At 53.0% G+C, this 134,532-nt stretch overlaps 1 protein-coding gene across 3 annotated transcripts; it reads right to left on the bottom strand.

Moving 5' to 3' along the window:
• Window positions 1–30,231: 30,231 nt before the first annotated feature.
• MGAT5B (alpha-1,6-mannosylglycoprotein 6-beta-N-acetylglucosaminyltransferase B) lies at window positions 30,232–98,450 on the bottom strand. Of its 3 annotated transcripts, none has more exons than XM_036997615.2 (17): window positions 97,787–98,450; window positions 94,047–94,159; window positions 85,281–85,428; window positions 68,311–68,426; window positions 67,729–67,802; window positions 66,628–66,798; window positions 65,711–65,875; window positions 64,832–65,001; window positions 49,815–49,946; window positions 48,443–48,576; window positions 44,293–44,423; window positions 40,448–40,603; window positions 39,252–39,398; window positions 38,951–39,067; window positions 34,328–34,402; window positions 32,792–33,048; window positions 30,232–32,272 (listed from the first exon to the last, which is right to left on the bottom strand). In XM_036997615.2, exons 1-17 carry the CDS (start codon window positions 97,852–97,854, stop codon window positions 32,074–32,076), a joined length of 2,373 nt encoding a protein of 790 aa, XP_036853510.2. In that variant the 5' UTR covers window positions 97,855–98,450; the 3' UTR covers window positions 30,232–32,073. The 3 variants fall into 3 exon arrangements, with proteins under 3 accessions (XP_036853510.2, XP_073092084.1, XP_073092085.1); XM_073235983.1 differs by lacking the exon at window positions 97,787–98,450 and adding an exon at window positions 87,894–87,968 and having other exon boundaries at window positions 30,233–32,272; window positions 94,047–94,160; XM_073235984.1 differs by lacking the exon at window positions 94,047–94,159 and having other exon boundaries at window positions 30,233–32,272; window positions 97,787–98,449.
• Window positions 98,451–134,532: the final 36,082 nt, after the last annotated feature.

Here is a 134,532-nt window from a genome sequence, read left to right as displayed (position 1 = left end):
TTTTGTAGTCGGTCCTGTTCCTTCCATTTCAGAATTTTCTGCTTTCTTCTCTGTCTCTCCTTCTGGGCTGCAGACATATGACTGTCTGAGTCTCTGTTTTATTTATATTTTGGGGTTCTCAAAAAGTGCAAAAAAGTGTGACAGAGACCTATAAGTGTGGCCAAGTGAATAAGGCTTCCAAGCGACAGTGACGGGTCAGGTGGTTCAAAGCCAATGTCCTCCTCCCACTCAGGGCCTGAGAGGAGGGCCCCCATCTTCCAGATTCCGACTCAGGTCCGAGTCCCTCTCGGAGGCTGCAGGACACATAACCTGCCAGCTGGTCTGGGGCACTGCACTTTGTGGGCAGCTGGACAGAGTATCTGGGGGACAGTTAGCAGCTGGGTTGGCATTTACATTTCCTAAAATCGCTGCTAGGAGATTAGTCTAGGGCATGCAAATGAAGTGTTACTTTGCTCATATAGACAGCTCGGCAGAAAAACAGGGGGAACAAAGTGAGCTGGGGGTGTGAGGAGTGCGGGCAAGAGGTGGGGGATCTAAACGGGAAGGCCTGACCCCAGAAAAAGGCAGCTGTGTGTCCCCCCTTCCAGCAGCCGTGGAGGGCCCTTTTCTGCCGGTGAGGCGAAGCTGGGGAGGGTAATGAGCCAGTGCTCCGGAATGCTCTGCTAGGCTTGTGTGCCAGGTGCCAAAAATAAGGTACAAACAAGAATAAATTTATGGTTTTGGCACTTTAATTTCATCCTTTCCTCCTGAAGCTCCAGACTGAGCAGCTGTTTACCAGGAGAGGAAATTCAGAGCTGGGCAGGGACACAGGTGGGGGGCGGGAGCAGTGCCTGGTGCGGGGCTGTTTCAGGCATGTTTCTGGTTTCTGTAAACTTGATGTCTTCACATCTGCCCCCCACACGTACGTCTTGCTTTGGACAAGCTGATGATACGCCTGAGTTGCCTACTTGGTCCCCACTGGCTTCTGTCCTCCTCCATCCTCCCCGCCTTTGCTCACAGGGGAGTCCTCCTCCCCAGACGTGCTTTGCAAATAGAAACCAGCCCGCGCGGTGCCCACAGCCCAACTGCCACCTCTGCGGGTTCTCACACCCGAGGGCACTACCACCTGCCCTGATCACCCCAGGGCCAGGACTTGGACCACTGAGGTCGTCCCCTGTGGCCCAGGCCTCAGCCTGCTCACCCTGCCTCGCCCACACTAACGGCTCCTGCCTACCGTTCCCTCCTCCCCGGGTGCCTCGTGCCCCCACCCCGCGGCATGGTGTGTACCTCCTTTCTTAGAAACTGTGAGTTATTACTTATCTTTTCAATGGCAGTCGGCTCCCAAACTGTTGTCCTTACCACACCTCAAATTTTTCATTTAGCAAACTGGCGCCCTGTGTGTTAAAGTAGCTACATTCAGCCTTCCCACCTGTTGCCAGGACTGGCAGAATTAAACAAATGCTTCTTTTCACCTGCTGATCCATCCATCCATCCCATATTTACTTAACAACATGGTGCTTTTAAAACGTTTCCCAGAGTGAAGTTTGTCTTTTTACTTTGTTACAGTCTCTTTAGTTTAGGAGCTTTAAATTTTACTGCAGTCAAATATAGTTACCTAATTCTGTATAATTTATGCTTGGGGGATCTTAAGAAGTCCTTCTCTATCTTAATGCCATAAAGATGTGCTGTATTTTCTCCTAAAAGATTTAAAGCTTTCCCTTTTCACATTTAGGCCTTTAATGCATCTGGAACTTATTTTTACATACAGCATAAGGTAAATACTAATTTTATGTTTTCCTTTATGGATAGCCAGGTATCCAAACACTGCTTCCTGTATGGCTCTCTCTCCCCACGGCTGATACCTCTGTCATTTCCAGGTTCCCACAAACCGAACATCTGCTTTGGTCGTCCTATTGTGTCCTACCTGTCTGCTTATCTCAGGTCCAAACAGCACTGTCCTGTTACTGCATGTCCCTTTATATTGACATCTGGAAGGACATGTCTCTCATCCACCTTCTTCAAACTGTCTTGGAAGCTCTTGGACTTTTACATGCAACATGGTGACAGGCATGGTGGACCAGAGGATGGGAACAGATGGAATCTGGGTGCCTGGACAATCTCATGGACAGCAAGTACGGGGCCCGCACCACCCCCGGGTACTCCCGTGAGAAAGAAATTTCCATTTTGTTTTAGTCACTATCAGGTTACATTGATATCAATCAAATGCAGCCAGATATTCATCCAGTCATCTTTTTTTCCTATTTATTAACTTAGCTGCAGGTTCTGGCAAAATACTGAGTTAAAATGATGAAGCAGGCATCCTTATCTTGTTCTTGGCTTTAAGGAAAATAATTCTAAGGTTTTTATCAATTAAGTATGATGCCTTTTAGTAGGTGTTTTGTATTGGTTTTTAGAAAATGTGTCTATTTTCAGTTTGCTGAGAAGTCTCTCTAAAAAATTATGAGTGGAAATTACATTTTATTGAATTCTTCCCTGCATTTAATAAGATGGTTGTGTATATGGACTTTCTCCTTTAATCTTTTAATGTAGTGAATTACTTTAGTAGATATTTTAGTGTTAAACTGTCTTTATATTTCTAAGTTAAAGACTCTGTGCTCATGATAAAGAATTTATACGTGGACCGCTGGGTTTGGTTTGCTAATTTTGAGGCAAGATTTACGCACCTGTGCCCCTCCTTTCCTCACAGGCACTGCTCACGCCTGCCTTTGCATCGGAGTTCCGCTGCCCTGACAAAAGGCGCTGGGAAGCCCCCGCTCCCACCTCCATCCCAGGAAATTTCTATGGAAAACCTGTCTCGAATAGGGGTTATCTGCTCCTTGAAGATTTTGTAGAACTTGCCTCTAATACTGTCTGGTTAGGTGCTTTTTTTGCAAGGTTTGTGACTCCTGATTTCAAGTCCTTAATGCTTGCAGGGTTTCTATTACTTTTCTAAATAGTTTTGATCATTTTTATTTTTCCTATGCATGTGTCTATTTCGCATCTAGTATTGTCTCTTAAAACTTTGTGACATGAAGTTCTTTGTGGTGCTCTTTTTATTTTTCTAAAGAACTCTACTATGTTTTCATGCCTTCCTTTGCATTCCTGGTAATATTTATTTGTGATTTCCCTTTTTCCCAGTCATCTTCATTTCCAAAAGTTTATCCATGGTCTCTTCTTGGCAAATCAGCTTTGCATTTGTTAGTTCTTCCTTTCGTCCATTTTCTGTTCCACTGATCTTTACTTATCTCTACACTTATCTTTACTATTTTCTTCTTCCCATTCTTCTTAAAATTCTTCTGGTATTTTTTTCTGATTTCCTGTGTTGCATGCCTGCTCCATTAATTGGCACTGTTACTGGTTAATGACTGGCTTCAGTGGCTCTTCCGTCTGCTTTAGCTGTCTCCCGTGTTTGGAAATGCAGTCCTTTCGCTGTTCAGCTCCAAATACTTGACAGTTTGATTTAGGCTTTATCTTTTGGATTATTTAGAAGTATGCTTTTTCACTTCTAAATATTCGGGATTTCTCATTTTATTATTTAATGTCAGGAGGTGATTCGTATGATGCCAATTAAAACTTCCTTGGTAAGCTAATACCTGATTCATTTTGCTAAGTGTCAGATGTGTGTTTGAAAAGAATCTTTAGTTCCCATGTATGTCTACACAAGCATTTCAGACACATCACCTTGAGTGAGCTGCAGATGTCGCCTCCTGTCTCCAGGCTAGAACCTCAGTCCCCATCACCAAACCTGAGTCATGTCCTGGTGTCGGTTGGCCTGTTTCCCTGCCCCTCCCTCCTTCCACTCACCTGCCCTCCACCTGGTTTTAACACAGACACAGACATGTTTCAAAGGGCCCTCAGACTGAGGAGGTCAGAGGGAGGGGCGAGGACTGGCAAGGGGGAGGGAGGGTAATGATGACGGAGGGGGGCGTGGGCTGAGTGACCACACAGGCAGTCTTTAAGGGATGGATCTGGGGAGACCTGGCTTGGAGCTGAGGATGGGCCTACTCAAACAGGCGGCTCAGGTGGGGTGCTATGAGAGGTCCATCCAAAGAGTAGACACCTGTGTCCAGCCTTATTATTTCTTTTCAATGGCAGCAGGACCTCAACCTCCTAAGAATCAAAACAGAGTTGCCTTAGGTCAGCACCACAGTGAGCCACCTCCCCCGGTGGCGGTCCAGCCTACAGCCCATCCTGGCCCCTGGGGAGTACTCGGAGACCCGCAGCTCCAGGATCCCAGCTGGAAGGAGGGCTTTCCAGAGAGCCAAGAACCTGCTGGGCAAAGGGCATCAATCTCTCTGAAATGGAAGGCTGCCTGCTGCCCATCTCCAGTCAAGCAGAGGAGACAAAGAGGTGGCCGTCGCCGAGTGCCGCAGCTCCAGAATCACTGCTGAGTAATTGCTCGGTACTTCAAGCCTGAGATGGGGCTCCTCAAGCAATATATCATGGGAAAGATATTGAGCCCTCATCGGGAGGAGGAAATATGCTTGTTAAACAGGTAGCTAATGGAACACCATTCATCTGGCGGCCAATCAGTGAGGTCCATTAAGCTGCCCGGCCCAGCCTCAGAGGGGGATGCAAAACTCGCCAAGGACGGGAGGGGTGAGAGGAAGCTGCTGGGAGGTGGGCAGTGGAAGTCTGTCTTCCAGGTGGTGGTTCTGGAACATGGAAGGAAGGAATGGGAGGTTCGTTTTCTTCCCTGCTCCTTCCAAGGACTGTTTTCCGAAAGGAAATCCCCATCAGGACATCCAACCAGCCCCTCTCCCCAATATCACCAACTTCCATTGTTAAATTCCCATGTCGTGTCACCCCCAAGCCCAGAAAGCTTCTCTGCCGGAACCCGCACAATCAACCCGACCTCTGGGTAATCAGAAAACCAAGAACGAATTTGCCTCATCAGGAAAAAGCTGGGCACCTACCCGCCCTGGGAAATCTGTGTGTAAACTTGGACAGATTTGCAGTCTACCCAGGGCATCCTTTTTGGTCCTCAGCCAGGTCCCAAACAGGCTGGCAGCAGAGCCTGGCAGAGCAGGAGCTGTCCACATGCATGGGTGGGGCCAGGGAGGTCCAGCTTGCTCCCCAAAGCCACGGCGGATGGTTTCTGCTTTGTCCCAGAGAGCTCCAACCTGCAGCTTACTTTTCAATTCTTAAAACTGTAATTGGCCTTTGAAAAAAATAAAATAAAAGTGCGCTAGTGGAAGAAAATCAAATTGCTTCAGATTTTACAAAGCAAAGCTTTCTACAGCCAGGGCCGTTCCTCAGCGGTGACCTCCAGTCTCCTGCCACTACTGAGGTCCACCTGATCCCGGGCCACACTGCCTCACACGCCTCAAGGCATGCGGCGTTTTGCATTTAGCATCGCTCAGCGAGGCTGTGTTGGGCTGCGGTGCACGACCCGAGTCTCAGTGGCTGGCTGTGAACAATGTTTGTTTTTCTCTCATGCTGAGTATCCATCTGGGTCAACTACAGCCCTGCCCACGCTGCCTGGGAGGCAGAGATTAGAGGGATGCAGCCACAAGTCAAGAAGCGCCAGAAGCTGGAGGTGACAAGAAAGGATTCTTCCTAAAGCCTTCGGAGGGAGCACAGCCCCGTGACACCTTGATTTCTGATTTCTGGCCTTCAGAACTGGGAGAGAATAAATTTCTGTTGTTTCAGGTTTCTGGTACTTTGTTAGAGCAGCCACAGGAAATTAATACAAATCTTTGGCTTCACTCTGGGACCCAGGCTGACAGAGTGGCCCTTACCTAGACCACTGGGGGTTTTCCTTGAAGGAAAAGAAAGCAAGACGCACAGTATGAGCTGGTTCTCAGAGTTCTGCCAACGGTGACCCAATCATCTGTTCACATCTCATTAGCTGGAGCAGATCACCCGGGCATACCTGGGCTCAGAAAGCAAGGAATCTAACGCTGTACTGCAAAGGTTGGCTAGCTTCTTCTGTAAAGGGCCACATAGTAAATATTTTAGACTGTGAGCTGAATGGTCTCTGCTACAGCTGCTCAACTCTGTCATCTTAATGAGAAAGCAGGTATATGCAAACGTAAATAAATATGTACCCCAATAAAACTTTATTTACAAAACTAGGAAGTGGGCTGCTGTGGCCTGTGGGCCCCATTCAGCTGAAGGAAGGGGCAGTGGATATTGGTGGGCAGCGGGACAGTCTAGCATATGTTCGTGCTTCTTACCCCATCCTCTGGTTACCTACTGCTGCACAGCAAATCCCCCAAAATCTTGGTGGCTTAAAGTGACAACCATGCGTAATGTTGTCTCACAGTACTTGACAGCCCAGCTAAGTGGCTCTAACTGGGGCCTTTCATACAGTTGCTGCCAGACAGTGGCTGGAACTGGGAGCATCCGCAGACTCACTCATGCTTACATGTCTGGAGCCTGGGGTGCCAACACCCAACGGCTAGGGGCTGGAGGCCGAGGCCCAGGCTTCCTCACCTTCACGTGTCTCTCCACCTGGCTTCTGCAGCACGGCAGCTCCTTGGCCTCCCAGGCCCCAGAGGCCAATGGAGAGAGAGGGCATGTCTCTTGACCCCACTCACTCTCTCCGGAATATTAGAAGGGAGAGCAAACGAGAGCATGAGGTGAGCGGAAGAGACAGGAAGCAGCCGGCTTCGGCGGGGGCTGCCAGTCGGTGTGGGTCCTGCCCACCCCTCTGCTGGCAAGAGGGTAAGGTGAGTCCTCCCAACAGAGGCATCATGAGAACTCACGGGACCCCTAGAGACCCTTGACACGTGTCCCCTGTATTTGAGGACATGAAGGACAGATGCCTGGCCCAGCCTGAAAAAGCTTGAGCTATTGGGGACTGGGGTCTGTCCCCCAAGAGACATCTCCACGGTGGGGGAAAATGGGCTTCGGCTGCTCGGACGGTGAAACTGGCTTGAAGACAGCTTGGGAGATGGGGGCGCGGCCTGGGGCCCAGGTTTAATGGTCTGAGCAAGTGCTGGGACATTCCCTGCGGCCTGGGGAGAGAAGCAGCAAGGGGCTGCCAGAGACCTGACGGGACTGTCCGGGGGGAGGGGGCACCTGTGCCAGCGGGTGCTGGAGGGACTCCTGACGGATGCCCGACCTGAGGAGGCCGGCACAGGGGACCACCCAGAATTTGAAGAGCACTCCTGGGGTCGCAAGAACCCCAGAGTCCAGCAGGGAACCCTTAAGGAACCCGAGGAGGCCAGGAGAGGGGACCTTCCATCATCACCTGCTGTCCCCCCCAGCCTCCTTCCCACTGCAGGCCTCTGGCCAGCAGCAGGCTGGGCTGGGGGAGGGAGAAGGGAGCCAGGGAAGATCCGGGCGGGAGATGGGATTAATATCATGCGCTGCATAGCCTGAGGACTAAATTAAGACTGTGTCTGCCACCTAAAGGGCCGCGGAGCTACCATCTAGGAGAAGCTGCCAAGCAGCCACTGCATTTGCCAGCACTTTCATCCAGGAGTGGGAGAAGATGAACTTCTGCCGCCTACAGATTAAAGGGCCGAAGAGACTGAGATAAGGTGGTGCTCCACTGACATCACGGGTCTCCAAGGCCACCCCACCTAGAGCAGGACTCGGGGACTCTCACAAGCGCTCACTCTGATTACCTGGGCGGGGAGCTTCTAAGGGGCGTGCTTTATCTTTGTGTTTTTCTCTACTTTCTAATTTTTGTACTGGGGATCTGAATTACTTATGTAATTGGAAAAAACACTTTTTTTTTTGTCTCTCTCTCTCTCTTGTTTTCTTTGGTATGAAAAAGGAAGCTGGTGGAATAGGGAGCTTTGCAGCCAGGTCTGAGAGAGTAGTTATAAAACGAACACAGCTTGTTTACCATCCTGCCTGCTTGCAGGAGCCCCTGTGAACCCCTCAAGCAGCCTCCAGTTTGGGGCTCCTGGATTTTCTGCTTTTGAGCTACATTTGTTCTCCTGTGCATGGCATCCTTCACAGGACTAGAACCAGTAAAGGTGATCTGAGGTGGGAAATGTTGAAGCCAGCCCAGGAGAGTGGGAGAGTAGGAGAAAAAGCCTCATTGTGTCTGAAATTTCCGGAGGGCTCTGGGTTAATTGCAGTGCTGGGAACTGTGTGTGGGATCTACAAAGCCCGTTCCTCCGCCGCGGCCAGGGCAACTTCTGGAACACTCCTTAATTAATATCTGTCCTTTTCTGCAGTGGTTTCTGGGTCTCTCTCATCAGCCAATTGAACTGTTCTCCTGGAAACAAAGACCCGTTCAGATGTGCCAGGCTTCCAGTAATTTCTTTCCTTGATCTATTTCTTTGGAGAAGAGTTCACTAAACAGCAAGTCCAGTGAATTCCATTTCATGATCACAAAAGCCCGGGGTGGGGGGGTTGCTATAGCGACCGGGGGTGGGCCACTCCATTAATTTGCAGAGGAACAATGATGGATGTCGCAGATCCTCAGCAAGAAGCCTGAGGTCGAGATGACTGTTGTCTCTCGCAGTCTCCCCGCATCGTCTCCGGTGAGGGAGAAATGCTGGTGCGAGCGCAGCAGGGGAAAACTGCCCAAGACCTCCCGGGGCCCTGGTTGGGCCATGCTCCCTGCTCCGGGTTCTTCCCAGATGTGTTCTGTCTGATGCATCCCGTTCCCAGCTCTTCTGGGAGGAGGCACACGTGTGCGGACTGTGCATTTAAACAAATTAACACCCGCCAGTCCCAAAGAACTAATTGGGAGGAAGCAGCTCCCTAAGTCTGGAGGACGTGGGATGGGAGGCCCCAGAGGTATTTTCCTGGTGTCATGCAGCCACCTTCACAGCCATGCAAAGCTTTCGGTGAGTTTCCTTTCATCCGAGGATGAAGCGAAGAAAAAAAAGGAAAACCAGCAAAAGTAAGGCAGGAAGGAGCCCGCCTCTGCTGAGCCCACAGGGCTCTACTCTCTGCCCACAGGGCCCTAACTCCCCTCCACAGTCGCCAGCCTCCCCCAGCCTTGGGTCTGTCTTCCAGGCTGCCTGGGCGCTCCGCCAAGCTCTCCATCCGCAGAGCACATGACACTTGAACCAAAGACCCTCTTGATTCAGGAAAGGCCTAGGAGCCAGTCACGGGGTGTTGCCACAGAATAATGGCCCCCAGAAATGTCCACCTCACGTCTACCAGCTTCTTCCTTCTGCCCTCCATGAGGCAAATGGGCGCTGAGCCCCACCCGACAGCACCTGGATGAAGGAGGCCAGTCCCCTACCCCCATCTGGGAGCTGGTCAGACCTGTAGACGGAACATCAATAAAGGGCTACCAGTGCCTCGTGGGGCCACCTGAGGGGCAGCTGCTTCTCTGGGGCCCAGGGCAGCCAGGGGCTTCCTAGTCAGACGCCCGTGTAAGCAAGCTGGAGCCTCTGCTCCTGGTGCTCCGGGGAAGCTGCCAGGTGTGCCATGTGACTGCAGCTAGCGGAGGGGCTGGGGACAAGCAGGAAATCAAACCAGGGGCCTGCTGTGTCACTCAGACTGAGACTTAACCCTGAGGACAAGGGAACACAGATGGCTTTCAGCAGGCCCAGCCTTTCCCTCGGGCCGGGAAAAGGGTGCAGATGGATGCTGTGTGGGGTACAGACTAACGTTAGGTGGGCCTGTCCATGTGTTCTAAGTCAAGCTAACAAATCCTTCAGTAAAACATGGGCTAGTCTTTCCATTTTCCTATCTTGATGATGGGTCTTTATAGCATCTCGAAGGCCAGGATCAAGCCCCAACTTTCAGACGGCCAGAGCTCTCTGCTGGGACACGGCGGCGCCAGGAGAAGCGGCTGGGACCTTCCCCTTCTCTCCACCCCAGCCCCCCCGTCCCAGCCGTGTCCCTGCGCCTTGCTGAAAGGGCTCTGCCATCGTGGTGCTGGCCCCTGCAGAAGGACAGGCCTGGGGGTGGGCAGCTGCTCTGAAGTCCCAAGTCCCAGAGCATGCTCTGGAAGGGGGCATGTCATCTCGGCTCCATGGACTATGTAGTAAAGAATTGTCTGGCCTTCGTGCCCTGTTCCTGGGAAGTTGCCTCTCAACCCCTGGAATTTTCCCCTTTGCTGCTAGCAAGACTGACCATGAGATTAGACAATGGAGGTTTAGGCCCAACTTCTGGGAAGAGGAGGGGGCTGGAACTCTACCTCCATAATGCCGTTTGGGACCCTCGTAGACCTGGCCTGTGTCTCCTGTGGCTGGTTCTAATCTGTTACCTTTTGGCTGTAATGACCCACGGTCATTAGTTCAGTGCTTTCCTGAGTTCTGTGAGCTCTCTGGGGCAATAGCGAATAGTGGGTACTGGAACCCCTGAATTTGTAGCCAGCTAGTCAGAAGTGAGGGTGGCCTGGGGACCCCCAAACGTACGCTGGTATCCAAAGTGAGGGCAGTCTTGTGAAGGATGGCATCTTTAGCCTGGGAGGTGTGGCATGACCCCGGGCGGCCCTCTCACTCTGAGGGAGGGTGTTCCCAGAGGACGACCAGAGTGGGACCCGGGCAGGGGTGCCTCTCGCCTGGGTCTAACGGTGGTCCTGAGTTGTAAGGGATGGCTCAGTTGGGGTACCTCACTCTGGGACAGTGCACGCATAGGACTGGTTGGGAGCAAGCTGGTCCAGGTGGCCAGCAGGGGACCAGACAAGGACAGCGAGAAGACACATGAGGGGCGCACAGGGGTTGCCAGGGCTCCGCCAAACCACCATGCCGGCTTTGCTGGGGTCGCAGGACAAAGGCCACTTCCCCAGAGAAGCTAGTTGGTTCCCTGGCTCTGGGGCCTCCTGGGACCTCAAAGCCCCTCATCTCCTGCAGAAGTACACACACTGCACCCCAGAGAGCTGCCTATTGCCTAGTGCATGCAGAGGGACCGTTCCCAGTTACTGAGCCACCCAGCTCCCTGTAGCCATTCAGGGCTCCCCCTCACCAGCACTCTTCCCAGCTCTAGACACAGAAGACGAAAATCAGATTTATCAAAAAAGGATAGAACGGAATGGACTTATCTGCATTTTAATAATTTCTTTTTTACCACGCATGTAAAACTTCCCCTTTTAAATACTTAAGTAGAATTGAATTCACAAAATCACACGCACTCCCAGGTTTTAGGGACTCCCCACTGTACCGGGGAAGAACACTCAGACTGCAGAATGATTTTGGGGATGGGATGGGGGTGCAGGTGGAAGCCGTTTGCATCTTGCCCCTCAGACAGCAACCTAAGGCAGGGCCCAAGACGACAGATCATTCTTCCCAGGTTTTCTGAAACCTTTGCAATTTCCTATTATATTAATGGATATACATTTTTGTAGCATTTTCTATTTCTGCTCATGAGATTTTATTCTTTTCAATAAAGAAGAATTGTGGAGTGCATAACAGAATGTGACTTAACATTTACAGCCGTTTGGGCTCCTGAGGTGCCCTGCAGGCCAGCCGAGTCAAGTGAGAAGGGGAGGCGTGCAGAGGAATCAGGAGAGCTGACCCCGAGGCTGGGGGACGGCAAGGGGCAGGCCATGTGGTACAGGCCTGGCCCCCATCGTTGTTTTCATTGAAATGCATTCTCAGGTTGAGGGAAGAATCCAAGGTGATAATTTTTGGTCCAGAAAATACCCGGTTTGGGGGTTTCTTTTCAGGCCTGTTCTCTGACTTTCCCAGGATGGACTTGTCTTAACTTCTCTCTCCAGCTGCCCCAGCAAGGAGCAAACCGGCCTGGTATATGGAGGGCCTGACTCACTATCACCCCAGAGGGCTCTGACCCTCCCTTGGTCATGGGTCCCTGCAGCGCCCTGCTGTCCCTGCACAGCAATGTGGCCAGTGGCCTTTTCCCCTGCCTCCTCAGGAAGGGCTTGGATCTTTGTAAAAGCCTGCCTGGTGCTTCTTTAACATAAATTGTTTAAGAAAAAAACCTTTCCTGGCTACTTGGTGGTGAGCACATATCAAAGTTTTACACATGCAGGAGGTGGTCCCTCCCCCTTCCCAAGTTGAGAATCTGTCTCTGAAGCGGGTCGGGTCTCCAGCTGTCCTTCTGACCTTGAAGTGCTGAGCGCAGGGCAGCAATTTTTCTCTGAATTTGGGCTGGGGGTCTCTTGAGTGGGTATGGGGAGGGGGGTTTATCCACACACTTCCCCAGCTCACACACAGCCCTGCTGTGGAACACACACCCGTGTACACCACGTGACAAGCATTCCGGGACAAGATCACACTGTTTGGGGGCTCCCACCTGCTGTGCACTCTCAGGCAGCCCTTGTGTGCCATCAACTGGGGTTTTTTGCAGAGGATGGGGGCCAAACCCTCCTCCCCAGAGCCTTGTTCACTCCCATTGACCTTCAGCCTGAGAGGGCCCCACACTGACTCCTCCCAGGCTGACCCAGTTAGTCCCTGTGGGCCACTGTAACAAAGCACCACAGACTGGGTGGCTTATCAACAACACACTCAATCTCTCACAGTTCTGGAGGCTGGACATCAAAAATCAGGGCGCCTGCCAGGTGGGGTCCTAGTGAGGGCCATTCTCCAGACTACAAACAGCCACTTTCTTCTGTCTTCACAGGGCAGACAGTGAGCTCTTTGGCCTCTTATTATGGCTCTAATCCCATCACAAGGGCTCCCCCCTCAAGACCCCCTCCCTTCCCAAAGGCCTCACCTCCAAATGCATGGGGTGGAATCACATGCAGGTGGTTTGGGGAGCACCCCCGTCAACCTTGCAATGCTGGTCTCTGACTGAGGGGCCCCCTCCTGGGAACCCTTCCCGTGAGAGTGGGTGCCAGAATTAGTCCCAAACCTCCCAATGGACTTTGGAGCTGGGTCATCCACCATCTGGGCAGGAATGAGGACCCCAACAGTGGTGGCGGGTAGAGCACAGATAGATCCTGGCGCCAGGAGTGAAACTTGTAAACATTTTTCCTGTGGTGACTGGCATAGGTGTGATATGTTTGGCATTTGATAAATATAGAGGAAACACTCTTCCAATAAGGACAGCAATGCTTTGGAAAGAGATAATGAAAAGCTGAGAGTGATTATTTGGTAATTCAAAGCTCAGTGTGAAAAATGGAGGGCCTTCTTGGTAAAACACAAAGGGGCTCTCATCTCTTGGAATAAGACCTCAGAAAACTGAGGTCAGGGCCCAAGACTTGGCCCTAAGAGTGGCAGAACTCCACAGGTTAAACTCCGAGTTCTGAAAGATCCACCACGCCAAGGTCAGGGCCCCGGAGGGGAGGAGTGGGGCCCTGATATGTGGGACAGGGACATCTGGGTTGATGTCCCCCAAATCCTGAATGCTTCTCTGGTAAGGGCTAGCACCACCCCACACCCCATCCTCTGTTTGAAGACAAGGTAGAGGCCTCTGCCTGCAAAACAACACCCCTCCCTCTCAGAAACCAACCCTCACATCCCCTCCTGGCCACCAACAAGAGGGGTGAAGTTGCAACAAAACTCGGTTGAGGACGGCTGAGCCGGATGGAAGAGGAAAAGGACCCCACCCCAGAGGAACCGAGGGAGCCAGCTGGCCCATCCTGGCAGCGCCACATAAGGGCATGTGGAATGGGGTGCTTGGGCAAGTGGGTGGAACACAGGGCTGGGGAGGGGGACTCTTCCAGGACCCAGGAATCACCCTGCTGGCCAGGACCCTGGAGATGATGCAAGCATGCTCTTAGGACAATCCTGGGAATACAGGAAGGTGATGGCCACCCCAGTGAGGCAGAAATGCCAGAGTTCCTTGGTGGACAGGAAGGGCAGGGTCAAAAGGCCGTAGAAGTGGGTGTGTTGGAGGAGATGCACCTCAAAGGTCAGAAAGCCCCAAGGCAGCCATACTTCTTAGTGCACCAACGTGCAAGGAACCTGCAGTGAGCAGTGAGCAGGCGCTGGCGTCCCTAGATGATGCTCTGGCGCCTCTTCAGCAAGCCAGGGCTGATGGGGGCAGGTACCGCAGCCCGAGTGGAGGAGCTGACAGCAGCGGGAGAGGGCCGCACCACCCACTGCACTGACCACGCTGAGCAGCAACACAGCAGAGGCAGCCACTGGTACTGGCTCCAAGGGGGGCTCCTTGGCCATCTCTGTGGAAATTACAGATGCACACACTCTTGGACCCAGCGACTCTCCTGGGAATGTATCTCACAGCTATCGTACTTTAAGAAAAGGAATCCAAACTGGGAAATAGATAAGGTGATGGCTGCTTGCCCTACGTGTCCTACTAACCCCACACAAGGATCATCAAATTATAAAGACATTGGCTCCTCAACCTAACCTACTTTTGACTACTGATTAGGGTATTTTGCAACTCTGAGGGGCAGGTGTCAACTTGCAGAAAACTGCTAGCTATGCAAATGATTCTTGGCTTATAACAATTCAAATGAATTTTGTCTGGGAGAGATGCAAATGATTTCTGTCCTTACCAAAGCTAATCCCAAAGGTTACAGCTCCATTGCCCTGGAGGATTTAACCAGCTTTGTATCTAACACAGCTGTCTTAGTCCAGATTTCTTTCAGTGCCTATATGTGTCCAGTTTCTTGAATTCTCTTTGAACTAACTTTATTATCCTGCTGGTTCCTTCATTAATGAGTTCAATAAATCTTGGCTACATAATCACTTTATATTGGTATAAAAATCATGCTTTTCACTTTTGGAAAACTAAACTTTGACATCTAGCACAATTATACACAAAGGCATTTGCGGCATTGTTGCTATTAAGAGAAAAGTATTGGAAATTAATGCCAACCAGTAAGGAACTGGTTAAATTAATTACGGTGCACAGACACCATGGCCCACTGTGCAGCTTTTGCAAAGGATGAGGCAACTGCAGATGTATTCATACAGAACAATCTCTGAGATTTAATGCTAAATTAAGAAAGAGCATGGTGCAGGACAATGAATATGATATGGGCTCATTTTGGGTAAAAAAAGTAAACACCCTCCCCTTCTGTCTCCAGATAGTTAAAAGAGAGATAGATATAGATAGTTATTCGTAAACATATGGATTCTCTATATATCTCTATCCACACACATGCACATACATACAGACACAAGTGTTCTTCTAAGTGCACCTCTCGCCGTCTACAGAAGACACCGGTAATAGTATTTACCTCTGGAGAGGAGGAAAGGTGACTGGGAAAGGGACAGGAGGAAGGTGCTTTTTGCTGCATAATCTTTGTACCTTTGGAATTTTCTATCATTGGCATGGATTACTTATTTCAACAAATTAACAAACATTTAAATAGACAATTACAGGAAAAGGGTGCCGGGAACAGACCACAACATTCTAGGTGCTATAATAAGTGTAAAGGACTTGAGACCATATTCCCTGAGATCTGGATTTCTCTAATGTGGACTAAATCTACAGTGGCTTTTTTCCTAAGACAGGTTTATTAAAGTATAATTACATATGGTAAAATTCACACTTTTTACATGTACTGTTCTATGAATTTTGGCCAGGGTCTGCAGTCATGTAACCTGGACCACATCCAGGACGGAGAGCAGAAGTCTCCTGAGGTCCATCCACGTTACCGCCTGTAACAGCAGTTCACTCTTTTTGACTGCTGAGTAGTGCTCCACTGTATGAATAGACCACAGGTCGTTGATTCATTCACCACTTGATGAGTGTTTGAGTTGTTTCTAGTTTTTGATGAGTATGAACAAAAGCTCCTCCTATAAACATTCTCATACAGGATGGGGATGCTGGGTCTATGTTAAACGTATGCTTAACTCCGTAAGAAACTGCCAGACTGTTTTCCAGAGCAACTGCACCACTTTGCATTCCCACCAGCAGCGTATCCCTGTTCCTGTTGCTCTGTATCCTCACCAGACCTTGGTATTGGCAGGGTTTTCTAATGTTAGCCATTCTGATAGCTGTGTAATTGTATCTTATGGGTTTTATTTGAATTTCTGTGATGATTTACAAGGCCGAGTATCTTTTCATGTGCTTATTGGGCATGTGCACCTCTTTGGTGCACTTCTTTGGCCTGTTTTTTTACTGCCCAGCTACTTGTTTTCTTATTATTGAGTTATGAGAGTTCTTTATATATGTTCTGGAGAGAAGTTATTTATCAGATATGTATTTCATAAATACTTTCTCCAAGTCTGCACCATGACTTTTTAAAGACCTTTTGGCTTCCTGCTATGACCATGAGGATTGAGCCACTTCCTTCTTGTCGTCCTCAGCCTCCCAAAGCTGGAAAGTTATTGTTGTCGTTATTTTGGCTCTGCTGAGTACTTTTAGCTCTAGCACACGACACTCTATTTGGTGCTGCATCTACATTTGACGATCTCTCCAGATTGTCAACTTTGTCACAGGGTATATGTGCAGCAGCCTTTCTCCCACCTTCTCTCCCCTCCTCTGACAACCACATTTCTGTCTGTGCCAGTGTCTTGCTAATGGGTTTCAGCCCCGAGCAAGTTTGCTATGGAATCAATGTGACCAAAGAAATTGACAGCAAAACATTCTTTGCGGGGACAGGGCTTATTACCCGGCTTGTTCTCCCGGCAGCAGGTGGAGCACTAGCGTCTCTGCCTCCGCCCAGAGCACTGGGCCGAGCTCTCTACATAGCGCAATAATAGCTTATTGCCTAAAGGTGTGGAAGCGGTGCGGTAGCCTAGCCACAGGCCAGTTACATCATCAGGTGGTTTAAGTTCAGTGAGGGTCCTGGCCATAGGAACCCCAATTTCCCCACAGCCAGTCGCTGTCCCCCTCTCTGCTGTGCTGTCATAGCCCATTCTTCAGGTGGCTCTCCTCCTGTGCAGCCCATCTCTCCGGGAGACCTGGGGCCACCCACCCCAGGACTGTCTTTGCTGTTGTGGGTGCATTTCATTTATGCTTGCATGTTTGCATTTCAGTGGGGACTTGGAAAATGCTCATGGGCACTGCCCTCAAAACGGAAGCCTCACCCCAAGACTGAACTGGGGTTTGGCAGGAAACAGAGGGTCTCATAACATGAATGAAATTGGACATTTATTGATGCTTATAACATGCTAGGCACAGGGCTTCACATGCTTTATCTCATTTATTTCTTGTTGTTATTCTTATCCCTACTTTAAAGTTCAAAACCGAGACAGAAAAACCAGGACACTTGCACCAATTCACGTGGCTAGGAAAAGTGGAGCTGAAATTCCAACCCCAGCCGGTCTGATTCAAAAGTCCAGATGCTAATGGCTCTGCAGCCTCCCTACAGCCCTGCAGGACCACCTTCTCTACACAGCCCCAGCCTTCGGAAATCAGCCGAGTCCACGCCTGGCCGCAGGGGAGATGTTCCCAGACACCCAGGCCCCACCCGCATCTGTGTTTCCAGAACACTGCAAACACCAGCTGCCTCCAGAGGCCTCCCTGCCCTCTAGGGGGCCCCCCGGGAGCCATTCCAGCAGCCCTGGGCAGCTACTGGGCTGCACCAGGCTCCTTCCTCCCTTCCTTGTTAATAAGCCACAACTAGAGGCTCGCCAGCACCTTCTCTTCTGGCTGTAGGGGGAAGGACATGAGATCTCTCCTGCTGCTGGGTGCCTATTGAGGCCAGGACACCTGAGCTGAAGGCAGAGCTCTTCCCCATCACCCTCCACCTGGCCTGCAGGTAACCACCTGGTCCACAGGTAACACCAGGTGATGAGTTTCAGAGCGAAAGCTACTGTGTACAAAGGCCCACGGCAGTCACGTGCATCATCTCATTTTCTGGCAAATCTTTCAGGTTGGGATGATCATCCCCATTCTTCTGATGAGGAAACAAAGGCTCCTAGATTAGGAGCCTATCCAAGACCACCAGCTGGGCAGTGGCAGAGCTGAACTTGACCTGGGTCTGAAAGGTGCTCAGGCGGTGTGCCCTTTACACAGTGAGATTCTCACCCCCACCATCATCTGGCATGGCTCTGAGGGGTAGCCATGCCCCAGAGGCTGAGCTCACGAGGCCCCCTGCCCGGCCATTCCCAAGGACACAGGGGCGTGACCCTCAGGAGGAGGGTGAACCCTGGGCACAGCCCCATCCTCATCCCCACTGTCCTGGAGAAGCAGCCATGTTGCCCGTCAAGGTTCTGTGACCCCCTCACCTGGCTGGGTGGCCCCAGAGTGCAGCAATGGCTGGCAGCGAGCAGGGCCTAATTCAGCCTGTAATCACATTCGCTGAGCGGGAGGTCTAGCAAGTGCAGCCCTTACAGAAGATGGAAAAAACCCAAAGAAGGGGGAAGGGAGTCTGATGGGAAGTAGGGAAGAGGAAATACTGTCTAACTTTTAAAGGGGAATTGTCCCTAAATCGGCAGTCAGGAAACTTTTGGAAAGCACCTAGCTCCATGCTCCCTGCCCCCTGGCTTTCCCAGAGTGTCTGCTGCCGAGCCCAGCGGGGTGGGTCTGGCTCAGAGTGGGCACAAGCAGGGGCTGGAGGAAGGGGCGGGGCTTGCACAGAGCCGCTGGGTGGGGTGGCCCCTGCTCCGTGCCAGGCTCTGGCCAGGCACCCACACACTGAGCTCATTAAGGTCCCCCCTAAGCCCCAGGATGGAGGTCTTGCACTCTCCACTTTATAGATGAGGGGGAGCCTTGCTTCCAGAAATCTCCATTTTCACCGTCTAGGGAGTAGCCTTGGGCTCTGATGGTCATCGCGCTCTTCGGGAACCCCTTCCGTGATGCCTCTCTGCCTTCCCCACCTGGGGAGGAGAGGGAAAGGGTGGGAGTGGGCCTGCAGATAGTAGGGTCCCCAGGTGTCCCCTGGTGCAGCTCCTCGCGCATAAACCAGGGGAGACCTTGTCCTCCACAGCTAATCAAAACCTGACGGGCCCCTGCCAAGTCATTTCCCTTGCAAACTAAGCCGTTGCTGCAGCATTTTTTTCCTTCTTTAATCAACACAGCAGTCCACCCAGAGCTCGCCGCCTCACAGGCAGCTATTTGGAGCATTTCAATTAGCTTGACTGTCCCGGAAACAGATGAGGCCTGCCAGGGGCTTCTCTGGCACCTGACGGCCCCCCTGCCCTCACCGAGGCCCAGGGGACTGGGGCTCTCACCCCCAGCGATAATTGGCACATTTTCAAGGCGGGCGCCCCAGAGCCCAGCCCAGCTGGAGCGATCAGGTCAGGCTCAGACTGTCACCAGCCTCTCGGAAGTGTGGTAGGGACGCCCGGTGGGGGGCGTGGGGAGCCCAGGGGCACGCACACCAGCTCCTAAGGAAGACCCCGGTGGGGTCAGCTGGAAGCACCTCACCTTGCCGAGCTCAGCTCCAAATAAACCGAGAAATGGAGACTCAGTTTACTCACTCTGAGTGCCTCCAAGTCTCCCCATCTATTAAATGGGACAATAAAAGTTTCTGCCTTGTAGAGCCGTTGAGGAGTAAATCCTGCGATCTGGGTGGAGCTCTTGACGGAGTAGCCGGCGCTCGGAGAGCGCACCCTGTCGGCCGTGATCTGCATTGACGGTCTACCAGCGCTTCCCTCCGCGCCGCACCACGCCACGTGACAGCTCTTGGAGTTACCACCCCCTAGTTCTCTGTCCAAGAGTGACAGGTGGGCTGGAGCCACCTGCTTCCCTTCCTTCTCCCCAGCCGGCCTCTCCAGCCTCTGCACCGGCTCTGGGCTCCCGGTGCAGTAAGTTTCTCATTCGGCTTAAACTAGTCACATGTGGTTATCGTGCGTGATCAACGAGTATCAGCTGATAGTAATTATCGCCCGGTGCAGGTTCCAATATGTCAGGCCCTGCGGTTAGTGAGAGGCTGAATATGCAGACGGATGATGGTGGCCAACTATTTATAAAAAGAGAACTCTGCCCCACAACCTGCACCAATGAGCCCAGGAAACCATCCCATGATATGCAGGACAGCCCAGGAAGCCAGCCTGCTAGCTGGGAGGAAGTCAGACGGCTCTGACAACCACCCCTGTAACAGTCAGCCCCGAACAGCCAGCACTTCATTAATAACACCAGCTTCCCTAATTTGGGTCCCCATGTCCAACTTAGGCCCAACCAGAGAAAGCCAAATACGCACCTCTAACCAATCCCATAGGATGCTCCTGCTTCTTGGGAGCCCACCACCAGCTTCCCCTGAACACCTGCCTCCCAGGGGTGCACCTGAGGCCTTCCCTCTGTTCCTCTAGAAGGCTTTCCACTCGCCTCCCTGGCCTGGCGGTGGGAGGGAAGGGACTCTAGCCAGCTTGAGTAAGTAGTCTGCCTATCCTCATTGGGTTGGTCTTTATTTCCATATTTTTTTTAAATAAAAACTAACATAGCACTTACTATATACCAGTCACTCTGTGTAGATGAACTCGAGCATGCTGAGAAAGACCTGGAAATGGAGCAAAAACAAACATTTTATTACTGTGTGTGCGCTGTCCACATTTGGGGTTATCTGTTTTTGTTGTCTGAGCTCTCCTACAACTCTGTAAATTGTAGAAAACTGACAATACTGCAAATAATTTCTAACCATAGACATGCATAGGAACTGAATCTGGTGGAATGCAATTGACTGTGGCCTGTGGCCAGTTTTGTATCTGTTTGCACATTCACTTCAGTACTCCTGCCTGCCTCCTACCTCTGTGTTCTTTGACTTTTCTGAACTGGTGGTGACATCCTGGTTCCTTTGTGAATTAATGAGTTCAAGAAAACCTCTGACACATATTCATTTTATATATGACTGAGCCATGATTTTACCCCTAAAAAATTACCCTTTAGCAATATCCCACAGTCCTATTATAACCCCTCATGTTCAAGAGGAAGAATGTGAGGCACAGAAAGGTTAAGTAGTTTGCCAAAGGTCACACAGCTAGGTGGGGCCAGGATTTAGATACAGGAATCTGGCTCTAGAGTCTCTGTATGTGTAAGAGCACTCGAGCTCTGTTATCTATTATTTAACCCTACAAAATTGGTACAGTGTTTACAGGTGAGACAGGGAAGCACAGAGAGGTTCAGTAACGTATCCCAGCTTCTGAAGTTAGTAAGGGCTTCACCACCCTTCAGCCCATCCACATCACTTATTGCCTTGTGCATAGCCTCCTTCTCCAGTGGGGACAAACTCTTGGAGGTCAACTGTCTGTAAACCTCCCCAAAGGTGATTAGAATAAGGAATTGAAGTGTTAGCTTTAGACCCTCCCCTCCTGCTGCAGGCTGGTGCTTGAGAACTCTTATAGGAGATGCAGTGTGTGCTCGGTATTTAGAATTTTATTCTAAGGAATGGAACAGTATGCAGCTACTTAAAATAACAGCTACCAAGACTGTCTAAGGACAAAGCAAAATGCTTGTGATAGGCTGTAAGGAGTGGAGGGAGGAAAATCTGCTTCCCTCCACACACGCACCCAGGTTCATCTGTCCTTCCCAGCAGAGGGACAGGGGGGCACCCATACAAGTTTATGTCCTGCTTTTAGGCAAAAAAAAAAAAAAAGGAGGGCAGAGAACTTTTCTCGTGTGTGCTTCTACTCAACTGCCTTCTGTTCAAAATAATCCTCAGGCCTAAATGGCCTGTTTTGGGGTGGTGTACTTGGCCACCCTTCCGGAAAAAGGGCAGACCCAAACGACAGAGCTGAGATGTTAGCTATGTAAACATATGCACGTAAGCACAGCATTTATGGGAGGAAATACGCTAAAATGAACAGTAGAGGGTATGCGGGTGGTTTTTACTTGTTCGTCTGTTTGTCTAAATTTTCCTAAGTTTCTGTGTTAAGCGTTGTCGTTGTGGACATGTCTTGTTTTTGGCTGCCAAGCAGTTGACCTTAGTCTGGGAACACTACACTCTCGACAGAAGCGGGCAGTGCCCAGGTTGATCTCCTAGACTGCCTTGCATCAGGAACTCAGGCTCCTAGACAGCTCCACCAATCAGAGCAGGGCTACTTTTCCCAGTCTATGGCTAGTATTCATTCTCTTGAAATAACACTTTGCTAAATCAAGAATATTACCTCAAAACCTGAGAGTGACAAGAAGTTTGTAGTCAGTCACATTTTGTGCCCCCACCCCTCTCAAAAGTCACATAAGAACGGGGAAGCCGTGGTCCCCATGGGGATGTTCATTATCCAAGATTCCCATGGTCCCTTCAAAGATAGGCAGCTCCATCCCTGGAGCTAAGCTTGGATGTTGGTGATGCCGGGATTCCTGTTCTCGGAGTTTAAGAATGAATTTAAGCAAACACTCAAGCTGGGAGAGCAAGGCAGAGGCTTTTATTTAGAGAGAAAGCAAGAGGCCAGAGCTCCCGGGTCACCCAGGAGGGGCAACAGAGCCCCAGGGTGCTGCGTTGTCTAGGGGTTTTACAGGCAGTTAAGAGACAAAGGGCTAGGGATGCAGACCTGCTAAGTGGTCCCAAAATGTTTATCTTTGAAGTGACTAGTTTCTTATTAGTCTTTCTGGTTACTTACAAGAAATTTACTGCTCTGATTTCCTCCCAGGATAGCAGCTTCCCGGTCTGGGAGCAAATCACTCAAGACTGCCTGCTTTGCTCCCAAGGTGGGCTGAGTTATTGTCTGTTAAAGAGTATGTTAAGAAAGTTACTTTTTAACAAATTGGGTTTTAAGATGCAATCTTATTTTCAAGAGGGAATCCTTCCTGTTTTCACTATGTTGTTTTGGGCTTACTTGTTAAATTGCTCAGGTGGCAAATCACTTGACTAGGGCTGGAGGAAGAAAAGCAGCACCTGGGAAAAGTCTGAAAAATAAGCTGGGCCCCCCAGCAGGCCCAAGCAAATCCCACTGTGGGATTGTCTTGCTTTTTTTCCAGAGGCCCTCACCCTTCCCTAACTAAGCCCATAGTTCTGTCTCATGGGGACCCCTTTGCTAGGGCTCCCAAAGCCAGAGCTCTTGGGATCCATTCCTACATCTGTGTATCATCCCCTCCGAGGGCCTGTCGCCTTGCTGGCATCTGCATATGCGCGGGACACGGGTTTCTCCGCCCTCAGAATCATCCATTCCCAAAGCTCTGATCCAATTCCTTCCCGGGAAAGCCACTGCCCACAGCAGTGACTCCCCTTTCTCCAAGCCCCAGAGCTGCCCTCTCCCCAGTAACCCAGTCTTCTGGATTCAGAGAACACCCCTCATCTCCTTTGGGGTTGGACAAAACAAAAAAAAAGCTCTTTGAATTCTGATTCTTTTCCAGGAAGGACAAATGACACATGCCTCAAATGGTTATCTGGACCTAAGAATGGTGTTTTGCTCAAAAGGGGTTTTTCTGGGTTCACCCGGGAGGGAGAAAGCCTGGAATTTTGCCAGGAGTCGGCCAGCATGCCCCATTCCCACCCCCAGCCCCCCAAATGAATGAGCAAACTCCAACTCTTGGGCTGGTGCAGGAGGGTCCCTGCCCTCGAGAAGCTCATACCTGGCTCACCTGAGGATGGGTACTGGGGCACTTGGCCTTTGGGTTCACCCACTTTCTTGGACTTCATTTTATGCAACTTTCCTCTGCCACACCCACTCGTGTTGGTTAGCAGCTCCTTTGAGATTCCTCTCATTTTCATTAATTTCTATTGAATAATTAAAGCCAGGAAATTAATACTTTCAACCTAAACCTGAATTGCAGTGTGTGCTTTTCATAATTGTAATTTCTCTGGAGCATTAAACATTTGAGTAAGCCCTCCAGGGACAGAAGGGACAAAGCTATGTCTTGAGGGCTTAAAACACAGTGCTGGCTCCAGCACTGGGTCATTGCTTTTTAATTAATGAGGGATGGGTGGGTGGATGCGTGGGTGGATGGAAACAAGAACCCCAGAGGTCAAGCTGGCTCTTTGGAATCTTCCAAAATTAGGGATGACTCCTGCTACTTTTTGGGCTGGAACCAACATTGTTTCTTTCATCAAAATGAAGTGGAAATTGCAAGACACCAAGAGGCTGAGAACCTGACCAAAAAGGTTTTGCTTTTCTTCTATTTCCTACCCAGTGCCAGACCTCCTCCTATCTAAATGTTGCCTGCCCTGTGTCCAGCCTCCTCGGAAAGGCAGGATTCTGAAATCACGGGCACCATCCTGGGCCCTGGAAGCGTGCTTATCGATGAGGGGGAAGCAGAGAGGCTTGGTCTGCAGCCCTCAGCGAAGCCTGCCTCGGGCACAACCAGGTGGCCACTCTAGCAGGAGCAAATACCCTTTTACTATTTTCTAATCCCTTTTACTATTTCTCCCACTCCTCGCAGGAATTAGGGCTCCTCCGTGTCACCTCAGTGCAACTCACATTAGCCTTATTTGGGACCCAGAGGGATAAGTGTCTCCGGGTTTTAGGGAAACAAAGAACAAGTGAGCCGGGCAACTGCAGGTGGTGCACGTCTTGCGGCTGATCTCTGGGAGGGGCACCCTGGCCCCAGCACCCTGATGCGTCCTATTAATTCCATCCTTCCCCCCGGGAGAAGGGGAGGGATGCAGTCATTATCCAGAGTGACTCAGCTTCGCGCAGTGCGTTTCCCAGGGGGCTCTCAATGGGAGAAGAATGCGGCCAGGGAAGTGAGGGGAGACTGAAGGTGGAAAGAGATGCAAAGCTGAGTGGGAGGCAGTCCCTAGGGGAATCTACCGGCCAGGCCGAATTTGGGGGCCCCTGTAGAGGTGGGAGATGGATTCTTCAGGTTCCCCATCCTTGTTCCAGCTTGAGATGCCCAGGCTCATAGGGGCAAGGTCTCCCACCTGGGTGATCATCAGAGACCCTGGCAGGTCAGGGTTCTATTGCTGCATTTCTCCTTGCTGTCGAAATGCCTCTCCATTTGGGTCTAGCCCAGGGCCAGGTGCAGGGCTAGGGTTTAGGATGTTCTGTAGAGAGAATGGCATCTGATCACTACTCTCTTCATCCCTGACTTTGCTCCACCCACACTAGCCTCTTTCCTCCATCTTATATCTGCCCCAGGGCCTTCGCACAGGCTGTTTCCTCTGCCTGGGGTCCCCTTCCCTTTGGTTCACTTCCGCCAGCTTACTGCTCAAAAGTCATCTCAGCAAGGTCTTCCTGTAAACCAGTAACTACCTTTCCGCCTTCCACACTCCCTTTCCTCCTTGCTGGCTGGACATGTTCTCCAAAGCAGGTATTCAATATTTACTGTCTTCTGCCAGCTGCAATCAAAGCTCCGTGAGAGCAGGCACCTTCTTTTGGGCACAGCTGTATCTCCAGAACAGTGCTTGGCACATAATAGGTTTTCAATAAACACTGGCTGAATGGATGAATGAATGAATGAATCACCATCACTGGTTAGGGAAGAACAGGGTATTGGGTCTAAGAAAGGCAAACCTCCCTTTGGACTCAACTGACACGCAGGGGCCAAGTAGTCTGAGCTTGGCACCAGTGGCTCTGTCCTGGCCCTTGGTGGAGGGTGGCCACCTACTTCTAGGCCTCTGGTTCCCTCCCGACTGGTGGCTACAGCTGCACCTGCCCCCACGTACTTGAAGGCTTACCCTGATCTCTGTGGCCCACTCCCCAGGACCCTTTGCACACTTTCCAGCTGCATCCATACTCCCGTGACGAGGCCTCTCACTCCCACCACCCCAGGCCCACCTGCCAAGCTGGGATCAGAGAAAGGGGTGGCGATGCCCGCACTGGGCCACAGAGCCAGCTTTCTGTTTCAAATCAAAGTTTAAAAAAGATGCCACTTTAATTATGTTCACGTGCAATGTGCCCTGAGGCTTTTTGTGATAAATGGCTCTCAATAAATAGCTTATTCATTAGTTATTATTAAGTACTTTCTTGAGCAGTGGCTAGGGGGAGGCAGGGCCCTGCTCATCCCCCAGTCATACATCAGCTGTCAAACCCTCAGATGCGTGGGGCTCGGCGGAGCTGCCTGTGTTGTCCCGATTAGGCTCCCGGGGGCCTAGGGTGAGAGAGAGAGCAGCCTGAGGGCAGCCAGGCCCTCAGAACTGCGGAGGAAGAAAAAAAAGGGCTTGGGGGTGGTGGGAGCCAAGACAGCAAAAACACGCCCTCTGCCAGGGTGGGACTTCCCCTGCAAGACCCCCTCACAGGGTAGTGAGGAGTCTGGGCCTGAGCAAAGGAAAAAGGAGAATCACCACTAGCTGAGCAGCGGCTGGGGCGCCTTACGTGCGGGGGATAGCTCAGCGCATGGGATAAAGGAAAACAAAATGCAAATAAGATACAAAAGCCCTGATTTGTAGCACATGCCAATTTCCACAGCCTAAATACTCCCACCACAGCCAGTTTCAAGAAACCAACAATTTAGCAATTGGCTTGTAGAATTCCTGCAAACTAAACAACCATGTCTGTGAGCGGATGGGAGCCAGCCCCAGCATCCCGGTGTGTGACGGGATTCAAAACTTCCTGCAAAAGGATGCGACAGTTAATTTTATGTGTCAACTTGATTAGGGCATGAGCTGCCCAGATGTTCAGCCAAACATTCTGGGTCTGTCTGGGAGGGTTTTCGGATGAGGGTAGCATTTGAATCGCTAAAATAAGTACAGCAGACGGCCCTCCACAGTGTAGGTGGGCCTCGTCCAATCAGTTAAGACCTGAATAGAACAAAAAGGCTGACCCTTCTGTAAGGGGGAGCCACCCCCCCGATCCCCCACCTGACTTCCTTGAGCTCCATCTTTACCTGTCTTCAGACCTGAACTGAAACGTGGCTGTTCCCGGGTCTCGAGCCTGCTGGTCTGGGGACTAGAACTTACACTATCAGCCCACCTGGTTCCCAGGCCTTTGGATGCAGACTCCTGGCAGCCCCCCTAAACACATGAGCCCATTCTTATCATAAACTGTAAATAATTAGATGTAATTACATATATATATGAATTTTATCTCCATTTCATTGGTTCTCTGGAGAAACTAAACTAGTACAAAGATAGTTGTGGTCACGAGAATAATGGCCCCCCAAAGATGTCCATGGCCTAAACCCTGGAACCTGAGAATGTTTTATCACATGATGGTTAATTTTGTGTGTCAGTTCTGCTGGGCCACAGTGCCCAGATATGTGGCCGAATGTTATTCTGGATGTTTCCACGAGGATGGTTTTGGGTGAGATTAACATTTAAATGGGTGGACTCTGAATAAAGCAGATTACTCTCCATGATGTGGGTGGGCCTCATCCAACCAGAATTAAAAAACATGTGTCAGATTCAGGAAGCCCAGCAAGCCCAGCGTTCCAGCCCCCGGATGCTGGTGCCCTAGACACAGGCACTAGACGGGAGCCCTTGTGTCCCTGGGGCCAAGAGCCACACCAAGCCCTTTTTCTGGATGAGGGTCCAGCAAACAAGGTGGGAAATGGAGGCCTGAATCCAGCTTTAGGCACGGCTGAGAATCCCCAGGCCCTATCCACACCTCTACTCCCACCTTCTGAGGGCCCCAGAATGGGGGCAGGGGGCACTGGTGAGGATTCTGAGGGACTGAGTGGGGTCTACGAATGGGTATCAGGCACCCAGGACCTGTGTGGCCCCAAGGAACCCTCACACAGCCTACCCCCAGCCTGAAACCCCAAAAGTCAAGAGCTCAATCCCTTCCCAGCCCTGGGGTCCCCAATGGAGAAGACCCCCCCAAAGGGTCAGGCCTGGGCAGCCAGGGCCGGCTGGGGTGTCTGAGAGTTGAACTGGGGAAGCACACGGCCTCTGTTCACCTCACACCCACTCCCCGGAATCAGCTGCAGTTTCTCCAGAATCACGAGGCCCTGGAGCCCAATATTCAAATATAGGCAAAGGCTGGGGCTGGGCTATTTTTAGCAAAATCAGAGGGAGGCGATCTAAGGCCGATCGAGCAGGAGGGTGACAGAGTCACAGGGAAAGTCAGGCTCCTGGGGCCACCGCCCTCCTGCTTTAAGCCTGGGAGCCTGTGTTTGGCTCTTTATTTAGCGGGGGGACTGGCATGATCCCCAATCTGCCCACATCCAGGAGGCCAGCATGCTCTTTCCTTTGGGACTTTTACTGAGCAACCAAAACCACGACCTCTGGGAAAAAAATGGGCCGGGCTGTGTGCTGGGCCAACGGCCTGGCCAGGGGGCCGTTGGCTCGTGACCCGGACGTCCCCAGCTCAGGCCTGGTGGTTACCTCCCTCTTTGGTCCTTGTATTTAAAGGCAGCAGAAATCTGACCGTGTCTGTGTTATTTCCCAGGGTTGCTGTAACAAATTATCACCAGCTGGGTGGCTTAAAACAACAGAAATGGATCCTCTCAAAGTTCTGGAAGCCAGAAGTCAGAATCAAGTGGGCAGGCTGTGCTTCCCCCAAAGGCTTGAGGGAAGGATCCTTCCTGCCTCTTCCAGCTTCGGGGCTCCAGTGGACTCTGTCCTCCTCTGCCTTCTCCCCTGTGTGTGTCTGGGTCCAAATCTCTCTCTGCTTGTAAGGACCCCAGTCACTGGATGTAGGGCCACCCTAATCCATTAGGACCTCATCTTAACTAATTATATCTGCAAAGACTGTCTTTCCAAATAGGGTCACAGGCACAGGTACTGGGGGTTAGGACAGCGACCCATCCTTTGGACACAATCCAACCCACAACACAGTCCATCTTGTTCCACCCAAGGACAGCCACCTCCCAGCAGCTGTGGCCAGGCACTGGCTCTCTGGGCTTGGGGTCGGAATACCTGGTTTCTGATCCGGGCAGCGGCGTGCCAGGCACCTCACTGCTGTGACCTGCTGGGAAGGGGTGGTGAGCTCCTCAGGCTGGAGCCTCGGGAGGCAGCCCTGAGCCCCACTGCCCAGTACCTCCCAGACACTCCACACCTGCTCCATCTCACACCTTGTACCCGGAGCTGTACCAGCCTGACCTCATTTCATCCTCAGCCCCCAAGTGTCCAAGATTCCTCTCCATATTTCATTTCACACAGGAGGAAACGGAAGTGCAAAGCAAGGTAAGTCCCGCAGAAGCAGGCAGGGGTTTTGAGGGACCTCGGAAGGGTCAAAGGGCAGGGGTGTAGCTGCGGTGCCAGAACTCGGGGAAGGCAAAGCCCTGGGTTCTGGCTGCTGGCCGCCTGCCCCAGTTCAAGACAGTGCCCGGTGACCAAGAGAGGAAACCACAGCTGGAAATGCCTCCCAGGCATCGGCAAGCTGCCTTCCAGCCTCCCTGGTTCTGGGGAAGGGAACTGGTCAACAGAGTCCCCACGCCGCCTCTCCTGCCCTTGAACTGGGATTCCGTCTTGGAGCCAGCTGGGCCCTGTGAGCCTTCTTTGCCCCAGGCTCAGGCTGGGCCCAGCCTCCTCCTCCTGCATCCCAGGCCCAAGCCTCAAAGGCCCCGGCTACAGGGAGGAGCCAGGTTCCTGAGGCCACAGCTGGGCCCCAACCATCTGGTCCTCAGGGGAGCGGCGCTGGGGGAGCAGAGGGGAAGCTGTCTGGGTCACGGGGAAGCCCAGCGGTTCACGCTGCATGCACAGAAGTGCTGGAGGAGAGCTCTTTAAAATTGATTACCAGGCCCCTCATTCTGTTCATGGCAGCCTGGTGTGGGGTTGGCTAATGAGCCCCAGGTGATTCCAAAGGCTGGCAAGGGGCTTCCTCCGGTCTGTATCCTTGCCTGTGAGTGCGGCGCATGAAGCTCCTTTGCCAGGTGGTGAGCCTGCTATTTCCTCCCTGCTCAGTGGCGGGTGGGGGTGAGGGAGCCAAAGAGGGGGTGGCTGGCCTCAGTCTAGGGTGGGAGGGCTGGAGAACCTAGCGTGCCCCTGGGCTTGTGTCTGGGCCGCAAGCTGGTCCCGTGGCCTGCTTGTCTTTCTCCTGCTGCTAGGCGCCCCCACCACCTCCTTAATTGCTTAAGACTAATTCAAAAGCTCCCATGCAGACAACTCTTAAAACTCAACAGTAAGGGAACAACCAACCCATTTAAAAATGGGCCAAAGATCTGAACAGACCCCTTACAAGGAAGACACAGAGATGGCAGGGAAGCACCTAGAAGGTGCTCCACATCCTGCCACCAGGGAATTGCAAACTGCAACTATTAAAACGGGAAATGCCTACTAGTATCCTCTTGTCTTGACCAGTGGTTCGCAAAGTGTGGACGTCAGGCCTGCAGAAGCGATATCCTCTTATTAAAGACTCAGATTCTCAGGCCCACCCAGACCTGCTGAATCAGGAACTCCAGGTGGGTGGGACCCAGTAACCTGCGTTTCAGTAAGCTCAGAATCGGCAGCGTCTGATGTGCACCACAGTTTGAGAACCACAGGCCGGGAACAGGGCTTCTCCACCTTGGCGCTTTTGGCTTCCTGGGCCAGATCATTCATGTTAGGGGCTGTCCCACATGTTGCAGATGTTGACCAGCACCCCTGGCCTCCACCCACTAGATGCCAGTGGCATGTCCCAGTGCCCCCAGTCGTGACAATCAGAATGATTTCCAGACAGCACCGACGGTCCTGAGAAGTACACTGCTCCGGCTGAGGACCCCTGGCTGGAAGGGAGCCTCTGACTGTATAGCACCTTAACTGGAGGATCATGTAGGCCGTGAGCACACCCTGTGCACTGGGCACCATGCTGGCACTCTGTCGGGTCATTTATCCTCACAACAACTTTGAAATCGTCCCTTTCCTCCCACCTAACTGTTCACAAGCTGTGTGGCCCTGGGCAAGTTACTTAACACTCTGTGCCCCAGTTTTCTCACCTACAGAATGGGCATGTGGTAGTACCTACCTGGTGGGTGGCCTAACCCATAAAGTGGCAAGTCATGGGTGAAACTCTCAGCTCAGGGTCTGCAGCACAGAAAATGCCCAGGAAAATTTATTTAGTCTTATCACAGTCTGGCTCAGGCTTGCAACAGATCCTTTGTGTTCTCTGATCTCCCAGCGCCACAGCCATCAGAGGCCAGCCTGAGGCAAGCAGAGCTGTCAAGCAGGGTCCCTGGAGCCACAGCGCTGGGGCAGCTGGGTGGGGCCCACAGGTCTCTGGCACGTGCAGGGACGCGCTCTGGGCAGCCTGGCACAGCGCGCGCCAGCTCTGCAGAGCACCCCCCACCACACACACACACCCCGTGCTCCAGGGACAGCATGGAGCGGAGGCCTAGGGCCCCAAGCACGCACGCCTGTCCTGGGCATTCATACCGCCTCACGACCTCCGGCCCTGGGTGTCCCAGGAAAAGATGAGAAGCAGCCCAGGCCCTCCCCTGCACCTCACATCCCAATAAAATATTTATTTCAAGAAATAAATCTTTAAAAAAAGAGAGAAAAGTGTCTCTATTGCTTTCCCCAACAGGTCCAGTCCTTGGGGACCACTGAGTTTCCGTGGCTGCTCAGCCACCCAGGCAGGAGAGGGCTCCCAACGGGAGGCATCCTGCCTGTCCCTTGGCAGGCTGGCTCCCCTCCCCAGCCCTCAGGGCTCTGCACTGCCTCCTGGGAAGGTGGATGGGCAGGCCTCGGTGTGGGGTGGGTTTCCCAGGAAAGGAGCGGGATTATAAAACGGGGGTGGGTGGCAGTGTTTCTGAAGGCCTGGCCTGCGTAACAGGCAGGCTCTGGGCACAGGGTCAGGGGAAGGGGTGTCCTGGGCTGGGGCAGGCATGCCGCACAGAGATGGGTGGTTTGAGGCTGGAGGAAGGATGTAGACACAGCATCAGTGGGGTGGGGGCTGCCTGGGGGCTGGCCGTCTGGGCAGCCAGGAGCTGGGCCAGTGGGGCTGAAGTGCCTTCCCAGGCCTTTGTCTACAGAGATGCTGGGGGACGGGAGGGGGGTGTTCCAAGGCCTGTCCTCAGAGGCTGGGGCTGGGGCTGGGGCTTTGGAAACAAATCCATGGTCTGGAATTGCAGTCATGCCAGGTGGGTTTCAGGAGAAGCCCAAAGTGAAGAGAGTTGGAACAAGCAGGAGAGGAAAACAATTCAACCCAGAGTCTAGGTGGTTCCTGCACCCGCCTGTGGTCCCGAGCGCAGAAGGGAGGGGGAGCTGGGGAAAGCCGGAGCGGTAGGCTGAGAGGAGCTATGAGCAGGGCCCCCTGCCCCTTCTGTCTACTCCAAGCAACTCCCGAGGACAGGGCTGAGCCCTCGTGCATCACTGCCCACTCCCCGGGCCCTTCAGCAGGCCGTCGGGGAAGCATCGCCCCACACCCTCTCTTGCGTCCAGAGGTCCCAGGGCTGCAGAAGGCCAGGGTCCTCTCTCCATCTGGTCCAGAACTGGCCTGGCACACAGCAAGGGAGCTGCAGACCACCTGGGGGCCCTCTGACCAGCCCACAGCTGGCTGGCCGTGGTGCTGCCCTGAGCCCCAGGAATAGGAATGAGGAGGCTGCCTGGGGTGGGCATCCAGCGCTTGGACAAAGCACCCTTCTCCTCCGACCTGTGCACAAGTCTGCTCTACCCACTTCCTGGCCAAGGAAGGACGCTCCGGTTCGGTGGCGTCAGGGAGAGGGCAGGCCGCTGGAGCTTGGAATCTGCTGGTGCCTTCTCCACAGCAGGGAGGGCCAGCCAGGTGGGCGCCCTCACAGACAGTCCTGGCACAGGGCCACTTGGCCCTTGCGGAAGTCCCGGCAGGGGCAGAGCCGGCGGTACTTGGTGCTGGAGCCGGCGCAGCTGAAGAGCAGAGGCTCCTTCTGCAGGAAGCACTCCTGGCCCGGCTGCGCGAAGGCGGGGTACAGGTGGTTCATCTCCGACTCGGTGCTGTCACAGGGCACCTGCAGCCTGACAGGTGCCACAGACAGAGGTCACTCACCGGGTGGGGCAGGACGGGGACTGTCCAGCCTGGCCCCCCCCACATCCCTGGCCATCCCATCCCAGAACCGGGAAGATGTCGCTAAGAGACATCAGGACACGCCTGGGCTGCCGCTCCTCCCATCTACTGTGACTGAGGACAGGAGAGCAGCCAGGAGGGCAGGGGCTGCAGGATGACCCTCAGGCAGAACCCTGGGCAGTTTTCATGATCTAGACCTAGACTGTGGCCTAGACTGGCTGGGCAGGGGGCTGAGGGAGGGAGGAAGGAGGGCAGGGCGCTTCCTGAGCTGGCCAGGGGCTGAGGCTTTGCCAAGAGTCTGACAGCTGTGACAGGGACACCTCCCTGGAGGGCCCCTTCTGGATCCTTCCTGACTCACTGGAAAGCATTTATTTAGTCCTCTCACTCATGGCAGGGCCGGAGGCAAGGTGGTCATGGGAGGAGCCGCAGGTGAGCTGGGCTGGGCCAGCCAGGAAGGGGGGCTCACTCACTTCTGAAAGGCGTCCTGGCTGTTGAGGAAGGGGAAGAAGGAGGGCTCACAGATCAGCCCGTGGTCCAGGCAGGCATCGGTACAGGCTCTCCCAGCAGCGGCCAGCCAGGCCCGGAGGGAGTGTGCTGGGGGCCAGGCGCCAGGGGCCAGGCTGGTGTTGCGGGCCCACTCCAGGTGGGTGTCGTTGGGGGCCAGGATGAAGGGGCTCAGTGGGGCTCGGGCCCCAGGCGGGGCAGGGCCTGTGGCTGCACAGAAGTCCTGCCAGGAGGAAAGCGGCGTTAGGGAGGGAGGACACACACGCCACCGGCTGGTGCTTGGGGGAAGTGACCCTGCAAGTCTAATAACCATAAGCCCTCACTACTGGGGGCTTCCTGAATGCCAGGCAGCCTTCCGTGCTTTATTCCACTTATTCCTCCCCACCGACCTGGCACTAACACGTCTCCGGCTGCTTTATGGAGGAGAAACAGAGGCTCGGAGGGTCAGGAACATCCCTGGGGCCTTGCAGCTGGATGGCGGAGACAGGATTTGGACTCAGACCTGTCTGCACGCTCTCCAGCCTGCGCTGTTCACACTCGGGTTAGGCTCAGGGTTTCCACCCTGGGCCCCATGCTCCCCACCCACGGTGAACACAGGGACCAGGGCTGGTCCCCGTGACTTTCCCAGTAGGGGTCAGCTCCAGGGGCCAGCAGGACCCAGCAAATGCTTTTCTGTGAGCTTCGTGACAACGTCCCTATGGGTGGCTGGGAGTCCCAAGCTCTGGCCCTGGCCCAGACCCCAACAAGCTCTCCCTGCTGGGGGCCTCAGCGTTTCCATCTATAAAACAATGGTCCGTAACCTCTCCAGCCCCTAATGTTTGTGGGGCCAGGGAGAAGATGGAAGATGTGCAGACAGAGCCACAGAGTATTTGCCTGAATATCCAGTAATCACAAGCAACCTGCACCTGGTCCCATGGCGCAGCCGCTCACCTCCAGCCACCACGCTGGAGGCCTGCAGCCCGACAGAGCCCTGCTCTGCCTGGGCCACTGTGGGCGGCTCAGGCCCCTGGGGGTGATGGGGCAGAGCTTCTGCTTCTGCAGCGGGGGACACTTCCCCCAGGTTCTTGGGGTAGAGGTCTTAATCCCCCACCTGTCTCAACAGCCCATCCTTGGGGATGGGGTGGGGGTCTCTTCCGTACTTTACCATTCACTCAGTTATGAAACTTCTAAATAACTTGTTTATAAAAATGCAAAATAACAGTCTTTGTGTTTCCATTTTGTGACATGGGGCTGGGGCTCTAGAGCTGGGGACCCAGAGCAGGGTCCCCTCGGGCCTGGTCTCCAAGCACAGCAGGACTGCTTTCCCAGCCCAGCTCCAAGCACGCTGAGGAAAGGAAAGGACGGACAGGAGAAAGGGGAGCAGTTTTACAGACCCAGACCCTGGGCAGAGGCAGCCTCGGACAGTGGGGTGGCCCGCCCTCCTCTGGCCTGATGGGGTTGGGGTGTGATGGGGTTTGGGGCGGGCCCCCATCCCCGGGGCAGAGAGTGGAGGGCCCGCCTACCTGGTGCTGGATGTAGGCATGGATTCTCTCCAGCATCCCCTCACAGGTGTATTCGTAGGGCAGGTAGGGGTCCACCTGTGGGAGAGACGGGCAGACATATGGGACAGCAGGAACCCTGGGCCCTGAAATCAGCGTGCCAGGGTCTGGCCACACTCGGCACTGGGGGCAGAGACCTGATGGGTTTTCACACCCTGTGCCCAGGGAGCCCACCCCCACCTTCGTGCCTCTGTTCAAATTCCCTGGTCCCTGGCACAACCCTTGGGGCTCAGGACCCAGAGGTGGGCTTATCCCTCCCTGCACCCACCCCACCCCAGCTGCAGGGAGGCTGTAAAACTCGGTGTCCCATCCCTCAGGGCTAGGAGGCTGCTCTCCTCACAGCCGCCCAGACGGCCTCATCCTGCCCCCTTAGGGCCTCATCCTGCCCTCTTAGGGCCTCATCCTGCCCCCTTAGGGCCTCATCCTACCCCCTTAGGGCCTCATCCTGCCCCCTTAGGGCCTCATCCTACCCCCTTAGGGCCTCATCCTGCCCCCTTAGGGCCAGCCCCTCCAGGAAATGGCTCCTGAGCCCCACCCCCACTCCTGTCACAGGGCCGCTTTGCTTTGGGGCACACCAGGCTTCCCCCGGCATAGAACTGGTGCCCATGTCATCATTTCCAATCATCTTTCATGTCTCACGGGTTGTGACTGTTGAGTGTTGGGCCTATGACTTGTTCACCACTGAATCCTTGGTGCCTGGCACAGTGGCTGGCATACATTAGGTGTTCAGGAAACAGTGTCCCCAGTGCTGCCTGCATCCTGAACAAGAGGTGGAATATTCACCAAAAGGGGCGTCTCCTGGTCGGACGGAAGGAGATGGCTGGAAAGCTGCCTGCCCGGCCCAGGAGCCTGAGACACGGGCCTCAGACGGAGGCCCCAGATCACGTGTCTAAATATCGGACAGTTACCAAACAGCCAACGTGGGGGCGGATGTAAGCCATGCATTGAGTAGCTGGGGTGCAAGGAGCAAGGAGAGGGAAGGTGATAGGGGGGCCCCCACCTCCTCTCTCTCTTCTTACCTGTTTCCAATTACTCTTTGGGCCCAGCACACGGCCACCTTGGAGGTACCCCTGGCAGATGCAGATGTGGGGGGACCTATCCCAGACTCAGAGAAGGCTCTGTCGGAGCCTCGGCCTTCCTGCTCCCCACTGTGGGTGCTGGCAGCACCCTTGCACAGCCCATAGCCTGTGTGTGCTGTTTCCCTCCCAATGGCTCCAGAAACTGGGTAGTTAAACTGAAATCCAACAGTTCTGCCCAAGTCTATACCAACTCTCTCCTCCTCCTCAGAGGCAGATGGTGTCAAAGGTCTACCTGAGCCACACTGGGCGGGTCCTGCTTCCTGAAGACCCCACCTCGGCTGGAGGCCCATCAGGGACTCTCTGGCCAAGGGGACACCCCGACACTCAGGTTAATGAGGGTCCCAAGGAAGGAGCAGCTGCTGCTCCCCTGGAAGTGAGTTCTGGCCACCAGGACCCATTCTCAGACAAGCCCCCACCCGTCTGGACTTGTTCCCAGTTCTGACCTACTGTGAACAGAGATTCTATTCTGGACACTTCCAGACTCCCAGATAACCTCCAGGTCCCACATCCAGCCACCACTTCACAGCCCATCAACTGGGGTAGCCTTTCCAGCCCTAGGCCCCACACAGCTGGGTCCCACCAGCTCTCGCTCCCCAGCTGAGGGCCCACAAAGGCCCTGGAGCCGCCTGCTGCCCAGCAGGCCCCACCAGACACCTCTGGGAGAGGGGGGTCTCTGGGGTGCAAGGCTTCACATCCTGGTTATAATAAACCCCCTCAGAGAAGAGATTCCCCTCTGAATGTCACTCTGTGTGCTCTGTGGTAGCACCCCCCCCCCACGCTACTCCCCCTGGTGCTCGGAGCCCATGTCACATGGTGATTCAAAGGCCACTGTGGGAGGCAGGCACTCTCAGCCAGCCGCATCCCTCCTGCCATGAATTTTCTGCCAGAGGAGCCATCCAACCTGGAAATTACCGCCATTAGGTCTAATTACAGGTACAGAGTCCTGCAGGGCGGGGCCTCCGTGAGGAGAGCAAGAGGGAGGGGTGGGCAGGAGGAGACCCGGCAGGTGACCCACTGAGGCCCAGAGGCCACGGAAAGGGCCCCACCCTCAGCAGGGAGACAGCTGAGCGTCTGAGGTCTGTCTTCCGCCCTCTTCCCTCGCTTTTCCTTCTCTCCCTGGGAAAGGCTGTGACCTGCAGAACACTGGGTCCCCTGACGGTGGCCCTCACAACTCTCAGCTCCTGCCAGCTGTCCCTAAAACAGTTTTCTAAAATAGGATTATGAGAATTACCCAGAGTGCTTGTTTAAAAAGGCAGATGCCAAGGCCACACCCAGTCCTTTAACATCAGAGGAGGTGGGTGGGCTCAGGAATCCGCCTCTTAAACACCTCCCGGGTGATTCCTGGGTAAGGGACGGAACTGTTTCAGAGGCTGGGCTGCAGGCACACAGCTGGGGCTGGTTTGGGGACCTGCTGCAAGTCTCAGCTCTGCCGATTTGCAATACCTTGGTTCCCTGACACTTTTGTTATTGTAATTTTAAAATTAACTAATGAGCAGAATTAAACAGGTGTTCAAATTTAAAAAATCAAAAGGGAAAACAAAGAAAGTAGGATTTCCTCCCAGCTCAGACACCATCCCCTTCCCCAGGGCAGCCGCCTGCATCCAACCCACAGTACCAGGAAAGGACGGGCAGGTCCTCGCACAGCCCCCACCCCCATCCCAGTTTGCTCTGCGGCTGGGACCGTGCTCTCCATGGGCTGGGTGTCCTACTCACTTAGCTTACCAATATATCTTGGAGGTCAGGCCACATCTGAGCCCAAGTGGGGGACAAAATACCCCACCCACCCTGCTCCTCCCCCCCTGGGACAGAAGCCTTGGAAGATGGCTTTTGCAAGGGGTGGGGAGGAGCAGGAGAGTGGGGGGTAAGGGTCCCCCCCGGGGCAGCTTCCGTGGCACCCTCCCCAACACCACCTGCCTTGTCGGGGGCCTCTGTGATGCAGCACACACCTGGGGTGCAGAGGGCTGGCCCAGTGCTCCGGGCAGGGGTCAGTCAATTTTCAGCAGTGACTTCTTTCTTCTGACCCGAGGCCCCTGGAGAGTCCCCACCTAAGGGTTGTCTCTGGCCCGCTCAGCCCCTGCAGGGGGCAGGCTGGAGCACTCAGAGCTGGCAGCCCCAGGCCCAGGCCCGGAGATAGATGGACTTCGGATAAATACCCGGTTCCCCCATGTCTCAGGTAGGACCATCTGTGACGTGACCTACCCCCTTCTTGACAATCTGAGATGTGACCTACCCCTTTTCTCAGAGGCCCCACTGGCATTGAGTGCCGGGTGACCACAGGGGTCTGCTCAGTAAAACACCCTGTCCCACTGACTTTGTCACTCCAGGACACCTCCCAAATAAACTCCTTGTGCGTAAATCCCTGCCTAGGGGTCACCTCCTGGAGGAACCCAAGCTAAGGCACTCTGTGACGTGGAAGAACTCACAGTAGAAGGACATTTGCTCAAGCCGATGCGTGACATGGGAGCAGAGGGCAAACCCCACGTCCACTGCTGATGGAGGGCCCAGGGCTTCTGCCACTCACAGGTCAACCTGGCCACATGTGCCACACCTAGAGGTGGGAGCAGGCTATGGCACAGCAAGGTTCCCAGCCCCTTCCCTGGAGCCACAGTCACACCCAGAGGAGGGAGGGGTGAGGCTGGGACCCACAGAGGGATGGGAGGGTGGGGTGGGTAGGGATTTTGGAGGGCATTTGCTGAGGAGGGGCCAAGGCTGGGGACACCAGGCAGGGGTAGTTACTTTTGCTCAGCTTGGTGTCTGAACTACAGCAAGAAGCAGGGCCAGGAGGTCACAGAAAGCAGAACACTGTTCCCATGGTCTGACTCCTTCCCAAAGTGAAGGAGCCGGACCCCACAGGGGGCAGTCAGAAGCCCCAAAGGGGCCCACTGAGGGGCTAAGCTGCACGAGGCCCTCCGCACTTGCGTCCCCACCCACACGTGTGCACTTACACACACCAACATTCACACACCTGCTGACAGAAGCTGAGAGTTCTGTTCCTTTGCTACACAAAGGGTGGCCCCTGGGCCAGCACCACCCCAGATCTTGTTGGAAATGCTGGATTCCAGCCCCACCCCAGACCTACTGGATCCAAGCCTGCATCTGAACAAGATCCCCAAGTGATCTGCATACATGTCATAGTCTGAGCTGTGCTGTCAAAAAGCCATAGACCCACACTGTCGACAGGATTCAAAGACCCTCCATTCATCTTGGAAACAGTTACTTGGCACCTAGCTTGTGCTGGGAGTGCTCACAGGGCTTAGCCTCCGAAGGCACTCGATAAATGATTCTGGATGCAGAGCTGCCAGGTCAGGTTGTATAGGTTGCTCACTGCACAAAGGCCTGCCCACCATCTCCCCCGCAAAACAGTGGCACATACTCATTCAAGTTGGTGAGTTAAATTTGCCAACCCAGGGCCAGGGAGTCTGAATTCACCAAGACAGGCTTCTTTTCCTAACTGCAGTTAAGACTCGCAGTTTATGCAAGTGGTGTGTAAACTGAATCCGAATCTCACCTGGGTTCTCAGGATAGCTTTGATGGCTGCTTCAAACTCCTCTGAGTTGTTGTAGTTGACAGTCCACACATGGGGCTTGCCGATGAAGCTCTCTGCATAGGGGTGCTGGGAGAACACCTGGCCAAGGCACAGAGACAGAGGGCTTCTCCTGTCCCTGCCAGCCTGGCTGGGCAAAGGGGAGGCACCTGCCCGCATCTGTCCCCTCTCTCCCTTCACCCCATCTCCCTCTCCCAGGAACTGCAGGGGTCCCCTCTTGGAGTCTCCTGATGTGGGGCCTGGGCCCTTGGCCCTTGCCACTCACCTCTCGGGAGGTGGGCTTGCCTCGGAAGAACTCATGGTTGAGGGAGCTGTGGGGCGGGCTGAAGCGGGACTGCAGGAAGACACAGCCGTTGGCAATGGCCTCCAGTGGGGCCGGCCCCTCATAGGGGAAGCCAAACCCGATGAAGAGCTGAAAAAATGAGGTGGAACAATGGTCAGGGAAGGCTGGGCACCACAGCCTAGGACCCCGGGAAGCTGGGAGAGAGGTTGGGACCCCTAGAGGCAGCAGGGTCAGTAAAGACAGTGTAGACTGGCTGGGTGCCACAGCAAGCATGTCTCCTCTCTAGGCCTCAGTTTCCCCACTTGTGAAATGAGGAGAGAAGATCAGGTAACATCAGTGGCCTCTTCCTGCTCTAAAAGGTTATGATTCTAGAGAGGAAAAGGGAAGAGTGAGGGTCTCAAGCTTAGAAGGCTTCAAACCCACACCTACAGGGGCTTTGACTCATCCTGAAAACATTTACTCAGCACCTAACCTGTGCTAGGAGGGCTCCCAGGGCTGGCCCCTGGAAGGTAACTAAGAAATTATTTTGAATCCAGGGCTGCCATGTAAGGTTGTTCACGTTGCTCACTGTACAAAGGTACACCACCAAATCCCACCCCCCACACACACCACCAATACACAGACACGCATATCCAAGAAGCCTGAGGAAAGAAACTACGGTGCTATAGGACAGGAACAGACCTGGAAGCTGGCTGGAGACCCTCCAGCCTCAGCGGACACTTTAGGACACAGCAGCAGAATCATGCCCACTGTGCCAGCCGCTCCTCCAAGGATACAGCTCAGGGACTTCCAGAAGCCATAAGTCAGGACTAGTGGCCTGAAGGAACTCCAGCCAGGACACCCTCTCAGCCTACCCTCCCATGCCTTTAGTGGCTCCAAAAGCTAGGCCTGGCTCAGGAATGTGCTGCGCTGGACGGGCACTGAGGAGCAGGTGGGCAGCCAGAAACTGCAGGCCTCACCCAGGTCCTTTTACTGTGGGGCCTCCCCTGCCTGGTGGACACCCCCATCTCTGTCCCAGCTCTGACCAGCTCCCCAGGAGGCCTGGACATGAACCTCAGGGCAGCAAAGCATGCTGGGGCACGTCCACACGTGCAAGGGGCCACTAGCGATGGTGGCGGGGGCAACCTCCTCGGTGCCTGTGACCAGGCCGGGGAAGGATGGGGCGGGGCGGGGCTCACTTTGGCCTTGCGCAGCAGCTGCTGGAACTCGGGCTGTGGCAAGAGGCCGTGGTTCTTCACGAAGGCCGGGACCTCGGGGGGCCGCCGGCTCTCGTAGTACACGGTGCCGTGGATCTCCATGTACTTGTTCAGAATGCCCAGGAATTTCTCCTTCCCCTGGAACAGGAAGAGGAGGAGACAGGAACCTCACCCCAAACTGGCAGGCATCTCTGGTCTGGAAGTCAGAAAATGCGGGCCAGTCTTCGGTCAGCCACTGTGCGGCTGTGTGACCCTGGATGAGGCCGCTCTCCGTCTGGTCCTCAATTTCTTCGTCTGTGAGTTTCAGAGGTTGGACGAGGCCAGAGGCGTCAGGACTATTTTTAGCCATGGAGCTGTTTTCTTTCCAAAGGAACCCTATGGGGACCCACATTTAAATGCATCCAAGTGGAGCTGTTTGGCCTCCCCTGAACCTCTGATCACCTCAGAGGACCTCTGAAAAGCTGTGGCACCCTCTGGAGCCCAGATCATTCATCTGTCCATCCCTCTGTTCTTTTGTCTATTCATGCATCCGCCCAACCACGAGTCTGTCCGTCCATCCACCCGCCTGCCCCCCCATTCTCTATCCAGGCAGCACATATTTACTGAGCACCTGCTGTGTGTTGGTCCTAAGCTCACTGGTGGGAGCACAGCAGGGACAAGGTGGAGCACTTGTCCTCATGGAGGACACCCTGAGTGACAGCCCCCCACGCTAACAAAGGCTCAGCCCCTCCAGACCCAACAGTCCCAAATCCAGGCTTGCTTCCCCTCCGGCCCAAGGTTGCTGGAAATATGCCAGCCTGCAGGGGAAGGGGACAAAGGGCGGCAGAGCCTAGGTGAGCAGACAGTGCCTCGGCCGGGTGCCCACCTGACCCCACGGCCAGGGCTCTGAGCTGGGAGCTGCAGCCAGTGCAGGACCCTAATGGGGATAAGCAGGGGACCTGCTGCTGGGTTCCACTTCTTGGGGTTTTTGAGGTTCAGGGGAGAGAGGAAGGGCCACGCCACAAGGAAAGTAGGTCAAGATCATGGAGAAGGCTGGGGCAGGGGAGGCGATCTGTTCTGGGAGAGCTAGGTCCCAGCAGGCTAAGGGGGCAGGGAGGAAGAATAGGCCCTACTCGCCAGCATGAGGTCAGGCAGAAGGGAGCCCCAGCAAACCACAGATCCTAAAGAACGTTCTCAATGGACATCAAAATAAGTAACAATTCCCATTTTGAAACTCAAACTGTGTAACTTTTCCATAAGGAGGCCTTGCACTTTGGGTAATAGCACACTAATAACACAGAACAACCAGGAAAGAGGGGAAATGTAAAAAATTCTGTGAAGGCGCTGAAAATCTACCAAAGCACAAAGAATTACAAGGCCAGACAGGGACAAGAAGGGAGGGAGACGTGGAGGCCAGCCTGGGGGCCGGCTTTCCCCCCAGGGCAGTAAATCCTCCCTGGAAGAGGAGAGCATTACCCTTGACCTCCGATTATATCGCTTTTCATATTCATTTTCCAGAACTCAAAAAAAAGGGGGGAAGCAATAAAATCTCAATGAAAACCCAGCAGGCTTTGCTGTAAAAACCGGAAAGCTGATTCTAAAACACACTGGAAATACAAGGACCCAGAGCCGACCAAACAGCTTTGAAAAAGAAATGGGCAGATGTGTATTACTTGATTTCAAGACTTATTATGAAAACACAGTAATGAAGGCAGACAGATCAATGGGATACAGCAGTGTCCAGAATCAGACCCCCACAGGGACAGTCCACTGATTCTCGCCCAACGTGCCACCTGCCTCCTGCTCCCTGCCCACCCCCGGCCCCACCACTCCCTGGTACTACCTGCTCAATAAAATGGCATCCGGGCCTGAGCCTCGGGCTCTGCTCTCTGGGGACCCAGAAGACAGGCCTCCCTGGCACGAAACCACCTGATCCTCCTCTACCTCTCTGCCACCTGGTCCCCTGAGCTCTGGGCGGCACTTGTCCCAGGGTGCTGCCCCTCCCCCAGCCGCCGCCGACTTCCTTTGGGCACAAAGACCACAGCAAAGATGTCATCTTTTGGAAGCAGCTTCTCTGAGGTCTCTTGCTGACCGGTGCTGCCCCTGGCTACGGCCGAAGCTCCGGAGCTGGAGAGGAAACCTTTCTCCTCAGACCTCAGGGCCTCTCGTTCTCTCGGGGCAGCTTCCTAGCAGTGTTCTCTGGCAAAAGCAGATACAGTCTGTGCTACTCCGCGGCCCAGTGCCCAGGCTACTGGAGCCGCCGGCTGGTTTGGCATCACACGAGGTGACCTCTCACCTTCTGCCCTCACCCCACGGCGGGTGCTGACATCTCAGCCCGGCCTTGGATCCCTGTCTTGCCCCGGCGCTCCTCTCTGCCACTGGCCAAGGCTTCCTGAGGGGGGAGGCTATGTAGAGTCGGAGGCAAGTGTCGTGGCTCTGGAGTTAGATGTGTGTTTGAATCCCAGCTCTGCCGCTTACTAGCTTGTCACTCCATCTGTGTGCCTGGGCCTGCTCGTTTGCAAAGTGGGCGTACTAACTGGAGTACCTGCCCTTCGTGCAACAGGCAAGTGAGGAAACACATGTGGGCCCCTCGGACTAGTGAGCTCTCAGTGCACAAATCCTGGCTATCCTTATTACCTCCCAGGGGGCTGGTGGCACGGGCCACGAGATGTCCCCATAGTATCTCTTTTCTCATTCTTCCTCAGTCACAGAATGCTGGGACTGAGCGGGGCACATGGCTGCTTGGAGCACAGCCGCGTCCAGTGCCCCTGAAGCGGCATGGCCACGGGACCGGGATCTAGCCAGGGGGCAGCACGGGCAGAGACACATGTATCATTCAGGAAATGCCCTGGACGCGGCCCTGCTTTGCCCCTTCCTCCTTCGCACTGGCTGGAGTGCAGGTGTACTGGCTGCAATGTCTGTGGCCATCCTGAACCATGACACAAGACTGGGGAAATGAAGCAGGACAGGAAGACCCCAAGGAGGGTCACACCAGCCCTGAAGTGGTCCTCCGGAGTTTGTGAGCAGGAAAGAAAATATACTTCCATCTTGTTTAGGTCACTATGATGAGCTGGACCGAATCCTAACCAATACAGTGTGCAAATTATTAAATAAGATGATCATGTGGCAGCCTTGGCATAGGTACTGCTGCCACTCACTGTTGCCCATCAGCATCCTCATTATTAACCTTCACCTGAGGCCAGTAACCCAGCCTAGGGGCTGCACTGCTCCATGCCAAGCAGAACCTGGACCTCTGCGGCCTTGCCCCTCCCATCACAGAGGGCCCAGGGAGGAGCCCTCTGAGGACCCTGTGTCCCCATCATCCTCCTTCCCACCTCGGTCCACCCACGGGATCCAGGAACCCCAGAAAGCCTGTTTTGGGACACCTCCAGGGGAAACCCTACTGAGAGGGGAGGGGAGCTGAAGCAGCGGCAGCATGCAGCAGTCACCATACCTGAAGCTGCCTCATTCGTGGCCAGGGGGATGCAGAGAGGAGAGGAGAGAGAACAGGTCAGCGACCAGGTGGCCAGGTGAGCGGGCAGCCCTTCTCCACCGACCCGGCCTGGAGATGGCGTTCTAACACCCAGCCCGTTCCTGCCTTCTGCATGGCCTCCCACCCCACAGGACCCCCGAGAATGCACATTGAACCCCCTTGCAGGCTTATGGTGTTTAAAGAATCCACTCCTGGGGAGGGAGGAGAGTCAGGTCACAGTCCTTGACAAAGAACGTTTGAGTTGGTTGCAGGAGTGGGGGTGGGGAGGGCGGCAGGGCCGCAGCCCCCAGGCCGGCTGTCTTCCTGGCCTGCTACCCGCGGGGTGGGGAGGTGGAGGTGGACAGCGGGTGCTCACCTTCCAGATGCTCGCCTCCTTGCCGTACACCACAGCCATGTTGCCGGCCTTGCCGCCTTTGATGAGCTGCCTCTCCGTCTCATTCAGCTCCTCCGACACGAAGCCCATGAAGGAGTTGTCCGGGGTGTGAGCTGCAGCCAGGCCGTGGGGTCAGGAAGGGGTTACCGCGCAGCCAAGGATGCAGCCCGGGTCTCTCTGGACCGGCCCCTCGGAGGGGTGCCCGTGGGCAGGGAGAGGCCGGTGAGGAGAGGGGGGAAAGCATGCAGGGCACCCGCCCCAGGCCCCTCCCTTCCCCAGAGACTGGCACAAACCGCCCTGGACCCAGAGGAAACCTGCCAGGCCATGTAGGCCCCTCTGTTCTCAGATGAGGCTGAGGCCGCGACAGGCCCTGCCAGGGCCCTGCCCGCCTCCTGCCCAGTCGGCTCGGCCCACAGCCACGGCCCCTACCTTTCCTATCACCCCACGGCACCCACCGGCAGAGCCTGTCACCCAGGTGGGGGGACCAGCACTGCCGCCCGACCTCGGTGCCATCGTCTCTGTCCCAGGCCAGGGGGACTGCTGCCCACCCCCCTTTCCTGCGGTTCCCTCGGCTTTTCTTCTGGGCAATCCTTTCAAACTTAGGGCCCATCAGGTCCCTCCTCTCCACAAAACCCTGCACAGGCCACATAAGCCAGGCTCTCTAGACCAGCTACAGGCTCAGCCCCACGCACCCAGCGGGCAGGCACACTCCCTCCCTCTGCACGGGCTTTGCTCACGTGGCCCTGCTGGGAGGTCTCTCCGCGTTCCGTCACTCTGTCCCCATACCCTGATTTTTTGTCACAGTGCTCACTGACCAGAGGTGATAGTGTAGACTTTGTTCCTTTATTGTTGCAGAATATAAACCCCATGAGGCAGTGACGCTGTGGGCACATCTTCACTTTGAGGCCTCTCGAGCATTGACCCCTGCTATTCCCTCTGCCTGGTGAGGTCGGCCCACTCAGCCTTCAGGGCCCCACTCTCAGGCCACCTCCTGTCCTCCCTTCACAGCACTGCCCACTGTGGGAGTTCGTTTTTGCTGGGACCCTGCTGGCTGGACCAGGCCACTGATCGGCTCTGTCTGCCACGGCCAGGGTGGAGGCGTTGAAACAAGGCCTGTTCCTGCACAGGACCTTGAATAGAAGATTTACTGAACCCAGTTCAATCTACTCTATCTTCCCAGGTGGAAGAGGCTGTGGTATGATGGCAGCTGCCATGTATCCTTCATTTCCCAGAACAGCCCTGATTCCAAATACCCATCTCCTCACTTCACATTTTAGCATGTCTGAAATGAGGATGTGTTTCCATCAAGGGCGCAGATTTAATGTAGTAGAAATACTGCCCCACGACACTCTCAGGACATCTAAATTAATATCTGGATCATCTTAGAAGAGGGGATGGTTTCCTGTCTAAGGGCCCCAGAAAGCTCGTGGATTCTTGGGTCTGAAACTCCGACCACTGTAAGGACAGGACTCTGCTGGGTGCAGAACAAAGAACCTCTCCTCCGGAGCTTCAGGAGCATAGGAGGGCACCCGGAGGCCTGGGGTCATTTCTGAAATGGTCATGGCATGGGCAGCTCTGTCTCAGCAGGCACTGCCAGGGGGAGGGTGTGTGGGGGGCAGGAGGGCAGACCAGATCCTCCCTCACCCTGTCGGCCAGCCCAGCACCCATCCTCTGTCCTTCCCCTCTGTCTCCAGCTCAGTCAGTCACCCAAACTTCTCCCCAGTTGCCATTTCCTCACTATTCTCAGGGCTGAAGTATCCCCCATGCCACCAACTCTAACAGAAGGACAGGCTGGGAACACAATTAGCTAAACTAGCAGGCATGGGACAGGAAAGTATCCTGGGACCACTAAGCACAGAGCTGCTGGAGGCAGGGCGAGGACAAAGCTGGGGAGCCTCCTCCTTCAGTCAGCCTCCCAGTTAGCTTGCTGGAAAATCAACCGGCTGGATGGGGAGAGGGGCATGCTTGCGAATTCCTTCCTGGGCCTGGTATATCATACAGCAAGCCTCTATCTTTTTGGTTCTCTTTTTTTAATTTATTCAATCAATTAACATTTTATGAGGACTTTGATAGGCTCCAGGGAGATAATGATAAATCAGTCCGTGACCCCTTTTGAGTGGTTTGTAATCTACCAGGGGGAAATAAATGTATAAGCAGATAACTCTAATATGCTTCAATATGTGCTTTTATAGAATTGGATTCAGAAATAATAAAAATAGAAGTAAAGGAGCAATACATTCTACCTGGCAGAGGAGGGAGTCAGTGACAGTGATAGTAAAAAGAAGAGACCTCTGATGTGGGGTTTTGGAGGGTGAGTAGGAGTTTGCCAGGTTTGGGACTCCACATCCAGTGGGCTCCACCCAGTGGCAAGTCCTCATTTTCTCAGTGTACATTAGTGCAGAAGCCTCTCAACCCATCTCCTGCTTCCCCTTCTACCACTGCCGCTTTGGCCATATGCAATCTGCCAGAATAATGTGCCTCAGAAAACTTGATCTCCATGACGCTCCCAGGCTCGAGAATCTACAGTAAACCTTGAATTATGGTGTCCAGTGTAAACTCAGGAACCTTTGCTAAAAGAACCCATCTGCTCCCTCCTGAATCTTCCATGTCCCTCTTACCAGCCTCATATCTTGATGCTTCCCTTCTAAGTGGGCTAACTACCCAAGGCTCTCAAAACCATAGATCTTCCTCTCTGCCATCACATGCGCTGTTTCTGCAGGCTGGAGCCTCATGACCACCATCCTCCACTTTCTTTCCTTCCAGAAATGGACCCATCCCACCCCGGTCACTCTCCAGAGATCACAATGTCAGCAGATGGCCTGTGCGGACAGCCACTCTTCTCAGGAAGCGTCATGAAACCTTTAAATGGGCCCAGGGAGGGAGTCTGGGCCTTATGGAGCCCTGTGACCTCAGACAGGTCACTCCCGCTCTCTGGGCTTCCGTGGAACATCCCACCTTCCCACTCTTCAGAGATTCAATCAAGCCATTACTTATGAAATCAGAAATGGCATCTGCCTTTGGTGCAGCCCAGAACCTAGAGGGTGAGATAAAATAAAAGAAGACCCTGGGCACGTGGAAGAGATTCGCTCATTTGACAGGCCGAATAAAGATCGCTTGTTACCCCCTGCTCAGAACCCAGTTTGCTCTTAATTTACATACAGTCCTCACAAGGGTGCTTAGCTGGCTTTCTGACCCAGAGCCTTACAAGAGCCACAAATTAGATGTTCAAGATGGTGGTGGAGGTGGATCTACTGACAACCATTAGAAGTGACAGCTGATGGCCTCCCAACAAGGACAAAAAGAGCCACATCAAACAGTGACAGGAGAAGGGGCCACTTAGCAAGGGGATGCAGCTTCACACACCTCTGCTGTCCTGGAAGGGCGGGCTCACGCACTGGATAGAGAACTGACCTTGAGTTGTCAAGAGAAGGTTAAGTCAGTTCCAGCATGCTGCCTGTACGAGGGTGGGTCGCGCATGTGTCTCCTCAAAAGCAGCTGAATCTCAGCCCTAACCGCGCTCCTTGCCTCAAGCTCATCATCCAAGGGTTTCACAGGGGCCCCAGCCCTCGGCCTTACTTCCCCTTATCCCCAGCGCTGCAGCCTACTGGAGCTCTAGCATTTCCAGAACTTTCCAGTGCTTTCTACATCCACCTTACATCCAACATTACAACTGTTCCCTCTGTTTAGAAGAACCTGCCTGTCCTGTCCCTTTGCCACCCACTGAAGCTCTCCAGGCCCCTTTTGGCCTTTCTGGAAGGGCACAGAGCTTCTTTGTTCCGGAGCTGTGTGCTCAGCAGCCCTCCCAGAGCAGCTCGTGCTTCTGGAGAGCAAAGACCAAGTCCTCCTCATGTTGGAAAGGTCAGCGGTTTCTCCAAAGCCAGGCTGGAAGCCCTCCACCCACCCAAGACGGCTCCATTCCTGCTTCCTGCCCCCAAGCACCACAAGAGAATTCCTTTCTGGCTCAGCATTTGCTGAAGGGGAGCAAGGCTTTCCTGGGAAAGTCAGATGCTTGGGGGCCTGGGAAGGAAAGAGTGTGGGATGGGATCCTGACTCCTCCTATGTACCCCTGAGAAGCACAGGGAGGCCCCATCTGTGCCTGCCTCCCACCCACGCCCTGGGCCAGGACACTCACGGAACATGGTCATGAACTGCTTGGGGTTGAGGTTCCAGTAGCCCCAGTTGGTCCGGTAGCCGTGCAGCGTGGCGTACTCCTCGTGGTTGTATGCAGGTTCTGTCCCGAAGGTGTCAATGACCCGGATTCGGCACCTGTTCCCCCCACCAGGGCCAAGAACCAGGGTCAGCAACCTCGCGTGTCTCCCTGGGCCAGGGTTGCCAGCTGTGGGAGCTGAAACCAGCCGGTGGCTGGGTCGGGACAGTGCCATGTGTGGTCAGACACGACTTAGCAGAGTGACCACAGGCAAGCACCAAACCTGCTTGGGTCAGCTTCCCCATCTGTCAAATGGGGATGACAGAACCTCAACCACGTCAGGGCTGTATGGGTGCACCTGGACCTGGGACCACTAACTCAGATGCTGTTTGTTATTAGGGCTGCCCCAAGGGAGCCTAGGAGGGAAGGCATTGCCAGGAGGGGGGCCTATCCACCACCCCAGGGGTCACCTGTGTGATCTGCACTTTCCTGGACAGGAAGCAGCAGTTACTGGGCTATGGCGCAGAAGGGCAGGGCCCTGGGAGCCCGCACAGCCACACGCCCATCTTTGGGAAGGCAGTGCTTCAAAGTCTCCTCTGCAAGTCTGGCCGCTTCAGGTGGACCTCCCAGCTGGGGGGAGGCCCTGCCGCACCGAGGCCGCCCGCAGTGGACTTGGCCCCAGCACCTCTCCCTCCATCCCTCCCACCCCTGGTAGTGGACACCTCAGGAAAACCACTGAGACTCACATTCTGCAGGAGGAGCTCCCTCACCACCCATCCTCCCTGGTGACCCAGAACTGTCCAGCCTACAGAGGTCGGCACTGTCCCCCCAGAGAAGGAGCAGGGTGGGAGGAGGGGTACCGAGTGCGTGGAGAACACGCATTAATAATAAAAGCAATAATGCTGCCTATCACTTTTTTTCTAATAAAATCATGTAGGATAGTCAGTGGGACTGGAGGAAAAGTAATAAATAGCAAGGCTTTCTGTGCTAAATTAAACCCCATATCCTACTGGCAGTGGCAGTGCTCACACTGGCCTACCTCCAGACCCAAAGGGAGGGGGTGCTGGGCCCCCCAAGGCAGAGGGGACAGCCCCATGCCTTCCTTTTCCTGCAATTCCCCTCCCCGCCAGGTAGTCTCTGGGCCTGCAGCCTGCACAGCAGAGGGGCACTGGGGCACTCGCTGTGGTTTATTAATTGTCATCCGAATTAGCCCGAGGCAGAGCTCCTTGCAGAAGGCAGGGGGAGGGGAGGAGAGACGGTTGGTGGGGGGCGGGCTTCCCTCTACTGCAGAGCCCGGGACATGCACTTCCCCACCCTGGGCAGCTGGCAGCAGACGGCGGGTGGGGGGGCCTCTCACCGGTACTTCTTGAAGGAGAGCCCCATATGCTGCTTCATCTGCTGCAGGCCGTGGTAGTCGGTGTAGATGAGGTCGAACGGCAGGGGCATGGTGAGCGGACAGTTCCCCCGGCCTGGCGGCACCCCTAAATTACTGAGATAAGAGCCCTTCACAGTCTGAGCCCCAAGAGGGACCCACAGACAGCAGAAATCCACCTTCCCAACTAGCCTTGTGTTTGGGGGGCCTGCAACCCACCTCGGTTCCTATAGCCCAGGATAAACAAGGGGTGGGGGTGCTCTAAAGGAAAGGAGGTTGGTGTAAGAGGACTGGCAAGACTCTCAGAAAGGCAGTGAACCCAGTGGCCAGGTACAGTTGTGTAGGTTTTTCACTGCACAGGAGATTCCAACAACGGACAAGGGGGACTGGGATCCAGCCTGGGCTAGCTTGCCAAGCTGCGCACCCGGCCTGGGCTACTTGCCAGGTGGAAGGGGCACCTTTCACTCATTTGCATAAACGTGCTCCCTGCAGGGCTGTGTCTGTCTGGAGTGGGTACCTTCTACATTCACACGGTGGCATAAATGGCCACGTGGTCCTCAGGGCAGCTTCAGTGTTTGGAGTCGGAGGGTCCCAAACCCCCTGCCTCAAAAGATATAGCTCCACTGTGCTGACCAGCTCCTGGCTCCCAGAGATGCCCAGCTGTGCCCTGCAGGTGCACCCTGCCTGCCAGGTCATTTACACAACGGTTTTCATCTGAGACGGGCTGCTTTGGTGACTCAGCACCAAAACCTTCTTGGGTCATCTCACTGGAGCCTGAAGGACATGGCAGCACACAGAGCCACAGCTGCCAGGGTAAACGCCTTTGCCCAGGACCCCCTGCCCACGATCCAGGAGCCCTGCTAAGCCTGATGACTCCCGTCCATCCCCCCAGGGAATGACGGGCATTTAGACTGCTCACTTAGTAAGTCTATACTGAGCTTCCGAGCCAGGTGGGGAATGGTGTTGGTCCCCCCAAAAAGCCCCCCTTTCTCTGGAGGCCCCACAGCAGCTACCCACCTCCCCCAGGTTCCCATCTATCTGCCCTGGATTCATGGTCCAAATGCCTGCACTGGAAGGGGTCCAAGAGACCTCCTAGTTAGTCCCTCCGATGCTCCACGTGATAAACAAAGTCAGGAAGGGAAGGCGAGGGGCTCTGACAAGGTCCCTGGCTCACTCGTGGTAAAGGGCCATGATTGGTCAGCTCCCTGGGTTACATCTCAAGCTCCTCGAGGCAGTTCAAGCCAGGTGGATAAGCACCGGCCTGGAAGTCCTTGCACACTGCCTTTGCTCACACTCAGCATGCCACGGGCAGAATGGGTGGTGGGGTGGGCACAGTGTACACTGTCTCCTGAACACACCGTCCAAAGTGGTGCCTTTGCAGTGAGGTTTATGGTAACCTCATAACAAAGCCATGGTGGCAAGACGTCAAGGGAAGCAGAGAGCGGCAGGGATGGAGACATCAGGAAAGGCAGCAAGGGCCGAGGGGCTTCCTCCGCGCCTGCCCCTCCGGCAGCCCACCCTGCCTCCCCCAGCTTTAGAACTTTGGCTGCTAAGTGCGGACAGGGGAATGCAAAGATCGAATAGCCCTTGTCTCATTTCTTATTTATAAACTTAAAAATGGCCATGGGCTCCTCCCTGATTGGCCCAACTCTCCCATTACTCCCTTCTTTCTGACCAGACCACCACACAGGATTCTCAAAACCAGGGCTTCTAAGGCAGGGCATGCTGCTTAAGCTTTTTTTGTTGAAATCCTCAGAAAGCAAAGGGGACTGCATCCAGACCACAGGGGTGCGCAGCCATCCCAGGGAACAGCTCTCGCAACCTGGAGACTTCAGGAAATACATGGTGGCATTTCTAAATACACAGCAGATTTCTCATTCCACCCTGGAGGACACCCCTGCTGTTCCTTTCGAGAGTGGGCTTTCTCTTACCCCCAGAATTCCTCCGGTAAGACTGATGCCCCAGAAAGAAGCATCCCTTTTGTCCTGGGCTGCAGAGGCTCCAGGTACAGGCCAGATGCTAGTCGCCCTCCCCACTTCCCCCCACTCAACTGAGGGCTGCAGAGCCACGGAATGGTTCCTCCACCCCTTCCTTGCAGATACGAGGCGGTGGGTGGCTGTTCCTCCCGCACGGAATCTGGCTCTGGGAACATAAATCCGCAATTCTGAAAATGTGAACGGAGGTGGGGCTCGGCACTGCCGCCCGCACAGTGACTTCCCACCTTGCCTTCTGGCTGGTTTCCTGGCAACACGCTGTCCCTCCATGGGCGACAGTGAGGCCAGCAGAGTCACGGGGCTTCCTTTGGTTGCCCCAACACAGCCATGCTCCGGGTCCCAGGCCCAGACACTAGGGCCACGGGAAGCCAGAGGAGCCCGTCGCCGCTCCCTCCCGGGGTGGTGCTCCAGGACAAGCACACTGGACCTCCAGGACATGAGCCGCCCACCACCTTCTCACCTCTGTCACTGACATTCGGATGTAGGCACCAGGCGACATGATTTCAATTTATTAATTCATCAGCTCCTTTAATCTGGGCAACTACGCTATGAGGTCAGACCCATTCTTCGCCTGTTCTCCTCCTTACAGCTTCGGAAACAAGAGAGGTTCAGTAATTCACTCAGGATCACACAGCTGAGAAGCGGGGCAGATGGACCCGGAAGCCAGGCAGTCGGGCTCCGGAGTCCACAGTGCCACCCGCTAAGCTCTCCCGCCTCTGCAGGTTGGGTGTCACTGGGCATCACACAGAGCAGTGGTGGCAGGTCACGCCAGAGCGGCATCCCCGAAATGAGAGCCCCGGGCTGCCAGCAGAGATTCGGCTCCAGTCCCCATTTTGCTGCTAATCTAGCAGCAGTCAGGAGCCCCTAGGAATTTCGTTTTTCTCATCAGCAAAAGACAAATAAAAATGCCTACCTCACAGGTTCCTGGATCAACTGAGGCCCAGGGACTGGAAGTTCCTTTAATTATTACTACTTTAGTCATATGGCAACTCCTTTCCAAACCCCCAGCCCCCTGCACACACACCCCTCGATCAAGGCTGTCATTTCTCACCTAGAATCTTGAGATACATTCCTCTCTTTCGCCTCCCTCCCATCTAGCCATCCTCTTTTCTAGACAGAGCTTTCCACAATGTAAAACCAGTCAAGTTGCCCCAGGTTCCAATCCTTTCCAGAACACTTCTCACCTCCTGATCCTACTGCAAACCTCACCTCCTCCTTCAGGAAGCCTTTCTTGGACCCCTGGGCAGAGTGGGATGCCCTGCCCCTGCACTCCCACCCTTCTCTTCACCCCTCCCTCCGCAATGTCCAGTCACGGCCTCACAACTAGGGCACTGAGGGCGGGGCTAGTCATCTCGGACAGCCCAGAGCCAGGACAGCGCCTGGCCCGGTGAGGGTCTGTTGGGTTCATGAATGAGTATGTGCACCGATGCATCAGGTGAACGCCTTGAGGAAGAACTGGTTTGAAGGCTGAAATTTGGTCAAGAATAAGCAGACCAGGAGGAGAAGGTGGGCAAGTGAGAGGAACCCAAGAATGGCAGTGTCTCCAAGGGTCATGATGGTCCCAGCTCTCCAAAGGGTGTGGAGCCTACAGGGCAGTGGGGGGGGACACCAGAGGCCCGGTGTATAGTGCAAATGCCAAAGGACACACGCAGGAAAGAGGGACAAATTGGCCAAGACTGCAGGCCCCCTTTGCAGGAGGAGCATCTGAGGAGCCACACAGCCTGCCCTGCACCAGGAAACACGGATTTTTAATTTAAGGTGACTTCTCGGGAGGTAACATCTACAGCTGCCTTATTACTCTTGTCACAAGGAATCTGAGCTGACCCAAGAGAGAGGGTCAGCTGTCGGGGTAGGGGGCTGCGGTATTATCACTTGTAATTTAAGTTCACTTTTATGGGGGCAATGTTACACTAAGTGGTTGGTTGGAACAGTGACAGGAATCGAAAAACGCTGCCTCCTGACAGCCCTCAGACAAAGGTGCCCTGGAAGTCCGGCTGTACAAGTCCGCCTTCCAGGCAGACTCCTCAAAAGGCCCCTGTCCGGACATTTTCATATTTCCAATGCCAAGTTCCTCATTTCTCTTCAGACTCTTAGCCCAGGGCCGTGTTGGGGGGCGTTCGAGCACACTGTGCGCAGGGAGTCGGGGAGAGGCGGCATCTCGGCATGCAGGGACCTCAGCTGCGTCCCCTCAGCAGCCCTGGCCGCCCACCACCACACTCAGCACTCGGCAAGGATGTGGGTGTTTACGTGGAATCGCCAAATGTGGGGGTTGGCATCTCTTTCTAAATGTTCCCAGGCCACCCAACTGGGAGCCTACACAGGAGGTGAAGCGGGGGGGGAGGGAACAGAGGTTTTCTACAGGCCACCTGGTTACTGTTGGCCCCAACACCCAGCCCAAATGCGTCCGGTCCACCCTTGAAAACCCACCTGTCCAGGGGAGAGCGGGGACTTAGTGCTTGGTGGGGACAGGGTTTTGGTTTAGAAAGATGCAAACATTCTGGAGGCGAGCAGGGGTGGGGCTGCCCAACAAGACAAACGTGCCTAATGCCTCCGAGCTGCGCACTTACAAATGGTTAAGATGCCAAATTTTGTTCTGTGCATTTTACTACCATTTTTTAAAAATGCCAGACTATAGACACTCATGGGACCCATGGCCACCCCCACAGGGACGCGCCCAGCGCTCTGCTTCCCAGAGGTGCCGGGTCCCATCTTCCTCAGGGCCCACCTGCCACAGACTCCCAGCAGGTGTCAACATGGGAGCACAAGGACGAACGCGGTCACTCTTTGCTGGAAGGTCAGAAGGCAGCGTGGGGAGATTGGGCAAGGGGAAGGGGGGAAAAATCCACGCCCAGTAGGAAAAACCCTGGACTGGGAATCAAAATGCTGTGTTCTGGCCCAGTAACAGCTGTCCTGGGTGTGAGCTCCAGCACCACGCGCCGCGGGGCCTGGCACAGATGCAGGGCTGCTCCGGTGGACCCTCCCCGCCTCTAACATGATGCTCCCACGGACCTCCACGGTCCCTCCCAGGCTAAAAATCCTCTGGTTTTATTCCTCCCTGTGCCTTTGGTCTGTGGCTGGAAATAATCTCTCCAGGTAGTGCTCAAATTCTGGAACAAACTATTTTCTCTCCCTCTCTCTTTCCTCTCTGTGGAAAGGACCTAATCAAGAATTCTTACAAAGCGCTCAAAGGTCTTTGGCCCCAGACACCAAGTGCACGCAGGAAACTTCAGCCTCCCTAGATCCAGCTCGTTACCGGGGGCACACTGGCTGGGGCAGCCCCGGGTGTTTCTGTCCCCCCAGGGGCCTGCCAGCCCTCTGACTCTGTCCAGGCCTATCTCCTGGGCATGATGGCAGTGCCCCCAGTTCTCTCCCGTGGCCTATTATTACAACAGGAAACTGCTTCTTCCGGAGAGCACAGGGCGGGGAACCCAGGGAGGGACCTGGGCATCTCACAAGCTGCTCTTGAAGGGAGGCTGGGATCACTAAAGGAAGGAATTACATCCCCTTGTGGCATTTTCTTCTCCTGCCCAGGATGAGCCCACTCACGGTGGGAATGTGCCAGGAACACAGGCTGGACAGTTCCAAAAGGGAGATGCCGGGAGCCCCAGCCCCGGCGGGTGGCCTGCATTAGGGCCACTGTCAGAGCTGAGCCTGGCTTCCTCAGCATCCCTCCCAGGAAGCCAACTCAGGACTAAGAACCCTGCTGCCATTCCCAGCAGAGCTGGGGATCCACAGACTCATGCCTCCCACTCCCAGGTCTGCGGGTGGCTGTGGTTGGAGGAAGAGGAACACGTCCCTTGGCATTCCCTGCCCCCTTCCTGCAGACAAGCTGATTTATGTAGCGCATGTCTGAATGCCGAGGTCAATCAAGCTTCTCTTATCTAAGCTATGCTGTAAACATTCAAGGACGGCGGCTCAAGCCCAGGTGCCATTGGTACCATCAGGCTTCTGTTATGGCCTGATGTCCAGGCCGGCCCCAGAGGTGCCACCTGGTTGCTCTGGGGTGGGGCCTGGGCATCAGGATGGTGGTCTCCATCTCTCAGGTGAGTCCCAGGCATCTGTCCCGCTCCACAAATCTTTGTTAAGAACCAGCCTGCAGAGGGGCCTTAGAGGCGGGAGGAGTCAGACTCCTCTTGACCTCCCAGCGGGGCTGTGGGCTAAAGGAGCAGCGCACTTGATCGTCCTAAATAAGGGCACCTTCACAGGCCCTGGGGCTCAGCACTTCAGCATCTTTTGGGGGAACACAATGCATCCCATAAGCAAAGGTGTGCTTGTTTATTTTTGATGATGAGAGAGTTGTGAGCATGCATACGTGCTGGTGTGAGGGATCCAGAAGGGGGAGCAGCAGAAGATACAGGAGGGAGGTGGCACTGTGCAAGGTGGCCCGAGGAAGACTGGGTGCGGGCCCAGAGAGGTCGGGGACTCTGGGCCCACTTAGGAGAGACCAGTCTGGTTCCAGGAAAAGGCCTCCCTTTCACTAAAGCCCGTTATGAGTTCAAGAAAAGTTAGGTGCAGAGAGACCACTGGACCCCATGTCCCTTTATGAGGACCGATGGCCTTGGGATTTGAGAACATACGATGCTTCCTCCCGGCAACAAATCCCCCCTCCTCACCCTTCTTTCAAGAGCCTCAGAAGCCAGCCCTCCTCGTTTCTTATCTCACTCCCCGCAAGTCCTCCCTGCTCCGCTTGGGTTCCACGGACATTTCCGGAGAGCCTGCAATTCCCTTTAAATGTCTTTCTTTGCAGCCCTCCAGCCCTGACTTGGACCAGGCCACAACTGGGAAAGGTGACTCGGCCACTGCCTCCATCAAGAGTTGCTTGGGGGCCTTGATTTGCAGGAAACAGCCTCCCTCTCCCTATGGTGCTGTGTGGCCCGGAGTGCAGGGTGAGGGGCGGCCTTGGCAAGAGGTCACCTCTCCTGGGTCCCGAGGACGGATGAAGGGCAGGGACCAGGGCAGGCCAGAGCCCCAGCAGCAGAGGTCCCCACCTTCCATGGTGTTCGGCCGTGCTGAACGTGAACCCGCTGTGCAGATTAAAACGCCTCCTTGAGGGGACAAAGGATTTTAGTGTAAATTTATCTCTTGCCTCTCTCATGTCTCTCCCGGATGGGGGGGAAAGAACCAGTCTCTGTAAGAGCGCTGGTGCCAAGCAGGTGCTAAATGTGGCTCCCTTCCCTCTTGCTAATCTATATACTTCATATACTATAAAGTATTTCAAGCATCCAGAAAATCATAGAAAATAACAGCACTGTAATGAGTACCTGTATTCCCACCCCCTGGCCTTGCAGAATCTTAACATTTGATCATATTTGGTTCAAATCTCTTTGAGGGGGCGGGGCAGGATAACACGTTACAAATCTAGTGGAGCCTTAGGGGTGTGATTCAGTCTTGCTCTGCCCACCCACCTCACCCTGCCAAAGACGCTCGTCCCTCCTCCGTCAAAGACAAAATAAAACACCACTGTGAATGTCCCAGTCACCCCACCCCCACCCCAGCGGCAGCCTCACCGTCCTCGGGCCACCTTGCACAGTGCCACCTCCCTCCTGTATCTTCCGCTGCTCCCCCTTCTGGATCCCTCACACCAGCACGTACGCATGCTCACAACTCTCTCATCGCCAAAAGTAAACAAGCACACCTTCGCTTATGGGATGCATTGTGTTCCCCCAAAAGATGTTGAAGTGCTGAGCCCCAGGGCCTGTGAAGGTGCCCTTATTTAGGACGATCAAGTTAAGGCGAGGTCATTAGGGTGGGTCCTAACCCGGTACGAAGGTGTCCTTGTAAGAAGTGGAGACTTGGACAGAGACAGACACACATAGAGGGAAGACGAGGTGCAGATACTGGGAGGAGACGACCATGCATGCGCCAAGGGAGGCCAGAAGCAGGGAGAGAGCTCGGGGCAGGTTCTCCCTCTTGGCCACAGAAGGGGCCCACCTGCCCACACCTCGGTCTTGGACTTCTGGCCTCCACAACTGTGAGACAAGAAACCACTGGGTTTGTGGTGCTTTGTTCCAACAGCCCTGGGAAACCCCCACATCTTCCTACGACTCCACTGCCCACCCCCGGCCTCGTCCCCTCTCCTCCTTACAGCCAAGCTCCTGGCAGACGCCCCTCATTGCCAGCGTCTCCTGACCAGCCCCTCAGTCTACAACCTCGAAGTTCTGGCTTTTGTCCCCACAAACTCAAGCCAAACGGCTTTTCTGAGGTAACACTGACATCCATGTGGCCAAATCCATCTGGCATTTTTCAGTCTCCTTGCTTTCAGTGAGCTTTTGACATCACTGGCCACGCCCTCCTTCTAGAAGCATATTCTCCACTGGTGCCTACACTCCACACCCTCCGGGTCACTCCTCTGCCTCCTCTGCCAGCACCTCTTCCTCCAAGAGCCCCTTATGTTGCCATTTCTTCAGCCAACACGCAGCCATTTCATTCACAACTGTGTTCAATTTCTGTCCACTGCCAACAGCCCCACCCCTCAGCTGCCCCTATGTAGGCACATAGAATTCAACACGTCTGTACCCGAAGTCCAAGTCCCTTCCCCTAAGCCCCCCACACCCAGTGCTTTTCTCTTCCGCCCCGTCAGACGGCAGCACCACCTGCCAGCGGCTGCTCGGAGCCAGCGAGCCCAGCCCGGGCGGCCGGGCGGGGCAGGAGCGGGCAGATCTGGGCGGATTCGGAGCCTGGGGGCTGCCTCACTGGCCCCTCAGGGGGCTCAGCCAGGGGCAGCCTAGTCCAGCCAGGCTGAGCCCCAGGAACAGTGTGGCCCCTGTGGTGGTCATCCTTGGAGGACCCTCCCCGGTGTTTCCTGAACAAATGTTGAACCAACGAAAAGGACCAGCTTCCACTGGGACTGCGGGGTCCACAGCCGTTTCCTTCCTTGGCTTCCTTATTTAAACACCGTCCTCTTTTACCGTTTGCCAGTTTAGTCAACTAATTTTCTGCTAAACCCAATTCGCTCATGGATAGAGGAAGGGCTCAGTAGCCTTTCCTCATGCCGTATGCTGTTAATGATGCTTGAAATCATGTAAATAAAATTGACGAGCACAGCTGATTCCAGGCAGGCACTGACTTTAAAATGCCCACTGTGGATCAGGCATGGTGAGGACAGTGCGGGTGCAGCCAGCGGGAGCTCTGGCTCCCCTCCACTCCCCGCTGCGGTGGTGGGCGCAGAGGGGCTGTCTGACATCACCTGCGTCTCATCTCAGGGTGCACAGTCCCGACACGCCACCCCCTCACCCCAGAAATGTCTCGCAGCAGCAAAGACAGATGCGGATTCTGCACACTGCCCCAAACATCACTTCAGTGAGCTGGTTAATTAAAACACGGAAACACGAGGAACACAGGAGAGTGGCTCATCCGTCCAGCCTCATTGCTCGGTCAGCGGCAGAGACATCTGCGTGACCGTCTGGGAATAAACTGCAACAGATGCACAAGCAGCATCTCTGTCCCGCCGCCTTCCCCACACAGGTCACTTCGCCGACCAGGGAGGTGTTTCTGTCACCGAGACTGCGAGTCTGAGAATGTGGATCCTTCACATCCCAGTGACCCAGTTGCATTTTAAGCCAGTGCAGCCTGCGTGGACCAGCTCCCACGGCTAGTGGGGAGGCCCGGGTGACCCTGGTCACTCCTGCAGAACCCATGGCAACACCTTGGGTGTCTTCGATGTATTTCTGCCCACAACTCCTTTCCGGGCCGAAAGGGTCACTGTTTCAGTATGGGTTGCACTGTGTCCCCCCAAGATTCATGTGTTGGAGTCCTACCCCCAGTACCTGGGAATGTGACCTCATTTGGAGAGGGGGGGTCTCTACAGAGACAGTCAAGTTGAAAAATGAAGTCTTTCGGATGGGCTCTGATCCAATATGACTGGTGTCCTTTGAGAAGGAGAAAGCTGGACACAGACACATGCACACAGGGAAGGCCGTGTGGAGGTGAAGGCAGCGATCAGAGGATGCTTTACGAGCCGACGCACACCAAAGATCAAGAGCAGGCCGCCAGAAGCCGGGGCGAGGACTGAGACGGATGCTCCCTCACCACCTCGGCAGGGCCCACTCTGCCGACACGTCGATCTTGGGCTTCCAGCCTCCAGACGGTGAGAATAAATTTATGTCCTCAGGCCCCAGTCTGTGGTGCTTTGTGACAGCTCTAGCAAATTAATGCACTGTATCTGTTTCCACTGAAGGGAAAGGCCTGCATTTTGTAGCATCAGGTGGTCCCAGCAGAGAATGAGCTCAATGAGCTTGCAACCCTGGCCCACAGCTGTCATGGGAAAAAAGTACATCCCAAAAGGGTGTGACACAAAGTACACTCCAGGTCAGCAGGTTTCCACCTGACACCCTGGGCGGAGCCATTATCTGGGCTACCTCCCAGGGGTGCCTCCCTGGCCCACCTCCCCCACTTGGCCCCCAACCCTGCAACCCAGGGTATGGTTGGGGTTTTTTAATATGCAAATGCACATCTGGGAGGAATCCACACACTCTTCTAGGGCCCTGAGCCCCCATCCCAGGCCCCAATCCTGCCCCTCAGGACTGGTGCTGGGGACACAGAAGACAGCTCTTTTGACAAGCCACAAAGGCAGGTGGGTTCACACACTGTGCAATGTCCCACCCCAAAGCTATACCCCACCCAGACCCAGTGGAAGGCGCTCCTTAGAAAAGCCACAACCTCAGCTTTTCCACTTCTCAAGTGTCGCTGCCCATTAGACCACCTGGGGAACTTTGAAAACTTGGTACTTAAGTGCCAACCCCAGACCACCTAATCAGAGATGCCAGGAACGGGGCCTGAACAGCAGTATGTTTCTAAGGCAGTTCTGCTGCCGTTAGAGGTTAAGAATTCCCACGTGAAACATTCCAACTACAGTTGCTGTTAATTTTGTAGACATAACTGTATTATGTCTCCTGGGGAAGGTGGTTTTCTTTTTTTTTATTTTTCTTCTTTTAGTTGTTTTGAAATTGCATTTGGTAACAGATTTAGCAAGCACCTTCTCAGGCTGTTCCCTGAGGTCTGGGCTGTTTATACAGCTCTGCCCTGTCTGAGCAAGAGTATCCACTCATACCTACACCCCGCAGGGGACCAAAGGCAAAGCAGTCTGGGTGCAGCCCTGGGCCTGCCCATTTAACAGACCGGAGATGGGGCCACCTCTCCCCAGAGGCTCTACCTCTGGGGACTTCAGATCTGCACAAGCCTGGCAGGAAGTAACAAGTTGGCAGGAAGATACAGATTTTCTGTGGGATGTGTGAACACAGGCTTGTGAGTGTGTGCGCACATGTGCACACATGTGCAATGTGCTGCATGTATGCAGAGGGGTGTGTGCATGTGTGTGGAGGCATGGGACTATGTACAGGGTTGCACGTGTGTGGGGGGGCATACAGAGGGTGTACATGTACTCACATGTGGGTGCACATACATGGGTGTGTGTGGTTGTGCATGGGGCATGCATGCCTGGAAGTGTGCATGCTTGTTGGTATGTGTGAGTAGTGAAAGAGACAGCAGCTGGGGGGTGTTTCAGATCTTAGGACTCTGCACCAGGCCTTGTTCTCAGGGCCTCTCAGATGCAGCGACCCCACCCTCACTACTCTGGCCCTGTCATGAGCTGTGGCAGCCTTGCCGACCACAGGCTCAGCGCCAGGCCCAAGGAGCGGCCAGAGAAGGAGGAAGTGCGCGGGGCAGGTGAGGACTCAGGGTGCAGGCTGAGGGACGAGACACCCGGCATGGGCTAAGGCAGAAGAACCGAGTTAAACTCCTGCCTCTTAAAAGGAGTTGTCAAGTATCCGCTCTTGCATGAAGGGTGAGTCCCTCAGTGTGATGTTTGGGCTCCTGCACACGCGTGGGGAAAACTTCCCCTTCCCTGAGGGAGCAGTTTGCACCTCTCTGGCCCCAGAAGACGTACGGTCAGAGGAGAGGAATCAAGCTGAACACTGTTCCATAAATGTGAATTCATTCAACCTTGAGGTGGGCGAGGTGTTAGTGCTGCTGACAGAGTTGTGCCACACTCACAGTGGGCTCTGTACGTGGCAGAGCCTGGGTTCAGGGCTCTGGACAGCCTCCACCTCCAGGATTCTTCCCAGTGCATCTTGGGGTCTTTGGTGGGCCAGAGACAAGGGCCCCCAGGCCCTTGCTTGCTGCTCTGCCTGAGGCAAGTCTGGCCCAGGGCACCTGCAGCCCAGGCCATGCGTCCACAAGTTCCAAGATTCCTTTGGCTTCCCACACACCAGGTCCTTCGCTGCCTCCCCGCTCTGCACCATCCCCCCATCTGACTTTCCTGTAGGAAGCTCTGAGGCCAGGCAAAGATGCCTCTTTTCATTATTTGCAAACATTAGCTGCCTCTGCAGTGTTCTGTTCCACAGACAGAGCTGCTGCATCTCCCAAGTTCTGTTCAGAGAGATCTGGGGGTGGGCACAGTGCAGTGAGCGGCAGTGCATGCTGGCGGGTAGCGGGAGAGCACACCCGGCTCTGAAGTGGCCCACACAGTGTGAACAGCTTGGCCGACTAATAAATTGCCGCCGGGTGAGAGCCCGAGTGAGGGCCGTGCTGGTCCCCTCTCACAGCAGGTTCAGCACCAGCACCCAGGGACAGTTCCCCAGCCAGTGCCCTCCCGCCGATAGGGAGGAGGTACTTTTTCAGAGGTGGCACCTCTGCCCTCTGAACCATTGCCCCGACCTGGGATTGTGCTTCCCAAGACTGCCACAACCAGGCAGGCCCCTCATTAATTCCTGTCACCTTCTCCCCCTTCAAATTGGGCCCCGTTTCACATCCTTGCCTACATGTACAGAGTGTTCCTCTCTGACAATGCTTTTTATGTTTACCAGGCCTACTGGAGACAAGTGCATCAGTTGCATCAGCCTAAAAAGAGTGACTTCAGCAGTGTGAATTTCAAGCCATGGGGATGAAAACCTTCAAACCACTAAGTCATTCAGTGACCTCCCAGGACCACCCAGTCTTAGCCGGGTGCCTCTCTCTGATGGAGGACACAGAAGTTCTACCCAAATTATTGGCAGACTCTAAGTCAGAGGCAAAACTCCAGAGGCGGGTGTCCCTGGGCCCCACTGACCTAAAACTGTCCAAGGCTCCGTCCCCATCAGCATCCTCCTCTCTCCAACACTCCTGCCAGGACAACATGCCAATCAGAAAGACAGATACATCTAGAACCAACAGACCATCAAGACAAGGGGTGGGCTCTGGACAGCTTGAAAACCACCTGAAGTGAGTTAACAGGCTGATGAAGAAAAGTGACTCACAGGCAGACAACACGGGGGCTTTCTTTAGTTATGCCCTGGGGCAAAGTCAGAACAGCTCATGCAAATGCCAGTGAAAAGGAGGATGGGAAATCCACCAAGACCCAAATCCCTAACTACAAAGGAAAAGGCTGATAACTTCGATTATATTAAAATTAAAACCTCTGTCTCTCAAAAAAAAATCATAATAAAAATGTAAAAATTACAAAGACAAGCCACACATTAGAAGATTTTTAAACACATATAACTCACACAGGATTGTTTTTGCCCATAATACAATAAAAACTCCTACAACTCAATAGGGAAAGATAAACAACCCAACAGAAAAGTGGGTAAATGACATGAAGGGGTTTTTCATCAGGAGGAAAGAAAGACAAACGTTAAGACAGGAGGTTTGACCTCATTAGTTGTTAGGCAAATTCAAGTTAAACCATAACAAGATACCACGTGATACCACCTCACACCCGTGATTAGAAACTGATGACAAGAGAGTAAAAGACGTGACCCATTGGGTCCTACCCATGAGGGGAGCCTCCGCACTGGTGAAACCACCTAGGACAACAACTGGTATTACCTTGTAAAGTTGAGTTTCCACACACTCTAAGTCCCAGCGATTGTGCACCTAAGTCTATACCCAAGAAAAACTCTGTTTGCACCCAAGAGAAATTCTGATGCAGGTACACCAGGTGACATGTACAAGAATGTCCACCATAGCATCAGTCAAAATAACTTATAAAAATGGGGAAAATGTCAGGAAAGATTGATAAATAATTATGGTACATTTATACAATGCAATATACAGCAGTGGCAACAAATGGACTAGAACTACATGCAACAACAGGGATGAGTCTGAATCATAATAGTGGCTGAAGAAAGCAGGTCTCAAATACTACGTACAATAGATGCTATTTTTTACAAAGCTCAAAATCAAACCAAACCATATATTGCTTATGAATATATGAATATGTTAAAAAATTATTTTTTTTAAAAAAAGTACAGGAGTGATAAACACAAAATCCAAGTTTCTGGTTTCCTGCCAGGGGGGACAGAGGGATGGATAAGAGAAAAGGGCACCCAGATGGGCACCCAAGTCCTGAGAATATTCTCATTCTTACGTTGGATGGTGGAGCCATGAGAAACCATTCTATTTTTGTGCTTCATAACAGATTACGTATATTTTTATGTACTGAATATCATACAATAAATGTAAATAACCAAAAGAAGAAAAATCATATGAATTTCCACATCTAGATGGTTAAAATAAACCTGATCATACTTGTACACAAATGCGCGCATGCATGCACACACACACACACACGCATTCCTACCCACGTCTCATCACCAGTCTCCCATCTCCCAGCGTCAGAGGGACCCTGGAAAGGCAAGCACTGGGAAGGGGAGGGCATCACTGGCCCACCTCCTCACCCTCCAGGCCTTACTGGCCCCAGCTGCCAGAAGAGGCTCAGGAAGAGAAACCCAAGACTGTACCAAGCCATCAGGATGACAGGCAGAGGGGATCCCACCTTTATGACAAATCAATTCCATAAGCCAGTATTTGTCGGCCTCTGAATGCAAATATCAGGGCCCCATCAGATGAGATGGAGACCAGAACCCTGTGTGAACAGCGCTATGCAAACAGGTTTCCTTGGTGTATCCCGAACACGCCAGCCATCCGCATGGAGGAGGAGCGGGTGGGAAGTAGGCTGAGCAGGTGGAGGAGGAAATTAGGAATGTCACCTAGCAGGAACCCCTATCTCCCCTCCCCTCCCCTGGCACTCACCTCTGCAGCTCCTTCAGGGACACTGTGATCCGCAGGCTGTGGCCCAGGACGTAGAGGGTGGCCAGGATGTCTGCCCACTGCACCATCTCCCCTAGAGGCCCACCCTTCAGCACCCTCGGGCTGAACACGTCCCCAGACTCCTCCGTCAGGAAGCCAATGTGGACGAGGATCTGAGGGGAACAGAGGGTCAGCGTGGAGGGGCACTGGCACGTAGCCCGGCCACCCCAGGGAGACCCGGCCAGCGGCAGACACTGCCTCCAGGCTGTGCCCGGGAGGGCCCTTTCTGGCACTGAGCACAGTGGGGGGACCAAGAGGCAGAGTGACCATGCTGGCCCCTGGGGATGCAGGCCGACAAGGTGGCCACATCCTGCCCTCAAAGTGCTTACGTTCCAGATGGAAGAGATAGACAACAGTGACACAGACAAGAGATAATTTCATGAAATGACAAGGACTCTGAAGGAAATAAACAGGGTGATAGGAGAGTCAGGTACATGTCTACTGGATGGATGGATGGATGGATGGATGGATGGGTAGATGGGCGAATGGATGGGTGAATGGAGGGATGGGCAGATGAATCGACAAATCTCCCTGAAACAGGCTACATTATTCTCAACATTCTGGGCAAACGTCCTGACTTTTCTGCCAACAAGATGTCTACAGAATGCAGGCCCCCCACGTGGGGGGTTTCTCATTCCATTCCAAACCTGAAAGGGTCAGGGGCCACCCCATGCATCTATCCTGACTCCGCCTCCTCCTGTCCCAGATGAAATTCAAATAAATTCAGTAAAACTTTTTTGAGGGCAGTGCACTTAGAGGCCTGGGGCCCCTTTCCTCAGCTCCTGGAGCTTAGCTCCCCAAATGCACAGGAGGATACGGTACCTGCTTCTGGTCCCTCTGGACACCGCCCAGCTTCCGTGCCAGGTGCTGGGCAGCCAGCACCCACTGTGCTGTGAGCCGCTTGGTCCGTCTCTTCATGAAGATTAGGGATTCCTTCCCACTGCCCATCAGCTCCAGGAGGTGGGACAGGTTGCTCCGGAAAACCGCCTGGAGAAGAGAAGGCCCCAGGTATCCCCACCCTCAGGTCTGCAGCCACACCACCACCATCACCCACTGCCCTGGGGCCAGGGGCCGGCACCCGCCCCCCGCCCCCTGCCTCACGAGGGAGGCTGTGGCCTGTTCTACCCGCTCCTGCTCCTTCTAGGATGCCCACCAGCCCCCACCACTGGGCAGCCCTGCTCTCACCCCCAACACTCACCCCCCAGCCAAGCTGTTCCAGCCCAGCCCACCCTCTGATGAGCCCCAGGTTCCCCAGCCATCAGTGGGAGTGGTCAGCTATGACAGTTCCCAGGGACCCCAGCTGCTACGAAGAGGCCATGAGGGTGTTGTCAGAACTGGGCTCAGGCTGCACGCAGCCAGAGTGACCATCTGCCTTGAACAAGTTACCTCAGCTCTCTGGTCTCAGACTCATCGTCCGCGGGGAGGTTCAAGTACAAATAACGTGTCCAGCACACAGGAGTCCTCAGTGAGTGACTATTATTATTACTATTATTCCAGCCCATTAAGGGAATGCCTCCAGTGCCCGAGCTGGCCCTTCAAGTAGGCCCAGCTCTGCAGCATCCCCAGAAAGTGGGATGGGCAGCGTCAGGCTGGGGTCCGGGACCTGCCCACCCACCAGGCAGGCCTCATTTTCCCGGGGGTGAAGGGTTCCCTGCCGCTGGCTCCCAAGGACGCCTGCCTGGGGAGGCCAGCTGACCTGTCCACCAGCCCTTGCTGGCCCACCCGCCTGCCAGGCCTACCTGGACTTTGGGGAGGGGCTTGGGGGCCGTCTGATGGGCTGTCTGGTTCCTCCAGGGCAGCGGAGGGCAGAACCACTCGACCTCACTGAGGTAGACGAGGAAGGAACACTCGGTGCCGTCCACCCCAAAGAAGGCGTAGCAGGGGTCAGAGGTCCAGCGGGCTCGCATCCACTGCAGAGAGGGCCGGCCTGGACCAGGGCACCAGTCCGCCCCCCACACCCTCGGCAGGCCCCCCCCACCGTGCACAGGTCCCTGGGGACCCCGAGGTTACTCAGGACAGAACACACAGCAAGGGCCAGAATCAGAGAAGAGACACAACCAGGGCCCCAAGACCCAGCCCTGTGTCCCAGTAGCTGAGAACCTCAGACAAGACCAGGCCGGCTGCCCCCTCCCCAGGAAGAGGGGCACCCTGGGAGAATCAAGTCTGGTTAGGATGCACAAGGGCAAAGCTCAAGGACAAATGGAGTGGTGGGGAGCAGCTCAGGGCCTGGCTGGTCTCTACTGGGAGCAGGATTTGGCTGAGGCCAAGGTCAGGAGCAGCTGTGAGGAGGCAAGGGGCTGAGACCAGGCCAGGACCCACCCACCACAGTGGCCTCCATGCGGGAACCGAGGCCAGAGCCCACAGTGCCAGCACCCGGCCATGCTGGGAGTTCAGGACCAGCGGGGAGCTGGCTATCACAACTGTGCCCTCAGGAAGACAGCCTTCCTGCAGGAGGTGGGCCCCCAGAGTTGGGGCCGGAGGGGCTCTCCCGTCCGGCTGGTGGGAGGGATGCGGAGGGATGGGCAGAGAGAGACCCACTCAAGAGGTCTACTCCTCATCTGAATTTGTGGGGACTCAGGCTGCTGACAGTGGTGGCACACATAAATTTAATAGTTTATGGGCTGTAAGAAAGTACTAAAACCCTTGAAATACAATTCATCCTGGGGAGTGTGGGTTGGTGGGCCAGGAGATGGCCCAAGCAGAGAAGCTGCTTCCCTGAGGTGAGGGTCTGGGGACTGGCACTGAGGCCCTGGCTAGGGACCATCCCCGCCAGAAGCAGAATCCCAGAGCGCCTGGGGCCTGGCCCTCCCCCTCGTCCACCCCTCAGCCCCATGCCTCACCTCCACCTTCCCTGAGCAGTCAGGGAACTTGGGGTCACTGGGTGCCTCGCACTGGTCCCGCCGGCCTTCAGACACTGTGCAGAGAGAAAAGGCTAACCTGTGAGGATGCGGGTCCAGGGAGGAGCAGGGTGGGGGGTATGAGAGGGGGTGTAGGGGTCATGTGAGGGCACACACTGCCCTCGCCTGAATTTCCTGACCCGAAAGGCAACCTGCCTGGGAGTCTGCAGGCCCAGGCGCCCCCCCTGCCCCCACCTTCCTTAGCGCTCTGGAACTGGTGAGGAGCTGGCCTGAATGGCCGTGGGCCAGCTGCCTGGCTGGGCAGACCTCATGCCCCCAGCCCCAATGTGCCCCAACTTGCTGAGGGGGCAGAGGTAGGGCCTGCAGTCCCAGCCTGCTATTCCCCACGTCAAGAAAAACAGAGGGCCAGCTGGGGACTCCAGGGGCTTCTGAGCTCCCTCCAGGACAGGGTGGGGGTTGAGCCCCAAGTCATCCCACTAAGCGCCTGGGGCCAGGCTCCAAGGAACCAGGGGGCCTGCGTGGAGAAGTCGGGACCCCACCAGGACGCCCCAGCACCCAGCCCACCCTTGCTGTGCAGGAGAAGGCTGTGGCGCAGAATCTGGTCCACCTTCACAGCGATGTCTGAGACGTTCTGGGCGATGGCCTGGATCCGCTCCATGAGGCCGGCCCCAGGCGGAAACCTAAGTGCAAGAAGCCCTGGGTGAGCTGGCAGGGCCTGCCTGGTGGCCTTCCCGGGAGGGCCTCAGCCCACGAACAACCGCAGCAGGTCCACCCTGCTCCCAGCGCCCGCACACCACCCTGCAGTGAGCTGGAAGGGAGCGACAGATAAAGCTGGGCCAGGAAACGGAGCTGCCTGGCCCCCGGCCTGGTTCTCTAACGGTCCGGTGCACACGGTAAAAGCAGGTGGGAAGTATGCATCTGCCTGCACCAGGCACGTCTGGGTTTGTATCCACGTGTGCAGGTGCCAGGCGGGCGGAAGGGCAGGGCCTGAGGCTGATGCAGGCAGAGGGATATCACTGCAGAGCCTGGACAGGATCTATCCACGGTCGCCGGGGTGACAGAGCCTTTTCACCAGGCACAGCTGGCTGCCACGAGTCTGTTTCCCTACTTCCTCCCAGAGGGGCTGTATGGTGCCAAAATAAATTCCACTCAAAGCAGCCTGGGGACTTGACAAGTATTAAACCTCTAGTAAATTATTGTTGGGTTTCTGAGAATGAATTCTTCCCAGGTTCTTAAATGAGTTTACTGCCACAGACATTCACAGAGCTCTACTCCACCAATACTCACGTTGCCTTTATTTCCAGGAAATTTATTTTCTGGTGTTGATTACTACTCAACTCTTAGAGAAGTTTATTAGATATCGTACACAGTATTTATCTCATTTGCAAAAACTGCTGAGATAAAACAAAAGCAAAAATGAACAAGTGGGACTATATCAAGCTAAAAAGATTCTGTACAGCAAAGGACACCGTCAATAGTACAAAAAGGTACCCTACAGTATGGGAAAATATATTCATAAATGACAGATCCGATAAAGGGCTGACATCCAAAATATATGAAGAGCTCACACACCTCAACAAACAAAAAGCAAATAATCCAATTAAAAAATGGGCAGAGGAGCTGAAAAGACAGTTCTCTAAAGAAGAAATTCAGATGGCCAACAGACACATGAAAAGATGCTCCACATCCCTTGTCATCAGAGAAATGCAAAGTAAAACCACAAATGAGATATCACCTCACACCAGTAAGGATCGCCACCATCCAAAAGACAAACAACAACAAATATTGGTGAGGTTGTGGAGAAAGGGAAACCCTCCTACACTGCTGGTGGGAATGCAAATTAGCTCAACCATTGCAGAAAGCAGTATGGAGGTTCCTCAAAAAGCTCAAAATAGACATCCCATTTGACCCAGGAATTCCACTCCTAGGAATTTACCCTAAGAATGCAGCAGCCCAGTTTGAAAAAGACAGATGCACCCCTGTGTTTATCGCTGCACTATTTACAATAGCCAAGATATGGAAGCAACCTAAGTGTCCATCAGTAGATGAATGGATAAAGAAGATGTGGTGCATATACACAGTGGAATATTACTCAGCCATAAGAAAAAAACAGATCCTACCATTTGCAACAACATGGATGGAGCTAGAGGGTATTATGCTCAGTGACATAAGCCAGGCGGAGAAAGACAAGTACCAAATGATTTCACTCATGTGGAGTATAAGAACAAAGGAAAACTGAAGGAACGAAACAGCAGCAGAATCACAGAACCCAAGAATGGACTAACAGTTACCAAAGGGAAAGGGACTGGGGAGGGTGGGTGGGAAGGGAGGGACAAGGGCAGGGAAAAGGAAAGGGAAAAAAAAAATAATAATCTTTAGTGAACAGCCTTATATATATCTTTGGATATTTATGAATCTAGAAGATAAATTATTAAAAGTAAAGTAAAAAAGATGAAAAAAAAATATTTTGCCATTTAAAAGTCTCACATTAGCATCCAAAAAAAAAAAAAAACTACAGAGATCGATCCTAGTCTGCTGGCTTATGAGTTTCAGGGCAAGGAAGGCGCGGAGGGCCTATCTCCAGGAAGGTGAACCCATTAATTCTGTTCCCTCTGATCCCCACCTCGCCCTGGCTTTGAAGGCCTATTTTAAGCTCTGTTTATCCCTTTACACGGATTGGGCCTTCACTGCAGCACAGAATGGGAATTATATGGAGGAGGATTCCTCTTGGGTCTGCACACCCCGAGACCCGACCATCAGAGAAGGCACAGCACCGACCCTCGACCCTCGGCAGCTGCCTGCCCCCTCAGGCCAGCCTCCCCTCCGCCTTCCGCAAGGAAAGGAAGGGCTGTGGCCCCAGCCACAGAGAAGGGCGGCGAGTGCAGGCGGCGCAAGGGGCAGGGCAGACATGGAGGCAGGGGCGGCGACAGAAGGAAGAAGGTGACAGGAAAGGGGAGAGGAGCCCTCAACACATACACACATGGACACACACGCACACACATGTGCACACGGGATCTGGTGGGGAGAGGGCAGCCATCCTTGGTGTGTAGACACATGAATCTCTGTCTTGGTCTTCACTGGGCTTTGTGTGTGTCCAAATTTCCACTTCTTATGAGTCACCAGTCTTTGGATGAGGATCCCCTCTGATCCAGTATGACCTCATCTTAATTTGATTACGTCTGCCAAGACCCTGTTTCCAAATAAGGTCACATTCACCAGCACAGGGTTAGGATATCAACGTATTTTTTTGGAGAACACCATCTAGCCCACAGCAGCTTCCGATAGGATTACAAACAGGAGTGAGAACGGGCTTAAGGGCCCATGCTTCTTTGGCTCAAAAAGGCCTCAGGCAGGAGGAGGTAGGAATATTTCTCCTTGACCTTCAGACTGTCAAGGAGTGCTGTCAGGAAGAGAAGTCAGCTCGTCCCACTTGACAAGAATGCGTGAGGAGACGCGCTGTGTGACCCTGAGCAAGTCACTCGGCCTCTCTGTGCCTCAGCGTTCTCATCCTTTAAAATGGAGACGACAGCGGCTCCTCCCTCACAGCCATTGTGAGGCCTGACAGAGGAGAGGTGTGAGCACGCAGAACAGCAGCGCCTGCATGAAGTACGCCCTAGGTGTTAGCGATCATTACTGCTATTGAGGTGGCACGGCTGAAGCTGCAGCAAAAGGGACTTGGGCTAGACCAGGGTTTCTCTACCCTGTTCACTATCGCCCCTGCTGGGAGACTTTTGAGACATTTCCCCCCCACACACACACCCTCCCACCTTGAAATGTTAAAATCATGGATATCCTGCTGGTCTGCTTACCCACGATGCCCATGGAGAGCCACAAATCACTGGAATACCTAAGACTGCTCACCCAGAAGCCATTTCCACCTCATTGGGGGTGCCGTGAGCCCACTAAGAATGCCTGGGTTAGGCCAGGGAAGGAATGTGTTGACCCTGATGGCTGTCGGGTTCTGAAATGAGTTCCAAATAGGAGCTGTGGACCTGCTTTCCCCACACACACGCATGGCCACCTCGGACAATGCCCTGGCTGGGGGAACTATTTAGAAACCAAAGGCTACAACCTGATGGCAGAATGCAGGCTGCCAGGGCAGGGCTGACACCGACTTCGGGCAGCCGAGGCGCACAGGATGTTCCTTGCAGGGGAAGGGCAGGGTGTCCCTCCCCACTTCTAACCAAAGACCCCAGGGCACAAACCACCTGTCAGGCACCAGCCAGGGATCCTGCCAGGCTCCCCAAGACTTTGGAAGGGACCTACCCCACTTCAAGCCTTCTCGAAGGTGTCCCTCCCTCAGGCTCTGCCCCATCCACCCTGGGCACACCTTGGGGTGTGGTGTGAGAGATTGAAACCCCCAAAGGAGACCTGAGTCCTCGAGGACAGGGACATGCTTCCAGACGGAGAGCCTGGCACTGCCCAGCATGGGCCACGTGCCCAGGGCTCCATCACTGTATTGGGTGGAGTAGTGTCCCCCCAAAATCAACATCCATCTGGAACCTCAGGATGTGACCTCATTTGGAAGTAGGGTCTCTGCAGATGTAATTAGTTAAGATGAGGTCATTGTAGCTAATTAGATGGATTAGTTAACATGACCTCATCTGGATTAGTCGGCCCTAAATTAAATTACCAGTGACCTTGTAAGAAGGCCACGTGAGACACACAGGGGTAGAGGCCACGTGACGGCGGGAGCAGGTGCGTCCCCCACCAGGGAAGCCAGCAGAGCTGGAGGAGGCGCTGAAGGAGGCTGCCCTGGAAGCTTCGGAAGGAACAAGGTCTGCTGATACCTAGATTTCTGACTTCCAGCCTCCAGAGCTGAAAAAGAATGAATTTCTGTTGTTTTAAGCCACCTGGTTTGAGGTCTTTTCTTACGGTAGTCCCAGGTCACTAACACAACCACCACCTACAGAACTGAGAGAACGGGTTTCTAATCCATCACAAAGACAGTCCCGGTCTCCCGCCCCGCTGCTGTCAGGAACTTCTCTCCAAACCACACTCCTTTTCTAAAGCCCAAGATTAATCCTGCTGCTACCTTCAGGGCAGATGAGGGATGATGGGGGTGCGCTCTTGAGTCTCAGGCCCTGGCTCAGTGATGCTCCACGTTATTCAGAGGTTTACCAGAAAGGGTGAGGGCCAAGGAGAGGCCCTGGATTCAATTCCTGACTCTACTGGACAGCTATGTGACCTTGGGCAAGTTACTTAACCTCCCTGAACTCAGGAGTCAGCGCCTATAAAATCTGAGTAATCCCAACTCTACAGAGTGATCGCCAGAATCAGACATAAGGCTGAATGTTAAGTTCGGCATACAGTAGGTGCTCAATAAATGTTTGAACCGCTTTCACTCCCGACCTACAGCAGTCACCCCATCCCTGGCTGGAAGCGTCATTCAGTCTAACTAGAGAGCAAAGCATTTTACTTTCTGGAGGACTCAGCAATGTTCATATTATAAACATTTCTGCATAAAGCATATCACTAGCAAGGGCTTTAAATAGTGCAGATGGCATCTGTCTGATTTAACAAGTTCAACTTGTTCAAAACAGAATTACTTGGCATCACTATTATTATACTGGACTTAACATTTGCACAGCACTTTTTATTTTCAAATAATATATGATTAGGCTCCTTTCCCTGAGAAGCTTTTTAAAAAATGACAATAAAAGTAGCTGCCATGGGGCTTCAAACCACAGCAAGCATGTGACCGGGGAAATGCCCACGTTGGAAAAAGAAGAAGGGGGAGGGACTGGGGAAACGGTGTGTGGCTGCCTGCAGCCATTGGAGCCCAGGAAAAGCCAGAGTCGTGGTGGTCACAGTGGCGGCGGGGCAGGGGGCAGGGCTGACTTCTCCACCAAGTCCTAAGGGTACAGTGCCAGGGCCCACAGTGCTTCCGGGAACCCACAAAAATGTTTTAATTTCTTTAAAAATCAGGAAAATAGTGTAGGTGGAAGAAAATGTTTTAATATTAATACATTCATCTTCATACCAGTGAGGTCATAAAATATGATATTGCTATTGTGAAATCGTGACCACCCCCAAAAAAAATCGTATTTTGCAGTCCTAACCCCAAATGTGACTATTTGAAAGTAGGGCTGTTTCAGATGTAATTAGTGAAGTTAGTATGAGGTCATACTGGAGTAGGGTGGCCCCCAATTCCAGTATGACCGGGGTCCTTATAAAAAGGGGAAATTTGGACACAGACACATAAACACAGAATACTGTGAGAAGACTGGAGTTAAGTTGTCACATGCCAAGAAACTACAAGAAGCCAGGAGGAGGGTCTTCCTGAGAACAGAACCCTTCCGGAGAGCCTCCAAAGGGAACCCCGCCCTGCTGACAGCCTGCTGAGGCCCCATCTCAGACCTTAACCTCTAGAACTGTGAGACACTTAACTTTCTTCTGTTCAAGCTACGAAGGTTGTGGTGTTTTGTTACAACAGCCCTAGGGAAAGAACACAATTTTTAGTATTTTTATTAGAGGCAGGGCGGATGAAGTCAGGAGACAGCCCGGGGAGTCAGGGCTTTTCCTAGATGTTAGGAGGACAAGAGAAAAACATTCTGTGGATTATAATGATAATAAAACAGCCAAAGGGTGAGCGCTCACTTGCCAAGCTCATTAGGTACACTGTCTTATTTAATTTGCTTGAAAACATCATGATTCCTCTTAATGGCCCCATTGTACAGATAGGAAACCAAGACAGAGCAAAGCTGAGTTACCTGCTTAGGGCCATACAGCTGTTCCGTGGGAAAATCACGTTCCAGCCAGGCAGTCTGGCTCAGGCCGGAGTGGCCGGCTGTGGCCGGCTACAGGGGGCAGGTGGGGAAGGGGCTCCTAGCGAGGCTGAGCACGGAGGCTGCAGCACAGGGAGCTGGGCCTTCCCGACGAACGTTTGGACTAGTATTTACAGGCCAGCACAAAGGCCGTGGTCCCTTGTCCTCAGTATGGGAAGCAGCCTGGACCACCACAGATGGAATATGGACTCAATAAATGAGAAAAGGCTGCCCTGAAGCACAGCTGGGTTGCATTTCCCCTACATGCCGTGCAGGTGGTGCCAATAAGTGGGCTGTGAGGCTGGCAGGAATGCACCTGTTCACCTGAAAGGGGTCTGGGCATGGGGGTGGGCATGGGGGCAGGACCGAGGCCATGCCTGAGCAAAAGGCCAGGCCCTCTCTGGTCTAAGGAGTGACATCATGGGGCTGAGACCGTCAGTACTGTTTCTACCAGGATAACTGCCAATACCCCCCTAGAGTCCCAACAGAAGGAATTTCCCTGGCAACATCCAACCTTACCCTATAGGGCCTGTTACCAGGTACAAATGAGGATTCTGTGCCCGGACAGGGGCCCTGCCCATTGCACCCACACCCCTTTCTCCCCTCAGCACGTTGACAGAGGCTCTAACACTTCCACTTGTAGCATATTTAATTTCTTTCCTTTTTTATCTTTGGTGCATGCATCTAAAAAGCAGCGGGTGGTTAACCCCATGAACCTGTAGCATTCTAGTGGGGGTGGGGGTGCATGTGAACATGAAAGTGAAGACCCAGGGCCGCAGGAGAGGGGGCTGGGGAGCTCAGAGGGAGGAGGGCCCCCTGACTGGGTGCCTTCCAGGCCTCCTCACCGCGGCCTGCTCAGCGCCAGGCTCTACTCTGGGCACAGAGGGTACACGGGAGATTCAGAGGCAGGGCCCGTGCAGGAGGCAGCTCTCCCACCACTGCTCTGAGGCGCAAACGTTTCGAGGCCCTTGGCCTCGCCGGCAGCGCTCACTACTGGGTTTTAATCATCACTGGTATGGCACCTATTATTAGTGTGGTAGGCCCTTAAAGTTAGTCAGGTGCCACCCCTTTGGGCAGGCTGCAGCCCCCAGCGGGAGTGACAGAATGGACATCTGAAACTGGGGAGTCTTCCTTACCCAAAGCTTCAGGTGGGTCTGGGAGGCTGAGGGCAATCTGCCCTATGGGAGGCTGACAGGGAGATCAGCCTTGCGCTGCTGCCTCCAGGCTTGGGGTGCCCTATGGGCCTCGGCTTCTGGCTGAGGCGGCTCTGGCCAAGGCCTCCCCACTTAATCCTGTGGGTGGAGGTCATTTCTGAGCCAGGCCATGGACACAGCCAACAAGACGACAGTGAGGTTCTTGGGCCCCAACCTGTAGGCTGGGGGTGCCAAGTGGGGCAGAAGAGATGGACTTTCTGCATAATCAGGAAGCTCTGAGGGCCAGCAGGGCTGACAGGCCAGCCCACAGGGTCCCATTATCCTTCCCAGCCAGGCAGAGCCCACCCCCCACCAACATGGCAGGCATGCCCCCTGGGGCTCTGCAACCTGGGCTAGGCTTTTGCCTGCAGAGCCCAGTTCTTTTATCTGAGCATCACCTGCCTAGGCCGGCTCTTCCTCATTGAGCCAATGGTCAAGACCAAAAGTCCTAAGTACCCAGTCGAGGGTGGCTGCAATAGTATTCACTGTCTCATTAATTCGTACCTAGCAAGCTCTGCAACAAAGTCCACTGGGGTCCAGAACACACCCCTGGGGGCTGAGGGCTACCCCAGACGTGGCACCAGCTGGAAGAGGCCCCTGATCTCTCTCCCCAAGTAAAGGTGCCCACAGAGGCCCAGGTGAGCCTGAGACAAAGTCGGCAAAGAGTCCTGGGCAGGGGTGGGCAGGGGGAAAGCAATGTCCTGGGACCTGCAGGCACCTCTGTGCCAGCCCAATCCTTGTTCCCACTGCATTTGCAAAATAGTTAAATGCACTCCGGGCACGAGACCCAGATAGCCAGGTACAAACCAGGAATTCTCTGCACAACCACCAAGCAGCAGGCATTCCACCAAAACAACCAGTTCTTACTTGCCCTCCGCCCACCTCCAGGGGACCACCTGAGAGTGTCCCAAGCTCCCACGGAATCCCATGATATTTAAGGGTGCTCCTGCTCCAACATCCCTCACCCGTACCCACCCGCAGGACCGCTAGGGCGCAAGTGGCCTCTGGTGCTGGCTGGTCCCCAAGCCTGTCCCTGGTGTAGCCAGTCTCTGTGCACCGCTATGGGCCCCCCCAAAGACACAGCCAACTCCACAGGCCACCCACCAGCCACAGGGCACTCTGCTCCCTCCACCACCCAGGGCCAGGGGCCACCGGCCAGGGCTGAGACTGGAACGCTGGCTCCCACCAGTGGCAGCCAGTGACTATTTCTCTTAGGACACCGGCTCCAGTGCTCAACTCGCTTCAGGCCAGGTCGCCAAGAGGCCCCCTGAGGCTCCGACTCCTCCTGCAGTCCCTGAAGGCAATCACCCTTCCAGCCCTCATTCCCCTGGCCTCTTTAAAAGAGCTCTCCGGCCTCTGGAAGGTTTAATTTCAGGCCCCTCCAATGACTTATGAGGGTTGCATTCAATTAATGGGTATCGATTTCCAAGCAGCTGGACAGCGTGCTTGCTGGGAGTTGTTATTTTATTATGAAACTGATCGCTTTCCTTTTAAAACAGGAGACTGGTACACAGGTGCCTGCAGACATAAACGCAGTGAGACCTATGTTACCAGGTACAAACCGGGACTTCTCGAGGGTCATGGACGGGGGAATGTGCTCTGTTTCTGTCTGTCTCCCTCCCACACACAGATCACAAGACATAAGAAACCACTCCAGTGTCCAACCTTCCCTGCATTTTTACTGCTCTCCTCCCGAACTTCAGCCCCCCACACCCCCACCCAGAGCCCCTGATGCTGGTTGAGTGGGTGGGTGGGGCTCCAAACAGGACCGAGGATCTGCCAAGCGGGGGCAGAGGACTCCTCTCCTGCATCAAGATATACATACGTACATACATACATATATATACATGCATATTTATATCAGATAGATAATAGATGAGGTAAATTGATGATGATGATGTAGATAGATACATAGATAGATACATAGATAACCTCCCCACTACTGATGGGAACAGAGCTGGCGTGAGGCTGTATGTGGTTCCATCGCTCTGGAAGGGATTCATGCCCCATGAATGGAGCAAAGCTGAGGCGTTGAAGCTGTGCAGGGGGGACACAGCGGGAGCGAGACTCCAGCCCCCGTGCCACCCCAGGGTCTGGGCTTCTCCTGGAAAATCTTTTAATATCTTATATGTATATTTGATTTAAGACACATTGAGATTATACTGTATATGCCTCGTATCTTGCCTCTTTTACTTAGATTGCATGAATGCACTGTCACTCAAATATTTTGTAAAATATGATTTTTAGTTGTATTTTATCCTAAGATATGTATCCATACTGTATGGACCATTTTCCTATTGTCTTCTTAAGAGTAGTGTACAAATGTGTCCATGTGACTGTACTCTCAATGATGAAAGTCTTATAATTAAACATATTTGCCAGTTTAGTAAGTTAAACTATTTCTTTAAAGTAGAATTTTTATTAGTATGAAGATTGAAATTTTGCCCATAGCCTTTTTCCTGTAGAATATTTTCTCCTCAGATTCTGCTTTATTGGATGTAAATATTGCCATCCTGTGATATAATGAGTTAAAAGAAATACATATTTGGTCATTCAGATGACCAAATATATATTTCTCAGGTATACTGGTCTTCATCCACAGTTCCTGCAAACACTGCAGTTTAAAGGTGCAAAGGGTGTTTTGCCACGTTACTGAGAGACTTTTGGACCCCCACCCAAGGGCAGGGACTAGAGGCTGCATCAGCCAGGGGCCAATAGTTTAGTCAATCATGACTATGCAATGAAGCTCCCACAAAACCCCTGAGAGGAGCTCACTCTCCCTCCCTGCTGGGCTTGGTTGGATCCTGCTTCTTGGTCGGAAAGAGCGTCTAAGCTTGGGGAACCAGACGCCTCCAGGGGCCACCGAGCCGGGCCCCAAGCTCCACGAGGATAGGAGCCCCTTTATTCAGGACCTTGCCCTCTGTCTCTCCTCATCCGGCTCTTAACTTGTATCCTTTATGGCATCCCTTTATTAAACTGGTAAACCTAAGTGTTTTCCTGAGTTCTGTGAGCTGCTCTAGCAAATTAATGGAACCTAAGGGTGAGGCGTGGGAACCTTCAATCTGTAACCAGTAGGTCAGAAGCACGGGAACTGTCTGGGGCTTGTGGCCAGTGTTCTCTAGTGGGGCTGAAGGGCAGTCTTGTAGGACGGAGCCCTTAATCTGGAAATCTGGTGCTGTCCCTGGGCAGATAGCGTCAGAACTGAGTTGAGTTCTCAGATACCCTGCTGGTGTTCGAGAATCACTGGGTGTAAATATGTGTCAGAAGACCCTCTCCCACATACTTACACACACTGGAATCGGGTCTGGGAACCCAAATGGAGTTATACTTCTACTACTGCTGTGTATAATGTTATTGTTATACATATACGTAGCGAAAAAATACACCATTGCTTTTGGTGTTGGGCCAAAAGGTTTAACTGCACATCCAAACCTTCTTGTCATTTGTGTTTTCTAGACACATTTTGCCCTTTCTTTTATTTTTAATTTCTGAGACATTTGGTTTTAGGCCTGTCTTACAAATACTTGGATGATGAGAATCTTTTGTCTTGTTAGGGATGTTTAACCCATTCACATTTATTGTAGTATTTGATGAGATTCCACCCTGGAGGGCTGACTGACCTCACCCAGCCACCAATCCCTCCCCACTAGTCTGGCCTCTCCAGCCCTGGAGGCAGACAAACTCGCACACTGTCCACCATGAGGCTATCCTGGTAGGAAGGGACAAGCCCAAGAGCTGGGCCCAGCACAAGGTCTAGGAGAAATGAGGCATGTCTTTTAAAACTGAACCCAAAGTTGACCCTGCCCACCCCGTACACTCAGACACAGATCCCCAGGAAGGTACCTCTCCCTGGCCACACAGCCCTGATAGCATAGAGACAGCCAGGAATGTCTAGAAGCATTTTTTAGTTTTTAAATGAAGCTTTAAAAAAAATGGAATGAAAACCCCATCTTAGTACCCACAGACAAGAATTTTGATGTTTCTCTTTTCTGCCATCTCTTCTGCACTGTTTTATTTTTGTTGAATTCTACACAGTTAGAATCTGACTCTATTTATAATTGCATACCCTGCTTTTTCATTTTTTCACTTAGCATTAATATCCCAGCATTTCCCTATGAACACATCTCCAACGTCTGCATAGGCCCCACCGAGCAAGGGGCCTTTACTGCCTACTGGCTCCTTACCAGCTGGCATTTAAACCGTTGCTCAAACTTTTTGAAACTATAAAAAGGCCACAATGACCAAGATATTCAGAAAACTGTTTCTAAGTTAAGGTTTTTTTCTTAAGATGGATCCCAGAATGAAATATCAGGTCCAAAGGTATGACCATGTTTATGACTCCCCGCCCTCCTAGCGGCTGGTCAGTGGGGTTCAGCCCACTTACACCCCCAGAGGCTGCAGCTGGGAACTCAAGATTCCCACAGGTCCAACCTTCCCAGCGTACAGAATGGGACCTGAGGCCCAGCTTGACAGGGGTGGGGCTGTCCAGATCCACACGTGGCTCCTATCTCCCTGCCTCACCCTGCACCATGGCCCATTAACAAGTTCTCAGATTCACATTTAACAGAGCACCTGGGGCCCCCAACTAACTTTCTTTCCTTCCCCCCTCCTCCTTTCCTTCCTGTCTTCCTTCCATAAGTACTTACTAAACTTGCCCAGACCTGAAACAGCAAAACTGCTACCCTCACACAGCACACAGCCCAGCACAGCAGACAGACAATGAGCAATCACATAATGAAAATGCACAGGGTGTGAGCGGGTGATAAAGGAAGAGGGACAGAAGAGTGGGGTGCAGTTTGAAATAGGTCATCAGGGAGGGCCTGACTGGTGACTTTTAAGTGAAGGAGGGGAGGAGGAAAACCTAGAAGGAGGGATCGTGAAACTGGCTCTTTCACCCAGCCAGATCTGAAGAAAGAGCATTCCAGATGAGGGTCCAGCCAGTGCAAAGGCCCTGTGGCCAGCAGGAGACCCCTGTGCTGCAAGAACAGTGAGGAGGCCTATGGGCTGAAACCAGCTGGAGCAAATGGGAAGACAGCAGGGGAGGAGCCAGAGACAGAACAGCCACAGGCCCCCGGAAGGACTCTTACCCAAGTGAGACGGGGAGCCATGGGAGGTGGGGGGCACAGGAGGCACCTAACTGATATTTTAAACAGTCCCTCTAGCTGCTGAGTTGGGAATTGATGAGAGTGGGCGGGGGTGGCAGCAGGTGTGAGAAGGGGTGAGATCTGGGTGAATTCTGAAGCTGGAGAATTTGTTGATGACCCAGATGCAGGTGAGAGAGAGAAATCCAGTCGATTCTGAGGTTGGGGATCCGAGCAGTAGAAATGCTGGCCCGGACATGGCCTAGGGTGAGGAGGGCTGGGGAGAAGGGGGTCTTGGGTCTGCCCAGGAGACGCTGCCTTTGAGTCATTTCCAGGACCTCCAGTTCGAGATGAGTTCAGGGCTGTGGCCCCAGCAGGAGACACAGATGGAGAAGTCTAGGGTCTGCAGGGGGCGTTTAGAGCCATCAAGCTCGGGGTCTGCTCCCCGCCACCAACAGGTCCTCCAGCCACAGAGCAGGACTGGTCTGGGCCCCCAGCCACCCTCCCTCAGCCCACAGCTGGGGGCTGCAGGCAGTTCTGCTCATCACCCCCCATCCCACCCACTGCTGTCCGGAAGCCTGGCTCTGTCTACCTTGTCCAAACATCCCTTCCTTCCAGGCTCACCCCAAACTCCCCTCCTCTGGCCCAGCCTGGCCAGCTGGCCCCTTCTCTCTCTGCTCAAGGGGTGGGGGAGATGAAGAGCCCTTCCTAGCGCCAGGTGGGGCTGGGTGGCCCCTCCCCTCAGCAGTATCTCTGACAGGAGGAGGAAACTGCAGCTCACGTGATGCAACATGCTCTCGGTCACCCAGCCGGTCAGCGGCCAGGATTCAGACCAGGCCTGCCTGTCACCCACAGGCTTCTCACACAGCCTGTCCTGATGACTCCCTAGCCATCTATGCACAGCGATGGGGTGCCGGCTCCCTGTCCCCAAGAAGGTCAAGCACTCTTCAAGGACAGGGCTCTGACCTCTGCCTCTGTATCCTCTCTAACCCTTCCTGAAACTCCAGCCCAGGCTCTGCACACAGTAGGCACTCAACAGACAGGGACTGACTTAAGGCAGGCAGCCTCAAATTTTAGTCATCTTTGCTACTGCAGAGAAGCCGTATGGAAAAGTCCGAGATCGCTACTATTTGGCTTCAGGATGTGTAATATGATGTCATTTGCAGCAAACCTGCAAATAATCCCTAATTATGTTTTCCTAGGCTAAAAAAGCCAATTTGTTTTCCCGGAGGACATACCAGCCATGAGTAGGAGGTGACAGCCCAGAAGCTTTCAGAAGGGCATGAAAAGGATGTCGTGAGGTTGATCGTTTTAGGCCACAGATCATTCCCAAGTGAGGAGTCTAAGTGCAGGTTAACTGAGACCTTGCTGGAAACAGCAGCAGGTGCACCTGCAAGATTCTTGCCTGTCTAGCCCCAGGTTGGTCGGCCCGGTGGAGTTCAGGGTGGGGAGGGGCTGGAGCGCTTGTGCACAGGAGAGGTGTGAGCAAGCAGCCTCCTGCAGACCCTGGCACATCCACTATTTCTCTCCCAGAAGCAACCATGTCCCTGAAATTTATGGCTCCGCCTGTGGGTTTTGATGGGCCCTGCTGGTCATGATGGATTGTCGCTATTTCCCGGATGGAGCTGGGAGGCGGTGCAAGCTCCCCACTCCCCGGAGATGAAGGGCAGGGGAGGGAGGGAGGGATCAGGACTGGAAGGAACCGGAGACATTGGATGTGCTGGCAACAGCATCCCCAGGCCGAGAAGGCAGGCCGGGAGCCCACATGCACCTGACCCTCAGCTCTGCCAGCAGCAGGAGCTCGGCGCAGAGCCGGCCAGGACCTCTGCCCCGCCTGGTGAGCAGACCTGTGCCCGGGGGCTGGGTCAGGCAGCAGCGCGGCTGAGGCACACAGGAGAGCGGGAAGGATGGGCACAGGGACGCGGGGCTGGATAAAAGGGGACCGGGCAGCCTTGCAGAGGATCCGCCTGTGCCCAGGGAGCAGACATGGCCTCATGCCCCCGAGGGAACCCCAGGGGAGCCCAACACCTCTGCTCCTCTCCCTCTGCTGCCTTCTTGCCCCCTGCTCACCCATTCTTCACACAGCAGTCAGAACGATCTTTTAAAAATAGCACCTAGATCCTATCAACCTCACACAGCTCTTAGAAGAGCGTCCTAAATGCTCACCACAGCTGACAAAGCCCCGTGCCACGTGCCCTGCTCACCGCCTTCCCTCACCGCGCTACCCCATGCTGGCTTCCCCTTGGTGCTTCTTCTCCCACACACCAAGCCTGTTCCTTCCCCGGGGCCTTTGCACTTGCTGCTCTACCCCAAATTCTCTACTCTCTGCTCTTCAGCTGGCCCGCTCCTTCCCGTTATTCAGAATTGGGCTTCGCTGTCACCGACACAGAAGGCCTTCCCAGACCACCCTGTTTGAAGCGCCCCTTCCCAGCCACCCACTCCCTAATCCTTCAGAGCACAGATCATCTCTAACAGTATCTCATTTATTTATTTTTCTCCAATCCTGCCTGTCTCCCCCTCAGGAATGAGGACCAGGCTCAGCGCCTGCAGCAATGCCTGGCACTCAGGAGGCCCAATATGTATCCACGAGTGGGTCTCTTTAGTTTATTCTATCAGACCCTCAGTCCCTGAAGGGCGCAATAATCTGTAGCCGGGCTCCCAGCACACGGCCACACAGCCCACCCCCCGGGGCCCAACTTCCCAGGGGTGAAGAGCGCCCCCCACGAGCCAAGCGCATCACATTTAATTCCAGGTTCCAGAACTGCAACTTTAGTGCCTATGTTTCCCAAACCAAAACGTCAGAGCAAAGGTCTAACAAAGGATGTTTTTCCCTAAATTATAAATTAATTGACATGAAAAGTCTTGCAAAGGGATGAAGACTAACCCACATGCAGCCACGTGTCTAATGAACAGCCTTCAAGAGCACAATAGGTAGAAAGGTGGGCTTCCACCAGCTGGCCTGGGCTGGGCCGACCCCTTCCAGCTGTGCAACTCTGAGTGAACTCCTAAACTCCTCTGTGATGCAGTCTCCCCCTCTGTGCAGCAGAGCTTAGAGCCCCCCACAGAGTGGCTGTAGGATCGATGACATCACTGAGGTAGTGCAGTACGGATGGTGCCAGGCACTCGGCAAGTTTCCAGTAATCACTTACCACAAGGATGACGACGTCAACACTGGATGACCCGACAGGGTGTCCAGGACATTCAGTCAGCAAGGCCAGTTTGAGCTGGGCCCTGCAGCTGGTAGGCCAGCCCAGGCAGCCTACAGGGATCCCACACCGGCCCCAAGGGGCAGGCCATGCTTCAAGCCCCGCCCAGTGGGGGGCCCTCAAACACACCCCCACCTCCTCAGGCCAGCCCGGGCCCCAGAATGACCGGGACCATCACTTTCTTTGATTCTGTCTGGCTCCAAACTTCAGAAATGCCTGGAATCTTGGCTTTTATGACACACACATTGGCTGAGGTATGGCTTTCCTGCAATTTGTCGAGAAGCCTGGATTTCAAACATATTTTTTAGCAGCACACTTTTAGCACATCACACTGGCTGAGGTATTGCTTTTCCCAAATTGTCTAAAAGTGTGGGTTTCAAACTTACTTTTTAGCAGTTACAGCACATTGAGCAAATCCATTTCATGAAGAACCCCAATCCCTAACAGAGGCCAGGTAGAGCTGGTCTCCCCAGTGAGTGGGGTCCAAGACCCCCTCCACAGCCGAGTCTGAGGGCCACCACTCCCCATCAGGACGGCCCTCAGTCTCTGGGGTCCTGGAGATCCTTACATCCTAAGACAGAGGGTTCGGTGTCACACCAGGGGCTCCCCGGGATGCTGAAGAGGCATGGGGTCTGCAGCACAAACTCCTGGGGACTTGGGATGTTCTGGCCTCAGGAGAATAGTTAGAATAAAACCAGGAAATTCTTCTTGGCAAGGATGGCCCAGGCCCAGCAGTAAAAGACAAATGACCACCGTGGCCTGAACACGTGCACATCCACACACACCTGCCAACATGGACGGAGCTCAAAATCGTCATGTGGGGTGAAAAGAGCAGGAGGACAACGTGTCCTGTGGCTGCCACTTACGTGAGCTTTGTAACCACCACACACCGTGCATGTGTGTGTGTGTGTGTGTGTGTGTGTGTGTGTGTGTGTGTGTGTATGTGTGTACAAAGTGTTTGTGAGGAAGTATTGAAATGGATGGGAAGAACTCAGCCCACATCCAGGAAGGCACTCGTCTCTGGAGAAGCAGTTGAAGGCCCTTCAGCCTTCATCTGTGATGTTTTATTAAAAAGGGAAAAAGGCAGACAGGCCATCACTGTGACACAAGGTTAACAGTGGCTGCACGGGAACTGCCCTCTGGGTTGCCACGCTGTGTGGCTTTCTGTTCTTAGAAGTTTTCTCCAGATTAACAAAAGAGGGATGACGGACAGCACCCCTCACAGCCACTGAGCCACTGCTGCACCCCAGCCCCCAGCACTCCTCCCCCGTTCTGGGTGCCCCTCACCTGTCCACGGCGAAGTGCGGGTCGCCGGCAGCCCGCTGTGGCTCGCTGCTGTTCTCCAGCCTGGCCAGCGTGTCCATGCGCTTCACCATCAGCTCCAGCAGGTCACTCATCTTACGGAGGACGCCGCGGGACTCCAGGCCACCCGTCACTGTGGCAAAGCAGGACGTCAGTGTGGCCAGGCACCTGCCAGTCAGGCAGTCACCTGAGGCCACCTGGTCTTCGGTAGGGGTGGCCCAGACCCTTACCCCACTCCCATTTTCCCAGAAAAGGGGCCAAGAGTGTGAGCACCCCCTTCACACACACACACACACACACACACACACACACACACACACACAGGATAGGAATCCCCTACTTTATAATGGTGGGATGCAGAGCCCTGGGCCAACCGTGCTCCCTACTTTCTGTGTGACACTCAGACAATCTTCTAACCTCTTTGGGCCTCAGCTTTGTCACTGGCAAAATGAAGCTTTAGACATTAATCTCAGGTCTGGGAGATGACAGGGAAGGCCCGGCAGGACAGTAACCCAAAACCCCAGCACCGAGGTCCGGGCAGAACTTCTGATGAGCGTTTCTGTAAGTGGGGTCAGCCACCCACCCTGCACCTGAATCTCCTCACCAGGCTGTCAAAATCCAGGCTCCTGGGCCAGAGTCTGGACCTGCTGATTCAGATCTCCAGGATGGGCCCCACGAACCTGCACTTCGCCTGCTCCCCAAGTGGTACAGGTGCACGGGGGAGGCTGCAGGCCCGTGTTCGAGGGGCTTGGGGCCCTGCTCTTCTCTGCCAGCCTTTGGGCACTAACCACATCCCCTCTCCTCTCCACTCCCCCAGATCCCACTGTAGAAAATCATTATGAGTTTGTCCTGACCCTCAAGACCGTCATGAATTTGTTTTTCTGGTGCCCAAAGATCAACTCCAGGGCTGAGGGGCAGGGGAGACCTTGTGAGGATAAAGTTAAATGGAAACAAGGTACTTCAGCTCAGATCCATTAACCAGCCCAAGATTCTCCACGATTTCCTTTCTAATCATTCCCAGTCATTAGCCCGTGCGAGCCAGCGTGGGAGAGCACCCATGCCTTCCTTTCCAAGTAAATCTTATGAAGGTTTAAACAGCGCCCACCCCCCAACAGTCCACAGGTACTCAGTTCCAAGCACTGTAACCCCAGAGCCACGCTCCAAACCTCTCATAACAAATGAGCTGAGACACGGAGTCCCAAATGCTTCTGGGGGTTCCTAATCTGCCAGTGGTGGGGGACACCTTAGGTTGGGCTCCCCCGAAGCAGACCCCAAGACATGGGTTAAGGGCAGCTCATTCACTTGGGAGGTCCCCAGTTGGGCAGTGGGAGGTGACACAGAGAAGGGGAGGGAGCCCGGAGAGGCGCACCACCACGCTGCAGAAGCCAGCGGCGCTGAACCCCAGGGGTGAGGGACACAGGGCCCGTGCACACCGTCTCCCACCAGCCGCTGCGTGAGGGCTGCTCCCAGGGACGGCCGCGTTCTGGTACTTCCGCCAGCCAGGGGGTGGCAGGGCCAGCCAGCTCCAGCGGCTCCAGGAAGGCCTGGCAAAGGCCTGCAGGCACCAGCAGCCGCAAGGCTGCCCTGCACGTGGGGCCGGGAGGGCCAGGGGTGTGAGCCCAACGGTCTGCTTCCCAGGAAAGAAAGGCGGGGCCCAGCAGGTCAGAGGGGGCGGGAGAGGGACCCCTGGGCTCTTGCCCGCCTCTGCCACCGACTGCCACATGGGCGACGGAGAGCCATGGCAATACTCTCAGCCTCAGCGTCCCCAACTCAGGCAACACCCTCAGGCCCTGTCTGCAGCCCAGCATCTGCGCCAGGAAGGGGGCAGGAGAGCATGCAGGCCACTGGGAATGAGAGGCACAGGCGGGGAGAGAGCGGCAGGCAGGAGGGGCTGGTCTCTGCTCCGGGCCTGGGACTGAGCTGAGGAGAGGGCGCCCAGAGAAGCTCCATGTTCTGGGGCCCTGTGGATAAGATGAGGGTTCCTGTGGTCGGGATTCTCACCTGGCCCTGGCTGACTAGCTCACTGCACACCTGTGGGCAATAGATGGCTGTTGACTCTATATAAAGAGCCCCGCCCAGTGCTCTGGGCACCACACGGTGGCAGGGCTGCCCGGCTGCAGGAGAGCAGAGCAGAGGCTGGAGTGGTGGCAGCACTGAGGACAGAGGCCCAGAGGACGGCTGTGCGGGATGACTGTGCAGAGAGGCCCCAAGGACAGCTGTGCGGACAGAGGGGCCCAGAGGCAGAGACCAGCCTGCTGCCTGCAGACTTGCTCTGAGTGAATGGAATTCTAGTGACTGACCTGCCACCTGGAAATAAAGTTGGGTATAACCCTTTCACCCCGAGAACATTTTGCTGTCATTTTCTTTGGTCACATTGAATCCATAGTGAACTTGCCCGGGGCTGAAACCCATTGGCCAGACAGGCTGCTTGTGACGTTTCTACTTTGCTTGTTGTCCCCATCTCCCCGGCTCTAGGCCTGGACCAGTGGCTGCCACCGCTTTCTCACACTAAGTCACCTCCTGGCTGGGTTCCCGTGCCAGCCAAGCCTGCCTGAAGTCAGAAGGGAGGCCACCAGGAGCAGGGGAAGGTTCACTCACATGCCTTGGAAGTGCCAGCTGGGCATCAACTTCGGAGCGGGGAGGAGCCGCAGTTTTCTTAAAAAGCCAGGCTCCCTGACTCCAAAGAAAAGAATGGGCATGAATGGGCAGGGAAGAGAGGGGCCACGGGGGAGGAGGGGGGAGGACACGCACATGCCCAAGCGCAGAGTTGCCCAGGCCCCTCCGGGCTGTTCCGAAGGAAAGATGGAGAGCATCGCTGTCTCCGCCCCCCTCCCCATCCCACTGGAGGTCTTCCCACCTCCCCTCTGGGAAAACGGGGTGGGGCTTTAAGAAATCAGCTAGGATCAGGCCGGTGCCCCGGAGGGTTAAAGGGAGCAAACAGGTTCCTCCCGCCCCCGCGCCCCATTCACTGCTCAGTCAGCCATCAATCAAACATGATTTAAATACTCCCTCTCTCCTTCCGCTCCACAGAGCTACTGGCAACAGTCTCTTTCAAACTGCTCTCAAGCCTGAGACCCCCCACCACCGGGTCCACCATCCAAATGCAACACCTAACTTTCAACCAGCAGGTGGAGGGCATCAAACGAGGGGACTTCCCGCTGATGGAGGGCAGGCACCTGAGACAAGCACCCTCCAAGGACGCCTGCACTTTTTCTCTCTTTAAGTGCGTGACTTTAAATAAAACTTTTGCTCTGCTTCACTTCTGCGTCTCTGCCCTTCAATTCTCTGTTGTGGCGGGACAAGAACCAAGGAAAATAAACTCCACCTCCCTAACAGCTTCACCTGGTGCACAGGGAGAGCCTGAGACGCCGCTGCCCGGCAACACTGTCACTTCAGCTAGAAAACAGCAGGACATCAGATGATGGCGGGGTGGGCCTTATACAACTTGTGCTGCCACCTGATGGGCGTCCTGGAGTGTGGTGTGCACTGCCTGCCTGGCCTCAAGGGGAGCCCTGATGAGCCCCTGCTCACAGCTGAGGCTGGGGTGGCCCCTTCCCCAGAGGGAAATGACTGGGTGGGCGGCCTGCCCCTTTCCTTCTCTGGGCCTCAGTTTCCCATCCCGTAAAACAAAGGGGTTGGAGTTACTGAGCTCTGAGGCTCTATCGGCTGGGACCCCTGTTTCGGCTCTTCCCCTAATTGCCTCTAGAGACTAGGGTAATGCGGTAGGAGAGAACTGTTCCCATAAAAGCTGGCAGAACCCACTTAGGGAGAAAGCTCTGTTCGGTTTTGCTAAACCCCTGGGCAGGCCCAGAGCAGAGTCGGGATGAGCAGTGAAACAAAGAGAACTAAATGACTCTGCATATTCAAGTAGGAAGACGAGATGGTCCCATATCAGCCTGGAGACAAGGAGAGACCTGGGGCACAGGAACATGGGGTGGGAGGGCAGGGGTGCAACTGGCTCTGAGCAGGATGGGGGAAGGCCCCGCTGCAGGGATGGCCCGGGGCTCTGAAAGGCAGGGATGCAAGAGGGCACAGTCATCAGCTTGCCCTGACCCCATTACCCCCATGTCTGTTCAGGGGGCTCAGGGGGAAGGGGTGCCCTCCCCACTGGGGAGATGTGGAGGACACAGAGGAAGCAGAAGGGGAGACGCCAAGTAGGATAATCTGACAGAACCGAGAGATCAGAGCAAGAGGTGACCAAGGAAACACAAGCCCCTCAAGAGTCCTGGAGACGTTCGGGGGTTCTGGATTGCCTTCCACAGGAAGGATTAAGGCAATTCTTCAACATCGAGAGTGACCTCAAAAGACTGCAGGGCTTATGGATGTGGATAAGGAGACAGATCCCCCCTCCAGGATGGGTCTGCGTGGCCGCCTCCATCGGGAAGGACCAAGACCACAAGTCCCTCTCCAACACCTGGGCTCAGGGGCGGCTCCCATAGTCCACACGCACCACAGGACTGTGGGGGCTCCTGAGACCTCAGGGGCACCCCCCCCACCATACCCGAGGAGCTCCTGGGGCACCAAGCACAGTTTCTGCCCCGGACGAGGCAGGAGATGGGTCTCCAGGAGGGAGCAGGCCCTGCACAGCCGGTCCGGCTGGCCCTCTCCACGCAACAAGCTCCCTGGACGTCAACAACCCTGAACTGTCAAAGAGCCAAGCTCCTGACATGGCTCAACCGGGGTCACCTCGCTGCACTTGGCACCAGCTAAATGGAAATGCATTTAATGTGAAGCCCCAGCAACATATCTCAGAACTCACACATGTTCCCTCCATATTTCCACATAAATAAGGAAAGCTGGGATGCTGAGAGATATACATGGGTCCTCACCTTTACAGACAGGGGTGCTTGATCACCCAAGGCCCACCCCCCCTTCAGATGTGCTCCTGTTTCTCTCTGTCTCTCCTCTCCTCCTTTGTCCCCCTTCGCCCCTTCCTTGTCCCCACTCCCACACTTTCCACCAGTTCCTGGAAACTGAAGGAGCCACCACCTGGCCAGTGAGAAGGGACCTCCCTGGCTGTGCCCTGAGATGGGGACTGTGACTTGGCGTTTGGGCAGCTGGAGAAATGAGTGCTTTCATCCCTCTGCCCACGGCCACCTCAGGAACCAGCTGAGGCTGTCAGAGGTCTGGACAGCAGGGGGACAAAGGAAGGCCCTGGACGCTGGCCCACCCGCCCATCGCCAGCCTCGGCGAGGAAGAGCCCAGAGCTCCTCAGCACTGCGGTCCAGGGCCAGAGCAGCCCCAGAGCAAGGAACTATTCCGATATTCCCCAGGTTCAAGTGGGGGTGGGGGTGGGAGACAGGAGGCCTGGCAGGGCCAGATCACAGGGGGACCTCGGGGCAGGTAGAGGCAGCTGAGCCGAGGACTTCCAGCCTGCAGACCTCCTCCAGAGAGCCTCTGCCCTGCACTTCTTAAACAGAAGGAGCTGCCACTCGTGCTCCGGGGAATCTAGGCAACACTGGGAAGGAAGCCTCAGATGCAACTGCACGTCCCCATTGCTAGGAGGGGAGCAAGTTCTCCCTAGAGCAGGAGGGGAGGGCGAGCTGCTGGCAAGGGAGCAGGCAAGAGTCCTCCCCAGGGCCAGTCCAGGCCCACTGCAGCAAGAGGGAGTTAGTTCAGCCTCCTCCGACTCGGGCTTCTCCACTCAGTCTCCTTCTCCCCTGAATCTTAAGACGAGCGAGCATAGCATGAGATGTCTGCCACAGTTGTACCCCTAAACTAGAGAACGTTGTCACCAAACGTAAACTGGCCCAGAGGGGGACCCAGAGCCTCCCAGGGAGACCACAGTCGGTAAGAGGCAGTGGCAGCTCTCCTCCTTGCGGAGAGAGCCCTGCCCCTCCTGCCCCTCTAGCCACGTCTGCTGCTGCTGTGGGAGCCCACTGCCCCCACAGGCTCAACAGAAGAGGAGAGGAGAGGTCGCAATCCACGGGGGCTCACACAGGTGTGCTGCCCAACGCAAGAATTTTATTTCTAAACGGCAGGACCCCAGTAGACGCTATCCAAAAACCCAGCCCTGCCCATGACCTCCAGTATCCCTCCCCAGACCCCTCGGCAGCTGCCCTGTGGAAATCCCAAACCCTCCCCTGGGCAGCTCCCAGAAGAAATGCTTGCCCCTCCTTCTTCAGGGCTGCCCCAGGGACAGTGTGGGGGTGTCATCTGAGGAGTGTCTCTTGCAGGGTCAGGATTTTAAACCCACAACGCAACTTTGGGGCTCTTCCGAGTCCCTGATTTGGGTCTTTCCAAACAAATCAATTTAATCCAAGGGCATGAAAGAAATTGAGGGACAATAATAGAATCCAGCTAAGAACTGAAGCAGGGTCAGTTCTCTGGGGTCCTCAGAGGCCTCCCTCATCCTCCTCCCGGCCTTCAGTTCCATATTTTAGCACTTAGCTTCCAGCCCAGGGACCGGGAAGTGGACAAAGGCTTTGACCTGGCTAAACCTGGTCTGAGAACTAATGTAAGAACAAGCAGGAGACCCAGCACCTCCACTCCCAGGGGTGGCCCACAGCAACGCCTGCCTTGTCCCAGAAGACACACACAAGGATGTTCAAGGCAGCACTATTTACAAAAGCCCCAAACTGGAAACAACCGAGTGTCTACCAACAGCAGAGTGGATAAATGTGACAGCATCTGCACACCACGGGACGCTAAGTAGCAGTGCAAACAAATGTCTACGGCCGCACGAGAGATGGACAAGTCTCTCAGACATACTATGGACAAAGCACACAAGAAAAACCTGTTTCGTGGTTCCACTCTCATAAAGTCCAAAACCCTGTCAAAACTCCTCTGCACTCTGAGAAGTCGGGGTCCTGGCACGCTTGGAGAAGTGAATGGGGGAGCGTGAAGGCACCTCTGGGGGCTAATCACACTGTTTCTGATCTGAGCTGCCAGGTGACTTGGGTGGGTTGTCTGTGGATATTATATGCCAGTGGAAAGTTTCAGCGCACGCACACATGTACAACTGCATGCCTGGGGTGAGTCCTCTCCCCTCCATGGCTCTGCCCACCCCTAAGACACAAGACCTGGTTGGAGATGGACTCCTACCCTCTCTACCTGGCAAAACCGCACAGTGCAGGGCCTGGCGGGGTTCCCCCAAGCCCCTTGCACCCTGGGCCACTGGGCCCACCCCCTGCCAGGATGCGGCCCCAACCGTCCCAGGAAATGAGTAGAAGACCCGAGCCCAAGCTCACCCTCCTCCCCCCGCCTGATTCCCATCTCTCGGATGCCTGATCTTTCTGGAGGCCCAGCTTCCTCCAGCCCCTTGCAGCAGCTCACCCTGACACACATGCGCCCTTTCCAGGAGGGGCGCCCAGGTAGCTTGAGCATTGCTCCGAACACCCCATCGCCCCAAGTCCTCCTCCCCTCTCCTCTACCCCCGTCATGACCTGCAGGACCCCTCCCAGGCCTCCCCCCAGGTCCCAGCCCTCTCCCAACCTCAACCCCGAGGCCTCTCCTGGCACCTCCTGGTCCCTTCTCTAAATATCCTGTACCTCCATGCCCCCAACTCAGAACTCAGCACAGCCCTCAAGTATACATGGAGCTTGCACTGTTCACAGATGGCTGCTTAAGACCCTTCATACATGTCACCTTACTACCGCCTCATGACCAGCCGGGAAAGTAGGTGTTATCATCGCCGTTTGTTGGAGGAGAGAACAGAGGCTCAGAGAGATGGAAGACTCTCTGCAAGTCAAGAGATGGGATAAATTAATTTACATTCAGGCTTGAATGACTAATAAATGTGAAATGCCTGCCGGGAGCTGTTGCAAGTTTAAAGACGTGCATGTGAAACCGAAGGCATGAATCTAATGATCAGACTCCAGATGGTATAACAAGTACCCCTCAGAGCACCCACCTAGGTAACAACCTGCTTGAGGATCGATTTGTCCTTGGCAACAGGGGAGCCAGGCGGCTGGCCTGAAGTTTGAGAAGGTGGACTTCTAATAGGGACTTCCCCAGGGGGCAAGGGGAAGCCCACAGAGCCAGCCCCTGAACAGTTCCAGAAATTCTATTTGCCTCAATTTCCCCACTATGTTCCCCCTCCCCACTGACACACTGCACAGGCCTCCTTGAGCAGGATTTGAGGGAAGCAGGGCCCACCTTCAGGAGGAGGCCCCCCGGGTCACCACCATCAGACCCCATGCATGGGAGCTCATCAGTCCAGTCCCTGAACAGAGCTGCTTTCCTTCTCTGCAGGTGACTTAAGTGACTTGGCCAATGGCCGACAGCTGGTGGATGATGAACCAGGGTACAGACCAGGCCATCTGGTCTCCAAGGCCCAGGCGCTGAACCTCCATTCCACTGCCTCACAAGTTTCATGCAGGCGAGGAGCCACGAAGGTCCAGACTGTGGCCCGAGAGTTCACAGGCAGGACCCGAGAGCCTGCAGCCAGGCCTGCACTCTGCTCCCCGCCGTGAAAAGGCAAAGAACATGTGTCTTAATGAGACAGGGGTCAGAGACCTGCCCACACACGTCAAAGGAGCAAGTCAGGCAGCCTCTCCTGCTGCCAGGCAGACCCGGACCCAAAGGTCCTTCCCTGGCCGAGGCCAGGCCAGAAGGAGCCTGCTGACCACAGCCAGGACCGAAGCTAAAACAGTGGGCAAGGTCACCAAGCCCAAGCCCAAGCCCCTCTGTGCTCACACATCCACCGACGACACAGCCAGTTTCCTTCGGACAGAGTCTGGGAAAGCACCTCTCTCTCCTCAACCCACAAACACCTGCACCCCTTTCTGACCCCACTCCCCACCAAGATACCTTCTGTGCGGACGGTGAAGGGGGAATCCCCGGGGCGCCGGGCCGAGAACTGGCCTCCCAGAGACGTCATCAGGAAACAGAGTGAGAAGAAGCCGATGCCCAGGACGAAAAGCCTGCAGAGAGCAACACAGCCGGTCAGGGGCAGCTCAGCGGCACGCATCCCTGTCTGGCAGCGGCTCCATGTGGATGAATGGATGCATAGACAAAAGCATGAAAAATCGGGGGCTGAGCTCTAGGGCCGGGGGTCTCCCATCGCCACAAGGAGCTGGCCGTGAGCCTCACACAAAACCATGAGGGACGATGATACCCACGTAGGTACAAGGCTGGCCAATTTCTAGCCTCCAGACAGAGCCTGGCTCACTAGCAGAGGTCTCCAAAGCATTGTCCCCAGCCAGCAGTATTAACACCACCTTGGAATTATTAAAAATGCAAATTCCTGGGCCCCAGTCCCAAGCTTACCGAATCAGACACTTGGGGGTGGTACAAGCAGTGTGTGTCATTAACAGACTCTCCAGGTAATCCTGATACACGCTAATGTTCGAGAACCTGAGAACTGTTGGTATACATGGAAACAGCAGGGCCTGATTGATGCCAGCCAGAGGGCAAGTAACTGGCGCAGACAAAAGCCACCTGGACCCCATCGAGCACCTGGGCCCTGCTCAGCACTGTGTAGGCAAACCTTGCTGCAGCGATCAGTCAGGAGCCTGCTTGAATACTTCCTTACCAGGTTCAAGGGGGTGTCAAGTGCCCCCTGTCCCTACCAGATGGTAAGGTTTGGAAGGGCAGGATATGAGGCTGTCTCCTGTGTCCAGACTCTCCCTAACCCACATCTTCACCAGGCAGGCACACTAGAGGTCGGCAGCCTGCACCATGGACCGGTCCGAGTGAGCGGGCACATGCATGGGGTTTCATACAGTGTGTGTGTTTTTGCACCGGTCAGGAGAGATGGCCAAAACATGACCCTTGTTCATTCCATCAACACGGAGTTATTGATTATCTACCAGGTTCCAAGCACTAGCGTAACCCCAGAGGTACAGCAGGGAACCCCAGGCCCCTGCTATTTCCATTCTAGATCCCAGGCCCCAAACAGGAGAACTGAGCTCACCAGCCCAGCGCTGGAGTGGCCAGAGGTGTGAGCTGTTCAGGGACCTTGACTCTATCAGATGACTCGATGAGCTGGCCAAGCTAAAGGCTAGCCCCATCCCCACCAGCCAGGGGAGGAAGCCCAGAGCATGTGGGGCCAGGCTCACCACAGGGAGCCCCCCAAGACATGCCAGAGACCTCCAGCCCTCCACCCTCTAGCTTCAAACCCCACATTTGTGTCTCTATGCAAGACTTGCTTTATGCATTTTAATCTTCATTATTTGAAACTGGCAGAGCAGTATTTAATTAAAATTTGGTCCATTAAAGAAACACATAATTGCAAAAGAAAATAAAAACACAACAAAATTCCCAACACATATTTAAAGGAAGCTGTTAGAGATTAAATCAGAGAGGAGACGGAACCCAAAAGAGAGTGTGCTGGGGGCTTCCTCCAGGAGATGACAGGGAGGACAGATGGGATGGCACAGAGGACACTGCCCCCTCACCTGTGAGGGGCTCCTCGTGGCCTGGGGAGGGGGCAAGGCCAGGGTATCCCCAAGATAAGTTAGGTTGGTCTCAGGGCAGAAGCCAGAGGGACAGTGGAGGAGAGGGGGGTCCCACACCCAGGAAATTCTGGGGGAATCACTGCTTGTCCTCCCAGCCTGAGGAAAGGACAGGCCCCTCAAGTATCTCGTTCCTCACTCCCCTACCCCCGTCCCTCAGCTATGGGATCGTATTTAGAGCTGGGGGCCCAGGTCTAAAAACCTGCTATGAGAAAGGCATCTTTAAACTCAGCACAGAACTTGAAGCCCCTAACACTCTGTATCTGCATCTCTCTCTGCCAGACCCCAATCCTGAGGCCATTTATAGTAGATGCACGTTAAAATGGTTTTGTCCACCCATGTATCCATTCGAGCAACATTCTGGGAGCAACTGCAGAATAACAGCCCTGCCAGAGGATCTGGGAAAACCACAGGGAACAGGGCCCCTAGCCCACCCTTAAGGATTAACAAGGAGTAATGTGACAGGGGGCCAGCCCACCCCCATCTGAAGGTGGACACAAACACTCCCGGGTGGCGCTCAGCCTCCAGGCAGCCTGGGGAGATGCGAGGTGAGGTTATAGGCTTGAGGGGCAGGGAACCCCTGCAACTCCCGATTCTGCCTTCAGATACCAGCCTGAGAGAACTGGGCTAAGACCCCGGAGGGAATGGGAACGGCGCTGTCCGTGGTGCTGGCTCCCAGCCGCTGCCTCACATGTGCCGGTAAATGTACAAAGTCGGGTCAGTGGCTGGACTTCCCGTGACCTGGAGGGCAGGGCTGGCATGGGTGGAGAGAGAAGGGGCAAGGACCTTCTCAATGGTGACAGTCAGCCAGGGAGTTGAGGATTTCCCTGGAGGGGCAAAGCCCTTTCCAGAGAAGCCTGCTTGCCACCCTGCTTCTCATGGGAGCCTTAGGTGGGGCCCCTGCCACCTCCCAGTCACCTGCCCAAGGCCGAATCCTGGGGAACCCCAGCTCTACGGTTTTCCCGCATCCTCCAGACAGTGGTACCAGAGGCTGTCTCCTCAACCCCACACAACAGGCCTGGCCCATGCCCCTGGCTGGACGTGCTGGACATGCTTGAGAGGCTGGAGCCCCGTAAACCTGGAGGGAGACCAGCAGGGGCGCCTGGGAAAGGTCGGAGCTCCAGCCCTGGGCCTGGAGGGGAGGGTCACAAACCCAGCCCCTCCCTCAGCCGAAGCTCCACCTGTGGCTGCGGCAGGAATCCCACCCCCCAACCTTCCCTTGGCGTCCTATGCCACCCAGTCCCTGGATGAGATGGCACTCCCACCCAGCTGGGCGCCCCCTCCCAAACAGGGCTGCAGGCTGGGTTCCTCGGGCTCTAGGGAGGGGAGGGAGCTGCTCTGGTACCGTCCGGCTCTGGAGGCCCACAGGGTGGTTTCAACAGAGCCTGGACGGCCCCACACGGCCCCAGCCCTGCTGGTTATGGCAGTCTGAGATCGGAGTGTCAGGGACGGGTCTTGGTCTCCATCCTGCCTCCATGCTCCGGGAGGTCCCAGCTCCTGCGGCCCTGCCCACTCCTGTTCAAGGCTCAGGACTGGGGTCGAATTCCCAGCAGAGGGGGTCCTTGCTCTAATCTCTGGGACCCTCCCACTGGACACAGACCCGCACCCCGCCGCGACATGGGGAGTGCACGCAGACGGTGGGCGTTAAGGGGCTGGCACAGATGCAGGGGGTGGGCGAGCCAACCCAGGGCTGGACGGGCACACTGGGTGGGGGTCCCGCCACGCACAGCGCTCTAACTTCCCAGCCGGGGTGGGGCAGCTGGCGAGGTGGGGAAGGACCCGAGGGGCAGGGCACCTTGGCTGGGGCAACTTCCTGTACCAGGACCACAACCTGGGTGCAGTCTGTCTCCACGGCCGCCTTTGCACACCGAGTTCTCTCCAGCCTACACCAACTCGGGGCACGTCCCAGAATCACACACCCCTCCCCATACCCCGAGCCCCAGCTCCATCCCTTTCCCAGCCCCACGAGCCATCACCAAGGGTTGAAACAGGACAGCCCCCTCTGCCACTGGGACGCCCCCGTCGCGGGGTCCGACCTTGTCCCCCACCCCTTGGGAAAAAGACCTCCCCGCGCCAACCCGGAGAGAACTTTACCGAAAGGGTCTCAGGGTGACCAGGCATCTTCTGACCATTATCTTCCCATCGGGGTTGACTGTGATCATTGTTCAAACTTGTCCGGCGATGAGTCGCGGGCGAGGCCGGACGCACCGTCCGGGGCCCTGCGCCCACCGGTCCCGGCGGCGAACCGCTGCGGGCCGTAGCCGAGTGCGAGCGAGGCGGGGCTGCGGGGGCCGCGGCCCGCGGGGTTGGCACGGCCTCGGCGAGCAGGGGAAGGGGCGCGGCGCTGCTGCCGGAGGGCTGCGAGGGCGCCCGGCCGGGCGGTCCTGCGTCTCTGCTTCCCCGCTTCACATTTTGGGGGCCGGGAGGCGGCGCGCCCCCCGACCGCCGGCCGCGCGTCTGCCTGCTCGGGCTCGCTCTCCGCGCGGGACGGCGCCGCGGCGCGCAGACGGGCTCCCCGCCGCGGGCGCCCTCATCCCCGGGCCCGCGCCCTCGGTGCGGGCTAGAGGCGGCCCCGGGCCCGCGTCCCCACCGCCCGCGCCTCCGGGCCGCGCCGCTCCCCGGCCCCGCGCCGCGCCGCGCCCATGGCTCTCGGCGAGCGCGCCCGCCTTGCCGCCCGCCTGCGCGCTCGCCCGGCTGCCCGCGCTCGGGTGTCGGCCGTTCGATCCCGCGCCGCGCTACGCGTGGAGGCGCCGCATTGTTTCCTCGGAGGCGGCGGCCGAGTCCCGCCCGGCTGGGACGCCCACTAGCGGCCACCGCGCTACCTCGGCGCGCTGGCGCCACCTGGTGGCCGCGGCCCGGCAGCGCGCCCACTCGGCCGGGGCGGGGCCCCACCCCACGCCTCACTCCAGCCCTGCAACTTTCCTGTCCAGCTGGGGCAGCATCCCTGGCGCCACCAGCCCCGAGGGAGGTCCCGAGGGCGGCTTCGGCTCCTGTAAAGCAGAGACCGGTGCCTTCTGCCCGGGGCTAGGCCCTCCATCCGGCTGCAGCCTCTGTCACCACAGCGGGCCTCTGCACCCTCCCCTTCACACCCGCTCTGATACTGCTTTGCAACCCTCACCCATCCTCTGGCCCTCTCTGGTCAGAAACTGCCGCGGGTCCCCCTTGCTCCCTTTTCTGAGTCCGAACTCGGCCTGTGGCGCTCAGGCTCTTCCACCGAGCCCGGCAGCAGGGGCCCTATGTGGGCCCGGGAGCTCAGGTCCTCCACTGACCAGCAGGTGCCGCGTGCAAGTTAGGAGACCCCCCCGGCCTCGGTTTCTCCACCATGACAGAGAGTGACCAGAGTTCGCTAAGGCTCCACACACATTTCCGCGCCCGCCCCCCACACCGCCCTCCCTCCACTTCCTGAGTCTGGATATGTGTTCGCCTTGGCGGGCAGAGATGGCTCAGCGGCCCCTGTGAGCCCAGCGGCCAGCCCAGCCCCAGAGCCGGGCCTGGATTTGAGGCAGCGCCTAGGCAGGAGGAGCACGTGCCAGACCAGACTTCGGCCCGGCACAGACAAGGGAGGCGCTCAGTGCGGAAGAGCCCACGGCCTCAGGCCATGTGTCAAAGGGCGTGGATGACCCTGAAGGTCTATCCATCCCAGGGATTCTGCAGCCCAGCTTAGAAGAGGAGGAAGTGTGTATCCCCTGCCAGGGTCCCGACCAGCTAGTTCTCCCACTCCAACCCCTTGGCCGCCTGCCTGCAGAGACCACTCCCGGCCCCCTTTCTGAGCCGTTTCTCACCCGCAGTGACGCTCCTGCTTTTCCTGATTCTTCGTCATCAGAATCCACCTGTCCCGTGTCCCGTCATCTTATCACCTTGCTCCTTGCTAATGTGAAAACCAACGATGAATTGGTGTCAGTGGATTAATGTGTTACTCCAACAAGGTAACAAATTTGCGTTGAACAAGGACATGCTGACTGTGCCTTCCTGCAGACGAGGGATGAATGGTGGCAGGAAATTTGGGCATCACCACAGGCTGGCCAAGGAGATATCTGGGGGCAGGGGTCTCTGCTGGGCCTCTGAATCACACCTTGTGCCTGGGTGCCTCCAGCTACCACTCTCAGGCAATAATTTAAGCCCTGGATGTCAAGGCAAAGCCATATGTATGCCCAGGAATGAAACGGCCCTTCCGATTGTATGTGTCTCATGTAAGCTCAGGGGGTCACATCTATACCTGGTTGGTATTTTAGGCCAAAGGGGACGGGAGAAGATGGGATCTCCCCAAGGTGCTTGCACATCTGATAGGACCTCCCCTCAGGCAGAAATCAGAATTCAGAAGGGAGAGGTACTCTCCACTCCCTCTGGGCCTTGGGCCCTTCAGTGTGGCTTTCAGGTGGGCAAGAGAGTACCCCCTGCCCTGTGGCAGCAGGCTAGAGCCAAACAGGGAGGCATGGGACAGTGAAAGGTACTCTCCGAGCCAGACCACCCAGCTGCCTCTGCCTCAGTCTGTTCCCCTTTTTCAGCCGCTGTCTGCAGCAAGATCACTGTGAAAGGTCCTGCTTACTCCTGTTGTTGAGCAGACATTAGGGGGAAACTTGTGACTCCCCAGTCTTAAGTCTGTGCCTCAGTTTCCCTGTCTGTAAATCAGGCTCTTTATAGCCTGTCCCATAGAGCGGGTGTGAGAATTGCCTCTGTGCCCACAATGGAACAGCCCATGCCTGGCACCTATGAGCCCTCACAGCATGGTGTTTATGATTTTACTTACTGTCCACCTGTCGCAGATGCTATTGGTACCCCGCCCAGTCCCTGGGCAATCACCTCCACATGCCAAAAGGCAGATTACTGAGAATACACGTGACACCACCTCAGGCTTTTTTCTGGCTTGAACATGCAGGAGCAAGACAGAAGTGCCAGTGAATTAGTGCCCCAGAAGCAGCCCTCAAGGAATGAACAGATACCCATTTCCCTCTCCCCCGGGTGGAAGCCCCGGCATGTCCCACACTGGCTCCCAGAGCCCCCCAGAGAGAATGACCTCCAGCTGCCCACAGGGGTGGCAGCTGGGTCTGTAATGCTCCCGGTGTCGGCTTCCTTCCCTTCCCTGCTGCATTCCCCACACCTCGGTCATGTTCCTGGGGTCACCCCTCAAACAAACTACTGGCACTTGAATCTTTGTCTCAGAATCCATCTCTGGGGAACCCAAGCAAGACCTTGCCCTGTAGGCCAGTGGTTCTCAGCCCTGACTCAGCAGCTTCACCTGCAGAATGTAGCAGAGCTCTTGTCTTGATTTGGTTCCTAAGGTATAAGGCCTGGGCACACTCGCTTTTATGCCAACATCACTGGCTGGGGTAGAGAGCTGCTGCTCTAGACAAATGTCCATGACCTCCTAATGAGGAAGCCTAGTCACGCTAAGCAAGCTGCTGAAGGGCGCATCCCAGGACCCCGGGACCAGGGTGTCAGGTGATTCCTGATTCCAAGCCCTGCCCTTTCCACTGTCTTTCTCTTTTGAGGCTATAAACAGAACTGCAAGCTAGCCCCCCCCCGGGAGGCACTCTAAATCAGGCACTTCCCACTCTCTCCCACAGCCCTCCGTCCTCCACATGGACTTGATGGCCGAGCTAGAGGGGTGGGGAGGAGCCCCGAGCACTGGAGGGCCTCTGCCCAAAGGGAAGCAGGACTCTGGGGAAGGAATTCAGGGAAAGTGGGTTCTGTGTTATTATTCAGGAGTGTCATACTCAAAATACCTAGAGGGTGGGCCAAAGTAGGGATGGGGCCCTAGTGGTCGCCTAAGGCTGCTGTCACAAATCCCTGTAGATTAGAACAACAGAAATTTGTTTTCTTACAGTTTTGGAAGCTAGAAGTCCTAGATTGCGGTGTCCACAGAGTGGGTTCCTTCTAGAGGCCCCGAGGGAGAATCCATCCCATGCTGGTCTGGAAAGGCCAGAATTCCTCGGCCTGTAGCCGCCTCAGCCCAGGCTCTGCCCCTGTCCTCACGTGGCCTTCTTCTCTGCATGTCTCTCTGTGTCCTCTCTTCTCGTAAGGACACCAGTCGCTGGATTAGGGCCCACACCGATCCAGAATGACCTCATCTTAACTCATTACATCTACACAGACACTGTTTCCAAATAAGGTTACATTTTAAGGTTCCAGATGGACATGAATTTGCAGGGTGCTGGGGGGACACTGTTCAGACTACTAGGGGGACCTAGTAGGAAGGGGCCTGTGTGATCATAAGTCTGATCACCTGCCCAAGTGGGTGAGTGGCCATGGAAAACATCTGAGAGACAGAAGAAAAGCCCCAGAGTTGCCATATGAGATGTGAGGGTTTTACTGGGATTTAGTACTGCGAGACCTGGAGCTGCGGCTGGCGGAGGCTGAGCACCACTACCAGGGCACGGAGGGAGTGTCTCTGGGGTGAGGGGACACAGACTGCGCTTTGTTAGAGGGGGTTTTTCTGTGTGACCAGTGCTCCAAGGAACAAAACTTCAGTCAGAGGGGTTTGCCTCCCAACCAGATCTTTCCATAGATAAAGATGTGGCCAGCCCCAGGCCACCACGTGCCGTATACTTAGCATACCGCCCAAAGGAGGGGGCCGTGTGGGTTATAAGCCCCCAGTGTTTGTCCCCCAGGGCTGAAGTGGTTAGAGCTGTAAGGTCTGGAGGTCCCTGATGTGGACATGCCACCACTGCTCTGTGAATGTGGGCCCAGTGATTTCAAAGGAGTCAGAAATCTGGGCTTCTCATGTGAAGTCACATAATTTAAAAATGTGGACTCAGTATGTTTAGAACATTGTGCGAGACCAGTAAAATCCACTGGAGGTCTGGGTCCCCTGTGGGTGTCATCAAAGGGCAGAGCCGCAAGCACCCAGTAAGTCCAGCTTCCTTGAGACCATCATCCCCTGCAGGCCCCTCACTGGCCTGGAGGAAGGTTAATACTCCCAGGGACATTCTGGGGGCTCCCTAGGGTCCTCTTTGCCCCCTTGTCAGCCCTCCTGAAGCCTCCCTGGGCATCAGAGACTTGACTGCTACCCCCACCTGCTCAAGGCTTCAAGGCGGCTTCTGGAGCTCACAGACGGGGCCTGGGGTGCAAAGAGGGAAAAAAAGAAACAAGTAGTTTACAGTGTCTGAAATCCCCATTTAATGTGCTCTGACTGCAGCAGCAGACAGCACATTAAGAGGCAATAGGCCATTGTCCTTCGCTGGAGTGCGGACCATTAACAATGTCATAACCGCATTTACTGACGCTGTGCACAAATCATCAATGGCCTTGCCGGGCAGGACCCAGCAGCCGCACACAGATGCCAGCCGCCTGGGGCCACGCAGGGAGGCTGGGAGTGGGGAGAGCTGTTTCTCCAATGCATATTTCATGCTTGTTGTTTCACAACATTTAGGCTAATCCTCTGATTGAAAATCAGCATCTGGGGTGTATTTTTATTTATGCCAGAAGGCCATTCTGCCACAAACCTTGGGGGAGCCTGGACAGGTCTTGTACTTTCCTTCTTCTGCAGAAGAATCAGCTGCTTTGTATGGGTGCCTGTGTTTGCCCCTGGGTGTATGAATTCCTGTGAGGGGTGGGGTGGGGGGAAGGCCCGGGACAGACCTGACAGGGGACCTTCCCAAGCCGACCCCATATCCCTGCACTTGCAATACAGGCGAGCTCTTCATTAAACATGATGATGAGATTCCATTTATTGAGCATCTATGTGCCAGGAAATGACCCAGGGATTCTAAATATGTTACCTTGTCTTTGTTGCTATTTTTATTTAAATTTGCTTTAGCAGGGAAACTTTTGAAAAATGACCCTGTTTCTTTCTGGACAGTTTCCCCTTCATCACAGGTCACTGTGGAAATGTGGGAACAGCCACCCAGGGAATCCAGCAGAATTACGGTCACCCAGCAGTGACTTCATCCTGATCCCTGGACTCTGTGAATACACCTGTTACATCACATGGCAAAAGGGGATTAAGGTTATGGATGGAATTAAGGTCATTCACCAGCAGGCCTTCAAGTGAGGAGATCTCGGATTATGTGGGTGGACCAATGTCATCACAGGGTCCTTCAATATGGGAAATACGGCTAGATGGAGGGAGAGACCACAGCCAAGGATCGCAGGTGGCCTCTGGAAGCTGAAAAAAAGCAAGGGAATGGATTCTCCCCAGAGCCTCCAGAGGAATGCAGCCCTCCTCTCAGGGTGCTCGGGGACTGCACTGTCCTTGGCCGGATGACAGTGTGATCGTGGGGACCAAGGCTCTGGTGCGCTCTCTGCCCTGAACAGCTAGAACCTAAACCCTCATGGCAGGAAGAGTTCCTGCAGCCAGCAGGTTTGCCCACCCGCTGCTGATGCCCCCATCTCCTAACCTGATCAGTTTATCAACCGGGTCCAGTGTAGTCCTCAAGCATAAGGGATGGAGATGAACCTTCTCTTTCTTCCTGTCGCTTAGGGGAACCAGGTGCCGAGTGAAGGGACCTGAGATAGATCAGACTTGCAGCTGGCTTGCCTGGGTGACCCTGGCCCCTCTCCCGAGTCACCCAGGCCTGGGGCTGATGGCCGATTTTGTCATTTCCTTGTGCATTCTGAAAATGCAGATAGCAGTACTGGTGGGGGTTTGCCCCGAGGTGCCGATTGGTTGATTGCTGGTTAGGTCTGTATGGGGTGCACCACTGCATCTAATTTGCACTGTAGCAGTGCTGCTGATGCACCCCCAACTTTGCCTCTGGAACCCCAGGAAGCCAGATGTGGAACAGGCAGTGGGACGGCAGTGAGCACTTGGCCAGGGTGCCCAGGACTCCTGTCCCTCCAGAGTCCACAGTATGGGGACAAAGCCCTTCCTGCAGAGCTGGAACTTTCCACCATATATTCTTATCTTTCTATAACCAAAGTGAAATTCACATAATATGAAATGAACCATTTAAAAATACAGAATTCAGTGGCACTTAGTACATGCATTTTGTGGTGCAACCACCATCTCTATCCAGTTCCAAGACAGTCATCACTCCAAAGGAAAATCACTGGACAGCCACCCCTCACTCCCTCCCTCCAGCCCTCGATCTGCTCATTTGCTTTCTGTCTCTGTGGATTTGCCTATTCAAGATGATTTATGCAAGTGAATCATGTGGCATGGAGTCTTTTGTGACTGGCTTAGCATGTTTACAGGTTTCCTCCATGTTGTAACATGTATCAGCACTTCAGTCCTTGTTTATGGCCAAATAATAATCCATCGTTTGGACGGAGCATGTTGTGTTTATCCATTCATCCTCTAACTGACGCCTGGATCGTCTCCACCTTTGGGTGGCTGCGAATAAGGCTGCGGCGGTTCTGCCCTCTCCCCCTCCCCCTTCTCCTCTTCCTCTTCTTTTTTGCTGCAGTAAAACCCAGGAGAACCAAGGAGAAGTATGAGAATAAGCAGAAATCACATAAAAGAACTGTCTTCATCCAAAACAGGGATCAGCTTGTGCAGTATTTATGGGTTGCCTTGGCTACAAATAGTCTGAAAACTTAGAACCCTTCAGCAGAAGAGTCCCGGAACTGGGGGCTGCCTGCGTGAGGGCGGCGAGGGCAGAATGCAGACAGGGGCTCCAGAGAGGCACTGCGGGGGTCAGGCCTTTGCAGCCCACCGCCAGGACAGGAGCGCCCAGGGCAGAAATCCTGCCCCCGTCCGTGCTCGCTGCAGGCGGCTCCAGGCCAGGGACTACACCCAGCCCCTCCTGGCCTCCCTGCTCATGTCACTGTCATTTTCCAGGGTTTCAGATTCCAGCCTGCCCGCGGGAGGTCCTCCTGGTGACATCTCCACATCCACACCCCTTTCCTCCTCCCTACTGCACATCCAGTGGCCCATGATTCCTCCAGTGGGTAGTGTGCTGACGCGGGGAGAGTCACCTTGTCTCTCCCCTTGACCCACAATGCATTTAGGGCAGCACAGTTTGGCAGTGACCTTCAGAAGGTCTCTAACAGTGAGCATGCCCAGCAGGGGGCTGTGGCGCTGTGGCCACAGGGAGCGGTGGCAGCTGCATGGCTCAGAGTCCCAGGGAGCCCCCGGCCTGCTGGGTGCTGGGCGGCTCCCTCAGCTCCGCACGAGTTCTGCTCCTTCTCCTCTCATCACGGATCCGATCACCTGGGACAGTCACACTCAGAGAAACACCAGCCAAGCCAGGCGGCTTCTGCCCTGACCATACACCGACTGATTTTCTGACATCCTCGTAGAACAGGCACATTGCAAAAGCAGGGGCAACAAACGCAAAAATCAACAAGTGGGTTGACGGTCAGTGAAAGACAAAGGCAGCCCGGACTAAGAGAAAGTATTTGCCAACCACATACCCAATAAAGGGTTAATAGCCAAACTAGTACAAGGAATCCATACAACTCAATAGCAAACAAAATAAAACAGAAAACAAAAACCAATAGACCCTCTGAAAAATAGGGCGGAGGACCTGAATAGACATTTTTCCAAAGAAGATGTACAGATGGCCCAGAGGCACATGAAAAGGTGCTCCACATCACTCATCATCAGAGAAATGCACACCAAAACCACCCGGAGGTGCCCCTCACACCTGTTAGGGCGGCTGTTTCAAAAACACAAGCGGGAACAAGGGTCGGTGAGGATGGGGAGAAATCACATAAAAATATGCAGTGTGTGTGGGAATGCAACTTCGTACAGCCATTGTGGAAAACAGTGTGGAGGTTCCTCAGGAAATTAAAACCACTGGCTGACCCAGTAATGCCACTTTTGGATATTCATCGGAAGGAAACAAAATCACTCTCTCAAAGGGGTCCGTGCACTCCATGTGCACTGCACCCTTAGTCACAACAGCCAAGGCAGGCCAGCAACCTGTCAACAGACTAGTGTCTGAAGAAAACACGGTGTGTACACACACACACACACACACACACACACACACACACACACACACAGTGGAATATTGTTCAGCCTTTAAAAAAGGAAATCCTGCCATTTGCCACAACATGGATGAAACTGGAGGGCATGATGCTAAGTGAAATAAGTCAGACAAAGAAAAATACTGCATGGCATCACTTATACATCAAACTTTTTCAAAGTGGAATTCACAGAAACACAGAGTAGAAAAGTTGTTGCCAGGGATTCGTGGGGCAGGGGTTGAGGGGAGATAGGAAAGGTTGGTGAGAGTTGGTAAACTTCCAGTTATAAGATAAATAAGGCTGTGTAAGGTCTAAGTGTCTAATGTATAACATGGTGACTCTAGGTAACAATACTGCACTGTACAGCTGAGATATGCTAAAAATAGAGAACTGAAGTGTTCTCACCAAAAAAAGGTAAACATAAGGTGAAGGATATGTTAATGAACTTGATAGTAGGAAGCTGTGTATATATCCAGTCACAAAGAGTGTACTTCACACTTTAAAAATATTACAACTTTGTCAATTATACCTCAAGAAGGCTGGAAAAAAGACTCTGTATCTTGATTATGGTGTTGGTGACAAGGTGAATACATCGGTTGGTACACTTAAATCATGTGCATTTTAATTTCAAAAGCTATACTTCCATAAAGTTGATTTTTTTTAAAAGAAAGCAAGTAGGGCATGCTGTGCGCTCCTGGGGTCAGGGGGAATTCAGTGTCTTTCCCGTTTGTACGCATATCCACTCTGTACACGCTCTCTCGTGCACACCTCACGCCTGCACGCAGGACCATCTGAGATGTGTAACTGAGCCCCTCCCCCAGGTGTCACCGGTTGTTCCTACACTTGGAGGCCAGGCTAGAGGAGAAGGCCCAGCTGCGCCTGACCCACTGACCACAGGTGTGTCCTGGAGCCTGACCCCTCGCAGGTGTCTTCCTCAGAGAGAAGGAGGGCTCGTTTTGCCTGCTGGGCAGTGGCCCCCATGCCTCCCCCTGCCGAGGGTGCTGGATCGGTCCCCTAAGGCTGTCATGACAAAGTCCTGCAGACCAAGAGGCTGGAACAATAGAAACCTGTTTTCCCCCCATTCTGGAGCCTGGAAGTCTGAGATCTAGGCGTGGGCTCTCTCCATGGCTCGTAGGACCTTCACAAGGTCTCCCCTCTGGTCTGGATCTGAATTTTCTCTTCTTAAAAGGACACCAGTCCTATTGGATTAGGGCCCACTCCAACGACCTCTTTACCCTAACCACCTCCTTAAAGACCTCACCCCAGTCACATCCTGGGGTGCCGGGGGTTAGAACTGCAACACATGTATCCAGGGAGGGGCCACAAAGCCGCCTGCAACAGGGACCTACTCAGAAAACCACCCCCAGTGGCAAAAGGGTTAAATTAAAAACCAGGGGTGGGGGTGGGATGGGGAGGTGTCTGCATAAAGCAGATTAAAGGGGAAGTACCGCCCTGAGCCTCAGCTATAATTAGAGAAATTAAAATTGGGGCTGAGCAGAGCAGTTGCTCTGTGGCCTTGTAATTAGTGTGAGGTCTGCTGGCAGGAAAGTCTGGCTCTACTGTTTCAGGCCTCTGCGATAAGGGGAGGGGGCAAGGGGGGAGGCCGACTCCAGCCAAGGTCCTCACATCGGGCTCAGACAGACCTGGGTCAAGGTGAGGCGGTCCTGGAGGAAGCCAGAGAGGACTCCTGGGCGTGGAGGCCGGGCCTCAGGGTGGCTGGGTGCCCTTCCTGGGAAGGGGAAGCAGGGCGGACAGAGGGCTTTAGGGGAAGGAAGATAAAGAGTTCGACAAGTTAAAGCCAGTACACCTGGCAGGCATTAGGGTGTGTGTGTGTGTGAATGGGCAGCTGGAGATGGTTCTGGAGCCCAGGGCAGGTGTCGGCTCAGGAAACAGAAAATATTGAATGCCAGACTTGGAGATAGGTTAAATTTTTTTCATTTTCCAATTTATTTATTTTTTTACAATTAACTATATATTAACTATGATTTTTAAAAGAAGTATTTTTTTCAAACCCCAATACAGTCACTTAATGCAAAACCATGAGCAAATAACTTATCAGGGGCTTACCTTCTCCATCTGTGAAATGGGATGAGCCTGCTTCCCCTTAAGGTGGCTGGAGAATTAAATGTTATTACTCACATCAGTTTTCACTTTTTATCCCAGAATCCCTGTACCCTCTTAAAAATTATTGAAGATCCCAAAGAGCTTTTGTTTCCAGGTGTGGTATTGATCACTATTTACCATATTAGAAATTTGAATTGAAAAATTTGCATTTTATTTATTAGCTCACTTAAATAATAGCAATAATAATCCATTACATGTTAATATAAATAAGGCATTTTAATGAAAGAAAAGCTCTAGTTTCCAAAACAACACAATTTTAGCCAAAAAAGGAGGCAGTGTTTTACATTAGCACAAATCTCTTTAACATCTGGCTTAATCGAACCCAGCTGGCTTCTCACGTGTTTCTGCATTCAGCTATTTTGATTGAAGTGTGTAAAGATAAACTCCCCGCACGGAGATCTGCTGACTTGAGGGGACCCCACATTGAGGTCTCCTGACTTACACGAAGCTTCAGCACCCAGTCTGCAGCATAAACAGGAGTTCGAAAAATGTGTGTCCTCTTCGTGGAGCCTGGGCTCCCCGGTTTGGGTCCCCCAAGGACATTGTCCGGCTGTAATTCAGACTGTCCCTGGTGTTGACTCAGCAGCACAGGGGCAACCTCCTACCAGGCCCAGAGACAACAGACAGTGATAAGATTGGAAGAAACAGGTTGGGAGATATCAATGAGAAAGGATAGAAAAACAAACTTTGATTTGCTGAAAATATCCATTGTTAGGCAAGCCGACAACCCCAACTGCCCGTCCATGAAAAGTCAAACGCAAGGTGCCAAGCCAGGACTGAGACTGGGCATCAGACCATTTAAGACGAGCTTTCAAAGCTTGGATGCCCAGAAATTCCAACCACACGAAGAAAACATGCGCTCCATAGGCACAAAGAGAGCAAATCCTTTTTTTCCCTTTTTTGTTCCCAGTCTCTGCCCCTGCTCAGAGGCCAAGTGATGGAGGAAAATAAGCATAATTCAGCACAGACAAGACAAAAATAACTTTTGCTACAAAGGGAACATCTTTTAAGGAGGTGCAGAGCTGATGTGGCCATGTGGGGGGGAGCAGCACCTTCAGAGCACAGCGTGCTAAGGGATGGCCTGGCCCCTAGGTCCTGGCATGATGGGCAGGTGGGGAGCGAGGTGACCTTGGCCCTGCTCCGGGTGCAGAAGGGGACCTTATGGCAACCAGCTACAGTCTGAGAACCACAGGGATCAGCAGTGAGGGGAGGACCCCTCTTTGGTCAGGGATGGGTGGCTGTCCCCACCGACTGGGCTTCCAAGAGGCCCTCAGGCCTCCCGCAGTTTGCGACTGGCTATTGGAAGAACATGATCCGGTCGCTGCCTAAAGACACGAACTTGCCGTGGCTCAGAATGGACTCTGTGCTTTTCTCTCAATCAGGAGAAACCACCAAATGTCAGGGCTGTGGCCCGAACATCTACTATCTCCACCACCCTGACCTCTGCTGAACACCACACAACCTCCTCCCAAGAAGGGTGCCTCTCTTCCATCGAAGGGGTCTGGGACCCAGACTCCAACAGAAGGGGAGGCAACTACACTGGGCCATAGATGCTGCTCAGCAAGGCAGAAGCTTCTGGAAAGGCAGGTTGGCCCTCTGCTCAGCTGCCATAACAAATACTATAAACCAGGGACTTAAACAGCAGAAATGTATTTTCACAGAGTTCTGGAGGCTGTAAGTCCGAGATCAGGATCCCAGCACGGTCCGGCTCTGGTGAGAGCTCTCTTTCTGGCCTGTAGTCTTGCGCTGTGCCTCCACATGGCAGAGAGACAGCAAGCTAACTGGCATCTCCTCTTAGAAGGACATTAACCCCATCACTGGGGCTCCATTGTCATGACCTTAACAAACCTGATGACCTTCCAAAGTCCCCATCTCTAAGCACTATTATGCTGGGGGTTCGAGCCTCAACCCAGGAATCTGGGGGTTGAAACATTCAGCCCATACCCAGCACTCTGTTTAGACTCCTTCTTCACTATCCCCTACAAGGGAGCAGGGAGGCTGCTCTGTTGCTAAACTTGCTGCAGAGGAACGCATGGGGGCTGTCACTGCAGAGCGGGCTCCATCAGTGTCGCCAGAGGAGGCCCTGCCCGTTGACAGCATCGCCATGTACAGGGAGCTGCTCCTGTAATGAGACACCAAGCAGAGGGGCTTTGTTTTGGGGGGTGGGGAGGAAGGAGGAGGAGACTGATATTTCATGTGTCCATGATACATCCGTAATTCTGCCAGGTTCTTTGTATAAACTACTTGATCTTCACACAATCTCACTAAGTAGGTGGTCTTGCCCCCATTTTACAGATGGGAAAACTGAGTTCTCACAGCTGCAGAGTTATGAGGCCAGGATCTTGAAGGGTCTGTCCCATCCCAAAGCCATGCACTTTCTGCTAAATCACACGCCCAGCAGAACCAGGGACTTGCCCCTGCTGAGTGGGGCTCCCCCAAGGGCAGTAGATTATGGGGGTAGGAAGGGATAAAGCAGCAGAAGTAATTCCTGGCCAGTGGTCATTCTTGGGAGGTCCCTTTAGTTAAATGGGGTGGGGCAACATGCCCACAGCACATCCTGTAAATTCCCAGGCTTCGAAGTTGCTTCAAAACAGGTACTTGTTCAGAAACGGGAGGAGAGTGGCTTCATTAATTCTTGCTCATCGTCTGGTGCTCTGCCTAGTGGCCCAAGTAGCTGGCCCGGCCTGCTCAGTGCTGCCACATCATTTTCTCTGGCTATCTCCAGAGGAAGCCCAGGTGTGCCTGTGCATGAGCACAGGTCTGACCCTGCTGCCCTGGCGGATATAGTCTTGCCCGGCCCACTTTTGAAGCAGAGCCCCCTTCTGCAAACTACAGCTGTTGGCAAAACACCTTCTCATGCTGACATTTTATGGCTGGCATTTTCATATCTAGGCTGCTCCCTGCTGTTACACGTGTCTGTAATTTGTGGAGTTTAACTGGATGCTGTATCATAGGCAGAAACAAGTTGTTTGCCAAGTGTACAGTTTGATAAAGTCAAAGAAATTAATGGGCTGCTGAGTGGGCCTATCTCTTCCAAATAGCCAGAAAGAGAATGCTTGCGACCTATAAATCCACGGATATGAGCAGCTCCTAAAAGAACAAAATCACACTCTCCCACGGGCATGCTTTCCCACAGGCAGTGAAGGCTGGTGTGTCTAGGATGGCCCCAGTGAGCCTCCCTCCATGTCCTTGTGGAAGCTCCTCCACAGTGTAGGCTGGACGTGGTAACCTACTTCTAACAAACAGGACACACAAAAGTGATGGGATGTCACTTCCAAGATTGGGTTATAAAAACATCTGCGTCCTCTGCCTTGCCTGATTCTTTCCTGCTCTGTCTGAGGGAACTAGCTGCCATGTGTAAGCCACTCTATGCAGAGGTGCCCATGTGGCAGGAATTGGACGGCAGCTTCCTTCCCAGCCAGCAAGAAACCGAATCCTAAGTGAGCTTGGAAATGGATTCTCTCCTAGCTGAGCTGATGAGAACCCAGCCCTGGCCAACACCCCAACCACAGACTTCATGAGAAGCCTCAAAGCAGAGGCACCCCTCCTCGCTGGGCCCAGATCCCTGACCCACAGAAACTGTGAAAGGGTAACTGTTGCTTTAGACTTCTAAGTGTTGGGGTAATTTGTTATGCAGCAATAGCTAACTAACACACAGACAAATGCACTAATACACGGATAAGTACCAAGTCATGAACAGACATACACCCCCAGAAAATAGGAGTAGAGCTGTCTACAACCTTCAGGATGGATTGCTGCTTTAATATTCAAACCTTCCAAATTCTTCTGAAGTCAGAGGAATTACTTGGTCTGAGGTAAGAGGGAAGATGTAGGGAGGCAGACACCTTGCTTTCAGATTTCAGAAGCCAGGAAGCTCGGCTTATCTGACACGTCTAACGAGTCTGTCTCCCTCCTCTGCCTACAAAGCAGCCCATCTGGGAGAAGTTTAAGCACCAGCCAAAGAGGTCTCTACCCTGTTACTATGGGGTTTATTACTCTATTTCTAATCCCAACTTTTAAGAATGTGAATTTCAGTATCTTAAATGCTCGAGAAGAATCAGGGAACAAAACAGCACTTCTAAATACTTCATGAAAATCAAATCCAAGCCAAATTACCCTGAATGCTACCTGCCTGCCCTTGGCCAGGTGGGTGCAGACATCTGCATGGCAAGAGCGGAGTTGGACTCATCCACTCTGCGCAGACCCAAGGCGATTACCCGGTGCTGGGCTCACTAGCTTTAGGGTTCTGGTGATACACTGAGTACCCATCATCCCGAGAATCATTTTTTTAAAAGGAGAGGAGCATTAACATAACCACAGTCTGTCTTAAAAGAGCTCTACCACCCTGGTAGAAGCCCACTGGAGTGCACGCTCAGACACGTGCACCTGGGCTCACCTTCACCAAGCACGGATCTCAGAGGCAGCCTGGAAATTGCCCGAGGGGGTGCGAAAGTGAGCACAAAAAGAGTAGAGTGGAGAAGGGTGACCTTGCAGCCTGGAAAGAGAACGTGGACTCAGCAGAGCTTCAGGAGAGGCTGAAGGACAGGGCGTTACCAATGAAGGTGGCCCATGAGGGCCACCCGAGTCGGGAGAGGGCAACCCAGCTCACCTGCAGAGCCAGTTTTGGGACAGCAGGGCCATCCTAAAGATTCAGACCAGCATCATTGGTGCTTCTCAGGTCTGGGATCGGCTGAAAGTGGACAGGACCATTGGCGAGGTGTTCCCACTGCCTGCGGCTCCTGCTCCCGCAACGCAGCCCCCAGAAGCGGTCCATGAACACACACACAGACAGCCGTCTTGGGAACTCCTGCTGACTCTCCAGGCCAGACCAGAGAACAGCACCCACACATCCCAGGACCCCCAGGTGCACACTGCCTGAAGCCCCTGGGGCCCTGCTCCGGGCAGAGTCACTGCCCCTGAGCAGGGCTGGGGTGACAGCTGTGCCTCCAAGGCCCTTCTGGAAAAGGTGGCTGTTCTTTGGAAAAAGAGAAAAGAAGATGAGGCCCCAATTCTCCATCAGGTGGGTGAACTGTTCCCTGCTGGCAGCCCCCTTGAAGGATGATTCTACATCTCAGGTGATGCAAATGCACGTCATCTCTGAGGCTTCCTGAAGTAGTGAAACCATTCAAAGCCATGGAGGGGGCTGGCTTCCCCAGCCCTCAGCCTTTAGGCTTGGCATATGTCTCCCCCCAAAAGAGAGGCCCCGGCAACACCTGCAGCAGGACCAAAATGACGGCTCCCCTGGGTGTTGGTGAATAATTCAGAGGAAACGCTTTTCCTGTTTTAATGAATCCGTGTAGAATTTCCTGTGCAGACACACACATTCAGCCCAGGGGAGACAGCGGGCGAGGAGCTTGGTCATCCAGCTGCAAACGGGGACCAGCCTCACAGGAGGGACCCTTGGGCAGGCAGGACGGTGCTGCGCTGAGCGAGAGCCCCTGGGCTTGGAAAACACAGCGGCTCATTCCCTGCCGTTGCCTCTGCCCCAGAGCAGAGTGGGAGGAGGACACCAGGCTCGCCCCACCTGGAGGCCACCCCCACCTGCCCAGGCGGCATCTCCTTCAGCCCACAGTCTGCTGGTTCTGGGTGCCAAGCCCGCAAGGCACTCAGAGTGGTCAGGCAGTGAGTGAGTGGTAGAGCAGAGACCATTCAGGTCTGTTCCCAGGGTGCAGACCCCAGGTTGGCCGACATGTGCCAGTAGATGCTGTTCCCAGGCAGCAGGGAGGGGAAGGCCCCCACCCAGGAAACACGGCAGAATGTGGACCCTGAGAGGCTCCAGCCCGCAGGTGAGGTCGGGGAGCCCCTCCAGAGGCAGGCTCGGGCTCCCCGTGGAGGCCCTGGCAGGGGGCAGGATTGTGACTGCTCTTCTGGGCCCTCCGGGAGCCAAGGAAAATGAGATGGAGGAAGAGCAGTCTTGGTCTTGGAAGAAATGATCTTTAAATTGCTTTGTGCTAATGTTATCAGGAGACATTTTTAAGGTGAGGAAAGTGCTAGGGAAGGGAGCCCACAGATGTGAGAGGAAGGATGCCAGCCAGTCGGACAGGCAGTGGCCTGGGGAGGAAGGACAGCCCAAAAACAGCTGAGGCAGCACGCAACACACGCTAACTCTTTGATCAGTGCCTCCCTCCCCCAAAGAATCTGTCCACTCCCTGGACCCTGTGCATGTGCCCTTATTTGGAAAAAGATTCTCTGCAGGTGTCATTAAGTTAAGGGTCTCCAGACAAGACCATCCTGGATTATCCAGTTGGGCTTAAGTCTACTGACAAGTGTCCTGATGAGAGAAAGGCAGAGGGAGCTTGGGGGTCGGGGTGGCCTTGTGAAGATGATGCAGAGACCTCGGTGATGGGGCCACAAGCCCAGGAAAGCCCGGTGCCACCAGAATGGTAAGGGGCAAGGAGGGGTTCTCCCCTGGAATCCTCGGAAGGAGCGCGGCTCTGCTGACAACCTGGCTTTGACGTACACCTTCCAGAACAGTGAGAGAATAAATATCTGTTGTTTAAGGCCCCCCACGTCACGGTCATTTGTAACCATGGCCCCCAGGAACTAAGGCACCTCCTATGCTCAGCCCTGTGAGAGGCCAGAAATCTATGAGCTGATGGACCATCAGATGGAGGGAAGAGGAGACCTGCTCGGCCGGCAGCAGCAGAGAGAGGAGCTGGGGAGGAGACACAGGATGGGACTGGGCTGGGCAGCCAGAGGTGAGGTGCCAGGAGTTTGGAGGCAGTGCTGCGCAAAACAGCAGCAACTCGGGTGGAGGCCCGCGCCCTGGAAGGCCAGCCGACACGGCTGAAATGAAAAATGGAATGTGAGCAAATCTGCTGTTCCAAGACTGGCTGCAGCGAACCTTTATGCCGTAGGAACACATAGCAGGAGGCCGCAGAGACAGGCAGTTACGTGTGTGCCCACGCACGCCCAGGCAGGGGTGGGGAGGGCACAGGACATCAAGGGGAAGCCACCAAAGAGTAATTTAACCTTTTCTTGGTATTTTGCCATATGTGCTTAATTTTTCTCATATTTTCACTGCATAATTTCAGTTTATTATGAACAGCATAAACAGGTCACCCCTAAATAGATCAGCATAAATTTTCAAAATATAAGGACAATTTTCATATATAATCATTCCATATATAATCAATTATGAGGACAACTTCACATAATCAAAAAGCCATAATCATAATCAGAAAATTAACAATAATCCCAAAATATGTCATCTCATGATCTAATCACTTAATGTCTAATCCACATCCATGTTAAAAATTTCCCAAGAATGTCTTTTATAACTACTTACTTTAAACAGACTATTCTAGGTTTATGAATTTTATTTGATTACTCATTAGGCTTTTTTATGTCATGAAGATGAAATTCACATCGCATTAACGATTTTAAAGTGTGTCATTCGGTGGCCTTCAGTACATTCACAATGGTGTGATGACTTCTTTTAAATAAAAATTTTTTCATCAAGGGTTTTTTTACATTATAAAAGTACTATATTCTCGTTAAAAATACAATATATTCAGGCTGTGTCAAGGGCGTATGATTTGACCCTGAAGTGGACTCAGACAGCCCAACCCGGAGAGGCCCACCCCCAGAGCCTAGGCAGCACCCATCCTTCCGCCTTCCTGCTCAGGAAAATTCGCCTCTCCTTGTCCCGGACCCTGGTGCTGCTGGGTGGCCGCGGTGGCAGAAGAGTCCATCAAATGACTCATTTAATATACAAATGTCCTTGAGAGGCCCCAAGGCATGGCGGCGGGAATCCCAGCTTCCCAAAGCCTTCCTACGGCTTCCCGACACCCATCTGCTCTGCCTTTCACCTCATCCTCATATCCAGGCCAATACGTCAAAGCGTGCAGCCCGTGCCCCACCCCTCCTCCTCTGTACTAGCCTCCTTCAGGGATCGGGACCCAGCAGGTGGCCACAGGCACTGTGTTTTCAGCTGCCAAAAAGGAGAGGGTGAACTAGATGACGTCAACGACCTGGTGCAGCTGCAACCGAAAGTCCTCTTGCATAGATGGGGAAGCGCCCCAAAGGTCCCGGGGCTTGAGCGCCAGTGGAAAATATGCTAAGTGCGTCGGCTGTCCCCTACACCAAAAAACACGCCCCCTGCCAGAACAGGAATAGAACCACCTTTCCCATCCTGACCTAACCTGTCCCGGCCCACCTGGGGATCCAGTGGCAAAACCCACCGTCACGGAGATCAACAGCGTTTCAGCCTTGGCATGCCTGTCAACATGCTGCCTCTCCTGGGAGAGGGAGGCACATTCAGGGAGGAGTGGGGCAGTTCGGGTTCGCTGGGCTCATCAAGCGTCTGCTCCGTGCAAAGCGGCCTCACACCTCATTTCAGCCTCAGTGAATGACGGCCACAGCACCCCATGGAGCAGCCTTTTCTCCAATGCTACAGATGAAATCGAGGCCCAGAAAAGCTAAACCCCTCACCCGGGCTGGCACCTGGGAAGCGGCAGAGGGTCATCTGATGCCAGGTTTGCCTGCCACCGAGCCCCCTCCAAGGGTGAGGTTGTCATTTCAGGAGCCCTGGGTGTCCACAACGTGCGGCTTCCTGCTCGGCTCTGGCGCAAGGCAAGGAGTGTGTGTCAAAATGGAAGTCGTGGAATATCAATTATTCAAAGACATGGGATTGGTTAACTGAAAGTAAAAATGAGACACCGCCGTCATACACCCTTGTCAAAACAGCAGGGGCCCGGGAGAAGGTGCATGAATCCCGCAGGGCTGGCACACCCAGTCACCACAACCTGCATGGCTCAAACAACAGAAATGATTGTTCCTTCCCATTCTGGGGCCAGAAGTCTCGAACCAGGGCATCAGCACAGAGGGTTCCTTTGGAAGCTCTGAGAATCTGTCTCTCCTTTTTCTGGGAGTGACTGGCAACGTGTGGCATCCCTGGCACATCGCTGCCCCCACTTGGTCTCTGCCTAAGTCTTCTCCTGGCCTTCCCCTGTGGGTCCCTGCGTCTCAGCTCCCACTCTCTCCCCGCTAAGAACACAAGGGCCCGCCCACTCTGAGTCCACGATGATCTCATTTGGAGATCCTAACACATCTGCCAAGACCCTTCCAAGGAAGGTCACGCCCATAGCTCCCAGAGGTTAGGGTACAAGTCTATCTTTTGTGGGGACACTACCCAACCCACTACAGAGGGGTAACTGGCCTGGCCTGAGAAAAGAACAGGGAGATTCATCTAAGCCCCAGAATGGGCAGCTCAGGCAGGGCGGAAGCCGCTTCTCTCTGATGGCAAGTGTTGAGGGATGCTACCACGGGTGTCCAGGTGGGAGACCCTTCCCCTGGATGCCGGGGAGGGACAAACAGCCCCCATAGCCCTCCTGAGGGTCCCCATACTGTGTTCACGTAGCAAAGCACAGGAGATCACAGAGAACACAGAGGGCTAGGAAAAGTTCACGAATGCGTCCTGGAGCGACCAGGGCTCAGCAATAATTGGACCCTGACATGGATTGGCCCCACCCCCCACCTTTGTGCCCACCACGAGTCTCCTTGAAGGACCTGCAGTGGTATTAAATGGTTCTGAAGCAAAATACATATATCCCTGATGTACTGGACTTTCAAAGAATTTTAGAGTTGGGGGAAAAACAGACCCTTGGCTAAAAATGAATTTATATATTAGTTTCAAGTGTTACTTCCCAGTTTCCTGCTTATGTTTTCTTCTTAGGTCAAGGGCAAGAAGAGCTAAATGAATCACTCCTACGAGAGCTTGTGCATTGTTATGTTTTTAGGCAAAACCACTTTCAAAAGAGTAATATCTGGAAAGGTTTTCAATTTTCCGCAAATTGAGTTCTCAGTGCCTTTCAAGAAGGAAATGGAAGATAAGAACCATCTATGAACTCAGGGATTTCAATAGGAACATAGGGAAACAGGCCACAGGCTCCAGGACAGTGACAGATGCCTCTACCAGCCCAGGGGAGAGCTGCACAAGTGGGGAGCAGAGACTTCACCGGAGGAGCTGAGGTGAAGTTTAAATGCATTTTAATTTACTCTGTCGGTTCAATTTCTCTTCCAACCGGCCCGCGCTGTCAGCCACACGAAAAGGAGGCACCTAATGTCCAGACAAGCACCAGCCAATTACACGAGAGGGTCGCCCTCTGCAGGGCGTGGAGGACGGGAGCCTGCTTTCTGCACCTGGAGGTTTCTTCCTGGCAAGACTCCAAAACCAGCACGGTAATGCCTACATACCTGCTGGCTGGAAAGAGATCCATCCTACCTGGAATGTGTTCACTTTGCAAGCGATGCAGGATTCGAGGGCAAGAGGACCACGGCTGAAACACTGGCCCAAGCATTTGGAATTCATCTGAAGCTACTTGCTGAGGGTTGGGTGTTCAGCTGACCAGTGACATGGAAACAAACAGAGGTGGACCTGGTCCAGCGGGGCCTCCAGCTGCATACGAATCGGAGTCTGTCCTGGTGAACAGAGATTCTAGAAGCTGCTGTGTCCAAACCTGCACTGTCAGAGGAGTCAGTTCGGCCTGAGAGAATCCATGATCTGCTTCAAGACCCCCAGCAGAGGGTCCTGGGACCAGAGCGCAGGTTTCTCTGTTATCATTCTTCCTCCTTCACCCATAAGAGCAACCAACCACCCCAGGAGGACAGAGAGAACAGTGGGAGAGGGCGCCTGCCCAGTGGTGTGGCATCTGGAGTTTCCCTGACTTTGTTGGCTGCAGGGCCTGCAAGCCAGCTCCGACCTCTCATAAGGAAGTTCTGTTGTGTTACCTGGGCAAACTGGGCTTATTCCAGGTGGGCAGACCCCACTTGGGTCCAACATTTGCCAAGCTTCTTAAATGATGTTGTGCCAGACTGGAAGCTCTGGGAGGACAGAGCTCAGTGGCTTCTGCTCCCTAATGCACAGTGATGCTTGGTATTTACTGAATTTATCCCAGTAAGTGAGCAGGCCTTAAACATCTTTTTATGCCATTGGGAGGTTACACTGACCTGGCTGCACTCCCTCTCTTGATCCTCCTTATAACAAACGATGTACATCTAATAGATAACTGACCAATGTCACAGGTGCCAGGTGAAGCTACACGAGAATTACACCAAATATGAGCAAGCCGATCCTCATGTGCAAAGTATTTCCCATGGTCTGCAGGCTACTTTAAAAGTGAAACTGCTCTCCTGATATAAACCCAACCATATATGGTCAATTAATATATGATAAAGGAGCCGTGGACATACAATGGGAAAATGACAGCCTCTTTAACAGCTGGTGTTGGCCAAACTGGACAGCTACATGTAAGAGAATGACACTGGATTATTGTTTAACCCCATACACAAAAGTAAACTCAAAATGGATCAAAGACCTGAATGTAAGTCATGAAATCATAAAACTCTTAGAAGACAACATAGGCAAATATCTCCTGAATATAAGCATGAGCAACTTCCTCCTGAACCCATCTCCTCGAGAAAGGGAAACAAAAGCAAAAATGAACTCATGGGACTACATCAAACTAAAAAGTTTTTGTATGGCAAAGGACATCATCAACAAAACAAAAAGGCATCCTACGGTATGGGAGAATATATTTGTAAATGACATATCCGACAAGGGGTTAACATCCAAAATATATAAAGAACTTACACACCTCAACACCCAAAAAGCAAATAACCCAATTAACAAATGGGCAGAGGATATGAACAGACAGTTCTTCAAAGAAATTCAGATGGCCAACAGACACATGAAAAGATGCTCCACATCACTAATCATCAGGGAATGCAAATTAAAACCACAATGAGATATCACCTCACACCAGTGAGGATGGCCAGCATCGAAAAGACTAAGAACAACAAATGCTGGCGAGGATGCGGAGAAAGGGGAACCCTCCTACACTGCTGGTGGGAATGTAAGCTAGTTCAACCATTGTGGAAAGCAATATGGAGGTTCCTCAAAAAACTAAAAATAGAAATACCATTTGACCCTGGAATCCCACTTCTTGGAATATACCCAAAGAATACTTCTCCCATTCAAAAAGACATATGCACCCCTATGTTCATCGCAGCACTTTTTACAATAGCCAAGATATGGAGGCAACCTCAGTGTCCATCAGTAGATGAATGGATAGAGAAGATGTGGTACATATACACACTGGAATACTATTCGGCCATAAGAAAGAAACAAATCCTACCATTTGCAACAACATGGATGGAGCTGGAGGACATTATGCTCAGTGAAATAAGCCAGGCAGAGAAAGACAAGTGCCAAATGATTTCCCTCATTTGTGGAGCATAACAACAAAGCAAAACTGAAGGAACAAAATAGCAGCAGACTCAGATACTCCAAGAAGGAACTAGTGGTTACCAAAGGGGAGGGGTGTGGGAAGGGAGGGTGGGGAGGGAGGGAGAAGGGGATTGAGGGGTATTGTGTTTAGTACACATGGTGTGGGGGATCACGGGGAGAACAGTGCAGCACAGAGAAGGCACACAGTAGATCTGTGGCATCTTACTACACTGATGGACAGTGACTGCACTGGGTGGGGCATGGGTGGGGACTTGATAATATGGGTAAATGTAGTAACCACATTGTTTTTTCATGTAAAACCTTCATAAGAGTGTATATCAATCATACCTTAATAAAAAATAAAAAATAAAAGTGAAATTGCTCTGCATGAGGCTTTAATCCATGGATCCGTGCCATCACACATTTGTCCAAACCCACAGAATCCACAACACCAAAAATGGATCCTGATGTAAACTATGGACTGTGGGTAATGATGAGGATATTTCCATGTAGGTTCATCAACTGTCACCAGTGTCCCATCTGGAGCCAGTGCTGATGGTGGGGGAGGCTGTACACAGATAAGGGCGGGTGGGGAATCTGTAGTTTCCACTCAATTTTGCTATCAACTTCAACTGCTCTAAAAAATTAAGTCTGCTAAAACTCTCTTTAAAATTTTAAGTGAAACTTCACAAACCTCTGAAATCAGTACATTTTTGCACAGCCCAGCTCCCATGGTAAATGGGAAAAGGACTCACAAATTTAACTGTCCAACCAGCATTTGACAGACCCCCAGAGTGCCAGCTCTCCAGAGGAGAAGTTCAAGAAGCTCCAAGAGAGAGACGTGGCTGGCAGGTACTTGTGGCCGAGGTGCCATGGAGAGGAGAGTGCAAAGGACCCACGGGGCCCGACAAGGTTCGTGCTGCTGGCAGCTCGGCTTCTGATGCAGTGGTACAGCTGCCAATGGCTTTGAGGTCGCCTTAGAATTAGGTGGGCCCCTCCGGGAAAGAGGAGGGCATACCCTTATCTCCAAACTTACGGAAAGCCCTGTCTCTGTCAGGACATAACTACCCTTGCCAACAAACATCACTGTGCCGAAGCGGGCACAGAAAACCAGAGCCAGGCTCCCGCTCAGAGGCCTCGGTCTAATGGAGGGAAAATGCTACCGTGTTCGCATCTACAGCTGCTGTGACAAATTGACAAACAAGCGGCTTCAAACCATGCAAATGTATGACCTCACAGATCTGGAGGTGGGTCTCATGGGCTAACATGAGGGGCTGCTTCCTTCTGGGGGCCCTGGGGCCCTGCCTTGTCCAGCTTCGAGAGGCAGCCTCCAGTGGCTCGAGGCCCTGTCCTGCATGTCAGTCTCCCCCCACCTCACCCCTGCTTCTGACATCGGCTCTCCTTCCCTGTCTCTGTTCTTTCTGCTGCCCTTACAAGGACCCCGCCACCCAAGGACCTGTGATTACACAGCCCGCCCAGATCACCCGGACAATCTCCGCATCAGCACAGCTGCAGAAGTGCTTTGCTGTGGGAGGTGACATTTTCACAGATTCTGGGGATTAGGACGTGAACTTCTTTAGGTGGCCATTATTCTGTGCCCCACATTCACCAAGCCATTAAGTGATATATTATATGGAGATGATTTTACTCAAAGGGATTCATCTGACCCATTCTGAGCAAGGCAGACCCTTTCGATGCCAAACTGCCTCAGAGGTCCTCACACTCAGCAAGTTTTGCCACCTCCTAGAACAGAGGGTCTCAATGGAGGGGGGGGGCAATTTGGCCCCCTAGGGAAGTTGGCAATGTCTGGAGATATTTTTGGTGGCTGTGACTGGAGGAGGGGGTGCTGCTAGCACCAAGCAGGTGGAGGCCAGGGGGCTCCACATCCTCAGTGGGCAGAATGGTCCCCAACAGAGAAGGATGGACCTGGAGAGCAAAGGGCTGGGGCTGAGAGACCCTGCTCTGGAATCCAGAGAATCCATGCTCCAGAGCAAGGCACTGGGCCCCAGAGGAGGGAGTGGGGCACTCGTGCAGCCCTCTGCAGAATGAGACACACCTTCAGGTGGCCCGGGAGACTGAAAGCCACAGTCACGGGGCCAGCCTGGTCCTCGGCTCCCAGCGGCTCTGAGAGGCACCCCCTGCTCAGGAGACACACTTCATCTCCCTGTGCCTCCCGCCCCATGGACGACCCGGGCGCGCAGGTCCCGCACGGTGCACAGACCCTGCTGCAGCCTCTCCTTTCTCCTCCCAACACCTGTGACTGCTGGTTGCCTTGCCCAGTGCAGGCTCTGGACAGTACTTTATTGTCTTGAAATATTTTTAATCTCATTTTTCTTTGCATGAAATGAAATTCACTCTGCAACCCCCTGAGGCCACTTGTCATCTTCTCACCCCTGGCGACACCAGTCAAGGGCACAATGAGACCTCGCCTCAGCAGCCTCTGTCATTTTTGCCATTTTCAGGCATAAGTGTTAATACTTACAGGCTTGACTACGTTCAAATTGGCTTTACTGTGGATAGCTTGCAGTTTCTAATAACACAGAGAGACAAGTGGTAAAAAAAAAAAAAATCTGCACAAAAGGGCATTATTTTGGAGATAGAGACGAACAAGCCTGAGTCAGCAAATGCTGGGACCTTCAGGCCCACTTCAGCTGCTTAGCACCTCAGCCAGACGCTTTCATTTCAGAAGTGCTGGGAAAATTTGAACAATCTACTCCTTCCTAAATGCTTCTGGGATCTTCCCAACCCATTCTCATCACTTGGTGAGTAATATTAATCCCAAATTCTACTGGACCTTCAATTAAACCAGGCCTCACAATGGGGATATACTCCCCACGTCCTGCTAAAGCAGTATCTACAGCTGCTCCAATGTGAAATAAGTAAATTCTATTGGACTGGGTCAAAGAAAAGGATGCCATATGCTCTGAATTCAACTTCTAAAATCTAGCTACTCCAACAATTTGGTGAGCACCTAGGCGATGGCTATGTTGAGAGGCAATGGGACAAGGGTTTGACCCATTCGGAGCAAGGTAGCCCCCATCAGTGCCAAAATGCCTCAGAGGTCCTCAGACTCAGCAAGTTTTCACCACCTCCTAGAACAGAGGGACTCAAAAGGAGAGGGTGGGGATGATTTGGCCCCCTAGGGGACAGTTGGCAATGTCTGGAGATATTTTTCGTGGTTGTGACTGGAGGAGGGGGTGCACTAGCACCGAGCGAGTAGAGGCCAGGGGGCTCCACATCCTCAGTGGGCAGAATGGCCTCCAATAGAGAAGGATGGGATGGAAAGCAGAGCTGTTCTGAGCTGGTTGCGCTGCCACCTCCCCTCCTAGCAAGGGCCCGTCTTTGCACTCAGTTCTGAGCCACAACGTGGGAATACCAATCCCTCTCCCGTAATGTCTGTGCTGACTTCTCCGGAGGCTCAAGTAAGAATGTATATGAAAACATTCTACAAAGGCCGGTCCTCTAAAAGTGAAGTCTTGTTCTACATACAGACTGCAGGAAGAGAATGATTTTCACTCAAAAGCACAGGCACCAGAAAGGGCCTCAAGGCCAGACCCACATGGAATCCCAAGGAGACAATGCAGTGCAAACCTGACCTTGACCAAGCTGGCCTGAGTCCCCATTGCAATTTTACAATTTTGCTGACTCACCCGTGACCTGGGTGTATGATATAATCCTGTTTTGGGTCTTCATGTGGTAATAGGAATAAGATTTGCTCCTTGGAGTTGGGGTGAGGCACGTGTTTTAGCCAAGGATGGCACGTCCACTAGAGTGAGCAGGTGTGTCCCTCTTGCCTAGACAACACCCAAGCCCCGCTACCCCATCCTGCAGGCATGCAATGCTCACTCACTGTGAATGTGAGCAATGCTTCACTATCCCTTCATTTCCAGAGGTGATGCGCATCAGGGATGAGGCCCATGTTTTCCCCAGGTTACTCTTGGTTAGGATCAAGAATTGATGCATGTTTACAGGCCAGGGTTTATAACAACTAAAGAAAGGAAAACAAGCCTGAATATATAAACAAAGGCTGGAGAGGCTCCAAATCTTGAAAACAAATCACATCTATATTCATAGATAAATACCTAATGGCCCAGAATGAAATCGATCCCGATACAGTGGTCGCTCACACTCCCCATGGCACACAGGGACAGATCTTTTGGCATCCTGAACTCTATTTCCCATACACATTCTAACCCAAAGGAATGATGAGTACTTGTGCAGAACAATCTATCAGAGGCGGTCATGAGCGCATCGTAGGCATTTTAGGTTCATTTCCTTTGAATGTGAATATCCAATTACTGCAGCACCACTTATTGAAAATACTATCCTTTCCCCATTGAATTGTGTTGGTAACTTTATCAAAAGTCATTTGATCATAAATGTAAGGATTGCTGGACTCTCAGTTATCTTCCGTTGATCTATTCTTATGCCAGGACTGTACTGTCCTGATCATCGTTTCTTCGCAGTAAATTTGAAATAAAGTGAAAGTACCTCTAACTTTGTTCTTCTCTTTTCAAAATAGTTTTGCTAATTCCAGGTCCTTTGTATTTCCCTGTAAATTTTAAAGTCAAAATGTTGATCTCCACAAAAAATATCTAAGTGGCATTTTGACAGGAGTTACAGTGAATTTATAGATCAACGCAGTGAGAATTACCATCTTGACAATATCCAGTCTCCTGATCCATGAACATGGAACTTCTCTCCATTTATTTTTATCTTTAATTGCTCTCAGCAATGCTTCGTGGTGATCAGCAAATGAGAATTGCTTTTTCTTGTTAAATTGATTACTGAGTAATTTTCTTCCTGATGTTATTGTGAATGGAATTGTCTTAATTTCATTTTCAGATTGCTTAGCGTTAGTACATAGAAATACGATCAGTTTCTGTATATTGATCTTATATCCTGTGACCTTACTAAACTCAGTTCTAGTAGGCTTGTGTGTGTGTGTTTGGGGTTACCGACTACAAGATTCTATCACCTATGATTGACAGCTGAGTGGTCTTTCTCTGACAGTCTGGACGGCCTTCTTTTGGTCTTACTGCAAAAGAGGAAAACGTGTACTCTTGCCAGGCCTGGATCCTGGTCTCAGGGCAAGCGCTCTCACCATTAAGGTGAAAATACCATAGCTCCATACTGTTAGCTATGGGTTTTTCCACAGATGACCCTATTAGATCTAAAAAGTTCTCTATTCCTGCTTTAATGAAAGGTGTTTCTTTCATATTTGTCTTTAACCATAAATGGTGTTGGATTCTGTCAAGTGCTTTTTCTGCGATGTGATCACCTAATTTTTGTCCTTTATTAATACAGGGTGTGACTGTGGTATAATAAAAAATACATATATTTGGTCTTTGAGCCTGGTTCCTGGCAGAGCTCCTAAAACCCTAGGAATTTTTTGAGTTTTACAAGTGCCTCTCTTACAATGAGCCCCTTGAGGTAACCCTTGGTGGGCCCTTCACACCTTCAAGACTTGGGGGGGAGGGCTGGTTGCCAGGGAACCAATCACATGATTAGATAGTTGGAAGCCCACCTTCCCCAGCTCCAGGAAGGCAGTGCAGGTACACACCACTGCCAGAGGTTTTATCATCCATGCCTTCACCATAAAACCTTGATAAAAACTCTTGAGCAGGTTCGGGGAGCTTCCAGGTTGGTGAACACATCAGTGTGCTAGGAGGGTGGCAAGTCCAGATAGAACACGGAAGTTCTGTGTCCCCCGCCCCACCTGGCCCTCTGTATCTCTTCCATTTGGCTATTCCTAAGTTGCATCCTTTATAATAAAGCTGCAATAGTAAGCATAGTTCTTTCCTGACACTGTGAGTTGCTCCAGCAAATTATCAACCCTGAGGGAAGGGTAGTGGGAACCCCTGGATTTGTGCTCAGCTAACTCTGGGCAGTTAGTGTCAGAACTGAGTGGACTTGTAGGATACCCAGCTGGTGCTAGAAAAGGACACAATTATATTAACTGATTTTTGGATGTTAAACAAATCTTGCACTCCTGGTAGAAATCCCAGTGGGTCATGGCATATAATCCTCTTTGTATGTTTATTTTACTTAGTTGGCTAATGTTGTGGCCTCTGTGTTCATGAGGGGTATATGCTGATGTTTACTATTCCTGTGACATCTTCAGCTTTTGTCACAGGGACAGGCTGGCCTTGTGGAATGAGTTGGAAAATGTTCTCCTCCTCTACTTTGGGGAGCATAAATGTTACTTCTTTAAATATTTGATAAGTGAAGCTGTCTGGGCCTGGAGTTTTCTTTGAGGGAAGATTTTTAATTAGTGATTAAATTTCTTTCTTTGTTACAGGTCTTTTTGGATTTCCTACATCTTGAGCCAGTTCCAGTGTCTTTCTGGGAGTGTGTCCATCTCACCTGAGTGGTCTACTTCATCTTTTTGGGGGTTAACATTCATTAATATGGAATGTACTTCACACTGGGAGATGCAATGTTTCCTTCTTTATTCCTGCTCACCACGAAATCTAAACCCACAACTCTCCTGGGCAGAGTCTGACCGCGCCCATCGCTCTATCATACACTGAGATGGGTATAGCATTTATAGAGGTACAAATTCAGGACATTCTTCATATGTACACTTTCTGTACTGGAACAGAGAACATACCTCTGGCTTTTTCACTGCAGTGATCAGCTTTGTAGCAGTAAAAGTTAAAGACACCTACGCACTGATCATTGTTCTGCAGCCAGAAAACAAATGACGATGTTATCACTAAGGAGCTTTTTCAAACAGGTTATTATAGGCATAATTTTCTTTCTTGAAAAAAAATGATCAGTAGCAGCAACAATCTATTGCAAGTTGACTATTTCCCACGGACGAATGGCCCACGTAATTCAAAGAGCAGAGCACAAAGGAGACAGCTGTTCAATTGCAGAGAACTTTCATAAATGACGATTATCAAGGCAATTCTTCCCTCTCTGCTGGAATAAATGATCTCTTACTGAATACTCAGGTCAGCTTTTGGACTCTTTTTACCTCCTTTAAGGACATGGCTTCAGCACTTTGATTCCAAGAAAACTCTTCTGGGCAGATATTAGGTAAAAAGAGGAAACAACACTTAAGCCTACAGGAGTGGCTGAAACAGCAAGAAGGCTGGCATGAGAAATCATAGGGAGTCGGTACAAGATGACGTATCTGATCAGATGCTGTGGCTCTGTGTGAATGTGCTGGGCTCATTTAGCATATTAAGTATTTAACACAAACAGACGCAAATAATCACGCCCTGCGTTAGGTTGCTCACCTGTCACTAGTTACGCTGATTCAGAAAGGAATTAATGATAGAGGCTGATCTCTCAGGAAAGAAAACAGACTATTCCAAACACAAGTCCCTTTATCCTGCTAAATAATGAGTAGGACCAAAATGGTTCCTAAGTCTAAGGGTCTCCTCACACCAAAGTGATGACTGAAGCAAGTTCTGGGCACAGAACAAATGGCGATGGAGCCCGCACAGCGCAGCTTCGGGCCCAGCCACCTGCAGGAGGGCCCAGACGGCCCCGCGCCACCCCCTCTGACAGCATCCTCCAGCCAGCAGGCTGCTTACCCAACATGCCAACTCAAACATTTGCTGTGTTCCTCTTTTATTTGAATGGTTGTAACCACACAAAAGAAGCAGAGGAAGAAAAAAAACTGCTTTTTTCTCAATATGTTCTCACAGTGTCTACAAGATGAATCATCAAAAGACTGTGTTTTCAGTTCATGTGACAATTATCCCCAAAGATCCCTTTTAAAATATAAAATAGAACCAGTAAAAAAAAAAGGCCCAGTAGGCTTAGACTATAAACAAAGACGACTGAAGAACTGGGAATATCTGACAACATTTTAAGGAAGGGAAAAAAAAAGGATCGATGAATTGAAGTAAAAAAAGAAATGCCCAAATGAGCCTTTTTGGGATATGATGTCTTTAAAACTGCAATCAGCATTTCTTTAAATTATCTCAGTTCACACAGAATTAGGGCAGAACCACTCCTGATAAAAACATCAAACCTTCCAGACTTGATAGCAGCTCAAAAAACCAACTATCACAACCAGATGCACCAGGGAGGTGCTCACAGCATCATGTATTTCTATACAAACATATTTGCTCACTAACATATATTTGTATACAAAGTTGAAAACAATGTTAAGTTTGAAAGCCACAATGAAACATTATAGCTTCATGGCCTACCAGGTTAACAAGAACATACTTTTTGGTATTAAAATTATATTTCATGGGGAGGGAGAAAGGGGAGGGCTGTACAACACAGAGAAGACAAGTAGTGATTCTACAACATTTTGCTATGCTGATGGACAGTGACTGTAAAGTGGTTTATAGGGGGGACCTGGTATAGGGGAGAGCCTAGTAAACATAATATTCTTCATGTAAGTGTAGATTAAAGATAAAAAAAAAAGAAAGAAAAGGGGGATTACTCCTTGATAGGATAAAACTAACTGTAAATCAATGATTAATGCATGCTCTAAATATCCTTAATTTTGATCACTTAAAGGGTGTCAGATGATCGGCTATGGAGGTACACTTTTCTGATAATATTCCTTTCTCTTAAAAAAAAAAAAAAGCAGTTCCTGTGTGGTGACCTCCAATGAGTTCTACACAATGGTATAAAGGGCATATCAAAGTGTGGGCAAAGGGTCTGTTTGTGTTTATACAGAGGATCAAAGCCTAACTTGGCTACCCAGAAAATGAACTAAGATACAATATGAAGAACTTCCAACATCAGCCCTCTCTGGAAGACTCATACCAGAAGATGATCATCAAAAAACCTCAACAAAGACCCAGGCGATGCTGCAGTTGTAGCTGCATCCATCCCACCGGTTCCTGGACTTGCCATTGGAATGAAGAAGGAGATATCTAAGCTGGCCTGTCCTTTCAGTAAAACAACAAATTTGACTGGATCTATACTGTTGGAACTCAACCAAGAATTAGGAGAAGTGCAAATTGTAGCACTCCAAAATCTTACAACTACAGACTATCTACTGTTAAAAGAACATATGGGATGTGAACAGTTCCCAGGAATGGGTTGTTTTAATTGGTCTGATTTCTCTCAGACTGTTCAAGTACAGTTGGACAATATCCATCATATCATAGACAAATTTTCACAAATGCCTAGGGTGCCTAACTGGTTTTCTTAGCTTCACTGGAGATGGCTGGTAATTATAGATCTGCTTTGGTTATGTAACTGTATTTCTATTATGTTAATGTGTGTGCGCAATTTAATTAGTAGCTTAAAACCTATACATGCTTAAGTTACTCTACAAGAAGATATGTCAAGAAATAATCAATCCTCCCATGTTTTCTTCCGTCTGCTACCTCTATAGCTTTTCGTCTTCCTTTCTAATTACAACCCTTAAATAGAATTCGTGCCTCATATCGAATTTACCAAGTATCATAATTCCTCCAAGTGGTAAAGATACCTCGAGACAAGTGCTGGACATAGAAGCCACAGGGCATAAATCTGCAAAGATATAAAAAGCTAACCTTTTCAAACAATATGGCTTCTCTCTCACTTACCAACTTTACATCTCCCTGTATGGCCCCGGAAGATGACTGGTTAGCCAGAGACGGGTAAGATTCCTCAAGGGAGGAACAACCTAAGACAGGCACAGTTGCAGGGGGGCCATCAGGTGCGAAAATGGGGGCCAACAGAGGTGAGGCTTAGAACCTCACCCCCCTGTTTTGAGAGAAATCTTCTGCATCCGTGGATGTTTTATTGCCCTTGTCTAGCTCGGATTAGCACATAGTCTACAGGCACACACCTGATCATCTACATTTGCTCTCTTACAGCACTAAACTATGTTTTCTACCTTCATCTTGCATCTACCTACCACTTCAGCATTTTATTAAAAATAAAAATAATAATAATAATAAAGGGAGAAATGTGGGATCCACATATAAATCAAGTATAAAAATCAAATGAATATTCATATTTGACCTGATTGTTTATAGTTCATAATGCGTGATCAAAACCGAAAGTTTCTGTGATGACTGCCCTTGCACTGTTCACCATGTAAGAACTTATTCACTATGTAAGAATTCGTTCACCATGTAAGAACTTGTTCATTATGCTTCAGAAGATTGGAGACTGGGACTAATGATTGTGCATTGAGCACTGACTCCCCTATACAGAATTTTATTGTTGTTCACAACCATTTGATCAATAAATATGAGAGATGCCCTCTCAAAAAACAAATAAATAAAATAAAATTATATTTTATGGATATTATATTATGGATCAAGTAGTATATAATGGATCAAAAAGGGATCACACTCAAGAGAATGAGAAGCCATAAACTAGGAGAAAATACTTCCAAAAGACACATCTGATAAAGGACTGTTACCCAAAATGATACAATGAACAAAAACTTCACCGAAGAAGATGTAGAAATGGCAAGTAAGCACATGAAAAGATGCTCCACATACTATGTCACGTCATCAGGGAAACACAACTTAAAACGATGAGGCAGCACTACACATCTAGCAGAACCCTGACACCACCAAATGCTGGTGGGAACGGGAGGCAACAGGAACTCTCATTCATTGCTGGTGGGGATGCAAAATGGCAGCACTCCGGAAGAGTTCGGCGGCTTCTCACAAAACTAAACATACTCTTACCACATGATCCGGCAACTGTGTTCCTCAATATTTACCCAAAGGAGTTGAAAACTTATGTCCACACAAAAACCTGCACACAGATGTTTACAGCAGTGATTTATAATTCATAATTGTCAAAACCAAGATGTCCTTCACAGGTGAATGAATAAGTAAACTGGGCACCTTATATAAAAAAAATTAATTGAGGCATATTAAACATTTTAAGAGTTTGAGCAAAAATCAGTTTTTTGGATTGGGCAGATTCAGTCTAGCAGCTAGAAAGGTGCTCTGAGGAGCTGTAAAAATGAAAGACTTTTATAGGCAGACAGAAGTAGGAACAAGGGAGTTATACTGGGGAAAAAGCGCGTTGGTTGGGGCAAGATTATTTTCCTTTAGATGTGCTGACTTTAAAAATAAGAAGCCAGTTATTCTTAATAAATGGGTTTATTTGGGAATGGCAGAGAAATAGCAATTCAGGACACGCAAACTATAGCAAAACCATAGGCAAGTCCAGAGAACAAAGGAGAAGAAACTATTACTCTAGAAAGAAAAGGAGAATGTTGGGAGGGGATGCTTTCAACAAAAGTCCACTGCAGGAGAGTGAGGGCTCACTTTTCTGGTGAATTTCTCATTGGCTGAGCTGTTGCTGGGCGAGGAGAAAATCTTCCTCCCTCTTGCGGGAGTATTAAAGTAAGCTTTCTCCTGTTGGGGTCTGCAATTAACTACGAGCTGGTCGGGGATGAGAGTTGCCCGTTCTGGCACCCCAATCCCGTTTTAGATGAGGTCTCCTTTATTCAGTTTCACAGATGGCAGGGGTCTCTCAGGTGATCACCTAAGTAGTGCTGATCAGGCAATTCCTGACTGGTGGGTTTAAGATTCCATTTCTGGGAGAGCAAAACCGTTACATCTCATTTCGGTGATTGGGATTTAGCGTAAGTGACTCCTTTTGGGGCCTGTTGTCTTGTTTTTAACAATCCAGACATTGGAATATTATTCAGTGCTAAGAAGAAATGAGCTATCAAGCCATGAAAAGACATGAAGAAATTAAAATGCATATTACTATGTGAAAGAAACCAATCTTAAAAGGCTACAAACTGTACGATTCCAATTATATGACAGAAAGGCAAAAACTATGGAGACAGTAAAAAGATCAGTGGTTGCCAGGAGGCGAGGGATGATTAGAAAGCACAGAGGGTTTTTAGAGCAGTGAAACTGCTACGCAGTATCCGAATGATACTATAGGAGTGGATACGCCATCATACATCTGTTCAACCCCACAGCATGCACACCAGAGTCAACCCTGATGTGAAGATGGACTTTGGGTGATATGTGTCAATACAGGTTCAATTAGGCATATAATGTATATATATAAATGTAAGTATATATGTATGTACATGTACATATACACCGTCAGTATAGGTATCCCCACCCTGTAGGGGATAAGCTGGTAATGGGAGATGCTGCCTGAGCAGGGCAGGGGGCATATCTCTGTATCTTCCTCTCAAGTTTGCCCTGAGCCCAAAACTCTCTAAAAAAAAACCTATGAAAAAAAAAAAAAAAACCCTACAAACTAACAAAAGAGTCTATTTTTTTAAAATAAAAGTTTCTAAACAAACAATCACAGAAAATTTCAAGAGCCAAGAGTATTTCCATGGACTACATAGAAAATACAGACAATTCTTAAGGAACAAGAGTTGTAGAGGAAAGAGCTGTCTAACCCTATTTTACTTGCTGGAAACCAAACCGAAAGAGCCAAAGTAGTTTTGTTACATTTTAATGAGACATCAACTTTTCCAATCTAATTATATTTCAATATCTATAATCCATATTCATAATCATTTTGCCACTGATTATACAACCATGGTTCACGGTATTACATTTACCCACTGTACAGCTGGAATCTGATCCATTTTGTCCAAGACTTCAGTTTTCACGGAGAACCAAAGCAACAGGAGTGGGCATTCAGGCTGTCGCAAAGCATACTGTCTTTCAGTTACGCAATTAAGTCTCTTGATAAGAGAAAATAAGAAAGGACACACATATTCTACCCAAATGAGACAATTCATGATGAAACTTGATTCAAGAACAGCAATGACAGTTTCTAGAATCTCAAATCCTTACCATCCTGGCCTTTGACCTTCACTGAAAGGAGTCATGCCTAGAAATGGGCTTAGGAGGTACCAGAGGGCAACTATAAGATTCCCTAATACAAAACCCTCCAGGGACGCCTCACAATGGGGGAAACTGGAGATTCCCATCTACTTCAGTTGTGTGTGTATGTATACACACACACACACACATATACACATATGTCAAGATCAAGGCAGAACAATTCCAAGGATCGTGGCCCTAAAGGAAATGCCTAACAGTAAACCCAGGGCTACTTCATTTCAAGACCTTTCCCTCTATAGGATTGTCTATATTACTGGTGATGAGGAAGAATATTCCAACTTTGTCCAGAAGACTCTACTTAAACACAGCTTTGGCCTTGTGCATGAAACGGTTAGCAAAGCAGGCCTGAGACGACCATCCTTAGAAGGTTGCTTGCAGGGTTGGTCCTTGGTGGACATCTGGGTTTCCCAGGTGTTTCTAGTCAACAGTTAACTGGTTAAGAGTGGTTCAGTGTACCTAGACTGTTTGTGCAAACAATGTGGTTGATGCTCAGTAAACACCTGCTTTCTTTCTGGGAGTCTAGAATCTCAGTAATCGCCAGGTAGAACACCCGTGTAAATACCTTAGGTGCTGTGTCCACAGTCGACTTTCCTGCTGTTTTCCAAGCTAGGGGAAGAGGGAGCTCTGAGTAACCCTCAGGAGAGGGAGGGCATAGGAAGTCTACACCTGGATCCCTCCAGACTCCACTTGGGTCTTTATCGCTTATGATGCAGCTTGTATCCTTACCATGTCCCCACACAAACCTTAGCCCTGAGTACCACCAGCTAGGTCCCATAATTTCTTCTGCTAATCTCACAACTTAGGGGTGGGTCCTGAGGTCCCTTGAAACCCAGACATTTATACAGCAACCCCCAGCTTTTAAAATTATAACT

This window comes from Manis javanica, chromosome 4, assembly GCF_040802235.1.
Source record: "Manis javanica isolate MJ-LG chromosome 4, MJ_LKY, whole genome shotgun sequence".
NCBI lineage: Eukaryota > Metazoa > Chordata > Mammalia > Pholidota > Manidae > Manis > Manis javanica.
Note: the sequence above shows the minus strand (reverse complement) of the source record. Positions and strands in the feature narration are given on the sequence as shown.

What these genes read in the sequence shown, in the direction of transcription:
- MGAT5B (XM_036997615.2), bottom strand. Translation starts at nt 97,854, where the DNA reads ATGATCACAGTCAACCCCGATGGGAAGATAATGGTCAGAAGATGCCTG. An exon ending in AGCTGCTGCGCAAGGCCAAA is followed by an intron (nt 39,399 to 40,447) that starts GTGAGCCCCGCC and finishes TCATTTTTTCAG; the next exon opens with CTCTTCATCGGGTTTGGCTT. An exon ending in AGCCAGGACGCCTTTCAGAA is followed by an intron (nt 32,273 to 32,791) that starts GTGAGTGAGCCC and finishes GGCACCTGTCAG; the next exon opens with GCTGCAGGTGCCCTGTGACA.